Source organism: Ranitomeya variabilis, chromosome 2 (genome assembly GCF_051348905.1).
Source record: "Ranitomeya variabilis isolate aRanVar5 chromosome 2, aRanVar5.hap1, whole genome shotgun sequence".
Classification (NCBI taxonomy): domain Eukaryota; kingdom Metazoa; phylum Chordata; class Amphibia; order Anura; family Dendrobatidae; genus Ranitomeya; species Ranitomeya variabilis.
The window spans coordinates 1,100,986,594-1,101,130,772 of NC_135233.1; the positions used below are offsets into that span (position 1 = coordinate 1,100,986,594).

The 144,179-nt window shown below is 47.5% G+C and overlaps 2 protein-coding genes across 3 annotated transcripts in view; one reads left to right on the forward strand and one right to left on the reverse strand.

Annotated features, from left to right (window-relative positions):
* Positions 1 to 3,980: 3,980 nt before the first annotated feature.
* On the reverse strand, positions 3,981 to 87,857 carry KIF3C (kinesin family member 3C). Of its 2 annotated transcripts, none has more exons than XM_077291848.1 (8): positions 85,890 to 87,857; positions 12,440 to 12,547; positions 10,555 to 10,677; positions 10,290 to 10,408; positions 10,063 to 10,179; positions 7,808 to 7,925; positions 7,484 to 7,659; positions 3,981 to 7,070 (listed from the first exon to the last, which is right to left on the reverse strand). In XM_077291848.1, the coding sequence occupies exons 1-8, from the start codon at positions 87,300 to 87,302 to the stop codon at positions 6,977 to 6,979; spliced, it is 2,268 nt and encodes a 755-aa protein (XP_077147963.1). In that variant the 5' UTR covers positions 87,303 to 87,857; the 3' UTR covers positions 3,981 to 6,976. The 2 variants fall into 2 exon arrangements, with proteins under 2 accessions (XP_077147963.1, XP_077147964.1); XM_077291849.1 differs by having other exon boundaries at positions 3,982 to 7,070; positions 12,440 to 12,541; positions 85,890 to 87,854.
* A 55,395-nt stretch (positions 87,858 to 143,252) lies between these two features.
* Positions 143,253 to 144,179, forward strand: part of LOC143804084 (adhesion G-protein coupled receptor F3-like) — a 7,294-nt gene continuing 6,367 nt past the window's right edge. Inside the window, exons 1-2 of the mRNA XM_077281820.1 lie at positions 143,253 to 143,370; positions 144,116 to 144,156. Of these exons, the coding sequence (XP_077137935.1) occupies positions 143,253 to 143,370; positions 144,116 to 144,156 (159 nt within the window). The remainder of the gene's footprint in view (positions 143,371 to 144,115; positions 144,157 to 144,179) is intronic.

Below are 144,179 nucleotides of genomic sequence, written 5' to 3' on the forward strand. Positions count from 1 at the left end.
CAGGGGAGCGAGGGGGCTGGATGTAACACACCAGGAGAGCGAGGGGGCTGAATGTCATACACAGGGGGGTGAAGGGGTCGGATGTTAAGCATCAGGGTGAGAGGGGGTCGGATGCAATACACCAGGGGAGCGAGGGGGCTGGATGTAACACACCAGGGAAGCGAGGGGGCTGAATGTCATACACAGGGGGGTGAAGGGGGTCGGATATTAAGCATCAGGGTGAGAGGGGGCCGGATTTTGTACAGCGGGGGATTGGATATTATACACCAAGGGAGCGAGGGTGCCAGATGTTATACACTGGGGGGCCGGATGTTATACATCAGCAGGCGGGGACCAGATGAGCAGCCAGCAGTGAGTGGTTCCCGTGTGCGGCCGAGCCTTCTCTCCGTATAACATACAGCACCTGTACAGGAGGTTGTGACGCTGCACTGTATATGAGGTCTTGAGGGGACACTGATCCCCATTTAGCACCCGCATTAACCCCTTATTGTCTGTAGGCCCCTCGGCCGAGCTCTGCAGCGCTTCTCCTCACCTAGAGACAGAGAAGAGGATCTCCTGCAGCCGCTGAGCCGCGACTCCCCCGTGGGCAGGAGCATCGCTGACAACGGCCTTAGATACTGTTACCATGGCGACCGCATCCCTGGAAAGACTCTGGTCTAATCATCATTAATGATTTTTGCTGGAGGGGGAACGGTGGGGGGTTAATGGGGGGATGGAGCCGCTCGTTAGCCTGCTGCCAGTCAGACTCCGGATGTTGTGCCGCCGTCCTGCGACCTCCACTGTGACCTCCACAGCAACCTGCCCTGTGTCCTCTATGACCTCCTCTGTGACCTTCACGTCTGGGGTCCCGTACGTGGCAGTAATGGTGTCACTGCTCAGAGACGATACAGGTGAAGAGTACGACATCCACGATTCTTACCGTCGGCGATTCTTACCATCTGCGATTCTTATCGTCTGCGATTATCATCCGCGATTCTTACCCTCCACGATTGTTACCGTCCGTGATTCTTACAGTCTGCGATTATCATCCGCGATTCTTATCGTCCGCGATTCTTACAGTCCACAATTCTTACCGTCCGCGTTTCTTACCCTCCGCGATTGTTACCGTCTGCGATTCTTACCGTCCATGGTTCTTACCGTCCGCGATTGTTACCGTCTGCGATTATCATCCGCGATTCTTACCGTCCGCGATTCTTACAGTCCACAATTCTTACCGTCCGCGTTTCTTACCCTCCGCGATTGTTACCGTCTGCGATTCTTACCGTCCATGGTTCTTACCGTCCGCGATTGTTACCGTCTGCGATTATCATCCGCGATTCTTACCGTCCGCGATTCTTACAGTCCACAATTCTTACCGTCCGCGTTTCTTACCCTCCGCGATTGTTACCGTCTGCGATTCTTACCGTCCATGGTTCTTACCGTCCGCGATTGTTACCGTCTGCGATTATCATCCGCGATTCTTACCGTCCGCGATTCTTACCATCTGCGTTTCTTACAGTCTGCGATTCTTACCGTTCGCGATTCTTACCGTCCGCGATTCTTACCGTCCGCGATTCTTACCATCTGCGTTTCTTACAGTCTGCGATTCTTACCGTCTGCGATTCTTACTGTCCGCGATTCTTACAGTCCGCGATTCTTATCGTCTGCGATTCTTACCGTCAGAATCGCAGATGATTATGGTCAGACATATCTATATAGGAACGAAACGCGTCTACATATGGTCACAGACATTCTTATTTAGAAACGAAGCGCATCTACATATGGTCATAGATATATATTTAGGAATGAAAAGCGTTTACAAATTATCACAGACATCTCTATAGGAACGAAACGCATCTACATATGGTCAGACATCTATTTAGGAACGAAACGCGTCTACATATGGTCACAGACATTTATTTATGAACGAAACGCATCTACTATGGTCATAGATATCTCTATTTAGGAACCAAACACATCTACATATGGTCATAGACATCTCTAGGGACGAAAAACGTCTGCATATGGTCAGACATCGCTATTTAGGAATGAAACGCATCTACATATGGTCACAGACCTCTAGGCTCGAAACGCGTCTGCATATGGTCAGACATTTCTATATAGGAATGAAACGTGTCTACATATGATCACAGACATCTCTAAGAACAAAACGCGTCTACTTATGGTCAGACATCTAGTTAGGAACGACATGCGTCTACATATGGTCAGACATCTCTATTTAGGAATGAAATGCATCGACATACTGTATGTTCATAGACATGTTCTCTACTTAGGAACACAACGCGTCTACATAGATGTCTAGCATGAGGTGCGATGGAAATTAAGAGATTTGCATCTGTAGGTAAAAACTGTCCAAAACGCGTCTACTTATGTAAATGATCAACACGGAAGGAAGAAACACACGATGCAAGTATAACAAAAAAACCACATGAGGCTGCAGAGTACAACGTTCATCGTTTATTGATCGTGTGAAGGGTGCGCTGTCCGGCACTCCTCTGTGTTATGTCAAGCAAATATGACAGCTGTCAATCAAAAGCTGGAAGTCCCCCCTCTCCACACAGTATGTATATATAATATATATCTATATATGTATATGCCTTGTATACAGTCCTTGTGTATATATATATATATATAGTGACACCGCTGTATACCATCATACATGTCCGGTAACTTTTCCAGGCTATCTAGAAACATCAATCAGGGAATTGATAAGGGGGCGTCAAACACTCATCTAAATGTAACTGGTCTCTGCACGTTCCGGTAAACACTCACATATTGCACTTATCTAGGGCACCACTAAAAACGATCCCAGTGGTGGGGCCACATCTATAGTGGGGGGGTCCCCTATACATATATATACAACCAGAAATGGTAAGATGGCCATAGACCTTACAGGAAAGTCTCCTCGTTCATGGATGAAGGAGCTTTCCACCAACATGGTCAAAAGTAACCAGTTCTTCACCCCATTTTCTGTCCTGCTACTTCACCCCCCAAAAATTGGCCATAGGCACCGACTTCTGCCTCCAAAGAGCCCGGAAACATCTCGTAAATTTCAATGAGGCCAATCCGTTTATCCCAATAATTGTCTAATTTCGACCTCTGGTATATTCGAGCTTCTTGGAAATGGTCAACGTCATCCATTGCCGAAGTTTTAGAGACCAATGTCTATGGACAGCCGAGATGGGTATGGGTATGGGTTTGTCAGAGCGCATTATGGGGGATGTTGGGTACGAAGTCTCGGTATATAGGAAATATAGATATTAAGTCTTCTGTAAAAGAACTGTCAACCAGTGTAGCATCAGACATCATCAGTGATGAAGAAAGGCTTCCAGTCAGCTTGTGGCATGGAAGTGGACAATCGCAGTGATAAAAACAATACAATCCTCAACATTGGAGAAGGAATAGTCATGAAATGATGGAAATCACAGGATGCTTAGTTATGTTAATGACATACAAATGATGAAAACATTTTCAAAACATCTCAATTTATTCAGTCTGGATTAGAAGCCAGGTGCAGAAATCCCAGCACTTCCAGCTCCGGCTGCTATCACAGAGGTTATTAATGGTCTTCTGAGGAAGGTTCTGCCGCTTAGAGCACTTGGTAATATCATCAAGATCCTCTGCTGGCAGCTCCTTTGTAATCACTGATCAATCACATGCACGATGGGAGACAAATCCAGAAATCCAGCAGGCCATGGGAGCATGTTTACAGCATGCAAGCTGAGTATCATGTGGCCTGGCGTCATGTTGAAAATGTTATTTCACATTTTTTTTCCGTCATTTGCATATCATTAACATGTCCACTGACCATTTTGATCGCCAGAATTCCACACATGTTCCTTTTTGTTGCAATTTCAATGTTGAGGAGTAAGTATTTGTGTATGTGTGTATATATATATATATATATATATATATATATATATATATATATATATATATATATATATATATATATATATATATACATACATATATATATATATATATATATATATATATATATATATATATATATATATATATACACACACATACATCTGAAACTTGTTGATGTTGTCAAGGTGCACAATGTAGATACTTGGCTAAAGAAGAGATATGGAGGAGAAGAATGAAACCCAGAGCCTAAGTGGAGTGAAGTTTTTCGGTTGAGTAATTCTGAGTGTCACAGAATTAGATTGACATGCCCATACACAAAAAATAGGAACCGCCATGGGGTCTTCAATTACTCATCTAAAATGTAGCTGCTCTGCCTATGACTGTGATTATGCCAATAGGAACTGGGGTAGATATTAACATTTCTATAAAGTATGAGGAGTGTCTATCAACAAAAAATCAAATCTCATCAATGGAGCAGACAGCCTGCCCATCAGCCTCCAATTGTGGTATGGAAGTGGAGTCTCTATGGACCTGTATGGAGCTGTCAAACTGCTCAACATCCTAATGAGCCGATGACTAGGCCCACCAAATGACATAATACATATTGTATCCCCACCCTAAACACTGTACAGCTCTGGATGTGTCCAGATTGTAGCATATGAAGTTCAATATAAAATAGAACAAAGTTACTCAATTTTATATGTAGACTTATAATAGGGAATCCAGTGTAAAATTCTCTGCGGTGGAGCCTATGAGGATGGCCCATCACGAATAGCCAGCTATATTTTGCCAGAACACAAAACGACTGGACCGAGTTACAGTCCCAGAACGTTTGTCTTGTAGCCACATATCACAGGTCCAAGAAATGTCCTAATGATCCATGAATAAAGTTGTTTTTTTGTTCTTTTATTACACGCAGGCCATTGAAATAAGAGTGAGAGTCATTCTCAGACCTGTCAAGTGAGTGGTTTCTCGTGGGAGTCTGCCCTAAATGATATCTCTGCGCCTCTTGAAGGGCCTATAACAAGGCATGGATGCAACAATCCCTTTAGGAAAAAGTTATTTCACAAGTTGTGCCCCATCACAACTTGTGTATTGGTGCAGATTCTAGTGCTCTACTATGTTTAGAAGTGATGTGCAGCATGGGGTGTCCGGCATTTGGACCCTGGAGCTCACCTAAGCACACTGTGATCACCTCAGGACAGGACACATATTGGAAGGTTATACCAACACTCCTTGGGGCAGGTATTCATTGAAATGTCCTCTACCCCTTTAAGCTATATTACATCATGACAATTTTGGTCCATAGATTGTAGAGGAGTCTATAATTTGTGCTTGGAAATTGTTCTCAGTTTGCCATACAGTGTAATAATGACAACACTGCAGCTCGAGGACGTGAGTATTTATGCACATAACTGACTTAAAATCAGTCTGCTCTTATAAACAGATTGGTGTAGAGAAAATTCATCATGTTTTCTTATAGACTGTCTATCTGGAGATGGCATGTAGGAGCTTACAGCTATGAATGATAAGGGTGCTATAAATACATCTGTACTCTGCTGGCAAACAAAGTATACTATGCAGCCACTTTGCTGTACAAGAGATATGGAGGAGACACTTAAGATCAAGCTCAAAATCAGAGTGATGGCTCGGTAATGATGAATGTCATTGATGTTTGTTGACCTGTTAATACACAATTAATTCAGAACCGCCATGGGGTCCTCACCAACCCCTATAAATTGTTGCTGCTTTGTCTATGACTCTGGCGCAGTGACAACCCCTGTGCTGATATTAAGAATGATTACCAGGCATGCTGCACATCTCTCAAGTTAGTAAATATTAAGAGATTTTAGTGACTGCATAGAAAAAAGATTATTGCACAATATTGTACACGAAGTTCTGGATCATTGAAGAATTTCCACCTAGAGACCTTTTAGTGTAGGTCTAGCAAACATGTCTGTGAAAATACAGGATAAGGGAACCTACCCACCCATCATCTAATAGGAACTGTTTGTAGTGGTTACACCTTACTAATTGCATAAAAAACATCAAACTTCAAGTAATAAAAAAGGATAAAGTTGTTTCAACATTTCTGCCTTAAATGTGCATACAGCTCGTTTACTCCATGCTGTGTACTACACCATTATAGATTTACACCAAACATTGAATTCTGCGGGGAGATGTCACCCGAGGTTCCTCAATAAATACAGCAGTTTAGACCGAATGACATCAACATGCCTCAACTCAGTCTTGTCCTTATCCTTGTGAGAGAATAATTATTTTCAGCTGCAACATATAGACGTCACTGTCCTACTAAGTTCCCAAAAACTGAGGTGGTGAGCCACAAAAAAAGGAAGCAATATAGCAAAAACAGGCATTGGCAACATTCCATTTGGTCGAAGACTGAGCATGACTTATGACATCCTGATAATAGCACTCCATGATGCTGAAGATAGAACTGCCCATGAGGAATGCTGTCCTGAAGAACCTCATCTCTGAATCCTTGTAATGAAGGCCAATGTCCCAAGAGGTGGAGAAATAAAAGCCTTTGAGATAAGGCACTGGCATTTTGTTAAGCTGCAGAGTATGCAAGATTTCAAGGCAAGTGAGGCGCCTTGTGTGCTTCGATACACAAATGGAGGAAGGAGAGGAATCATCCAGTCCTTCTGTCAAAACTTGTTCTTGAGTAGTAGAAAAGGAACAGAGGCTTAGCTGCTGGATTTGCAAGGTGAGCGCAGATTCATTCATCCATCAGGTAAGGTGACCACAAATCTATGGTGTTTCAGAAGAACCTCCAACTCTCAGGAGGCAGTCAAGTGTTCCCTACGGTCTACAAGCTTTATCAGAATTCCAAGTGCCGGTTGTAAGGTGAATGTGCCAAGAACCATCAGTGTGGACCGTCCACAGGTTAATAAATTAAATAAATATGTTAATTCCTTAAATTAAAAAAAGTCTTCACATCGTTCCACAGCTGAGTTCTAATCTTCAAGCAGAGGATTGACGAGGGGTTAACCACCATCCTCTCCTTGTTCTGTCGGAAGCAAAGCCTGGCATATAGGGTAATGTGTGTGGGCAAAGCTTTCAAGGAAGGTGGTGGGCATCACTCGTGGGTGGGAGACAGCGGGCGCCTTTGGCTGCTCGATGACAAGGAGATGTGGGTGGTTGAGGACGGAAGAGGCTTTGGCTGTTGACACCTGGAATTAGATGAAGCTTAGTTTTAGTTCAAGGAAAACTGTTCTCCTTGTTACCTATGTTACACTCATAAACTATATGGACCAGGGGTGTAAAACCACCATGGGACTCTCATCTGCTCCTCCATTATGGGCTCATCGAGGAGGAGAGTGTATGTATGTGACTAAAACAGGTCCCTTCAGACCACCATAACAGAGCCAAAGAGTGGGTCTCCAACTATGCCAGCCACACATTGTTCTCCATGATAGATACTAAATATCCCAGAGATTGGGGGTGCACAAAGTGCCCCCATGGGCCGAACCACAGATGCAGACGTATGTAGGGTGTATAATAGGTGTACCTTTAGTAGCCACAGAAAAGAACCTAATGATTGATGTGGCCGCTATGAGATTTTATATTTGAGGGGTTGACTCACCAAGACCTGGACTTCCGAACCCGTGCGGCTGCTGGACGTTCCAAAAGACTGTCGAGACGAGTCAATCTCTCGAGATGAAGAGCTCGCGGGTCCTGTTCTGCCCGATCCTTCGTAAATTCCATCTCAAACACAGTGGGAGGAGTGAGGTCCAACTCCAAGAACATGATGTTTTCAGCCTGGTAATAAAGAACCCACACAGCCATTATCAAATAAAAATGGCAGAAACCACTTCTTCACCAAACCTAACTCTATCCCGACTATAGTCGCTCTTTGGAGATGTCTGTGTGTCCACATGGGACGGTTTGGTTATGTGAGGTTACTTACCCGGTACCTGGGGTGGTACCCCATCACCATTGCCACCCGAGCATACTGGCTGATTGGCCTTTTGTATCCGACGGCTGATGACGGGCGCCTCTTCATTGTGCTTCCACCTCCGCTTCCACTGTGAAACACCCCACAATGTTAGCACTGACAGCGGTACAATCGGCACATTTATATCTCGATTTAACATTTTATCTGAAAGCTTAAAGAGGAGCTGCAATTCCAGAATAAGCTGTGGTGTGTACATCAGGAATATCACTATCACTGGCCATTATATGACGTCTATCCTGCATTTCCACCACCTTTAACTCTGCAGACTCTGCCTCTAATTTTAAGCTGTCTCTGAGCTACTGGGTGGACACCCATGGCTGTGATGTCTCCCATACACAGAGGGATTGCTGCTCTCATGTTTTTATTTAGCACATGTTCAGAAATAGCAGCATAAATTACATAATAAGAGCTGTCCTGAGTGGTGTAGCTGTGAATCCAGCTCTGGGGCATGATAAAATATTTGAAGCAACAGCAGATATTACACAGCAGTACTGAGCAGTGGAGCTGTGAAACCGGCATTGAGGTGAGATACAACACTAGAAAGCAGCAGGAGGACATTATACAGCACTACTTGGGTACAGTAGTTAAGTGCAGGGTGTGATTTAAATATTTTCATAATCATTTGGGAAAGTTATGAAATGTCCAATAAATGTCAGTTCTATTCCTGATCTCAGGATCTTGGCTTTTAGTTGAGATAAATCTGTGCTGCACTTTACGTACATGCTCAGTAGTGACCAGGGCTTTGGAGTCGGAAGTCAGGGAAATTGAGGAGTCTGAGTTGGAGGTTTGGCTTACCGACTCCACAGCCCTGGCACTAAGAACAGGTGTGAATCCAGCTCTAGGGTGTGATAAAACATTAGAAAATAGGAGGCCATTATACAGCATTAATGAGAAGTGGATTTGTGAATCCTGCTCTTGGATGTGATAAAACACTTACTAAAAGCAACAACAGGAAGACATAAAACCGTACTGATCAGTTTAGCTTAGAATACAGCAGTGAGCAAAGATGAAACATTTACTAGAAAGCAACTGCATAGAAGACATTATACAGCAGTACTGAGCAGTATAGCTGTGAATACAGGTCTGGATTGAGATAAAACACTTACTAGAAAGAAGGAGCAGGGAGGCCATTTTACAGTAGGTCTAAGCATTTTTCTCATTTGTTTGGTGATAATTGGGAATGACTGTTCCTATAAACCCTCATTTAACAATTATCTGTTTGTCTGAATATAGCATTGTTTGTACCTTTTTAATCAAATTTACCCTGTGAGCTTTTGCTTATTGATTTGACTCCCGACTGACCCGGCAGGTTTTGACTCCTTATCTCGATCTCCAGTATGGCGAAGGCTCAGCTTTACCACAACATTGCTGCTGACCCTTGGCTCCAATGACTGCCCTCCTGAACTGCATGTCTGTTCTGAGCCCTGTTACGGTGGGGCCTCTGTTCACAATTTACATTACAGCCCATATGAATCCACCTGAACAGTCCACAATTTTACTAAATCTTATATATGCAGATGTCACGAGGATGTCACGTCCCCCTGGATGACTTGGAGTTAGATGGTCACGTCGGGTAATGAATCGCAGTCCTCTTTAGAGATGGTGTGATTCATGTCCTAATTTAAATGGACTTACCTTTCCTTCAATGATGAGAGGGTTAAAGACTCTTTTCATGCTGGCTGAGGCCATACAACCTGGTTGTTCACAGCTGCAACTGCTTATCATTTACTCCCTCTATAAATACAGGCTGTGTACATTTAGTCCCTGCCGGTGAAAGATTTGTCTTCCTGTGCTGTGTGCTAAAGCTAAGTAGTTGAAGTTTGGGGTTGGAGTTGTGGTGTTCTGTAGGTTGCTGTAGTACGTCTGTGTTTATCTTCTGGTCCCTGTTCCCCGTTTAGTTTCTTCCTCCCTGTCCCTATCCTCCCTATTGTTGGTTTGTGCTTTTGTATGACAGGTTTTCTGTTATCCCTGTTTTCTCTTTGTGTCTGGTTTACCTTTCATTTCTGTCCCATTACTCATGGGGTGGGGGAAGGGACAGATTAGGGTTTTTACAGGAGCATAATGAGGTCGGAGACCTAGGCCTCTCTACCTTCAAGAGTACCCCCTGGACAGGGATCGTTAAAGAGTCCCAACTCCAGGGACTGTTTAGGCCCCTCTTCCTTACTGAAGACCATCACAGCATGACAGTAGACCTTACAAGAACTTACTTTCCTGGAGGAACGAGGGGATGAAATTTCCATTGATCCTCCTCGGCATCGTAGTACAGACGGTTCATGATCTTGTTCTTTTCTTCCGGAGGTATGAAGTTTTCAATGATCAAATACCTGACAGTAAAAAAAAATGACCCAAAGTTTAATCTGGGGGCCATTCTCCACCCTTGAACTTATGGTGGGGGGTGTTGTGAATCTCAAATTTTTAAAACCAGCACACGTACTTGTATTTCAGCTCTCGAGTCTGCTCGTTCTGGGCTTGCTCCAGGTCCTGCCTCACCCGTACGTACTCGTCATGCTGGTCCTGGATCTCTCCCTTCACAGCCTGTAACTTGGCGTAGAGCTGAGAGAAGAACAGAGCCCGCATTACTCCACCATGTGTGGAGCAGCAACTTACTAATTCTGCACGGTGGCCACCTATACTCCCAGGGGACTGGTTCTATATCACGGCCAGACTTGTTTATCACAGCAGAGTATATAAAGCGTCACCTTTTTCAGCTTCTTGGTCTTCATCTCGACCTCCTGTTGCAGAGATGTGTACGTCCCCCTCAGCTCCACCGCCTCCTCGTCTCTCAGCAGCACCTGTTGCTGAATTTCCCGTTCCCGCCGTTTCTGCAAATTCGATCAATGAAGTGGTTAATTTGTGCATTGAAATCACCATTTTGATAGAAGTTACTAAATTTAAGACCCGTTCGCACATGACTTGTGAAACATGGCCTTAGCCCCTAAAAATGTGTGAAAACGCATGTAATGTGGTTTTCTGGCCATAGCCTGCATTTTTCCTACAGCAAAAAATGGCTAAAAAAATGTACAGGCTTGTGAAAGTGCTGAGATTTTGTGCAGTGAGAGGGGAGTGACTCCCATGCATTAGTCATTATTTCTTTTTTTTAGCTAAGGAACCCAGTTGCAAGGCTTGAAACAGCAGTAACAGCATGGAGGACATTCTAACATAATACTGAGCTGTGTTGCTGTAAATCCAGCACTGGGGTGTGATAAAATACTTATTAGAAAGCAACAGTAGCATGGAGGATATTATGCAGCAGTAATGAGCAGTATAGATGTGAATCCAGAAACAGCATGGAGGAAATCATTCTACACCACGGTGGCGCACGGTGGCGCAGTGGTTAGAACAGCAGCCTTGCAGCGCTGGAGTCCTGGGTTCCAATCCCACCTTGGACAACATCTGCAAAGAGTTTGTATGTTCTCTCCGTGTTTGTGTGGGTTTCCTCCGGGCACTCCGGTTTCCTCCCACATTCCAAAGACATACTGATAGGGAATTTAGATTGTGAGCCCCATTGGGGACAGCGATGATAATGTGTGCAACCTGTAAAGAGCTGCGTAATATGTTAGCGCTATATAAAAATAAAGATTATTATTTATTATTATTACACCAGTATTGAGCAGTGTAGCTGTAACTTTAGTAGTGGGTGAGATAAAACACTCAGTTAAAAGCAGCAGCGTGGAGGACATTATGCAACAGTACTGAGATGTGTAGATGTGAACCCAGCAACATCATGGAAGAGGTTCTACACTAGTATAGAATTTACAGAAAAGCAACAGTTGCATGGAAGACCTTATGCAGCAGTAAATTTGGATCAAGCAACAGCATGGAGGACATTGTAAAATAATACTGAGCGGTGTTGCTGTAAATCCAGCAATGAGGTGAGATAAAAGACTTATTAGAAAGCAACAGCATGGAGGATATTATGCAGCAGTACTGAGCTGTATAGATGTGAATCCAGAAACAGCATGGGGGACATTATACACCAGTACTGAGCAGTGTAGCTGTAAGTTCAGCAATGGGTGAGATAAAACAGTTAAAAGCAGCAGCGTGGAGGACATTATGCAGCAGTACTGAGAAGTGTAGTAGATGTAAATCCAGAAACACCATGGAGGAGGTTCTACATTAGTACAGAGTATAAATCCAGCACTGGGTTAGGTTAAAACATTTACAGGAAAGCAACAGTAGCATGGAAGACATTGTGAAGCAGTAGATGTGGATCCAGCAATAGAATGGAGGACATTCTACACTGGTACTGAGCAGTGTAGCTGTAAACATTACTTGAATGAGTGTAGAAAGCAGTAGCATGGAGGACATTATGTAGCAGTACTGAGAAGTATAGATGTGAATCCAGCAACAGCATAGTGGATGCTCTACACTAGTACCGAGTATAAATGCCCACTGGGATGAGTTAAAGCACTTACAATAAAGCAACAGTAGCATGGAAAACATTGTGAAGCAGTAGATGTGGATCCAGCAACAGCATGGAGGACATTGTACACAGGTACTGAGCAATGTAGCTGTAAATCCAGCACTTGGATGAGAGTGGAAAGCAGTAATGTCTTCTGAGGACGTCAATGATCTACATCTCACCTGTTCGGCGATCTCCTGCCTCTTTATCTCCAGCATCTTCTGCTGCTCGTTGGTGTGATCTATAATGGTCTTCCCACCGATCAGAAGTTTGCTCTCCATCGCCTGTGTCTCAATGAAAATGAAGAAAAGTCAATCAGGAGACAGTAATACCAGGAGGGGCAGAGATACAACGACGGCAATAATGGCACGCCCCGTGATACAAGACATAAAGTGTATGGGTGCAGCGTATCGGTGTAGACAATGCTCTGTGAGCTGCACTCATCTCTCTGCTGGTCTGTTACAGTGTATTGGTGCGGACAATGCTCTGGGGCTGCACATGCCTCTGTGCTGGTCTATTACAGTGTATCAGTAAGGACATTGCTCCGTGAGCTGCACACATCTCTCTGCTGGTCTGTTACAGTGTATCAGTGTAGACAATGCTCTGTGAGCTGCACACATCTCTCTGCTGGTCTGTTACAATGTATCAGTGTAGACAATGCTCTGTGAGCTGCACACATCTCTCTGCTGGTCTGTTACAGTGTATCAGTGTAGACAATGCTCTGTGAGCTGCACACATCTCTTTGCTGGTCTGTTACAATGTATCAGTGTAGACAATGGTCTGTGAGCTGCACACATCTCTCTGCTGGTCTGTTACAGTGTATCAGTGCAGACAATGCTCTGTGAGCGACACACACCTCTCTGCTGGTCTGTTACAATGTATCAGTGTAGACAATGCTCTGTGAGCTGCACACATCTCTCTGCTGGTCTGTTACAGTGTATCAGTGAAGACAATGCTCCGTGAGCGGCACATCTCTCTGCTGGTTTGTTACAGTGTATTGGTGCGGACAATGCTCTGTGGGCTGCATACGCCTCTGTGCTGGTCTGTTACAGTGTATCTGTGTAGACAATGCTCCGTGAGCTGCACACATCTCTCTGCTGGTCTGTTACAGTGTATCGGTGCAGACAATGCTCTGTGAGCTGCACACACCTCTCTGCTGGTCTATTACAATGTATCAGTGAAGACATTGCTCCGTGAGCTGCCCACATCTCTCTGCTGGTTTGTTACAGTGTATCGGTGCAGACAATGCTCTGTGAGCTGCACACATCTCTCTGCTGGTCTGTTACAGTGTATCGGTGCAGACAATGCTCTGTGAGCTGAATTAGAACACAAAGTTATCAGAAAGTTGTAGAACTTGTTCTTTATAACCTCTTTTATTTATACCGTTCAGAAATGGGAACTATGTGTGTGAGATATGGGAAAATTATATCTAATTGATATAATTTTGATATCTGATGGAGTTCCCTATCAGATACAGTTTGGCCCAAAAATACTCGCTCCAAACTCAGCCCGCACTTTTGGCATTCCCCCCAGGCCAAAAGGGAAGTCAACTACACCTCAAACAATGGGACTTCATTATCCAGTGAAGGCACTTCCTTGGACAGGGCAAACCAATGGATTTTTTTAATTAGCTCAAGCAAATAGGCCTTTGAAACTCTCTCCAAGGGGGCCAAAAGCCATAGACCCTGTGCCCCCCCCCAGCACCAAATCCAGCAATTATCACAGGGGTGTGAACTCTTGTGCAGTTAGCAGCCAACTGGCTTTCTTTGTTGGACTGAGGCTGATATGCAGACATATTGGCACCGCAGATCCCAGCACCAGGCTGTGAGCTATTGAATCTAGAAAATGACCTATAAAAAAAGAATGCAATATCTCTGAACCTAGCAGAGCACATAATCGGAATCTGCATTCCTTCCCCCACAAGCCCATACCATGAAGCCACCTCTAGAACTCTGCGTTATTGAGTCATAAAGCATGGATACCAGGACTTAAATACGGTAGCTATATTTGGTTTCCCTGCACAGATAAAATTCAGCAGAACACAGTGGCGCTGCCACTATCCCATTTAGAGCTTCAGGCGGAAAGTTATGGGCATCCACGGTTCTGGCCAGAAAACCAAGCTCTCAGATATGGGAAGAGCGAGGCTGCACAGCCCAGGGGCTGGTGCAGCGTGAGGGAGAGAGCAGCCTATGGGATAATAGGTAGCTCCTCATTTTAGACTTAGTTTTTCAACTGGCAGGAGGATACGTTAGCTAACGCGGCAAGAGAATTACGTAACAAAGATTTGGACCTGTGATTCATCAACACCTCACTGTGGTCAGAAGCTACATAACACAGTAATTGTAATCTATCTGTACCCTACCCTTGTACAACACTCCTGACTGTATACTTGTATATTGTTCTTGTATATATACCTGTATCTTCTAGTGCGCCTTTCGGCGATTAAATATAAAATTAATCTTGGGCTGCTCTTTTATCTGGATCCACGAATCCCCATGTACGCACCCTCAGTTGGTTATTATACGCTACCCCGATGTTGGTTTCTGACCCGACATAAGCCTGTTGTCAGACGGGGCTTATATCTAACGAGGAAATGGTGGCAGGACACCATCCTGTGTTAGTGAGGAACTCTGGCAATGATGGCCGGGAGGTTTATATAGATTTCCCCGGCCTGGTGATGTATATCCCCCCTCACTGGGAGCACCTCAATAACTCGTACCTATAAGGAAAGCCTTTCCAGCGACTATTTGCCCTCGGTGCAGTTCCCTGACCTGGGGTAAGTGGTTGACGCCAGAGAGCCGATCCCTGCTGGGTCATTCTCTCTCCTCCCCAGAGGTGAGCGAAGTCGACACATCTCTTCCCCGTACGATCTGTCACAATGTACTTTACCCATGGGACCATTTAGAGCATCCAGCTTATACCAGTGCAGCTGTCTCCTGGAACCTCAGAGCTCCCAGTTTATACCAGTGCAGCTGTCTCCTGGAACCTCAGAGCTCCCAGTTTATACCAGTGCAGCTGTCTCCTGGAACCTCAGAGCGCCCAGCTTATACCAGTGCAGCCATCGCCTGGTACCTCAGAACGCCCAGCTTATACCAGTGCAGCTGTCTCCTGGAACCTCAGAGCTCCCAGTTTATACCAGTGCAGCTGTCTCCTGGAACCTCAGAGCGCCCAGCTTATACCAGTGCAGCCATCGCCTGGTACCTCAGAACGCCCAGCTTATACCAGTGCAGCTGTCTCCTGAAACCTCAGAGCGCCAAGTTTATACCAGTGCAGCCGTCTCCTGGAACCTCAGAGCGCCAAGCTTATACCAGTGCAGCTGTCTCCTGGAACCTCAGGGGGCCCAGCTTATACCAGTGCAGCCATCTCCTGGAACCTCAGGGGGCCCAGCTTGTACCAGTGCAGCCATCTCCTGGAACCTCAGGGGGCCCAGCTTGTACCAGTGCTGCCATCTCCTGGAACCTCAGGAGCCCAGTTTATACAAGTGCAGCCATCTCCTGGAACCTCAGGAGCTCAGTTTATACAAGTGCAGCCGTCTCCTGGAACCTCAGAAGCCCAGTTTATATCAGTGCAACCGTTTCCTGGAACCTCACAACGCCCAGCTTATAGCAGTGCAACTGTTTCCTGGAACCTCAGAGCGCCCAGCTTATAGCAGTGCAACCGTCTCCTGGAACCTCAGAGTGCCCAGTTTACACCAGTGCAGCTGTCTCCTGGAACGTCAGAGTGCCAAGCTTATACCAGTGCCGCCGTCTCCTGGAACCTCAGGGGCCCAGTATACACCAGTTCAGCCGTCAGCTGGAACCTCAGAGCGCCAAGCTTATACCAGTGCAGCCATCTCCTGGAACCTCAGGGGGCCCAGCTTGTACCAGTGCAGCCATCTCCTGGAACCTCAGGAGCCCAGTTTATACCAGTGCAGCCATCTCCTGGAACCTCAGGGGGCCCAGCTTGTACCAGTGCAGCCGTCTCCTGGAACCTCAGGGGCCCAGTTTATACCAGTGCAGCCATCTCCTGGAAGCTCAGGAGCCCAGTTTATACCAGTGCAGCTGTCTCCTGGAACCTCGGGGGGCCCAGCTTGTACCAGCGCAGCTGTCTCCTGCAACCTGACAGCGCCTAGCTTAGGCTACGTTCACATTAGCGTTGTGCGACGCAGCGACGGGCGCCGCTGCGGCGACGCATGCGTCATGCGCCCCTCTATTTAACATGGGGGCGCATGGACATGCGTTGCACTTGCATTTTGTGACGCATGCGTCACTGCGGCGCATGCGTCAGGGCGCAGAGGACACAGCAAGTTGCATTTTTTGTGCGTCCAAAATCAAGCAAAAAAAGGACGCATGCGTCACAAAACAATGCGTTGTGCGTTGCGTCGCTGATGCGTCGCCGACGCAACACACAACAACGCAAATGTGAACGTAGCCTAATAGCAGTGCAACTGTCTCCTGGAACCTCAGCAGGCCCAGTTTTTTTTATCAGTGCAGCCATCTCCTGGAACCTCAGGGGCCCAGCTTATACCAGTGCAGCCGTCTCCTGCAACCTCACAGCACCCAGCTTATAGCAGTGCAACCGTCTCCTGGAACCTCAGGGGCCCAGTTTACACCAGTGCAGCCGTCTGCTGGAATCTCCGAGGCCCATGGGCCACAGACTGCTCCAGTGTTATATACACATTTTACACACTGCCCTCAATATACACTCACTGGCCACTTTATTAGGTACACCATGCTAGTAACGGGTTGGACCCCTTTTGCCTTCAGAACTGCCTCAATTCTTCGTGGCATAGATTCAACAAGGTGCTGGAAGCATTCCTCAGAGATTTTGGTCCATATTGACATGATGGCATCACACAGTTGCCGCAGATTTGTCGGCTGCACATCCCTGATGCGAATCTCCCGTTCCACCACATCCCAAAGATTTCATGTTGTTTACGCCAAATTCTGACCCTACCATCCGAATGTCGCAGCAGAAATCGAGACTCATCAGACCAAGCAACGTTTTTCCAATCTTCTACTGTCCAATTTCGATGAGCTTGTACAAATTGTAGCCTCAGTTTCCTGTTGTTAGCTGAAAGGAGTGGTACCCGGTGTGGTCTTCTGCTGCTGTAGCCCATCTGCCTCAAAGTTCGACGCACTGTGCGTTCAGAGATGCTCTTAGGCCTACCTTGGTTGTAACGGGTGGCGATTTGAGTCACTGTTGCCTTTCTATCAGCTCGAACCAGTCTGCCCATTCTCCTCTGACCTCTGGCATCAACAAGGCATTTCCGCCCACAGAACTGCCGCTCACTGGATTTTTTTTCTTTTTCGGACCATTCTCTGTAAACCCTAGAGATGGTTGTGCGTGAAAATCCCAGTAGATCAGCAGTTTCTGAAATACTCAGACCAGCCCTTCTGGCACCAACAACCATGCCACGTTCAAAGGCACTCAAATCACCTTTCTTCCCCATACTGATGCTCGGTTTGAACTGCAGGAGATTGTCTTGACCATGTCTACATGCCTAAATGCACTGAGTTGCCGCCATGTGATTGGCTGATTAGAAATTAAGTGTTAACAAGAAGTTGGACAGGTGTACCTAATAAAGTGGCCAGTGAGTGTATGTGTATACAAAATAAATCAGCAGCGCTGTGTCTTTAAGAGGTGATATGTCTGCACTTCTCAGGCGTAGACTGGGCTCAGCTGCTGCAGAATGTCACCCTCTCCCACATATATATCCGCCATTACTAATATCCCGCCGGGTGGAGACCTGCGGCAATCACAGCAGCGAGCCGGGCACCATCATCTATAATTCATGGAGAACAGATGACGCCGCCATCGACGTGGAGCCGCAGAGGGACATAGACACGATCAGAGCAGGGGGCCAGGAAGATCACACATCACCGTCATACAATAGTACATTACATATAATAAATAAGTACACCCCTCTGGAAAGTGACACTGGAATCAAGAGCAAGCTACACAACAATTCCGAGTTCCAGAGAACATTTAACCCCTAACATGACAGTGATGTTAGAACAGAACATCTGATTACCAAATCTTCAGTTATAGTCATCAAATTACATGATACAAAAAATAAGTACACCTCACACCAAACACCACCGCGATATCTAGTATTGTGTGTGACCTCCATGAATCTTAAGGAGGCACCGAGTCTTCTAGGCCTGGAAGGAACGAGTCGGCGACATAGTACAGAGTCCATCTGTCTCCATTCTTCACAAGGAGCTCCTGTAGCTCCTAGAGACTGGTGACAACTTGTCTCCAGAACGCCCCATAGGTGTCCAGTTGTCAGATCAGGAGACACTCGGTCTCTGAGTCCCTGTCACCTGTTCTTCCTCAGGATGCAGCGGTGGTCTTACATGTGAGTGTTGTATCACTGTCATGTAGGGGAAGTGCTCGTCTCCGGGGCCCAGAGTGATGGCGGCATCTTCTCTGTCACTATAGAGCAGCACATCTGTGACCTGATGATCCCATCAATGACATGCGCCCCCCAACACTGGCAACTCATGTGCCCACCGGCAGCTCATGTGACCCCCCAACACCGGCAGTTGATATGCCCCCCAACACCGGCAGCTCATGTGCCCCCCCAACACCAGCAGCTCATATGCCCCCCAACACCGGCAGCTCATGTGCCCCCCCAACACCGGCAGCTCATGTACCCCCCAACACTTGCAGTGCATGTGCCCCCAACACCAGCAGCTCATGTGCCCCCCCAACACCAGCAGCTCATGTGCCCCCCCAACACTGGCAGCTCATGTGCCCCCCAACACCGGCAGCTTATCTACCCACCCAACACCGGAAGCTCATATGCCACCCCCACACCGGCAGCTCATGTGCCCCTCCAACACCGGAAGCACATGTGCCCCCCAACACTTGCTGTGCATGTGCCCCCAACACCGGCAGCTCATGTACCCCCCCAACACCGGCAGTTAATATGCCCCGCCAACACTGGCAGCTCACCTATCCCCCCAACACCGGCAGCTCATGTGCTCCTCCCCCCCCAACACCGGCAGCTCATATGCCCCCCAACACCGGCAGCTCATGTGCCCTCCCCCAACACCGGCAGATAATCTATCCCCCCAAACACCGGCAGCTCATGTGCTCCCCCCCAACACGGCAACTCATATGCCCTCCAAACACCGGCAGCTCATGTGCTTTAACCCAACACCAGCAGCTCATATGCCCCCCCACCACCGGCAGCTCATGTGCCCAACACCGGCAGCTCATTTGCCCAACACCGGCAGCTCATATGCCCCCCAACACCAGCAGCTCATATGCCCCCCCACCACCGGCAGCTCATGTGCCCAACACCGGCAGCTCATGTGCCCCCAACACCAGCAGATCATATTGCTCCCCTACACCGGCAGATCATGGGCCCCACCCAACACCGGCTGATCATGTGCCCTCCCCCAACACTGGCAGGAATGATGAATGCAGCACGTTATCAGCAAATTGTCAGGACTCTGAACATTTTTTACCTTTTGTGCATTACTGCCCTTTTCCAAGATGGCGTCTTTGGTCTCTTGTGCACTGTGTCTTCCTGCTATAAAACTCCACCCCAGCCTTCAGTCTGAGCTAGAGTATTCTGCCTTGCATCCAGCTCCTGACCTCTGATTACTCCCTGGCTATATACCTGCTCCTGTGAACCTGTGGGGTTATCCTGCTACTCTGCTCTGAGTTCCTGCTGCATACACCAGTTCCAGTAATCCTGCTTCATCTGCTGCTTGTGTTTACTTCCATCTGCATTTGCTGGAAGTGTAAGCTGTTGCTGCTCTGCAAGAACCTGAGACCATTAACCAGGCCTCCCTGGTTGAGCTAAGATATTATTTGAACTGCCTTATAGGCATATCTATCTGTGTTTTGGATGAGTTCCATTGTTCTGAGATACAGTTCTTAGGTTATATCATCTCTCCCCAGGGGCTGAACATGGAATCTGGTAAGATTCAGGCTATCCTTGACTGGCCGGTACCCAAGAACGTTAAGGAGGTCCAACGCTTTATTGGTTTTGCAAATTTCTACAGACGCTTCTTTCGAAATTTTTCTGATATTGTTCGTCCCATTACTTCCTTGACAAAGAAGGAAAAGCCCTTTAAGTGGTCATCACAGGCTCAAGAAGCTTTTGATCGGCTTAAGATCTGTTTCACATCAGCACCGCTGTTGATACACCCAGATCCAACACTTTCATTCATTGTGGAGGTGAACGCTTCTGATAATGCTTTGGGGGCTATTCTCTCCCAAAGAACTGGAGAGAAGGGTCTGCTACATCCTTGTGCTTTCTTTTCCCGTAGACTAACCTCAGAAGAGAAGAATTACGACGTGGGAGACAAGGAATTGCTGGCTATTATTGCGGCTTTCAAAGAATGGAGGCATCATCTGCAAGGAGCTGCACAACAGATCATAGTTCTAACTGACCATCGCAATTTAGAGTTCCTTAGATCCGCTAGATGTCTTTCTCCTCGTCAGGCTCATTGGAACTTATTTTTAAATCAATTTAACTTTGTTATCTCGTACCGTCCAGGTTCTCGTAATGGGAAGGCTGATGCTTTATCACGAATCCATGCTGCGGATTCCGTACCTGAAGCCCCGTCCAAGACCATTCTATCTGATGCCAATTTCATCGGAGTTATCCACGATCAAGACTTGTGGAAGGAGTGCAGGGAGGCCTATGACAGTGATGTATTTCTGGCCAACCCACCTGTGGATATTAATCTTGTCTTTAAGGGTGGCATGTGGTTCAGAGATCGACGTATCTACGTCCCTGAGGTCGTCCGTCTACAGATCCTCAAGTTGGTACATGACTCCAAGTTGGCTGGTCACAGGGGGGTACAGAAGACACAAGAGTTCCTGAGCCGATTCTTCTGGTGGGCAACTTGCCTGAAGGATACCAAGGACTATGTTCTCTCTTGCAAGGTATGTGCTCGTTACTAGACTCATGTGGCACCTACGGGTCTTCTACAACCATTACCTGTTCCGTCCCGCCCTTGGGGGTCTATATCAATGGACTTTATTGTGAAGCTGCCTACATCGGGGGGCATGAATACAATCATGGTGGTAGTTGATCGCCTGACTAAAGCTGCTCATTTTGTTCCATGCACCGGCCTCCCCTCAGCTAAAGATACAGTGAACTTGGTTATACAGAATGTCTTTCGGTTGCATGGGGTTCCGGATGAGATTATCTCTGACCGTGGAGTGCAGTTCACTTCAAGATTCTGGAAGGGGTTTTGCTCTGCACTCAATATTAATGTCTGTCACTCTTCCGCTTACCATCCCCAGACAAATGGTCAGACTGAGCGTACCAACCAGACGCTGGAACAATATCTAAGACGCTATGTCAGCCATCTCCAGGATGATTGGTTGGAGTTGCTGCCGTTAGCCTAATTTTTACATAATAATTCTCAGAGTGCCTCCACTAAATTTACACCTTTCTTTGCCAATCTGGGTTATCATCCGTGTATTTTACCTAGGTCTCCAATTAATTCTCCGGTTCCGGCAGTGGAGGAAAGGCTGACTGTGATGAGACAAAATCTGGAGGTTGTGAAGGAATCCCTGACAACACCTCAAGAACGTTATAAGAGATCGGCTGATAGATTCCGTAAACCTGCACCCATGTTCAAGGTAGGAGATTCCGTGTGGTTAGAAACTACGAATCTGAAGTTAAACGTTCCTTCACAAAAACTTGGACAGAAATTCATTGGCCCTTTCAAGATCAACGGTATTGTGAGCTCTGTGGCCTGCCGGCTGAAGCTGCCTAGGACTATGAAGGTACACCCAGTTTTTCATGTATCTTTATTAAAGCCTGTATCTCCTAATACCTTCCAGGGACGTGTTGTGCCACCTCCGCAGCCTGTGGTGATTGATGGGCAAGAACAATTTGTGGTGGAGGAAATTATTGATTCCAGGATTTGCAGGAATCGGCTCCAATATCTGATAAGATGGCAGGGATATCCCCCTGAGGAAGACTCTTGGGAACCTGTGGAAAACATCAATGCCCAACAGAAGATTTCTTGTTTTCATCAGAGATTCCCTGAGAAACCAGGTCCAGGATCGTCCTGAGGCCGCTTCTAAGGAGGGAGTAATGTCAGGACTCTGAACATTGTTTACCTTTTGTGCATTACTGTCCTTTTCCAAGATGGCATCTTTGGTCTCATGTGCACTGTGTCTTCCTGCTATAAAACTCCACCCGAGCCTTCAGTCTGTGCTAGAGCATTCTGGTTTGCATCCAGCTCTGATTACTCCCTGGCTATATACCTGCTCCTGTGAACCTGTGTGGTGATCCTGCTACTCTGCTCTGAGTCCCTGCTGCATACACCAGTTTCCAGTAATCCTCCTTCATCTGCTGCTCGTGTTTACTTCCATCTCATTTGCTGGACATGTAAGCTGTTTCTGCTCTGCAAAAACCTGAGACTATTAACCAGGCCTCCCTGGTTGAGCTAAGATATGATTTGAACTGCCTTATAAACTTATCTATCTGTGTTTGGACTAAGACAAGGATTTATTCGTGTCAAGTATCCTCAAGAATAACTGTGCTTCATAGACTTTCTTTGTGATTGCATTTTCCTCTGAAGTTTCCTATTGACTGCTAAGCTGCGTTTAATATTTGCACCAAGTGTTGTGGACTTGAGTTTCTCTCTGCACCTGTTTGAATCACCGTGTGATAATATAGACTTTACCACTTATAAAACTGTGTCCTGTAGTTGTCTTGTTCCACGCAAAGAGTCTCCTGAGTTATCCCCTATAATTATTACACAAATACTGGAGGCAAATTTGCAATCATCAGCCCGGAAGCTGCGCATGGGACGTACGCACACGTTTCAACATGACAATGATACAAAACACAAGGCCAAGTCGACCTGTCATTGGCTACAGCAGAACAAAATGAAGATTCTGGAGTGGCCATCTCAGTCTCCTGACCTCAATATCATTGAGCCACTCTGGGGAGATCTCAAGCACACAGTTCATGCTACACACCCAGGAATTTACAGGAACTGGAGGCTTATTGCCAAGAAGAGTGGGCAGCTTTACCATCTGAGAAAATAAAGAACCTCATCCACAACTACCACAAAAGACTTCAAGCTGTCATTGATGTTAGAGGGGGAAATACACGGTATTACGAAATGGGGTATGTGAACTTCTGATCAGCGTCATTTGGATGTTTTGGGTTGTCATTATGATTTATAAAGAGAAAACACAGTAGCCTAACAATAAATGGCTTCACCCAACCACTAACCGCGAGTGGTGGAAAAGTTTTGGTATTATCATTCATATTCTCTGAAAAAAGGCCAAGAAAGCCAAAATTCAGCCGAGGTATGTAAACTTTTGAGCACAACTGTAGGAGCAACAACTGCAGACCTGTGCGGTTCAGGACGTGTCTGCACTGATACATTGTAACAAACCAGCAGAGAGCAGGACTGGTTATGTGTAGGATTCCTACCTAGTGTCCTCAGTCACTGACAGCGAGCAGAGACTCGTGCGGAACCGATAACGTTTATTACACGGCCGTGTTTTCCTGGCATTCTCACTGGTGCCTGTTGTGTCGTTTAAGCTCGGGGGGGATCCCTGGAGTACAGGGGGGTATGCAGCTGTATAAGGGGGAAACAGATCCAAAACTGTTGATTTCTACTGGAAGATATTCAGGGGAAGACAATTATCTATTTATATAATGGCCTTGTAATGTTTTCATTTCCTGTTCTGTCCACATGTCACTGTATCCCAGAATTCCAAGCGGAGTAAGTTCACCGACCGCCATATTGGGACACCCAAGTGATGGGTGTCTCAATATGGAAACTGCTGCTGGTGCCAACCTATTGCGCGGTACCACCAGCGGAACACCGTCACACCACACACACTCAAACTCACACACTGTATACACCGTCACACCACACACACACTCAAACTCACACACTGTATACACCGTCACACACACACACACACACTCAAACTCACACACTGTATACACCGTCACACACACTACACACACTCAAACTCACACACTGTATACACCGTAACACAAACACACACACACACACACTGTATATGCCGTACACACCACACACACACACACACTCACATTCAGGCTATGTGCACACGTTCAGGAATGTGTGCAGAATTTTCCTGAACAAAGCCGGACTTTTTCTGCAGGAAATCTGCATGCGTTTTTTTTTGCGGTTTTTTTTTTTCACGTTTTTTGCTCGTTTTTTTGCAGATTTTTCGCATTTTTTTTTCCCGGAGCTTCCCAATGTAATAATATATAATAAAAATCCGCAAAATTAATGAACATGCTGCGTTTTTTACCGCGATGCGTTTTTTTGCAGAAGAAACGCAGCATGTGCACAAAAATTGCGGAATGCATTAAAAATGATGGGATGCTTATGTACGCGTTTTTTAGCTTTTTTTCAGAGGAAATCGGGCGAAAAAATGCAAAAAAAAGCGAAAAATCCTGAACGTGTGCACATAGCCTCACACTCACATTCACACTCACACCTTCACATTTTCACACACACACATTCACAATCTCCCACACTCACACTTTCACACACACACACACTCATACACTCACACTCTCCCACACTCACACTCACACTTTCACACACACACACACACACACTCATACACACACTCTCCCACACTCACACTCATACACTCACGTTCACACACACTCACACTTTCACACTCTCACACTCACGTTCACACACACACACACACACACTCACACTCATACACTCACACACACACACTCTCACACACTCACACTCATACACTCACACTCACACTCATACACTCACGTTCACACACACTCACGCTCTCACAGTCTGTGTTTGAATGTGTACAGAACATTCCACATCTCCTGGGCAGAGTAGGAAGCAAAAGACAATACTGACATTACAGCAGGGGATCACAGTGGATTCATTTTGTGAGGTAAAATATTTCACTGACTGTTTTTAAACAATATTTTACCTCACAAAATGTCTCCTGTGCGATCTCCTGCTGTAATGTCAGTATTGTCGTTGAGGGGAGAACACAGCACAGGAAGGAGAGAGACGGGGGACAGCACATGGGGAGACAGGTCAAAGAAGAGATGACAGACGGGAGAAGTCAGCACATGGGGGGAGACAGAGTGGATAGGTGGGTGAGCACATGGGGGAGAGAGTCTCAACGCTGCACAGCCTGCCCCATCGTGACATTACCGCCCTCCAGTGCGATAGCATCGGGCCTCCATCTAGTATAGGACTCCCACAAGCCTCCGGCATCAGACCTGCACGCTAACATCACAGCCTCCGCACATATAATGTCGTGTGTGAACAGGTCCAATGCTTCTCCATGATCTCCGCAGCTCATGGGAAGAACTAAGTTACTGTTCAATCATAGAAGCAGATGTAAAATGAGCAACATGGGAGGAGGACGGGCGATGGCCGAGTCATGGCCAGCAAAAGGGTGACTGCCTGTCATCTCCAGAGAACAGGGAAAATGAATCAACTGGAACAGTTCCAACCGCTAATGGGCGAGTGTCTAATACCGACAAAGGTCACAGCGCTCGCCCTTACTCCATTACTACAGCTCAATATCGGGAAGTTACAGGATATCACGTCATCCCATCCCATAATATCATATGAGCAAGAAGGACCCACGTAATAGAATTATAGGAGAAGGAACAAGCAATACTGGAGCAGGAAGAAAGCCCATGTCATATGCCGTAAGCATCAGATTATCAAGGTATATTCCTACTATAATACTGCCCCTATACACAAGAATATCACTACTATAATACTGCTCGTATGTACAAGAATATAACTACTATAATACTGCTCCTATGTACTAGAATATAACTACTATAATACTGCTCCTATGTACAAGAATATAACTACTATAATACTGCCCCTATGTACAAGAATATAACTACTATAATACTGCCCCTATACACAAGAATATAACTACTATAATACTGCTCCTATGTACAAGAATATCACTACTATAATACTGCCCCTATACACAAGAATATCACTACTATAATACTGCTCCTATGTACAAGAATATCACTACTATAATACTGCCCCTATGTACAAGAATATCACTACTATAATACTGCCCCTATACACAAGAATATCACTACTATAATACTGCTCCTATGTACAAGAATATCACTACTATAATACTGCTCCTATGTATAAGAATATAACTACTATAATACTGCCCCTATGTACAAGAATATAACTACTATAATACTGCCCCTATACACAAGAATATAACTACTATAATACTGCCCCTATGTACAAGAATATAACTACTATAATACTGCCCCTATACACAAGAATATAACTACTATAATACTGCTCCTATGTACAAGAATATAACTACTATAATACTGCTCCTATGTACAAGAATATAACTACTATAATACTGCTCCTATGTACAAGAATATAACTACTATAATACTGCTCCCTATGTACAAGAATATAACTACTATAATACTGCCCCTATGTACAAGAATATAACTACTATAATACTGCTCCTATGTACAAGAATATAACTACTATAATACTGCTCCTATGTACAAGAATATAACTACTATAATACTGCTCCTATGTACAAGAATATAACTACTATAATACTGCTCCTATGTACAAGAATATAACTACTATAATACTGCTCCTATGTACAAGAATATAACTACTATAATACTGCTCCTATGTATAAGAATATAACTACTATAATACTGCCCCTATGTACAAGAATATAACTACTATAATACTGCTCCTATGTACAAGAATATAACTACTATAATACTGCTCCTATGTACAAGAATATAACTACTATAATACTGCTCCTATGTACAAGAATATAACTACTATAATACTGCTCCCTATGTACAAGAATATAACTACTATAATACTGCTCCTATGTACAAGAATATCACTACTATAATACTGCTCCTATGTACAAGAATATAACTACTATAATACTGCTCCTATGTACAAGAATATCACTACTATAATACTGCCCCTATGTACAAGAATATAACTACTATAATACTGCTCCTATGTACAAGAATATAACTACTATAATACTGCTCCTATGTACAAGAATATAACTACTATAATACTGCTCCTATGTACAAGAATATAACTACTATAATACTGCCCCTATGTACAATAATATAACTACTATAATACTGCTCCTATGTACAAGAATATAACTACTATAATGCTGCCTCCTATGTACAAGAATATAACTACTATAATACTGCCCCCTATGTACAAGAATATAACTACTATAATACTGCTCCTATGTACAAGAATATAACTACTATAATACTGCTCCTATGTACAAGAATATCACTACTATAATACTGCCCCTATGTACAAGAATATAACTACTATAATACTGCTCCTATGTACAAGAATATAACTACTATAATACTGCTCCTATGTACAAGAATATCACTACTATAATACTGCCCCTATGTACAAGAATATAACTACTATAATACTGCTCCTATGTACAAGAATATAACTACTATAATACTGCCCCCTATGTACAAGAATATAACTACTATAATACTGCTCCTATGTACAAGAATATAACTACTATAATACTGCTCCCTATGTACAAGAATATAACTACTATAATACTGCTCCTATGTACAAGAATATCACTACTATAATACTGCTCCTATGTACAAGAATATAACTACTATAATACTGCTCCTATGTACAAGAATATCACTACTATAATACTGCCCCTATGTACAAGAATATAACTACTATAATACTGCTCCTATGTACAAGAATATAACTACTATAATACTGCTCCTATGTACAAGAATATAACTACTATAATACTGCTCCTATGTACAAGAATATAACTACTATAATACTGCCCCTATGTACAAGAATATAACTACTATAATACTGCTCCTATGTACAAGAATATAACTACTATAATACTGCCCCTATGTACAAGAATATAACTACTATAATACTGTCCCTATGTACAAGAATATAACTACTATAATACTGCCCCTATGTACAGGAATATAACTACTATAATACTGCTCCTATGTACAAGAATATAACTACTATAATACTGCTCCTATGTACAGGAATATAACTACTATCATACTGCTCCTATGTACAAGAATATAACTACTATAATACTGCTCCTATGTACAAGAATATAACTACTATAATACTGCTCCTATGTACAAGAATATAACTACTATAATACTGCCCCTATGTACAAGAATATAACTACTATAATACTGCTCCTATGTACAAGAATATAACTACTATAATACTGCCCCTATGTACAAGAATATAACTACTATAATACTGCCCCTATATACGAGAATATAACTACTATAATACTGCTCCTATGTACAAGAATATAACTACTATAATACTGCCCCTATGTACAATTATATAACTACTATAATACTGCCCGTATGTACAAGAATATAACTACTATAATACTGCCCCTATGTACAAGAATATAACTACTATAATACTGCCCCTATGTACGAGAATATAACTACTATAATACTGCTCCTATGTACAAGAATATAACTACTATAATACTGCCCCTATGTACAATAATATAACTACTATAATACTGCTCCTATGTACAAGAATATAACTACTATAATACTGCTCCTATGTACAAGAATATAACTACTATAATACTGCCCCTATGTACAATAATATAACTACTATAATACTGCCCCTATGTACAAGAATATAACTACTATAATACTGCCCCTATGTACAAGAATATAACTACTATAATACTGCCCCTATATACGAGAATATAACTACTATAATACTGCTCCTATGTACGAGAATATAACTACTATAATACTGCCCCTATGTACAATAATATAACTACTATAATACTGCCCCTATGTACAAGAATATAACTACTATAATACTGCCCCTATGTACAAGAATATAACTACTATAATACTGCCCCTATATACGAGAATATAACTACTATAATACTGCTCCTATGTACAAGAATATAACTACTATAATACTGCCCCTATGTACAATAATATAACTACTATAATACTGCTCCTATGTACAAGAATATAACTACTATAATACTGCTCCTATGTACAAGAATATAACTACTATAATACTGCTCCTATGTACAAGAATATAACTACTATAATACTGCTCCTATGTACAAGAATATAACTACTATAATACTGCCCCTATGTACAAGAATATAACTACTATAATACTGCCCCTATATACGAGAATATAACTACTATAATACTGCTCCTATGTACAAGAATATAACTACTATAATACTGCCCCTATGTACAATAATATAACTACTATAATACTGCCCCTATGTACAAGAATATAACTACTATAATACTGCCCCTATGTACAAGAATATAACTACTATAATACTGCCCCTATATACGAGAATATAACTACTATAATACTGCTCCTATGTACAAGAATATAACTACTATAATACTGCCCCTATGTACAATAATATAACTACTATAATACTGCTCCTATGTACAAGAATATAACTACTATAATACTGCTCCTATGTACAAGAATATAACTACTATAATACTGCTCCTATGTACAAGAATATAACTACTATAATACTGCTCCTATGTACAAGAATATAACTACTATAATGCTGCCTCCTATGTACAAGAATATAACTACTATAATACTGCCCCTATGTACAAGAATATAACTACTATAATACTGCTCCTATGTACAAGAATATAACTACTATAATACTGCTCCTATGTACAAGAATATAACTACTATAATACTGCCCCTATGTACAAGAATATAACTACTATAATGCTGCCCCTATGTATAATTATATAACTACTGTAATACTGCTCCTATGTACAAGAATATAACTACTATAATACTGCTCCTATGTACAAGAATATAACTACTATAGTACTGCCCCTATATACGAGAATATAACTACTATAATACTGCTCCTATGTACGAGAATATAACTACTATAATACTGCCCCTATATACGAGAATATAACTACTATAATACTGCTCCTATGTACAGGAATATTACTTCTATAGTACTGCCGTCATGTAGATAGATAGGACGTGGTGCTAGGGAACAGATGGGATATCTGCAGCTCGGGGAATGTGTGGGAATGGTGTTGTCTTCACAGTTATTATGGAGGACACATTCCGGATCTCGTCTGCTCAGTGTCTTTCTAGGATCCCACCATTCCTGCCATTCCTGGTGTGGGATATGGCGCCATTTTTGAGATCGCACATCACAGGAAGAAGCGGAAATGGTCTGAAAATGAGAGATTGATGAAGATGTGAGAATCACAAGGAAGGAGCAGAACAAAGAGGGCGAGAAGGGAAAGTCTAAGGCCGGGGTCACACTAGAGAGGAATATGGACGTATGAGAGGCGCAAAAACAACGCATTGCACTCGGACTAATGTTTCTCTATGGGGCAGCTCCTATCTGCAGTATATTTCTCGGCCGTATTTTACGGGCTGAGAAAATCGCAGCATGCAGCGTTTGTCAGCGTATTCCGAGAAAAATACTGATTACACACAGACCATGCGTGTGACTTGTGAGAAATACGCACGGTGTTCTATAGAAAAGCCGGAAATTCAGTGCGGTGTACAGTAAAATCACACTGACAGGATAGAATAGAATAGAGAAAAAAAATGTCTACACTTAGTATAGGGAGATGAACTCCGTTAACGCTGCTATTAACCCTGTGTGACCAACTTTCTACTATTCATGCAGCCTTTGCAGCATCAATAGTAAAAAGATCTAATGTTAAAAATTATAAAAAAAAATAAAAAATAGTTATATACTCACCGTCCGTCGGCCCTCAGATCCAGAACAGGCCTTTCCCACTCCTCGCGACGCTCCGGTGACCGCTCCATGCATTGAGGTCTCGCGAGATGATGATGTAGAGGTCTCGCGACACCGCTACGTCATCATCTCACGAGACCGCAATGCATTCTTGGGACCGGAGCGCGCGAGTAGCATCGGTAAACGCTTCGCCTGGATCTAGGGGCCAACGGAAGGTGAGTATATAACTATTTTTTATTTTAATTCTTTTTTTAACAGGGATATGATGCCCACCTTGCTATATACTACGTGGGCTGTGCTATATACTACGTTGGCTGTGCAATATACTTCGTGGGCTGTGCAATATACTACGTGGCTGTGCTCTATACTACGTGGGCTGTGCAATATACTACATGGGCTGTGCAATATACTGCGTGGGCTGTGCAATGTACTACGTGGGCTGTGCAATATACTACGTGGGCTGTGCAATGTACTACGTGGGCTGTGCAATATACTATGTGGGCTGTGCAATATACTACGTGGGCTGTGCAATATACTACGTGGGCTGTGCAATATACTACGTGGGCTGTGCAATATACTATGTGGGCTGTGCAATATACTACGTGGGCTGTGCAATGTACTACGTGGGCTGTGCAATGTACTACGTGGGCTGTGCAATATACTGCGTGGGCTGTGCAATATACTACGTGGGCTGTGCAATATACTACGTGGGCTCTGCAATGTAGTACGTGGGCTGTGCAATGTACTACGTGGGCTGGCAATATACTAGGTGGGCTGTGCAATGTACTACGTGGGTTGTGCAATGTACAACGTGGGCTGTGCTATATACTACGTGGCTGTGCAATATACTACGTGACTGTGCAATATACTACGTGGCTGTGCTATATACTTCGTGGGCTGTGTTATATACTACGTGGGCTGTTATATACTACGTGGCCTGTGTTATACACTACGTGGGCTGTGTTATATGTGGGCTGTTATATACTACGTGGCCTGTGTTATACACTACGTGGGCTGTGCTATATACTACGTGGGCTGTGCTATATACTACGTAGGCTGTGTTATATACTGCGTGCGTGGGCTGTTATATACTACGTGAACTGTGTTATATGCTATGTGGGCTGTTATACACTCCGTGGGCTGTGCTATATACTATTTGGCTGTGCTATATACTCCTTGGGCTGTTATATACTACATGGCCGGCTGCGAGCAATCAGCGACAGGAGGCAGTCCGGCCGCGAATTGGTGCGGGATTTTAACCACGCTTCGCTAATTGGTCGTGGCCGGCCAAATCCTGTGTATTCAATGTATTATTCTAAAATCTTCATAAATAAACTACATACATATTCTAGAATACCCGATGTATTATAATCGGACTACTATCTAGTATTTAATACAGAGCTAGATAGCATAAAAGCTGGTAATACAATTGCCGGCTTTTGCTATCTCCTTATCAAACCTGACAGGATTTGAGACATGGTTACATACAGTGAACCATTTCATATCCCTTCTTTTTTTACATATTCCTCACTAATAATGTTATAAGTGTATGTGTGCGAAATTTGGGAGCTCTAGGTGTTAAAATAAAGGGTTAAACCATGGAAATAACTGGCGTGGGCTCCCGCGCAATTTTCTCCGCCAGAATGGTAAAGCCAGTGACTGAGGGCAGATATTAATAGCCTAGAGAGGGTCCATGGTTATAGGACCCCCCTGGCTACAAACATCTGCCCCCAGCCACCCCAGAAAAGTCACATCTGGAAAATGCGCCTATTCTGGCACTTAGCCTCTCTCTTCTCACTCCCGTGTAGCGGTGGGATATGGGGTAATAAGGGGTTAATGTCACCTTGCTATTGTAAGGTGACATTAAGCCTGGTTAATAATGCAGAGGTGTCAATAAGACACCTATCCATTATTAATCCAATAGTAATAATGGGTTAAAAAAACACACACATTAAGAATGAAGTATTTTAATGAAATAAACACACAGGGTTTTATTATTCTTTATTGTACGCTCAATCCAACTGAAGACCCTCGTTCTCCTTAAAAATATTCCAGAAAAAAACCTTCAACAATATCCCATACCTGTCCGCTGTACAGTCATGTCCTACGTAGTAAACCATCTCAAGGGGTTAAATTCATTTACAACCAGGAGCGGTGCTGATGCTGCCGCACCCGGCTGTAAAACACTGGGGAATTAATGAAATGCAGGGGGCGGAGCTTCAGTGACGGCACCGAAGCTCCGCCCCCTTGCAGCATAACTCATATGAACTGTAGCGTGGGAAAATATTCAGAAACTTTCATATGAGTTCAAGCCGCCAGGGAGCGGAGCTTCGGTGACGTCACTGAAGCTCCACCCCCTGCACAATATGAAGCTCCACCCCCTGCATAATATGAAGCTCCACCCCCTGCATAATATGAAGCTCCACCCCCTGCATAATATAAAGCTCCACCCCCTGCATAATATACCCCTGTGTGTTTCTTTCTTTCATTAAAATACTTTATTCTTAATGTGTGTGTATTATTAACCCTTTCCTACTATTGGATTAATAATGGATAGGTGTCTTATTGACATCTCTCCATTTATTAACCAGGCTTAATGTCAACTTACATTAGCAAGGTGACATTAACCCTTTATTACACCATATCCTACCGCTATAGGAGAGAGGCCAAGTGCCAGAATAGGTGCATCTTCCAGATGTGCCTTTTCTGGGGTGGCTGGGGGCAGATGTTTGTAGCCAGGGGGCCAATAACCATGGACCCTCTCCTGGCTATTAATATCTGCCCTCAGTCACTGGCTCTCCCACTCTGGCGGAGAAAATTGCGTGGAGCACACGCCAGTTTTTTCCGTGGTTTAACCCTTTAATTTAACACCTACAGCTCCCAAATTTTGCACACAGAGACTACTAACATTATTAGTCAGGAATATGTAAAAATATTACGGATATGAAATGGTTTACTGTCTGCAACCATGTCTCATATCCTGTCGTGTTTGGGAAGGACATAGCAAAGGCCGACAATTGAATTACCGGCTATTCTGCTATCTAGCTCTGTATGAAATATAAATATATGTATGTATATATATATATACACCGTATATACTCGAGTATAAGCCGACCCGAGTATAAGTCGACCCCCCTAATTTTGCCACAAAAAACTGGGAAAACTTATTGACTCGAGTATAAGCCTAGGGTGGAAAATGCGGCAGGTACCGGTGAATTTCAAAATTAGAAATAGATACTCCATACCGTTCATTATGGCCCCATAGATGCTCCACATAAAGCTGTGCCATATATACAATGCTCTGCACCATTGCCCCATAGATGCTCCACATAAAGCTGTGCCATATATACAATGCTCTGCACCATTGCCCCATAGATGCTCCACATAAAGCTGTGCCATATATACAATGCTTTGCACCGTTGCCCCATAGATAGCTGTGCCATATATATAATGCTCTGCACCGTTGCCCCATAGCTGTGCCATATAGTGCTCTGCACCGTTGCCCCATAGCTGTGCCATATAGTGCTCTGCACCGTTCATTATGGCCCCATAGATGCTCCATAGAAAGCTGTGCCATATATACAATGCTCTGCACCATTGCCCCATAGATAGCTGTGCCATATATATAATGCTCTGCACCGTTGCCCCATAGCTGTGCCATATAATGCTCTGCACCATTGCCCCATAGCTGTCCCATATAGTGCTCTGCACCGTTGCCCCATAGCTGTGCCATATAGTGCTCTGCACCGTTGCCCCATAGCTCTGCCATATAATGCTCTGCACCATTGCCCCATAGCTGTCCCATATAGTGCTCTGCACCGTTGCCCCATAGCTGTGCCATATAGTGCTCTGCACCGTTGCCCCATAGCTCTGCCATATAGTGCTCTGCACCATTGCCCCATAGCTGTGCCATATAGTGCTCTGCACCGTTGCCCCATAGCTCTGCCATATAGTGCTCTGCACCATTGCCCCATAGCTGTGCCATATAGTGCTCTGCGCTGTTGCCCCATAGCTGTGCCATATAGTGCTCTGCGCTGTTGCCCCATAGCTGTGCCATATAGTGCTCTGCACCATTGCCCCATAGCTGTGCCATATAGTGCTCTGCACCGTTGCCCCATAGCTGTGCCATATAGTGCTCTGCACCGTTGCCCCATAGCTGTGCCATATAGTGCTCTGCACCGTTGCCCCATAGCTGTGCCATATAGTGCTCTGCACCGTTGCCCCATAGCTGTGCCATATAGTGCTCTGCACCGTTGCCCCATAGCTGTGCCATATAGTGCTCTGCACCGTTGCCCCATAGCTGTGCCATATAGTGCTCTGCACCGTTGCCCCATAGCTGTGCCATATAGTGCTCTGCACCGTTGCCCCATAGCTGTGCCATATAGTGCTCTGCACCGTTGCCCCATAGCTGTGCCATATAGTGCTCTGCACCGTTGCCCCATAGCTGTGCCATATAGTGCTCTGCACCGTTGCCCCATAGCTGTGCCATATAGTGCTCTGCACCGTTGCCCCATAGCTGTGCCATATAGTGCTCTGCACCGTTGCCCCATAGATGCTCCACATAAATCTGTGCTGCTGCTGCTGCAATAAAAAAAAAAAAAACACATACTCACCTCTCTTGCAGCTCCTCGGCGCCATCTTCCCGGCGTCTCTCCGCACTGACTGATCAGGCAGAGGGCGGCGCGCACACTATAGGCGTCATCGCGCCCTCTGCCTGAACAGTCAGTGCGGAGAGAGAGAGACGCCGGGAAGATGGCGCGGCGCCCGGCGTGTGGAACGCGGACAGGTGAATATGCGATACTTACCTGCTCCCGGCGTCCCGCTCCTTCCCCCTGCCTGTCTTCGGTGCCGCAGCCTCTTCCTCTGTCAGCGGGCACCGCTGATTAGAGAAATGAATTATGCGGCTCCGCCCCTATGGGAGGTGGAGCAGCCTATTCATTTCTCTAATGAGCGGTCCCACGTGACCGCTCAGGGGAAGAGGCTGCTGCACCCGGAGACCGTGGGACGGGCAGGGGGAGCGACAGGAACGACGGGACTAGGTAAGTATATGACAGTGCTCACCCGCCGACCCCACCACCGATCATGACTCGAGTATAAGCCGAGAGGGGCACTTTCAGCCCAAAAATCTCGGCTTATACTCGAGTATATACGGTATATATATATATATATATATATATATATATATATATATGTATATATATATATACAGTGTGCATATATATATATATATAGACTGTATATGTGTTTTCAAGAATATTTGAGCCCATGGATCCACTCTATGTCCATTTTGCAAGCCGGCGAGAAGAGAAAATCTCTCCGTATAGATGCCATACGGAGGATGACGTGCAAAATACGCAGCCGCACCCTGCCTACGGATGACATACGGATCACTGTTCAGGGAACATTTCTGCGTATTTGGTCCATAAAAAAAGGACAGTATTTTTATACGTTGTGTGTGACTCCACCAGAACACCGGAGACCAAGACTCGGCACGAGGTGGGCGATGATTCCCGGCTATAGGTGGGGTGTGATCACATCCATATAGGAAAATAGGGGGGGTCAGATAAAATGTAAAAGTCGGGGACACTGGTACCCGACTCAGGGGGTCTTGCTGTTTATCTGCTTCTCATTCTCTCTCCTGTTGTCTTCATTGCACCCACAGAGATAGTGTGGTGCCCAATCTACGGGGTCCCTCTCTTCCGGGGGTCCTACAGCCCACACCTAAGATTATTCTGGTACTTTTGCCTTTGTCTGTTTAAACCCATCAGCTAATTTTTAGGAACAGGCATTGAGTTCTAGAGGCTGCAAACATGTACAGACCTGATCCTTCTCACAGCTGAAGGTTTGTTACAATTGTATCTAGTCTGAGTTGTCCTCTGTAGGCTCGGGATCCTGCACTGATACATTGTAACAAAGTATTAAGAAAGGAGGGGAACTTCTGCAGAGATGTCTCTCCTGGGCTAGTAGTCTGTTACAATGTATCAGTGAAGGTAAATGTCTCCGAGCTCACAGAGGATTGGTCAGTCTGTGATTGTATGTAGCTCAGAGGATTGCTCAGACTGATTGTATGCAGTTCACAGAGGATTGCTCAGACTGATTGTTAGCAGCTGACGGAAGATTGCTCAGACTATGTTTGTATGCGGCTCACAGAGGATTGCTCAGACTGTGATTGTATGTAGCTCACAGAGGATTGCTCAGACTGATTGTATGCAGCTCACAGAGGATTGCTCAGGCTGTGATTGTATGTAGCTCACAGAGGCTTGCTCAGACTATGATTGTAACTCACAGAGGATTGCTCAGACTGATTGTTAGCAGCTCACGGAAGATTGCTCAGACTATGTTTGTATGCGGCTCACAGAGGATTGCTCAGACTGTGATTGTATGTAGCTCAGAGAAGATTGCTCAGACTGATTGTATGCAGTTCACAGAGGATTGCTCAGACTGTGATTGTATGTAGCTCACAGAGGATTGCTCAGACTGATTGTATGCAGCTCACAGAGGATTGCTCAGGCTGTGATTGTATGTAGCTCACAGAGGCTTGCTCAGACTGTGATTGTAACTCACAGAGGATTGCTCAGACTGATTGTATGCAGCTCACAAAGGATTGCTCAGGCTGTGATTGTATGTAGCTCACAGAGGATTGCTCAGACTGTGATTGTATGTAGCTCAGAGAAGATTGCTCAGACTGATTGTTAGCAGCTCACGGAAGATTGCTCAGACTATGTTTGTATGCGGCTCACAGAGGATTGCTCAGACTGTGATTGTATGTATCTCACAGAGGATTGCTCAGACTGATTGTATGCAGCTCACAGAGGATTGCTCAGGCTGTGATTGTATCTCACAGAGGATTGCTCAGACTGTGATTGTATGTATCTCACAGAGGATTGCTCAGACTGATTGTATGCAGCTCACAGAGGATTGCTCAGGCTGTGATTGTATGTAGCTCACAGAGGATTGCTCAGACTGTGATTGTATCTCACAGAGGATTGCCCAGACTGTGATTGTATGTACCTCACAGAGGATTGCTCAGACTGATTGTATGTAGCTCAGAGGATTGCTCAGACTGTGATTGTATGCAACTCACAGAGGATTGCTCAGACTGTGATTGTATCTCACAGAGGATTGCTCAGACTGTGATTGTATCTCACAGAGGATTGCCCAGACTGTGATTGTATGTAGCTCACAGAGGATTGCTCAGACTATGATTGTATGTATCTCACAAGAGGATTGCTCAGACTGTGATTGTCAGGAACATGAGGTATTTGATTGTGTATTATCACGCACACTGAGCTCTGCTAAGTCCCTTAAAGCTGACAAGACACACGCTGCGGACTATTCCGACCCCCCCTCTTCTCTCGCTGCCTGCTGCTTGTATGTGTGTAATTCAAAACCCTCACTAGAATCACTGGACCAATCCCCTAAAGCCCCTCGTTCCCCCTCCCCTTACTGACCCAGGAATGTCTTTGTCTGGAGGCTCAGAAACGTAAAATAGTAGAAGAGGAGTGCATGTCATTACTCAGCCCACTCAATGATGTCACGACAAGAGGGCATATATCTTACGTCTGCTGAGTTGTGAGGGAGTCTTGGCCCAAGAAGCAAGCTGTTCTAATGCACCTGGATGTATCTCCTGAGCACACGGCCGCCATGCTGATATGAAATGATATAAAAACTGTAAGTCTACGTTCACATTAGCGTTCGGCGCCGCAGCGTCGGGCGCCGCAGCGTCGCCGCATGCGTCAGGCGTATGGACATGCGTTGTGCTGCGTTTTGCGACGCATGCGTTTTTTGCCCGCAAGCGTTGGGCGCAGAGAACGCAGCAAGTTGCATTTTTTTATCGTCCAACTTTCGGCGAAAAAGGACGCATGCGTCGCAAAACGCAGCGTTTTAGCGTGCGTTTTGTTGCGTTTTTGTTTGCGTTGTGCGTTGCGTCGGCGACGCAGCGGCGCACAACACAAATGTGAACGTAGCCTAAGTGTGTTTCTTCTGTTAATCCCTTTTTTATTTGTAATTGCAATGTACATACGAATTGTCTCCTTTATAATATCTTTTTATAGCTTGTAAACACTGCCTACCTTTTTCTGGAGTAAAATGTATAATTTACTAGCTTGTCTCTTCAAGCTCTATAAACGAACTGTCTCTTCCTCTAAAGTGAATTACGCTACTGATTTGGGTTGGCTCCGGACCAGTTAATCCTTGTGAAAATCTGAGCTGGTGGCAGAATACTTTGCCTGTGCGTTTGGGAGGCTTTATAGCAACGGCGGCATTGATAATTATTGTTCCCGCCTGAGTGGGAGGAGTTATATCGCCCTCGCTGCAGTGTGCCCAATAGCCAGTACATAGCAGGCAGCCTTTCTGGCGACTAATTACCCTAGGTGTAGTACCTAACCTGACCTGAGGGTGAGGGGGCGCCAGAGAGCTGCAAGTTCCAAACCGGAAGTGGGATAAGTTTGGAGAGCAAGCTCAGTGTTTACTAGTCCAGAGACGATACCGTGTGTACTTGCGATTACCCCCTCCCTTTCTCTTTGTTTTTCTATCCTATCTTTTATTTGGCAACCATGGTTGTGCTGGTAGAAACCTTTTATAAGAAGCACACAAGAGACACCCTTATTGCCTTGGGCAGGTCACAGCACATTGACTTTGCAGGCAAAAACAAAGACCAACTAGTCTCGGATCTGGTGCAATGGGAAGCCGCTCCAGACCGCTCTCAGAGCCCAGTGGCTGCAGAAGCCAGCACCAGCGAAAATGTGGCTACCGCAGAGGTCTAACCACTGAATGCCGGCCCTACTTGCAACCAGGGGAGTGCGGACCTCCGCCTGCAGCTGGCTCTGCAACAATGCTCCGCAGATGACAGAGAGACGTCTGCAGCTGGTCCTGTAATTCCAAGAGGCTGAGAGAACTGAGCGGGAGGCCAAGAGAAACCATGAACTGCGGCTGGCCCAACTCAGAGCCGTACCATCTACCACGCAGAGCAGTGAGTCCAGCAATGCTCCGTCTCCTAAACCCTGGCCAGAGCACTTTCCTGCGATGGAAAAGGACGGGGACTTGGACACTTTCCTGTGGGCCTTTGAGAAAGCCTGCAGTACCGGCTGCCTGGGAACGAATGGGCCCAATACCTGACCCCAGGGCTAAAATGCAAAGCTCTGGAGGTGTTTGCTGCTCTCCCTCAATATCAAGATGGTGACTATGAGACCATCAAGCAGGCCCTGATAACCAAGTACCAGCTGACACCTGAGGTTTACCGTAAAGTTCCGGAACCTCCAACGTGGCCCAAACGACAGTTACAGCGATGTGGCCCGTGGACTCGGTACCCACTTTGACCAGTGGACCCAAGACTGTCAGTGACCACCTTTGCACAGATACGGTGTCACGAAGTGACTGACCCGCTATAAACCGACCCAACCGTAGGTCTGTCACAAACAGCACAACACACAAGGGAACACCGGGGACACACCGGGGACACAATTAGAACGGTGGGCCCTGTCGGTAGGGACTGGGGGAATGGGCACCTCCTGCACTGGCCTGCAGATGTGCCCTGGTCTTGCAATCCTCCCTATACAGGTTCTTTCAACCCGTCGCCGACTAGGATACCTAGTCCCTCACTTGCCTTGCACCTATCCCTAAGTAGGAAACTGGCAGGTGAGAGCACTGGTCCCACCGCTGCACTAAAACAACATGGGGTAATGAAATACAGACAAGGTAAAGGAAAACAACAATTAGCTTAATGCTGCAAGGCACAGCACAGCAGTAAGAAGCACCAGATTCACGGGACACAGCAGCAGAACAACTGTTCCCAGCAAGCTCCTACTCCCAGCTTGGTCGCTGAAGAATGAACTAACACCGACAGTCAGCTAATGATCAAGTGACCCCTTAAAGGATGGAGGGAGTGGTCACCACCAACATTAGCTGACCCAGCAGCAATGCAATGCAATAACACCAGCGGCCACCAAGGGGGGGGGACTGCATTAACACCCGATGACCGGAAAGGAAAAAAGGTCTTGAACTGAGGGAAACCAGATCTGCCACAAATCCAAAAGTGGAGCGTGACATGCGGGACCTGATGATCAAAGACCAGTTCTTACATCTTTGCCCAGCTGAGGTGCGACACCTGTTATGATCCTTAGTGGCTGAGGATCACGAATAGACCAGCAAGTGAATAAACTAAGGACAAGCTCTAGGGAGATGGTAACTGGACTGATCGCAAATCTGAACCTATGCAACACAACTAGAGGTAGCTGGTGAACGTGCCTAAAAATTTCCTAGACGTCTCGAGCCAGCCTGAGGAACTAGCTACCCCTAAAGAGAAAGAGAGACCTCGCTTGCCTCCAGAGAAATAATCCCCAAAGATATAGAAGCCCCCAACAAATATTAACGGTGAAGTAAGAAGAAGGCACATACGTAGGGATGAAATCAGATTCAGCAAAAGAGGCCCACTAGTACTAGAAAGCAGAAAATAGAGCAGGGGTCTATGCGATCAATAAAAAACCCTTACAAAATATCCATCCTGAGATTTCAAGAACCCACGCACCAACTAATGGTGTGTGGGGAGAAACTCAGTCCACTAGAGCATCCAGCAAGCGAGGGAATCACATTTTAGCAAGCTGGACAAGACAACATGATAAACACTGCTGATCAAAAAATTAGCAAACAAAACTTAGCTTGTCCTGGATGGACTGGGAGCAAGGTAGTCAGAAGGAATCTGAGTAGCACTGATTACATCGACAGCCGGCAACAAGTGGAAGTAAAACAGAGCTAAATAGGAACCTCCCAGAGGATAACGAACCAGCTGATAGCCAGAGACCAGCAGGATAACAAACAAAGCCACCAGGGGGAGCCCAAAGCAAAAGTCACACCATACCACAAGAGGGAGCCTGAAAACAGAGTTCACAACAGTACCCCCCCCTTAAGGAGGGGTCACCGAACCCTCATGAAAACCCCCAGGGCGATCAGGATGAGCCACATGGAAGGCACGAACCAAATCGGCCGCATGAACATCAGAGGCGATAACCCAAGAATTATCCTCCTGACCATAGCCCTTCCACTTGACCAAATACTGGAGCCTCCGTCTAGAAACACGAGAATCCAAGATCTTCTCCACCACGTATTCCAATTCTCCCTCAACCAGCACCGGGGCAGGAGGCTCAACCGGAGGAACCACAGGTACCACATACCTCCGCAACAACGAGCGATGGAACACATTATGAATAGCAAATGATGCCGGGAGGTCCAGACGGAATGACACAGGGCCAAGGACTTCCAGAATCTTATAAGGACCGATAAACCGAGGCTTGAACTTAGGAGAGGAGACCTTCATAGGAACGAAGCGAGAAGACAACCACACCAAGTCCCCAACGCGAAGTCGGGGACCCACACAGCGACGGCGGTTGGCAAAGAGCTGAGCCTTCTCTTGTGACAACTTCAAATTGTCCACCACATGATTCCAAATCTGATGCAACCTATCCACCACAACATCCACTCCAGGACAGTCAGAAGGCTCCACCTGACCCGAGGAAAAACGAGGATGAAACCCCGAATTACAAAAAAAAGGAGAAACCAAAGTAGCAGAACTAGCCCGATTATTAAGGGCAAACTCGGCCAACGGCAAAAAAGTAACCCAGTCGTCCTGGTCAGCAGAAACAAAACATTTTAAATAAGTCTCCAAGGTCTGATTAGATCGCTCGGTTTGGCCATTCGTCTGAGGATGGAAGGCCGACGAAAAAGACAATTCAATGCCCAACTTAGCACAAAAGGTCCGCCAAAATCTAGACACAAACTGGGATCCTCTGTCAGAAACAATGTTCTCAGGAATCCCGTGCAAACGAACCACATTTTGAAAAAACAGTGGAACCAACTCGGAGGAGGAAGGCAACTTAGGCAAGGGCACCAAATGGACCATCTTAGAAAAACGATCACACACCACCCAGATGACAGACATTCTCTGAGAGACAGGGACATCTGAAATAAAATCCATGGAAATGTGCGTCCAAGGCCTCTTCGGGACAGGCAAAGGTAACAGCAAACCACTGGCACGAGAACAGCAAGGCTTCGCCCGAGCACAAATTCCACAAGACTGCACAAAGGAACGCACATCCCGCGACAAGGAAGGCCACCAAAAAGACCTGGCCACCAAGTCTCTGGTACCAAATATTCCAGGATGGCCCGCGAACACCGAAGAATGAACCTCGGAGATGACTCTGTTGGTCCATCTATCCGGGACAAACAGTCTCTCCGGTGGACAGCGGTCAGGTCTATCCGCCTGAAACTCTTGCAGCACACGTCGCAAATCTGGGGAGATGGCAGACAAAATCACCCCTTCTCTAAGGATACCAGCCGGCTCTGAATCTCCAGGAGAGTCAGGCACAAAACTCCTAGAAAGAGCATCAGCCTTCACATTCTTCGAACCCGGCAGGTACGAGACCATGAAATCAAAACGAGAGAAAAACAACGACCAACGAGCCTGTCTGGGATTCAGCCGCTTGGCCGACTCGAGATAAATCAAATTCTTGTGATCAGTCAAGACCACCACACGATGTTTAGCTCCCTCGAGCCAATGTCGCCACTCCTCAAATGCCCACTTCATAGCCAACAGCTCCCGATTACCGACATCATAATTCCGCTCGGCAGGCGAAAACTTTCTTGAAAAGAAAGCACATGGCTTCATCACAGAGCCATTGGGGCTTCTCTGCGACAAAACAGCCCCCGCTCCAATCTCGGAAGCATCAACCTCCACCTGGAAGGGAAGTGAGACATCTGGCTGACATAAGACCGGAGCCGAAGAAAACCGACGCTTCAGCTCCCGAAAAGCCTCCACAGCCGCAGAAGACCAATTAGTCACATCAGAACCCTTCTTGGTCAAATCCGTCAAAGGCTTAACAACGCCAGAAAAATTAGCTATGAAGCGACGGTAAAAATTTGCAAAACCCAAGAACTTCTGAAGACTCTTAACAGATGTAGGCTGCGTCCAGTCATGAATAGCCTGAACCTTGACTGGGTCCATCTCAATAGTAGAAGGAGAAAAAATGAAACCCAAAAAAGAAATCTTCTGGACTCCAAAAAGACATTTTGAGCCCTTCACAAATAAAGCATTGTCACGCAGGACCTGAAAGACCATCCTGACCTGCTTAACATGAGACTCCCAATCATCCGAAAAAACCAGAATATCATCCAGATACACAATCATAAACTTATCCAGATATTCACGGAAGATGTCATGCATAAAGGACTGAAAGACTGAAGGAGCATTAGAAAGTCCAAAAGGCATCACCAAGTACTCAAAATGGCCTTCAGGCGTATTAAATGTAGTTTTCCATTCATCACCCTGTTTTATACGCACAAGGTTATACGCACCACGAAGATCTATCTTGGTGAACCAACTAGACCCCCTAATGCGAACAAACAAATCAGTTAACAATGGCAAAGGATACTGAAATTTGACCGTGATTTTATTCAAAAGGCGATAATCAATACAGGGTCTCAGGGAACCATCCTTTTTAGCCACAAAAAAGAATCCTGCACCAAGAGGGGATGAGGACGGGCGAATATGTCCCTTCTCTAAAGACTCCTTTACATAACTCCGCATGGCAGCATGCTCCGGCACAGATAAATTGAAAAGTCGTCCCTTAGGAAACTTACTACCAGGAATCAAATTTATAGCACAATCACAGTCCCTATGAGGAGGTAGAGAATTGAGTTTGGGCTCCTCAAATACATCCTGGTAGTCTGACAAAAACGTAGGGACTTCAGAAGGAGTGGACGAAGCAATTGACACCACAGGAGCGTCACCATGAATTCCCTGACAACCCCAACTTGACACCGACATAGCTTTCCAATCCAGGACTGGATTATGAGTCTGCAACCATGGTAGACCCAACACGACGACATCATGCAAATTATGCAGTACAAGAAAGCGAATCACCTCCCGATGAACAGGAGTCATGCACATGGTCACTTGTGTCCAGTACTGAGGTCTATTCGTAGCCAATGGTGTAGAATCAATTCCCCTTAGTGGAATAGGGAATTTTAAAGGCTCCAAATCAAAACCACAGCGCCTGGCAAATGACCAATCCATCAGACTCAGGGCGGCACCTGATTCTACAAAAGCATTAACCGGGTAAGATGACAGGGAACAAATCAGGGTAACAGACAAAATGAACTTAGGCTGTAAAGTACCAATGGTGACAGATTTATCAACCTTTTTTTTTGCGCTTAGAGCATGCTGAGATAACATGAGCTGAGTCACCACAGTAAAAGCACAACCCATTTTGCCGTCTATAATTTTGCCGTTCACTTCTGGTCAGAATTCTGTCACATTGCATAGATTCAGGTGTCTGTTCAGAAGACACCGCCAAATGGTGCACAGGTTTGCGCTCCCGCAAACGCCGATCAATCTGAATGGCCAGAGTCATTGACTCATTCAGACCTGCAGGCGTAGGGAACCCCACCATGACATTCTTAATGGCTTCAGAAAGACCTTCTCTGAAATTTGCAGCCAGGGCACACTCATTCCACTGAGTAAGCACCATTTCCGAAATTTCTGGCAGTACACCTCTGCTTCATCTTGCCCCTGCGAGAGGGCCAATAACGTTTTTTCAGCCTGGTTCTCAAGATTAGGTTCCTCATAGAGCAATCCAAGGGCTAGAAAAAACGCATCTACACTAAGCAATGCAGGATCCCCTGGCGCCAATGCGAAGGCCCAATCTTGAGGGTCGCCGCGCAAGAAAGAAATAATAATCTTAACTTGCTGAACGGAATCACCAGAGGAACGAGGTTTCAAAGAAAGAAACAATTTACAATTGTTCTTAAAATTCAGGAACCTAGATCTATCTCCAGAAAACAACTCCGGAATAGATATTCTAGGCTCTGACATAGGACTGTGAACAACAAAATCCTGAATACTTTGAACCCTAGCAGCAAGATGATCCAGACTGGAAGCCAAGCTCTGGACATCCATGTCAGCAGCTGAACTCAGAGCCACACCAAGATTAAGAGGAGGAGAGAAGCTAGCCACAGCAGCTAGACACACGGCAAAAAAAAAAAAAATTCTCAAGGCTTCTTTTCTCCTGCTTCTGCCATGCAATTAACACTTTAGGGGCCGGCTGTACTGTTATGATCCTTAGTGGCTGAGGATCACGAATAGACCAGCAAGTGAATAAACTAAGGACAAGCTCTAGGGAGATGGTAACTGGACTGATCGCAAATCTGAATCTTTGGAACACAACTAGAGGTAGCCGGTGAACGTGCCTAAACATTTCCTAGACGTCTCGAGCCAGCCTGAGGAACTAGCTACCCCTAAAGAGAAAGAGAGACCTCGCTTGCCTCCAGAGAAATAATCCCCAAAGATATAGAAGCCCCCAACAAATATTAACGGTGAAGTAAGAAGAAGGCACATACGTAGGGATGAAATCAGATTCAGCAAAAGAGGCCCACTAGTACTAGAAAGCAGAAAATAGAGCAGGGGTCTATGCGATCAATAAAAAACCCTTACAAAATATCCATCCTGAGATTTCAAGAACCCACGCACCAACTAATGGTGTGTGGGGAGAAACTCAGTCCACTAGAGCATCCAGCAAGCGAGGGAATCACATTTTAGCAAGCTGGACAAGACAACATGATAAACACTGCTGATCAAAAAATGAGCAAACAAAACTTAGCTTGTCCTGGATGGACTGGGAGCAAGGTAGTCAGAAGGAATCTGAGTAGCACTGATTACATCGACAGCCGGCAACAAGTGGAAGTAAAACAGAGCTAAATAGAAACCTCCCAGAGGATAACGAACCAGCTGATAGCCAGAGACCAGCAGGATAACAAACAAAGCCACCAGGGGGAGCCCAAAGCAAAAGTCACACCATACCACCAGTGACCACAAGAGGGAGCCTGAAAACAGAGTTCACAACAGACACCCTCGTGATGGACTGAGAGCCCAAAGACGTGACGAAAGCAGCGCAGATTGCCGATGCCTATGAGGCCAACCGTAAATCGGAAGTGCGGAAGCCAGTCACCGCCAGCTGGAGAGGGGGTAAGCCTGTAACCAACGCCAGTACCCCTGCCAGCCAACACAAGAGGCCCTGTCCCCATTGCCAACAGCATCAGGCCTACCATTGACCTTCACCATTGTTTTTCCTGCAAGAGGACTGGTCATATCAGCGCCCTGTGTCCAGAGAAGCAGAAGAACTCCCCAGCCAAGGCCCCAGGGCCTAATGCAGAAGTTCTTTTGGTGGGTGGGGCAGTTGGGAGGGTGTGAGACAACGTGCAGCACGTCACCGTGGGAGGCCATTTCGCTACAGGCCTCAAGGACACCGGGGCTGAATGGACCCTCATCCGACCCGAACTGGCGGCCCCTGAAGAGATCATTCCAGGGAAAACACTGTCACCGGGATTGGGGGCATCTGCTGTCCCTTGCCAATGGCCCAGGTGTATATAGATTGGGGAGCCAGAAGGGTGAAGGAAGTGGGGCTGTCCGATAACTTGCCCACTGATGTTTTACTGGGAACTGATTTGGGGAGGATGGTTGCATACTATGTCCCTGACTCTCCTCCCCAATCGAATGCTGAAGATAGCAATGGGAAATTGCATGTGTTACCTGACCATGCTTAACCGGTTAATAATGTACTTCATAATGATTTTTCTGAAAATTCCGAGGGTAATACTGATGATGCTGATACTGAAAATGTGCATGTTTTACCTGATAACCATTTGTTTCCTAGGGATGATGTGTTCACAGGTGCAGGAGTGCTTAGCCACGTCCCTCTGCGGGGGCTGAGGAACCCCTAACAGGAGCATGCAATGGTGCTCAGGGAAATGGGGAGATGCATGGGAACCGTGAGGAAGGTGATGCCGTGCAACTGATCAGTGCCACCGAGGAAGGTAACTGCCGCGTCGGCTGATGGGTCTGTGGAAATCCCCGGGGAGACAGCCTACATAGCTGCTGTCACCTGCAGTCAGAGTGCACGGAACGCAGATAACGTACTGCCTTCTGGACCCTCCTCAGTCACAGGCATGACTGAACCAGAGGTGGACCCAGAGCAGGTCCCAGAGGGTTCCCGTGGGGAAGGGACCCTGACGTCACTTCTGGCTTCCCCTAGCCAAGAGTTTCAGGCTGCTCTGCACTCAGATGCGAGCCTGGAGAATTTGAGACACCTCGCCTAGACGCCCACCTCCGTGACTGATAAGGAGAGGGTGTTCTGGGAAAGAGGGAGGTTGTACCAGGAGACAGTACCCGGAAAATCCCAAAAGGAGTGGATGAGGGAAAGACAGCTGGTCGTCCCGCACCAATTCAGGAGTGAGTTGTTGCGGATTGCCCATGAGATCCCACTCACTGGACATTTGGGGATCAGCAAAACTAAGGCCCGGCTGTCTCAACACTTCTATTGGCCCAAGATTGGGAAAGATGTGACAAACCACTGCCGCTCTTCTATCACCTGCCAAAGAGTGGGGAAGGCGGGGCCTGCTCTTAAGGCTCCCCTGATCCCTCTGCCGGTGATAGAGGAGCCTTTCCAGAGGATCGTGGTGTACATTGTGGGCCTGCTGGCTGTCCCCAGCAGCTCGGGAAAGCAATACGTCCTCACTGTCATAGACTACGCTACCCGGTACCCAGAGGCAGTGGTTTTGTCCTCAACTGGGGCAGATAAGGTGGCGGATGCCCTGTTGGCTATCTTTTCATGGGTAGGATTTCCCAGGGAGATGCTTACCGATTAAGGGACCCGATTCATGTCTCGCCTAATGGAGGCTCACTTTAAGAAAATACAGGTGATTCGCCTGGTATCGAGTCCGTATCATCCACAGACCAATGACTTGTGTGAGCGCTTCAAGGTTACCCTCAAACAGATGCTACGCAAGCTGGGTGAGACCCAAGGACGCGTCTGGGAGCGGTACCTCCCACACCTGCTATTCGCTTACCGAGAGGTCCCGCAGGCCTCGACGGGCTTCTCCCCCTTCGAGCTCCTGTATGGCAGGCGAGTCCAGAATCCTGGGAAGAGGAGCCAAACCCTTCTGAAGTGTCCATAGTGGAGTATGTCATGCGCTTCCGTGACAAAATAAAGACCTTGACGCAGTTGGTGCATGACAACATGACGCAGGCTCAGGCTGACCGTTAGCACTGGTACGACCAGAACGCCCGGGAGCAGACCTACCACGTGGGTCAAAAGGTGTGAGTGCTGGTCCCCGTACCAAAGGATAAGCTTCTGGCAGCCTGGGAAGGCCCGTATGTCGTTCACCAACAGCTCAACTCAGTAACATACGTGGTCACGCTTGATCAAGCTCGGGGTAGGCAAAAGGCCTTTCACGTCAACATAATGAAGGCTCATCACGGACATGAATCTTACATCCTACCGGTCTGCAGCCTGCCCGAAGACGGGGAGGAAGACCCCCTCCTGGACATGCTGGCCCAAGCCAAGGCCGGTGGGTCCATTGAGGATGTGGAGGTAAGCGCCTTGTTAACCGAACCCCAGGGGTCGCAGTTGCGGACCACGCTGGAACCCTTCCGGGTTGTGTTCTCCAACCGACCTGGAAGTACGATGTTAGTGGTCCACGAGGTGGACACCGGGAATCATGCCTCACTACAGCGAACACCCTATCAGATCTCCGACGAGGTGCAGCAGGTTATGTGCCAGCAGATCGATGAGATGTTACAGCTGGGGGTGATTTAACAGTCGAAGAACGCGTGGGCCTCACCTGTAGTTCTTGTGCCAAAGAAGGATCGGACCACCCGGTTCTGCATGGACTACAGGGGGTTCAACGCCATCGTACGCAACGCCGTGCATCAAGGAGCTGCTTGAGCGGTTAGCTGGCGCAGAATATCTGACCATTATGGATCTGAGTCGAGGATACTGGCAGATTCCCCTGAGCCAAGGAGGCGCAAAAGAAGTCCGCCTTTGTCACACCCTTCGGACTGTACGAGTCCACGGTCATGCCCTTCGGCATGAAGAATGCCCCTGCCACTTTCCAGCTGATGCTCAACCACCTGCTTCAGGGACTGGAGAAGCACGCGGTGGCGTACTTGGATGACATTGCCATCTTCAGTTCCTCCTGGGGTGAACACCTGCAGCATCTTCAGGAGGTGCTCAGGTGAATTCACTGAGCCGATCTGACCATCAAGCCGGGAAAGTGGCAGATGGGCATGAGTGAGGTCCACTACCTGGGGCACCGGGTAGGCGGGGGCTCCATAAAGCCAGAGCCTGGGAAAGTGGATGCGATCGTGTCCTGGCCCTCCCCCAGGACCAAGAAACAGGTGATGTTCTTCCTGGGCACCGCAGGGTACTACAGGCGCTTCCTACAGCACTATAGTAGCCTGGCAAAACCCTTGACGGACCTCACCAGGAAGAAGCTACCCCACATGGTCGACTGCTGTGAAGGGGCCTTCCAGGCATTGAAAACAGCACTGTGCAACGCTCCTGTGTTGAAAGCAGTCGACAGCAGTTTACCGTTCCTGGTGCAGACCGATTCCAGCGAGTTTGGCCTCGGTGCTGTGCTCAACCAGGTTGACTCGGGGGACCAGGAGCAGCCCGTGTTGTACCTGAGCAGGAAGCTTCTGCCGAGGGAAGTGGCCTATTCTACCATCGAGAAGGAGTGTCTGGCCATAGTCTGGGCCCTGCAATGTTTGCAGCTCTACTTTTACAGTCGCATCTTCACTGTAGTGACCGACCACAACCCTCTGTGCTGGCTACAAGCCATGTGTGGAACCAACGGAAGGTTGCTACGCTGGAGTCTTGCCCTCCAGCAGTACGATTTTACAATCAAACACAAAACGGGCAGGGAGCATGGCAATGCAGACGTGTTGTCCCACCGGAGCGAACCTGCTGAGGTGCGAATGGAGGAGTACCGCAAGGTCCTGCCTCTGTAGCGCAGTCCAAAAAGGGGAGGTGTCAGGAACATGAGGTATTTGATTGTGTATTATCACGCTCACTGAGCTCTGCTAAGTCCCTTAAAGATGACAAGACACCTGCTGCGGGCTATTCTGACCCTCCTCTTCTCTCGCTGCCTGCTGCTTATATGTGTGTAATTCAAAACCCTCACTAGAATCACTGGACCAATCCCCTAAAGCCCCTCGTTCCCCGTCCCCTTACTGACCCAGAAATATCTTTGTCTGGAGGCTCAGAAACGTAAAATAGTAGAAGAGGAGTGCATGTCATTACTCAGCCCACTCAGTGATATCACGACAAGAGGGCATATATCTTATGCCTGTCGATTTGTGGGCAGTCTTGGCCCAAGAAGCAAGCTGTTCTAATGCACCTGGATGTATCTCCTGAGAACACGGCCGCCATGCTGATATGAAATGATAAAAGGAACTGTAAGTGTGTTTCTTCTGTTAATCTTTTTTTATTTGTAATTGCAATGTACATACATACGAATTGTTTCCTTTATAATATCTTTTTATACCTTGTAAACACTGCCTACCTTTTTCTGGAGTAAAATATAAAATCTACTAGCTTGTCTGTTCATGCTCTATAACCGAACTGTTTCTTCCTCTGAAGTGAATTACGCTACTGACTTGGGTTGGCTCCGGACCAGTTAATCTTTGTGAAAATCAGAGCTGGTAGCAGAATACTTTGCCTGTGCGTTTGGGAAGCTTTGTAGCAGCGGCGGAGTTGTTAATTATTGTTCCTGCCTGAGTGGGAGTAGTTATATCGCCCTCGCTGCAGTGTGCCCAATAGCCAGTGCATAGCAGGCAGCCTTTCTGGTGACTAATTACCCTAGGTGCAGTACCTAACCTGACCTGAGGGTGAGGGGGCGCCAGAGAGCTGCATGTTCCAAACTGTAACTGGGAAGTGGGATATAGATAAATCTCCTTCAGAAGGAACCAGGGGCAATCAAACAACCCCGGTTCGTGAAAAATTGGTGTGAGTAGTGGGGATTATAAAGATATCCTCCCCGGGATCCCGGACATATTGTTGGGATCCGTGACATAGTGTTGGCAGCACAGTGTGAATCCTGACAGCGATTGTATGTAGCTCACAGAGGATTGCACAGACTGATTGTATGTAGCTCACAGAGGATTGCTCAGTCTGTGATTGTATGTATCTTACAGAGGATTGCTCAGACTTTGATTGTATGTATCTCACAAAGGATTGCTCAGACTGTGACTGTATGCAGCTTACAGAGGATTGCTCAGACTGTGATTGTATCTCACAGAGGATTGCTCAGACTTTGATTGTATGTATCTCACAGAGGATTGCTCAGACTTTGTATGTATCTTACAGAGGATTGCTCAGTCTGTGACTGTATGCAGCTCACAGAGGATTGCTCAGACTGTGATTGTATCTCACAGAGGATTGCTCAGACTTTGATTGTATGTATCTCACAGAGGATTGCTCAGACTTTGATTGTATGTATCTCACAAAGGATTGCTCAGACTGTGACTGTATGCAGCTCACAAAGGATTGCTCAGACTACAAACATTTGTAACAAACCCTCAGCTGCAAGGAGTTTGAGGCTTGTGCAGGTTTCCGGCTTCTGGTATAACCAATAATGTTTCAAGTCAATGACAACAAACAGATGTTGTATCTGACGCAGCACAAGGATATCAGCAATGATCCACCAGAAATCAGAAGAGTGTTTGTAACAATGTGTAAGTAGGGAAATGGAAAATTATAGACACATCCGGAAAACATCAGGACAAGGAAGCAAAATAAATCAATGACTCAGTAATTACACACAAAGCAAGATAATTACCATATATATCAGGACTGTGAGATGTGGTACTGTGTATAGGTGAAGGCACCAGAGCCCGAGAATCACACCGAGCATACAGAAGAGAAGTGGTGCTGTGTATAGGTGAAGGCACCAGAGCCCGAGAATCACACCGAGCATACAGAAGAGAAGTGGTGCTGTGTATAGGGGAAGGCACCAGAGCCCGAGAATCACACCGAGCATACAGAAGAGAAGTGGTGCTGTGTATAGGGGAAGGCACCAGAGCCCGAGAATCACACCGAGCATACAGAAGAGAAGTGGTGCTGTGTATAGGTGAAGGCACCAGAGCCCGAGAATCACACCGAGCATACAGAAGAGAAGTGGTGCTGTGTATAGGGGAAGGCACCAGAGCCCGAGAATCACACCGAGCATACAGAAGAGAAGTGGTGCTGTGTATAGGGGAAGGCACCAGAGCCCAAGAATCACACCGAGCATACAGAAGAGAAGTGGTGCTGTGTATAAGGGAAGGCACCAGAGCCCGAGAATCACACCGAGCATACAGAAGAGAAGTGGTGCTGTGTATAGGGGAAGGCACCAGAGCCCGAGAATCACACCGAGCATACAGAAGAGAAGTGGTGCTGTGTATAGGGGAAGGCACCAGAGCCCGAGAATCACACCGAGCATACAGAAGAGAAGTGGTACTGTGTATAGGGGAAGGCACCAGAGCCCGAGAATCACACCGAGCATACAGAAGAGAACTGGTACTGTGTATCGGGGAAGGCACCAGAGCCCAAAAATGACACCGAGCATACAGAAGAGAAGTGGTACTGTTTATAGGGGAAGGCACCAGAGGCCGATAATCACACCGAGCATGCAGAAGAGAAGTGATACTGTGTATAGGGGAAGGCACCAGAGCCCGAGAATCACACCGAGCATACAGAAGAGAAGTGGTACTGTTTATAGGGGAAGGCACCAGAGGCCGAGAATCACACCGAGCATACAGAAGAGAAGTGGTGCTGTGTATAGGGGAAGGCATCAGAGCCCGAGAATCACACCGATCATGCAGAAGATAAGTGATACTGTGTATAGGGGAAGGCACCAGAGCCCGAGAATCACACCGAGCATACAGAAGAGAAGTGGTACTGTTTATAGGGGAAGGCACCAGAGGCCGAGAATCACACCGAGCATGCAGAAGAGAAGTGATACTGTGTATAGGGGAAGGCACCAGAGCCTGAGAATCACACCGAGCACACAGAAGAGAACTGGTACTGTGTATCGGGGAAGGCACCAGAGCCCAAAAATGACACCAAGCATACAGAAGAGAAGTGGTACTGTTTATAGGGGAAGGCACCAGAGGCCGATAATCACACCGAGCATGCAGAAGAGAAGTGATACTGTGTATAGGGGAAGGCACCAGAGCCCGAGAATCACACCGAGCATACAGAAGAGAAGTGGTACTGTTTATAGGGGAAGGCACCAGAGGCCGAGAATCACACCGAGTATGCAGAAGAGAAGTGATACTGTATATAGGGGAAGGTGTTATGATCCGGTGACCTTGGAGCTGCATGAGAGACTTTCTCAGGAGTAGGTGGTACCTGTACTGACCGCAAACCCTAAACTAACACCGCAACTAGAAGTAGCCGTGGGATGTACCTAACACGTCCTAGACACCTCGACACAGCCGGAGGACTAAATACCCCTATAGATAGAAATGGGAATTCTATCTTGCCTCAGAGCAGAACCCCAAAGGATAGGCAGCCCCCCACAAATATTGACTGTGAGTATAAGAGGAAAAACACAATGAATTGCACTGAATTGCAAAGCACACTGCATGTGTGCACAGAGACAAAAACCAGACACTTATCTTAGCTGAAATGGCAGCAGGGCATGAGGAGCCAGAGAGAGATGCAATCCCTCCAAGTACAATGGACAACTGGCATGGACTCATGGATCCTGCACACCTAAATACCTAATAGAGCTGCAATCAGCAGAAACACCTGCCCGGATTACAACCCCAAGACAACTGCACTACCACCAACAACCACCGGAGGGAGCCCAAGAGCAGAATTCACAACAGAGTCCCCCCCTTGAAGAGGGGTCACCGAACCCTCACCAGAGCCCCCAGGCCGATCAGGACGAGCCAGATGAAAGGCACGGACCAAATCAGCAGCATGGACATCAGAGGCAAAAACCCAAGAATTATCCTCCTGGCCATAACCCTTCCATTTGACAAGGTACTGAAGCCTCCGCCTCGAAAAGCGAGAATCCAAAATCTTCTCAACCACATACTCCAACTCCCCATCAACCAACACAGGAGCAGTAGGATCAACCGAGGGAACAACGGGCACCACATATTTCCGCAATAAAGATCTATGGAAAACATTATGGATGGCAAAAGAGGCCGGAAGGGCCAAACGAAAAGACACCGGATTGATAATCTCAGAAATCCTATAAGGACCAATAAACCGAGGCTTAAACTTAGGGGAAGAAACCTTCATAGGAACATGACGGGAAGACAACCAGACCAAATCCCCAACCCGAAGCCGGGAACCAACACACCGACGACGGTTAGCAAAACGCTGAGCCTCTTCCTGAGACCACACCAAATTGTCCACCACATGAGCCCAAATCTGCTGCAACCTGTCAACCACAGAATCCACACCAGGACAATCAGAAGGTTCAACTTGCCCCGAAGAAAAACGAGGATGAAAACAAAAATTACAAAAGAAGGGCGAAACCAAGGTAGCCGAACTAGCCCGATTATTAAGGGCAAACTCGGCCAATGGCAAGAAAGCCACCCAATCATCCTGATCAGCAGACACAAAGCATCTCACATAAGTTTCCAAAGTCTGATTAGTTCGCTCGGTCTGGCCATTTGTCTGAGGATGAAATGCGGAAGAAAAAGACAAATCAATGCCCAGCCTAGCACAAAAGGCCCGCCAAAACCTAGAAATAAACTGGGAACCTCTGTCGGACACAATATTCTCCGGAATACCATGCAAACGAACCACATGCTGAAAAAACAAAGGAAACAAATCAGAAGATGAAGGCAATTTAGGCAAAGGCACCAAATGAACCATCTTAGAAAACTGGTCACAAACCACCCAGATAACCGACATCCTCTGGGAAACCGGAAGATCTGAAATAAAATCCATAGAAATATGCGTCCAGGGCCTCTCAGGGACCGGCAAAGGCAAAAGCAACCCACTAGCACGGGAACAACAAGACTTGGCCCGCGCACAAGTCCCACAGGACTGCACAAAAGAACGCACATCACGCGACAAAGAAGGCCACCAAAAGGACCTACCAACCAAATCTCTGGTACCAAAAATACCAGGATGACCAGCCAACACAGAACAGTGAACCTCCGAAATCACTCTACTAGTCCATCTATCAGGAACAAACAGTTTCCCCAATGGACAGCGGTCAGGTTTGTCAGCCTGAAATTCCTGCAGAAGCCGTCGCAAATCAGGGGAAATGGCAGAAAGGACCACCCCTTCCTTCAGAATGCCGACCGGCTCAAGGACCTCAGGAGAATCAGGCAAAAAACTCCTAGAGAGGGCATCAGCCTTAACATTCTTAGAACCCGGAAGATACGAGACCATTAAATCAAAACGGGAGAAAAACAGGGACCATCGAGCCTGTCTAGGATTCAGCCGCTTGGCAGATTCGAGGTAAATCAGATTTTTATGATCGGTCAAGACCACAATACGGTGCTTGGCTCCCTCAAGCCAATGTCGCCATTTCTCAAACGCCCACTTCATAGCCAACAACTCCCGATTGCCGACATCATAATTGCGTTTAGCAGGCGAAAACTTACGGGAAAAGAAGGCACACGGTTTCATCAAGGAACCATCAGAATTCCTCTGAGACAAAACGGCCCCTGCCCCAATCTCAGAAGCGTCAACCTCAACCTGAAACGGAAGAGAAACATCTGGCTGACGCAACACCGGGGCAGAAGTAAATCGGCGTTTAAGCTCCTGAAAGGCAGAGACAGCCACAGGGGACCAATTTGTTACATCAGCGCCTTTCTTCGTCAAATCGGTCAGGGGTTTAACCACACTGGAGAAGTTAGCAATGAAACGGCGATTAAAATTAGCAAAGCCAAAAAATTTCTGAAGGCTCTTCACAGATGTGGGTTGATTCCAATCATGAATGGCCTGAACCTTAACCGGATCCATCTCTATAGATGAGGGAGAAAAAATAAAGCCCAAAAAAGAAACCTTCTGCACTCCAAAGAGACACTTAGACCCCTTCACAAACAAAGCATTATCACGAAGGATCTGAAATACCATCCTGACCTGTTTCACATGAGACTCCCAATCATCGGAAAAAATTAAGATGTCATCCAAATATACAATCATGAATTTATCAAGATAATTCCGGAAGATATCATGCATGAAGGACTGAAAAACAGATGGAGCATTAGAGAGCCCGAATGGCATCACAAGGTATTCAAAATGGCCTTTGGGCGTATTAAACGCAGTTTTCCATTCGTCACCCTGCTTAATACGAACAAGATTATATGCCCCCCGAAGGTCAATTTTAGTAAACCAACTAGCCCCCTTAATCCTGGCAAACAAATCGGAAAGCAAAGGTAAAGGGTATTGAAACTTGACCGTGATCTTATTCAAGAGGCGATAATCAATACAAGGTCTCAAGGAGCCATCCTTCTTAGCAACAAAAAAAAATCCCGCTCCCAACGGTGAAGAAGATGGCCGAATATGCCCTTTCTCCAAAGACTCCTTAACATATCTCCACATGGCGGTATGTTCCGGCACAGACAGGTTGAAAAGTCGGCCCTTAGGAAACTTACAGCCTGGAATCAAGTCAATAGCACAATCACAGTCCCTATGTGGTGGAAGGGAACTGGACTTGGGCTCATCGAATACATCCTGAAAATCAGACAAAAACTCTGGAACTTCAGAAGAGGAGGAAGAGGAGATTGACATCACAGGAACGTCATTATGAACCCCCTGACAACCCCAACCAGTCACAGACATAGACTTCCAATCCAACACAGGATTATGTATCTGCAACCATGGAAAACCCAGCACGATAACATCATGCAAATTATACAACACCAGAAAACGACAATCTTCCTGATGGGCTGGCGCCATGCACATGGTCACCTGTGTCCAAAACTGGGGTTTATTTTTAGCCAAAGGTGTAGCATCAATGCCTCTTAAAGGAATAGGGTTCTGCAAAGACTGCAAGGGGAAACCACAACGCCTGGCAAATTCAAAGTCCATTAAGTTCAAAGCGGCGCCTGAATCCACAATCGCCATGACAGAAAATGACGACAATGAGCAGATCAAGGACACAGATAACAGAAATTTAGGTTGTACAGTTCCGATGGTAACTGAACTAGCGATTCTCTTTGTACGCTTTGGGCAGACTGAAATGACATGAGAAGCATCGCCACAATAAAAACACAACCTATTCTGACGTCTGAATCCTTGTTGTTCCGTTCTAGACAGAATCCTATCACACTGCATAGGCTCAGGCATCTGCTCTGAGGACAACGCCACAGCGCGCACAGTTCTGCGCTCCCGCAAGCGCCGATCAATCTGAATGGCCAGAGACATAGAATCACTCAGACCAACAGGCGTGGGAAACCCCACCATAACATCTTTAACAGATTCAGAAAGACCCTTTCTGAAAATTGCCGCCAAAGCATCCTCATTCCATTTAGTCAGCACAGACCATTTTCTAAATTTCTGACAATACAATTCTGTCGCTTCTTGACCCTGAGACAGGGCCAACAAGGTCTTCTCCGCTTGATCCACAGAATTTGGTTCATCATATAATAATCCTAGAGCCTGAAAAAAGGCATCTACATTAAGCAAGGCCAGATTCCCAGATTCCAGGGAAAATGCCCAATCCTGAGGGTCGCCACGCAGCAGGGAGATGACAATTTTGACCTGCTGAATGGGATCACCAGAGGAACGAGGCTTTAGAGCAAAAAACAGTTTACAATTGTTTTTAAAACTCAAAAATTTGGACCTGTCCCCAAAAAACAAATCAGGAGCAGGAATCCTAGGTTCTAAAAGCGGAGTCTGAACAATATAATCCGAAATACCCTGTACCTTAGCAGCAAGCTGGTCTATACGAGAAACTAATCCCTGAACATCCATGCTAGCACAAGACTCCTCAGTCACCAAGAGGAAAAGAGGGAAGAAATGACAAAGCAGACTACAGAAAAAAAAATGGCTCTTTCTTCCCTTCTTCTGAGATGCATTTAACTCATTGTTGGCCAGTTGTACTATTATGATCCGGTGACCTTGGAGCCGCATGAGAGATTTTTTCAGGAGTAGGTGGTACCTGTACTGACCGCAAACCCTAAACTAACACCGCAACTAGAAGTAGCTGTGGGATGTACCTAACACGTCCTAGACACCTCGACACAGCCGGAGGACTAAATACCCCTATAGATGGAAATGGGAATTCTATCATGCCTCAGAGCAGAACCCCAAAGGATAGGCAGCCCCCAACAAATATTGACTGTGAGTATAAGAGGAAAAACACAATGAATTGCACTGAATTGCAAAGCACACTGCATGTGTGCACAGAGACAAAAACCAGACACTTATCTTAGCTGAATTGGCAGCAGGGCATGAGGAGCCAGAGAGAGATGCAATCCCTCCAAGTACAATGGACAACTGGCATGGACTCATGGATCCTGCACACCTAAATACCTAATAGAGCTGCAATCAGCAGAAACACCTGCCCGGATTACAACCCCAAAACAACTGCACTACCACCAACAACCACCGGAGGGAGCCCAAGAGCAGAATTCACAACAGGAAGGCACCAGAGCCCGAGAATCACACCAAGCATACAGAAGAGAAGTGGTGCTGTGTATAGGGGAAGGCACCAGAGACCGAGAATCACACCGAGCATACAGAAGAGAAGTGGTGCTGTGTATAGGGGAAGACACCAGAGCCCGAGAATCACACCGAGCATGCAGAAGAGAAGTGATACTGTGTATAGGGGAAGGCACCAGAGCCCGAGAATCACACCGAGCATGCAGAAGAGAATTGATACTGTGTATAGGGGAAGGCACCAGAGCCTGAGAATCACACTGAGCATACAGAAGAGAAGTGGTGCTGTGTATAGGGGAAGGCACCAGAGCCCGAGAATCACACCGAGCATACAGTAGAGAAGTGGTGCTGTGTATAGGGGAAGGCACCAGAGCCCGAGAATCACACCGAGCATACAGAAGAGAAATGGTGCTGTGTATAGGGGAAGGCACCAGAGCCCGAGAAACACACCGAGCATACAGAAGAGAAGTGGTACTGTGTATAGGGCAGTGATGGCGAACCTATGACACGCGTGTCAGTGCTGACACGCGTAGTCATTTTCAGTGACACGCCGGCTGCCGGCCGCGGCCCCATAGAAATTGCTTCTTTCCCAGGGTCTAAAGGAGAGGAAACTCTCCTTCGGGCCCTGGGAACCATATTAATATGTAAAAGAAAGAATTAAAATAAAAAATATTGCTATACTCACCTCTCCGACGCAGCCTGGACGTCCGCGAGGGAACCGGCAGCGTTGTTTGCTTAAAAATCGCGGTTTTCCTTCCTTACTTGAAGTCCCGGCTTGTGATTGGTTGCGTGCCGCCCATGTGACCGAGACGCGACCAATCACAGCAAGCCGTGACGTAATTTTAGGTCCTTCAGGATTTTAAAATTACGTTCCGGCGTTGTGATTGGTTGCGTCGCCCATGTGACCGCACGCAACCAATCACAACGCCGGAACTTAATTTTAAAATCCTGAAGGACCTAAAATTACGTCACGGCTTGCTGTGATTGGTCGCGTCTCGGTCACATGGGCGGCACGCAACCAATCACAAGCCGGGACTTCAAGTAAGGAAGGAAAACCGCGATTTTTAAGCAAACAACGCTGCCGGTTCCCTCGCGGACGTCCAGGCTGCGTCGGAGAGGTGAGTATAGCAATATTTTTTATTTTAATTCTTTATTTTACACACATTAATGTTGTTTCGATACCGATACCCGATACCACAAAAGTATCGGATCTCGGTATCGGAATTCCGATACAGCAAATATCGGCCGATACCCGATACTTGCGGTATCGGAATGCTAAAGTAAACAATGGCATCCGATCCGATTTTTTATCGGATCGGATGCCATGCAGGAGGTCTGTGGGTCCAAACAACAGAGCTCCGGTGCAGAGCGTCTAGGCCTGGGACTTCCGGTAGGCCAGGCGCAGCTCCCGGAAGTCCCAGGCCTCTGCGTCGGATCTGTGTTGTTTGGGCGACATTGCGCTGCTCCCTGCTGCGCCGACCAGAAGTCCCAGGCTGCACCGACCAGAAGTCCCAGGCTGCACCGACCAGAAGTCCCAGGCTGCACTTCTGAGGCCTGAGGAGATAGCTGTCTGGAGGCCCTGTGATAGCTGTCTGGACTCAGGCCCTGTGATTGCTGTCTGGACTCAGGCCCTGTGATAGCTGTCTGGACTCAGGCCCTGTGATTGCTGTCTGGACTCAGGCCCTGTGATTGCTGTCTGGACTCAGGCCCTGTGATAGCTGTCTGGACTCAGGCCCTGTGATAGCTGTCTGGACTCAGGCCCTGTGATTGCTGTCTGGACTCAGGCCCTGTGATTGCTGTCTGGACTCAGGCCCTGTGATAGCTGTCTGGACTCAGGCCCTGTGATTGCTGTCTGGACTCAGGCCCTGTGATTGCTGTCTGGACTCAGGCCCTGTGATAGCTGTCTGGACTCAGGCCCTGTGATTGCTGTCTGGACTCAGGCCCTGTGATTGCTGTCTGGACTCAGGCCCTGTGATTGCTGTCTGGACTCAGGCCCTGTGATAGCTGTCTGGACTCAGGCCCTGTGATAGCTGTCTGGACTCAGGCCCTGTGATTGCTGTCTGGACTCAGGCCCTGTGATTGCTGTCTGGACTCAGGCCCTGTGATAGCTGTCTGGACTCAGGCCCTGTGATTGCTGTCTGGACTCAGGCCCTGTGATTGCTGTCTGGACTCAGGCCCTGTGATAGCTGTCTGGACTCAGGCCCTGTGATTGCTGTCTGGACTCAGGCCCTGTGATTGCTGTCTGGACTCAGGCCCTGTGATTGCTGTCTGGACTCAGGCCCTGTGATAGCTGTCTGGACTCAGGCCCTGTGATTGCTGTCTGGACTCAGGCCCTGTGATAGCTGTCTGGACTCAGGCCCTGTGATTGCTGTCTGGACTCAGGCCCTGTGATTGCTGTCTGGACTCAGGCCCTGTGATAGCTGTCTGGACTCAGGCCCTGTGATTGCTGTCTGGACTCAGGCCCTGTGATTGCTGTCTGGACTCAGGCCCTGTGATAGCTGTCTGGACTCAGGCCCTGTGATAGCTGTCTGGACTCAGGCCCTGTGATAGCTGTCTGGACTCAGGCCCTGTGATTGCTGTCTGGACTCAGGCCCTGTGATAGCTATCTGGACTCAGGCCCTGTGATTGCTGTCTGGACTCAGGCCCTGTGATAGCTGTCTGGACTCAGGCCCTGTGATTGCTGTCTGGACTCAGGCCCTGTGATTGCTGTCTGGACTCAGGCCCTGTGATTGCTGTCTGGACTCAGGCCCTGTGATTGCTGTCTGGAGGCCCTGTGACTACTACAGCAACCATCATCCAGTGAACTGTGGGGTGTCATTGGCCATTACTGAGATAAGTGAGAGGGAGGCATCAGTGATGGCGAACCTGTGGCACTCCAGCTGTTGCAAAACTAAAATTCCCATCATGGCTGGCCATTCAAAGCAAAGGCTTTGGCTGTGAAGACATGATGGGAATTGTAGTTTTGCAACAGCTGGAGTGCCACAGGTTTGCCATCACTGGAAGAATTCCCCCTCCCCCTCACTTATCTTAGTTCACGGCACCCCACACAAGTTAAATAATAGCAAGACCAACAAAAGAAACCAACTGACAGATGAACAAAGAAGTCACTAAGCAGGTAAGTTAATTCTAATTATACATATTTGTTATTTAAACTATACATGTCGCAAAATTATGTTTTTTTATCAAGGTGACACACCACCCAAGTTATGCTCGGTTTTTTGGCGAATTTTGACACACCGAGCTCAAAAGGTTGCCCATCACTGGTATAGGGGAAGGCACCAGAGCCGGAGAATCACACCGAGCATACAGAAGAGAAGTGGTACTGTGTATAGGGGAAGGCACCAGAGCCCGAGAATCACACCGAGCATACAGAAGAGAAGTGGTGCTGTGTATAGGGGAAGGCACCAAAGCCCGAGAATCACACCGATCATACAGAAGAGAAGTGGTGCTGTGTATAGGGGAAGGCACCAGAGCCGGAGAATCACACCGAGCATACAGAAGAGAAGTGGTACTGTGTATAGGGGAAGGCACCAGAGCCCGAGAATCACACCGAGCATGCAAAAGAGAAGTGATACTGTGTATAGGGGAAGGCACCAGAGCCCGAGAATCACACCGAGCATACAGAAGAGAAGTGGTGCGGTGTATAGGGGAAGGCACCAGAGCCCGAGAATCACACCGAGCATACAGAAGAGAAGTGGTACTGTGTATAGGGGAAGGCACCAGAGCCCGAGAATCACACCGAACATACAGAAGAGAAGTGATACTGTCTATTGGGGAAGGCACCAGAGCCCGAGAATCACACCGAGCATGCAGAAGAGAAGTGATACTGTGTATAGGGGAAGGCACCAGAGCCCGAGAATCACACCGAGAATACAGAAGAGAAGTGGTGCTGTGTATAAGGGAAGGCACCAGAGCCCGAGAATCACACCGAGCATACAGAAGAGAAGTGGTGCTGTGTATAGGGGAAGGCAGCAGAGCCCGAGAATCACACCGAGCATACAGAAGAGAAGTGGTGCTGTGTATAGGGGAAGGCACCAGAGCCCGAGAATCACACCGAGCATGCAGAAGAAAAGTGGTGCTGTGTATAGGGGAAGGCACCAGAGCCCGAGAATCACACCGATCATGCAGAAGAGAAGTGATTCTGTGTATAGTGGAAGGCACCAGAGCCCAAGAATCACACCGAGCATACAGAAGAGAAGTGGTGCTGTGTATAGGGGAAGGCACCAGAGCCCGAGAATCACACCGAGCATGCAGAAGAGAAGTGATACTGTGTATAGGGGAAGGCACCAGAGTCCGAGAATCACACCGAGCATACAGAAGAGAAGTGGTGCTGTGTATAGGGGAAGGCACCAGAGTCCGAGAATCACACCGAGCATACAGAAGAGAAGTGGTACTGTGTATAGGGGAAGGCACCAGAGCCCGAGAATCACACCGAGCATACAGAAGAGAAGTGGTGCTGTGTATAGGGGAAGGCACCAAAGCCCGAGAATCACACCGATCATACAGAAGAGAAGTGGTGCTGTGTATAGGGGAAGGCACCAGAGCCGGAGAATCACACCGAGCATACAGAAGAGAAGTGGTACTGTGTATAGGGGAAGGCACCAGAGCCCGAGAATCACACCGAGCATGCAAAAGAGAAGTGATACTGTGTATAGGGGAAGGCACCAGAGCCCGAGAATCACACCGAGCATACAGAAGAGAAGTGGTGCGGTGTATAGGGGAAGGCACCAGAGCCCGAGAATCACACCGAGCATACAGAAGAGAAGTGGTACTGTGTATAGGGGAAGGCACCAGAGCCCGAGAATCACACCGAACATACAGAAGAGAAGTGATACTGTCTATTGGGGAAGGCACCAGAGCCCGAGAATCACACCGAGCATGCAGAAGAGAAGTGATACTGTGTATAGGGGAAGGCACCAGAGCCCGAGAATCACACCGAGAATACAGAAGAGAAGTGGTGCTGTGTATAAGGGAAGGCACCAGAGCCCGAGAATCACACCGAGCATACAGAAGAGAAGTGGTGCTGTGTATAGGGGAAGGCAGCAGAGCCCGAGAATCACACCGAGCATACAGAAGAGAAGTGGTGCTGTGTATAGGGGAAGGCACCAGAGCCCGAGAATCACACCGAGCATGCAGAAGAAAAGTGGTGCTGTGTATAGGGGAAGGCACCAGAGCCCGAGAATCACACCGATCATGCAGAAGAGAAGTGATTCTGTGTATAGTGGAAGGCACCAGAGCCCAAGAATCACACCGAGCATACAGAAGAGAAGTGGTGCTGTGTATAGGGGAAGGCACCAGAGCCCGAGAATCACACCGAGCATGCAGAAGAGAAGTGATACTGTGTATAGGGGAAGGCACCAGAGTCCGAGAATCACACCGAGCATACAGAAGAGAAGTGGTGCTGTGTATAGGGGAAGGCACCAGAGCCCGAGAATCACACCGAGCATAAAGAAGAGAAGTGGTGCTGTGTATAGGGGAAGGCACCAGAGCCCGAGAATCACACCGAGCATACAGAAGAGAAGTTGTCCTGTGTATAGGGGAAGGCACCAGAGCCCGAGAATCACACCGAGCATACAGAAGAGAAGTGATTCTGTGTATAGGGGAAGGCACCAGAGCCCGAGAATCACACCGAGCATACAGAAGAGAAGTGGTGCTGTGTATAGGGGAAGGCACCAGAGCCCGAGAATCACACCGAGCATACAGAAGAGAAGTGGTACTGTGTATATGGGAAGGCACCAGAGCCCGAGAATCACACCGAGCATACAGAAGAGAAGTGGTACTGTGTATAGGGGAAGGCACCAGAGTCCGAGAATCACACCGAGCATACAGAAGAGTAGTGGTACTGTGTATAGGGGAAGGCACCAGAGCCAGAGAATCACACCGAGCATGCAGAAGAGAAGTGATACTGTGTATAGGGGAAGGCACCAGAGCCCGAGAATCACACCGAGCATGCAGAAGAGAAGTGGTGCTGTGTATAGGGGAAGGCACCAGAGCCCGAGAATCACACCGAGCATGCAGAAGAGAAGTGATGCTGTGTATAGGGGAAGGTACCAGAGCCCGAGAATCACACCGAGCATACAGAAGAGAAAATGGTACTGTGTATAGCGGAAGGCACCAGAGCCCGAGAATCACACCGAGCATGCAAAAGAGAAGTGATACTGTGTATAGGGGAAGGCACCAGAGCCCGAGAATCACACCGAGCATGCAGAAGAGAAGTGGTACTGTGTATAGGGGAAGGCACCACAGTCCGAGAATCACACCGAGCATACAGAAGAGAAGTGGTGCTGTGTATAGGGGAAGGCACCAGAGCCCGAGAATCACACCGAGCATACAGAAGAGAAGTGGTACTGTGTATAGGGGAAGGCACCAGAGCCCGAGAATCACACCGAACATACAGAAGAGAAGTGATACTGTCTATAGGGGAAGGCACCAGAGCCCGAGAATCACACCGAGCATGCAGAAGAGAAGTGATACTGTGTATAGGGGAAGGCACCAGAGCCCGAGAATCACACCGAGCATACAGAAGAGAAGTGGTGCTGTGTATAAGGGAAGGCACCAGAGCCCGAGAATCACACCGAGCATACAGAAGAGAAGTGGTGCTGTGTATAGGGGAAGGCACCAGAGCCCGAGAATCACACCGAGCATACAGAAGAGAAGTGGTGCTGTGTATAGGGGAAGGCACCAGAGCCCGAGAATCACACCGAGCATGCAGAAGAGAAGTGATACTGTGTATAGTGGAAGGCACCAGAGCCCGAGAATCACACCGAGCATACAGAAGAGAAGTGGTGCTGTGTATAGGGGAAGGCACCAGAGCCCGAGAATCACACCGATCATGCAGAAGAGAAGTGATACTGTGTATAGTGGAAGGCACCAGAGCCCGAGAATCACACCGAGCATACAGAAGAGAAGTGGTGCTGTGTATAGGGGAAGGCACCAGAGCCCGAGAATCACACCGAGCATGCAGAAGAGAAGTGATACTGTGTATAGGGGAAGGCACCAGAGTCCGAGAATCACACCGAGCATACAGAAGAGAAGTGGTGCTGTGTATAGGGGAAGGCACCAGAGCCCGAGAATCACACCGAGCATAAAGAAGAGAAGTGGTGCTGTGTATAGGGGAAGGCACCAGAGCCCGAGAATCACACCGAGCATACAGAAGAGAAGTTGTCCTGTGTATAGGGGAAGGCACCAGAGCCCGAGAATCACACCGAGCATACAGAAGAGAAGTGGTGCTGTGTATAGGGGAAGGCCCCAGAGCCCGAGAATCACACCGAGCATACAGAAGAGAAGTGGTACTGTGTATATGGGAAGGCACCAGAGTCCGAGAATCACACCGAGCATACAGAAGAGTAGTGGTACTGTGTATAGGGGAAGGCACCAGAGCCAGAGAATCACACCGAGCATGCAGAAGAGAAGTGATACTGTGTATAGGGGAAGGCACCAGAGCCCGAGAATCACACCGAGCATGCAGAAGAGAAGTGGTGCTGTGTATAGGGGAAGGCACCAGAGCCCGAGAATCACACCGAGCATACAGAAGAGAAAATGGTACTGTGTATAGCGGAAGGAACCAGAGCCCGAGAATCACACTGAGCATACAGAAGAGAAGTGGTACTGTGTATAGGGGAAGGCACAAGAGCCCGAGAATCACACCGAGCATACAGAAGAGAAGTGGTGCTGTGTATAGGGGAAGGCACCAGAGCATCGAGAATCACACCGAGCATGCAGAAGAGAAGTCGTGCTGTGTATAGGGGAAGGCACCAGAGCCCGAGAATCACACCGAGCATACAAAAGAGAAGTGGTACTGTGTATAGGGGAAGGCACCAGAGCCCGAGAATCACACCGAGCATGCAGAAGATAAGTGGTACTGTGTATAGGGGAAGGCACCAGAGCCTGAGAATCACACCGAGCATACAGAAGAGAAGTGGTACTGTGTATAGGGGAAGGCACCAGAGCCCGAGAATCACACCGAGCATACAGAAGAGGAGTGGTATTGTGTATAGAGGAAGGCACCAGAGCCTGAGAAGCACACCGAGCATACAGAAGAGAAGTGGTGCTTTGTATAGGGGAAGGCATCAGAGCCCGAGAATCACACCGAGCATGCAGAAGAGAAGTGGTACTGTGTATAGGGGACAGCACCAGAGCCCGAGAATCACACCGAGCATGCAGAAGAGAAGTGGTATTGTGTATAGGGGAAGGCACCAGAGCCCGAGAATCACACCGAGCATACAGAAGAGGAGTGGTACTGTGTATAGAGGAAGGCACCAGAGCCCGAGAATCACACCGAGCATTAGAGAAGTGGTTCTGTGTATAGGGGAAGGCACCAGAGCCCGAGAATCACACCGAGCATACAGAAGAGAAGTGGTGCTGTGTATAGGGGAAGGCATCAACAAAACAGAAATAAACACGTGAAGTCTCAGTTAAGGTCAGTGTTCACGACTCCACCATAAGAAAGAGTCTGGGAAATAACAGCCTGCCAGTCAGAGTTCCAAGAATAAAACGATTTGTGATGGTGTGATATGTTATGTGGGTATCATTTTGTGTATATTTATATTGTACTGATGTTCTCTTGTTGCCCTGTATCATTCCGTGTATTCTTCATATTGTCTAGAGTCTCAATTACCTTCCAAAAGGCTTATAATTGAAGTAGCTCACTTACTGTCTGCAGCCTGACTGTATCTATGCCTCTTGATGACCCCCTGCTGTGCCTTAATCCCCAAGGCACCTTTGTCAGGTCTGGGAGGCCTGAAAACCACCCCAACCTGTCTGTCTACCCCTGGACATAAGGAGGGGGCTGGGGAGGACAGGAGCTTAGAAGTCAGTTCCTGTGTGGTGATGATGGAGTGAACACAGCACGTCAGCAAGAAAGGTAAGCATATGGATTTTTCAATCCTCTGTCTGCTGGATTATTGGACTCTCATCTCCTTGGACATTTTATCCTGTTACTGAACTGTATTCGTGTTCTGAACTATTGTATCCTCAGTGTGGTGGATTGTTTATGGACCTTTTAGTTTTGCCTATAATAAAGGTCTTGGGATTGTTCACACTTCCCTCGCTCTGTTGATTGTGTGGTATCGGAGAAGGACCCCGTGACAACTGGTGGCAGCGGTGGGATCAACAGAGTGTAACCCAATGAAGAACCACCCACAGAATGAGTACAGAAATTGGACTGTATCCAGTTTACAGGAGAGAGCCAGAGACCTGGGCCTGAACAACCAGGGACTGACTAAAGAACCCTTAATTGACCTACTGGTGGGTGCTAGCCAGTCCACCTCCTCTCAGATGTCTGAAGGACAAGCACTGGAGACAGCGATCCCCACCCCAAAAAGCCAGTGGTTGGTGTGGTACGAAGAAGAGATGGCGGTTCTGGGCCCAGGCGTCTCTCAGGAGTACAAGGAGGAGGCCGCCCGCCGGGCACAGCGGAAACAAGAAGCAATGGAGCTTGAAAGAGGGAGTAATGCAATGTGGAGTGTAAACCCAACGATCCGGGAGCCTGTACGGATCACCCGGACAGAGTTTAAGCAATTTGATGAGGCTTCTGGAGATGTGGAGGGGTTCTTCAAGGACTTTGAGCAGCAGTGTGCTGTGATGGAGGTGCCCCACTCTCACTGGATGCTTTTGTTAGTGGGACTCCTGAACGGTAGCCTGGCGGAGGCTTACCGAACCATTGACTCACAGCGGAATCGGGATTATAACATCGTAAAGCAGACTATCCTGGATTACCATGCTATCACCCCAGACTCATATAGGGCCAAGTTCCGAGATCTCCCATGCACTTCTGGGGGATCGTTTAGGATGTATGCACATAAGATGTCCCAGGCATGTCGGAGATGGCTGTAAGCAGAAAACGCCTTTACTGTGGAAGATGTTATACAGGCATTCCTTATAGAACAATTTTTCTGGACAGTTTATCCTGTTACTGAACTGCATTCGTGTTCTGGACTATTGTATCCTCAGTGTGGTGGATTGTTTATGGACCTTTTAGTTTTGCCTATAATAAAGGTCTTGGGATTGTTCACACTTCTCTCGCTCTGTTAATTTTGTGGTATTGGAGAAGGACCCCATGACACCATTGCTGATCAATAAGAACATAAAGACTAGTTTCAGTTTTTCCAGAAAACATCTTTATGATCCCCAAGACTTTTGGGAGAATACTCTATGGACCAACGAGACAAAAGTTGAACTTTTTGGAAGGTGTATGTCCCATTATATCTGGTGTAGAAGTAACACAGCATTTCAGAAAAGGAACATCATACCAACAGTAAAATATGGTGGAGATAGTGTGATGGTCTTGGGCTGTTTTGCTGCTTCAGGACCTGGAAGACTTGCTGTGGTAAACAGAACAATGAATTCTGTTGTTTACCTAAAAATCCTGGAGGAAAATATCCAGCCATCGGTTTGTGACCTCAAGCTGAAGCGCACTTGGGTTATGCAGCAGGGCAATGACCCAAAACACATCAGCAAGTCTCAAGAAAAACTGAATTAAGACTTTGGAGTGTCCTTGTCAAAGTCCTGACCTTAATCCAATTGCAGTTCTGTGACATGACCTTAAAAAGGCATTTACTTGTGTAATCTTTGTTAAATGTTTCAGACACCAAACAAATGTAAGGGTATGTGCACACGTCAGGATTTCTTGCAGAAATTTTCCTGACAAAAATCCGGAAATTTCTGCCAGAAATCCGCATGCGTTTTTTTGCGCGTTTTGACGCGTTTTTTTTTTTTTGCGGAAAATTTGCGGATTTTTTGCGTTTTTCTCCTGACACTCCAAAATCATGGGAAATCCGCAAAAAATCCGCAAAAAGAATGAACAAGTTCATTCTTTTTGCGGATTGCGTTTTTTTTGCGGAAAAAAACTCAACATCTGCACAAAAATTGCGGAATGCATTCTAAATGATAGGATGCATAATGTAAGCGTTTTTTGTGCAGAATTATAGCGTTTTTATCGGGGAAATCCACAAAAAAAACGCTAAAATTCCTGAAGAAATCCTGACGTGTGCACATTCCCACATTTCTCGCACTTTAATATTTAGGGTAAGAATAAAAAATCAGAAAGAGGCAAACACATCCTGTGTGATACTGACTGCTGAGCTGTGCATCTAATCCTATCCTGTGTGATACTGACTGCTGAGCCGTGTATCTGATCCTATCCTGTGTGATACTGACTGCTGAGCCGTGTATCTAATCCTATCCTGTGTGATACTGACTGCTGAGCCGTGTATCTAATCCTATCCTGTGTGATACTGACTGCTGAGCCGTGTATCTAATCCTCTCCTGTGTGATACTGACTGCTGAGCCGTGTATCTAATCCTATCCTGTGTGATACTGACTGCTGAGCCGTGTATCTAATCCTATCCTGTGTGATACTGACTGCTGAGCCATGTATCTAATCCTATCCTGTGTGATACTGACTGCTGAGCTGTGTATCTAATCCTCTCCTGTGTGATACTGACTGCTGAGCTGTGTATCTAATCCTCTCCTGTGTGATACTGTCTGCTGAGCCATGTATCTAATCCTATCCTGTGTGATACTGACTGCTGAGCTGTGTATCTAATCCTCTCCTGTGTGATACTGACTGCTGAGCTGTGCATCTAATCCTATACTGTGTGATACTGTCTGCTGAGCTGTGTATCTAATCTTCTCCTGTGTGATACTGACTGCTGAGCTGTGTATCTAATCCTATCCTGTGTGATACTGACTGCTGAGCCGTGTATCTAATCCTCTCCTGTGTGATACTGACTGCTGAGCCGTGTATCTAATCCTACCCTGTGTGATACTGACTGCTGAGCCGTGTATCTAATCCTACCCTCTGTGATACTGACTGCTGAGCTGTGTATCTAATCCTATCCTGTGTGATAGTGACTGCTGAGCCGTGTATCTAATCCTCTCCTGTCTGATACTGACTGCTGAGCCATGTATCTAATCCTCTCCTGTGTGATACTGTCTGCTGAGCTGTGCATCTAATCCTATCCTGTGTGATACTGTCTGCTGAGCTGTGTATCTAATCCTATCCTGTGTGATAGTGTCTGCTGAGCCATGTATCTAATCCTCTCCTGTCTTATACTGTCTGCTGAGCTGTGTATCTAATCCTATCCTGTGTGATACTGACTGCTGAGCCGTGTTTCTAATCCTATACTGTGTGATACTGTCTGCTGAGCTGTGTATCTAATCCTATCCTGTGTGATACTGACTGCTGAGCCGTGTTTCTAATCCTCTCCTGTCTTATACTGTCTGCTGAGCTGTGTATCTAATCCTATCCTGTGTGATACTGACTGCTGAGCCGTGTATCTAATCCTCTCCTGTGTGATACTGTCTGCTGAGCTGTGCATCTAATCCTATCCTGTGTGATACTGTCTGCTGAGCCGTGTATCTAATCCTATCCTGTGTGATACTGTCTGCTGAGCTGTGTATCTAATCCTATCCTGTGTGATACTGTCTGCTGAGCTGTGTATCTAATCCTATCCTGTGTGATACTGTCTGCTGAGCTGTGTATCTAATCCTACCCTGTGTGATACTGACTGCTGAGCCGTGTATCTAATCCTCTCCTGTGTGATAGTGTCTGCTGAGCGTGTATCTAATCCTCTCCTGTGTGATACTGACTGCTGAGCTATGTATCTAATCCTATCCTGTGTGATACTGTCTGCTGAGCTGTGTATCTAATCCTATCCTGTTTGATACTCTCTGCTGAGCCGTGTATCTAATCCTCTCCTGTGTGATACTGACTGCTGAGCTGTGTATCTAATCCTATCCTGTGTGATACTGTCTGCTGAGCTGTGTATCTAATCCTATCCTGTGTGATACTGTCTGCTGAGCTGTGTATCTAATCCTATCCTGTTTGATACTGTGTGCTGAGCCGTGTATCTAATCCTATTCTGTGATACCCAGACCTTTGTCTACACTGATACAATGTAACAGACCAGCACAGAGATACATTGTATCCACTTCTCAGTCACTGACACCAGAGATATTACTGGGCAGGAATTGCATGGCGGAGCTCAGTAGACAGATGTGGGGGAAATTACAGAACTTGGACTCCGGCTCTAGGGCTCTGTGCACACGGCGTCTGGCGGCTCTAGGGCTCTGTGCACACGGCGTCTGGTGGCTCTAGGGCTCTGGGCACACAGCGTCTGGCGGCTCTAGGGCTCTGGGCACACTGCGTCTGGCGGCTCTAGGGCTCTGTGCACACGGCGTCTGGCGGCTCTAGGGCTCTGGGCACACTGCGTCTGGCGGCTCTAGGGCTCTGGGCACACAGCGTCTGGCGGCTCTAGGGCTCTGGGCACACGGCGTCTGGCGGCTCTAGGGCTCTGGGCACACAGCGTCTGGCGGCTCTAGGGCTCTGGGCACACGGTGTCTGGCGGCTCTAGGGCTCTGGGCACACGGCGTCTGGCAGCTCTAGGGCTCTGGGCACATGGCGTCTGGCGGCTCTAGGGCTCTGGGCACACGGCGGCTCTAGGGCTCTGGGCACACAGCATCTGGCGGCTCTAGGGCTCTGGGCACACGGCGTCTGGCAGCTCTAGGGCTCTGGGCACACGGTGTCTGGCGGCTCTAGGGCTCTGGGCACACGGCGTCTGGCAGCTCTAGGGCTCTGGGCACACGGCGTCTGGCGGCTCTAGGGCTCTGGGCACACGGCGTCTGGCGGCTCTAGGGCTCTGGGCACACAGCGTCTGGCGGCTCTAGGGCTCTGGGCACACGGCGTCTGGCGGCTCTAGGGCTCTGGGCACACAGCGTCTGGCGGCTCTAGGGCTCTGGGCACACGGCGTCTGGCAGCTCTAGGGCTCTGGGCACACGGCGTCTGGCGGCTCTAGGGCTCTGGGCACACAGTGTCTGGCGGCTCTAGGGCTCTGTGCACACGGCGTCTGGCGGCTCTAGGGCTCTGTGCACACGGCGTCTGGCGGCTCTAGGGCTCTGGGCACACGGCGTCTGGCGGCTCTAGGGCTCTGGGCACACGGCGTCTGGCGGCTCTAGGGCTCTGGGCACACGGCGTCTGGCGGCTCTAGGGCTCTGGGCACACAGCGTCTGGCGGCTCTAGGGCTCTGGGCACACGGCGTCTGGCGGCTCTAGGGCTCTGGGCACACAGCGTCTGGCGGCTCTAGGGCTCTGGGCACACGGCGTCTGGCAGCTCTAGGGCTCTGGGCACACGGCGTCTGGCGGCTCTAGGGCTCTGGGCACACAGTGTCTGGCGGCTCTAGGGCTCTGTGCACACTGCGTCTGGCGGCTTCTGTCTGGAATCTGCCTGAATAAGGCCCCTTTCACACATCAGTTTTTTGCGATCAGTCACAATCCGTCGAATGTTGAAAAACACGGATCCATCGCAGATTGTGAAAAACTGATGCGACGGATCCGTTTTTTGCCGGATCCGTCTAGCTGATCCAGCTAATTGGATCATAAAAAAATCGGAGCATGCTCAGTTAAAAAAAAAACAGAATCCGACGCCGGATTCCGTGATTTGACAGATAGGCTTCCATTCTAGTAAACAACGGATGGCGACAGATCCGTCGCTGTCCGTTTTTTCAATGGACACAAAAAACGTTACTATGTCCGTTTTCTCCGGCCGCCGGATAAACAATCTGCGACGGATCCGATTTTTTAAAAATTTGCCGGATTTAGACTGACGGCAAAAGACTGATGTGTGAAAGGGCCCGAAGCCCTGGAATAAATGAATGGAAACCATGAAGTGATGGACTCGTTCTTCTGGGGCCACTGGGAACCAGCACGCTCTCCATATTACGCAGTACAGAGTAAAAGCTGATGTGTGCACTGCGGCCTAATAACGTGCGGTGCTTGTGCGGTCACTATCTCTGCTTTCTGTCAATGAACGGGAAATTACTGACTATACTGAGAGCCGAACAAATCATAAGGCACATGAACAGATGATGTGAAATCTCACATACAGAGGAGACCCCACAGCACTGTGACCAGGGTGTTTAGTGGGGGCTTCAGTTAAAAGGCATCAGTTGGAATGGACGAAGATCAACACTGCTACAAACCCTCAGCTGTAAGTAGTGTGAGTGCTTCATCTGCACAGAAGCAGCCCATTGGGGATGTCACGGCTGCCATGTCTCTACATATAGTGGTCTGTAGCCCCTCAGGGTGCAGAGGACTCGGGGCCGGTGCTGGACGTCACCCCCTCGCCCTGCAGTCTGCTCTCGGGTGTGCACGAGGCTCGCTCTCTCGCTGAGGGGTGATAATGGCGGATCTTCACATTATGCTCCAGAAATCTCCAATATTCAGCAAAGTTCTGCAAGATTCAGTGAAGAGGAAATGCTGAGCTCAGCGAGCGGCGAGCGACCGACCACAGCCCCTCTAAAAATGTCTCATCCGCCTGAATCCCCTCTACAGAAACAAAATCTATAGACACAAGTCCCACAGAGGGGTCAGACTGCAGTGTGGGCGTCATAAGGACTACGGCACAAGAAGAAGGGTCTCATGTGCCAGGGAATGGGGGGCTCCGCTCTGCAGTCCCACTGCATGACATGCACTGACTTACAGTAGGACCACCAGCTCTGAAGCACAAACTTCTCCTCAGGACGGCACAGTACCACTCCTCATGTCCGGTATATATACACTGCACAGTACCGCTCCTGCTGTTCTGCAGCAGTCAGACCTGTGGGGTACAGGATCCTGCAGACATGACAGTGCAGTGCGGATCTGCGGCAGTCAGACCTGTGGGGTACAGTATACTGCAGACATGGCAGTGCAGTGCGGTACTGCATCAGTCAGACCTGTGGGGTACAGTATACTGCAGATATGGCAGTGCGGTACTGCATCAGTCAGACCTGCGGGGTACAGTATACTGCAGACATGGCAGTGCAGTGCAATACTGCATCAGTCAGACCTGTGGGGTACAGTATACTGCAGATATGGCAGTGCGGTACTGCATCAGTCAGACCTGCGGGGTACAGTATACTGCAGACATGGCAGTGCAGTGCAATACTGCATCAGTCAGACCTCTGGGGTACAGTATACTGCAGATATGGCAGTGCAGTGCGGAACTGCATCAGTCAGACCTGCGGGGTACAGTATACTGCAGACATGGCAGTGCAGTGCGGTACTGCATCAGTCAGACCTGTGGGGTACAGTATACTGCAGATATGGCAGTGCAGTGCGGTACTGCATCTGTCAGACCTGTGGGGTACAGTATACTGCAGACATGGCAGTGCAGTGCGGATCTGCAGCAGTCAGACCTGTGGGGTACAGAATACTGCAGATATGGCAGTGCAGTGTGGTACTGCATCAGTCAGACCTGCGGGGTACAGTATATTGCAGACATGGCAGTGCAGTGCGGTACTGCAGCAGTCAGACCTGTGGGGTACAGTATACTGCAGACATGGCAGTGCAGTGCGGATCTGCAGCAGTCAGACCTGTGGGGTACAGTATACTGCAGACATGGCAGTGCAGTGCGGATCTGCAGCAGTCAGACCTGTGGGGTACAGTATACTGCAGACATGGCAGTGCAGTGTGGTACTGCATCAGTCAGACCTGCGGGGTACAGTATACTGCAGACATGGCAGTGCAGTGTGGTACTGCATCAGTCAGACCTGCGGGGTACAGTATACTGCAGACATGGCAGTGCAGTGCGGTACTGCATCAGTCAGACCTGTGGAGTACAGTATCCTGCAGACATGGCAGTGCAGTGCGGTACTGCATCAGTCAGACCTGCGGGGTACAGTATATTGCAGACATGGCAGTGCAGTGCAGATCTGCAGCAGTCAGACCTGTGGGGTACAGTATACTGCAGACATGGCAGTGCAGTGTGGTACTGCATCAGTCAGACCTGCGGGGTACAGTATACTGCAGACATGGCAGTGCAGTGTGGTACTGCATCAGTCAGACCTGCGGGGTACAGTATACTGCAGACATGGCAGTGCAGTGCGGTACTGCATCAGTCAGACCTGTGGAGTACAGTATCCTGCAGACATGGCAGTGCAGTGCGGTACTGCATCAGTCAGACCTGCGGGGTACAGTATATTGCAGACATGGCAGTGCAGTGCAGATCTGCAGCAGTCAGACCTGTGGGGTACAGTATACTGCAGATATGGCAGTGCAGTGTGGTACTGCATCAGTCAGACCTGCGGGGTACAGTATACTGCAGACATGGCAGTGCAGTGCGGATCTGCAGCAGTCAGATCTGTAATGAGAAGGACACTGGAGGTCACTGGTTGTGTGCCGCCTCTCATGGTGTCTCAGAGGAAGTGTCACACTGATGATGGGAGACAGATATAGGACAGAGGCTCCGGAAGAGAACAGGAAATTACTGGAGTGTGAGATCTACAGACATCAGCATCACACTGGCATATAGCACTGCACCATGGAAAGGATAATGTCCCCGACACTGCATTGTGCACTGTATTTTATAATATCCCAAACACTGCGTTTTGCACTGCATAACCACACACACACACACACACACACACACACACACACACACACACACACACACACACACACACACACACACACACACACACACTGCAATTAACACTGTATTGGTTAATATCTATATAATGTGAACTGTATTCGAGAATACCCAGAAAACTGTATTGTCCACTGCATTCAATATAATCCAGATCATTACCTGTGTCACTTTATTATACACTGCCATAACCAAGACACTGCATTATATAATAACCAAGCCACTGCATTGTATACTGCATTGATAGATCAGACACTGCATTGTACACTGCATTAGCTAATATAACAGACATGGCAGTCACTGCATTATCCACTGCATTGGATAATATCCCAGCCGCTGCATTGTAAACTGTACTAGGTTATACCCCAGTCACTGCATTATACATTACATCATATACTCTCCAATCACTGCATTGTACACAGCATTAGAACGATCAGACACTGCTTTGTACACTGCATTAGCTAATATAACAGACATACCTTATATTATATACTAGCCACTGCAGTCATTGCATTATCCACTGCATTAGCGAATATAACAGACATGGCAGTCATTGCATTATCCACTGCATTGGATAATATCCCAGCCACTGTATAGTAAACTGTACTAGGTTATACCCCAGTCACTGGATTATATATTGCATCATATACTCTCCAATAACTGCATTGTACCCTGGATTATCTATTGGCCCAGTCACTGCATTCAATTATATTCTAAGCACTGTATTGTACACTGCATTAGATGATAACTGGCACACTGCATTGTACACTGCATTAGATAATAACTGGCACACTGCATTGTACACTGCATTAGATGATAGCTGGCACACTGCATTGTACACTGCATCAGATGATAGCTGGCACACTGCATTTGTACACTGCATTAGATGATAGCTGACACACTGCATTGTACACTGCATTAGATGATAGCTGGCACACTGCATTGTACACTGCATTAGATGATAGCTGGCACACTGCATTGTACACTGCATCAGATGATAGCTGGCACACTGCATTGTACACTGCATTAGATGATAGCTGACACACTGCATTGTACACTGCATTAGATGATAGCTGGCACACTGCATTGTACACTGCATTAGATGATAGCTGACACACTGCATTGTACACTGCTTAAGAGTATATCGTTATATTGTACGATTAGATCAAAATCAGGGCACGGCATTGTACACTGCACTACATGAAATAAAAACACTGCATGGTGCGCTGCATTAGAAAATGTCTCAGCTTCGGCATTATTCACTACATTAGGCCCCGTTCACACGTCCGTTTTTTAAGCGCCGCAAATACGAACACATGCACACATTGTGATCAGTGGAGGTGCGCACAGGTCAGGTTTATCACACGGATCGTGTGTCATTGTGAAAAACGCGCAGACCTGTCAGGTTTTCATACGCAGCACGGACAAAGTGCGTGCCGAAAACGTGCACACGGATGACACGTACCTGTACCTAGGAAGAAGCAGTACGGTCTGCGCTGATCCCAGGCACCCGATGCTGAAGGCATCATTGTCACCTGGTCTCCCCTCGATCAGCGCGACTAGGAGACAATGATGGGAGTTGTATTCAGCACCCACTGTGTGCATCATGTGTAAAATTAAGATTTAAATAAAAATTGTGCGGGCTTCTGCATAATTTTGATAACCAGCAGATGGAAAGCCGACAGCTGGGGGCAGATGTTGCTAATCTGGGCAAGGGAGCCATAGCCCATTAGGTTCCCAGGCAATTAATAACAGCTCACAGCTGTTTGCTTAGTCTATACTGGTGAATTTACATGTGACCCCAGAAAAAAATTATGTAGGGACCACCTATCAATTCTAACTAGCAAAGGATAAACAGACAGCTGTGGGCTGATATTAATAGCCGGGAAGGGGCCAGAGATATTATCCCCCAGGCTACCAGTATCAGCCCTCAGTCGCTCCTAAAATGGCGCAACGATAAGATGCCCCAAATCTGACACTTAAACTCGCTCTTCCCACTTGCCCTGTAGCAGAGCAAGTGGGGTAATAGGGTTGGGGTTCATGTCAGCTTTGTATTGTCAGGTGACATCAAGCCTAGCGGTTAGCAATGGGGGCGTCTATAAGACACCCCATTACTAACATCATAGTAAGTTTCTAAACAAACACAGCAAGAATAAAATCATTTATGTGAAATAAAACAAAACACCTTGTTTTACACATTTATTTAAAAATAAAAGACAAAGTTTTACCCACATTACTCCTATTCCATTGAAGCCCATGTCACCTGTAAAAAAACAAATAATAAACAACTATATCCCTCACCTGTCCGAAGTGCAGATAAAATATACCATCCCAAGCTGTAATCCATGCCTACGATATGTGGTTTACAACCTGAACAGTGGCAAGAAGCGACCGTCCAGGCTGAAAACCATGGGAGTATGAGATGCTACAGTGACGAGCGGTGACGTCATAGAGGTCATGGCCGGTCATTGAAGCTGCGTTCCCACACTTCACTGTGAGCTGAGAAGTCCAATGAAATGCGGTGACCTCTATGACATCACCGTTCGTCCCTGAAGCTGTGCTCGCAGCACCTCTTTCTTCCATGGTTTTGAGCCTGGACGCTCACATCATGGCACCATTCAGGTTGTTAACCACATATCACAGGCATGGATTACAGCGTGGGGTGGTATGGCTCATCTGCACGTCGGACAGGTGAGGGATATGGTTGTTTATTATTTTTGTTTTTTTACAGGTGACATGGGCTTCACTGGAATAGGAGTAAGGTGAGAATAACTTTGTTTTTTATTGTTTTAATAGAAGTGTAAAACGGTGTGGATTTTTATTTCAAATAAAAGATTTTATTCTTGCTGTGTGTTTATTTCACTACTTACTATGGGATTAGTATTGGTGCGTCTTGAGAAGATGCTTCTGCATTACTAACCCCTGGGCTTTATGTAAGGTGACATTACAAAGGTGACATCAACCCCACAAATATTACCCCACTTGCCACCGCCACAGGACAAGTGGGAAGAGTAAGGCTCAGCACCAGATTTCTGGGCTGATGGTGGTAGCCGGGGGGCATCAATATCCATGGCCCCTTCCCAGGCTATTAATATCAACCCACAGCTGTCTGTTTAGCCTTTGCTAGTTTGATTTCATAGGGGGACCCCACATAATTTTTTTTCTGGAGTCTCCCATAAATTCACCAAGAAAGGCTCTGCAGACATCTGAGCTGTTACTAATAGCCTGGGAACTTTATGGAATATTGGCCCTTGTCTCAGATTATTAACATTGACCCCCACCGTCAGCTTTCCCTCTGCTGGTTAAGAAAATTAACTTAATTCTTTATTTTACACAGGATGTACACAGTGGGTGGTGAATACAACTCCCATCATTGTCTCCTGGTCGCACTGATATCAGGGAGACAATGATGAGAGATACCTTCAGTTGCCGGCGCCTGGGATCAGCACGAACTCTACTGCTTCTTCCCAGGCACCGGGTACGTGTCACATTCTAATATGGCCGGCACACGGATGTGAAAAATGGACATACGGACCACGGACCGCACACGGGTGTCACAAACGTACACACGGATGGCACATGGACTCGAATCACAGATCTCACCAGTACTTGTTTTCTCCTGTACAGGAATCACCATTATCAACTAGGCACTGCATTGTACACTGCAATACATCAAACACTCCTCCCCATGTGTACTCACATCACGGATCTACAGACATCAGCAATTCACATGGTCATATAGCATTGGCACGCACTGCACCACGGATAGGATCATGTCCAAGTCACTGCATTTTTTATTTATATATATTCTATACCAGTCACTGAATTGTACACCACAAATACTTAATATCCCAGACACTGCATTAGACTACACAGTGTATCAGTGCGATCTCAGACACTGCACTTTACAATGTATAGGCTAATATAGTATACAGGAAAGTGCACAATGTATCAGATTCTGGCCTCCCCACCGCATTACATCGTATCCCATACAGTGCACTGCGATATTATCCAGGACACTGCATTGTACAATCTAGGGGATTATATCCAAGCCGTGCATTGCTTACTATCCCATATGCTGCAGAGAACAGTTTATGATCCTGGATAAGACATGGTGCACTGCATTATACACTGCAGGATATAGTATCAGATAACAGACGTGGCCCCGCACAGTACTTGGTGAAACCCGGGGCCCTCACTGTGCAGTGCATTAGAGGTCATTACTGACACACACAGATGATATAAGGCGCCGCTCTCCATCTATTAATGCCATTCATATCTGGGGGGCTTCGTCAGTCGGATGGCATTTACTGGCCTGACAGCAGACACTGGGTGTTTGTGTTGTCATCAGGCGGCTCTTTGTCAGGGCACATTGGTCATATTTCTCCCACACTTTGGACAAGCTCTTGGCCCCTGAATAGAGGCTCAACACTGGCGCACTGCCTATAGCGAAGTATGCCAGCGGGCAAGCAGCAATTCTAGAGAAGATGAAAATCAAGTATAGAGAAAAGATCCGAACTGCCCTGGGATCCGGAAATTAATGCAGAACGGATCATTATTACCCCGACTGCTCAGAGGAAAAACAGGTGGTACAAGCCATGCATTGCCTGGCACGGCAGTGCAACCTGATCATCACACTAACACTGCCAACCAAAGTGGTCTGCATACCACTACCAACCAAGGAGGTCTCCAAACCACTGCCAACTAAGGAGGCCTCCAAACCACTACCAACCAAGGACGTCTGCATACTACTACCAACCAAGGAGGTCTTCAAACCACTACCAACTAAGGAGGTCTCCAAACCACTTCCAACCAAGGAGGTCTTCAAACCACTACCAACTAAGGAGGTCTCCATACCACTACCAACCAAGGAGGTCTCCAAACCACTGCCAACCAAGGAGGTCTGCATACCACTGCCAACCAATTAGGTCTTCATATCACTGCCAACCAAAGAGGTCTGTATAACACTACCGACCAAGGAGGTCTCCAAACCATTACCAACCAAGGAAGTCTCCAAACCACTGCCAATGAAGGAGGTCTAAATATCATTGCCAACCAAGGTGGTCTCCATATCACTGTCAACCAAGAAGGTCTCCATATCAATGCCAATCAAGAATGTTGCCATCTTACTGCCAAGCAAGAAGGTCTCCAAACCACTGCCAACCAAGGAGGTCTCCATATCACTGCCGACAAAGAATTTCTCCATCTTACTGCAAAGCAAGGAGGTGTCCAAACCACTGCCAACCAAGAAGGTCTCCAAACCACTGCCAACCAAGGAGGTCTCCATGCCACTGGCAACCAAGGAGGCCTCCATACCACTTCCAACCAAGGAGGTCTCCATACCACTGACAACCAATGAGGTCTCCATATTAGTGATGAGCGAGTATACTCGTTGCTCGGGTTTTCCTGAGCATGCTCGGGTGGTCTCCGAGTATTTGTGAGTGCTCGGAGATTTAGTTTTTATCGACGGCAGCTGCATGATTTATGGCTGCTAGCCAGCCTGATTACATGTGGAGGTTGCCTGGTTGCTAGGGAATCCCCACATGTATTCAAGCTGTCTACCAGCTGCAAATCATGCAGCTGTATCAACAAAAACTATATCTCCGAGTACTCACAAATACTCGGAGACCACCCGAGCAACGAGTATACTCGCTCATCACTACTCCATATCACTGCCAACCAAGAATTTCTCCATCTTACTGCCAAGTAAGGAGGTATTCATACCACTGACAACCAAGAAGGTCTCCATATTAATACCAATCAAGAATTTCGCCATCTTACTGCTAACCAAGAAGGTCTCCAAACCACTGCCAACCAAGGAGGTCTCCATACCACGGCCAACCAAGGAGGTCTCCATACCACTGACAACCAAGGAGGTCTCCATTTCACTGCCAACCAAGAATTTCTCTATCTTACTGCCAAGCAAAGAGGTCTCCATACCAATGCTAACCAATGAGGTCTCCATACCACTGCCAAACAATGAGGTCTCCATACCACTGCCAACCAAGGAGGTCTCCATACCACTGCCAACCAAGGAGGTCTCCATACCACTGACAACCAAGGAGGTCTCCATACCACTGACAACCAAGGAGGTCTCAATATCACTGCCCATCAAGAAGGTCTCCATATCAATGACAACCAAGAATTTCTCCATCTCACTGCCAACCAAGAAGGTTTCCAAACCACTATCAACCAAGAAGGTCTCCAAACCACTGCCAACCAAGAAGGTCTCCAAATCACTGCCAATGAAGGAGGTTTCCATACCACTGCCAATCAACGAGGTCTCCATACCACTGCCAACCAACGAGGTCTCCATACCACTGACAACCAAGGAGGTCTCCATAACACTGACAACCAAGGAGGTCTCATATCACTACCAATGAGGTCTCCATATCACTGCCAACCAAGAAGTTCTAAATATCAGTGCCAACTAAAGAGACAAAGATATTCATAACACTGCCAATCACATAACCCCCCCCCCCCCACACACACACACACACACACACATAAAACTGCTACGCAAAAAGATAGAGGATAACTAATATATCTACACAGTGATTCCACCAGCAGAATAGTGAGTGCAGCTCTAGAGTATAATACAGGATGTAACTCAGGATCAGTAGAGGATCAGTAATGTAATGTATGTACACAGTGACTGCACCAGCAGAATAGTGAGTGCAGCTCTGGAGTATAATACAGGATGTAACTCCGGATCAGTAATGTAATTTATGTACACAGTGACTGCACCAGCAGAATAGTGAGTGCAGCTCTGGAGTATAATACAGGATGTAACTCAGGATCAGTAATGTAATGTATGTACACAGTGACTGCACCAGAAGAATAGTGAGTGCAGCTCTGGAGTATAATACAGTATGTAACAAAGGTCAGTTATGTAATGTATGTACACAGTGACTGCACCAGCAGAATAGTGAGTGCAGCTCTGGAGTATAATACAGGATGTAACTCCGGATCAGTAATGTAATTTATGTACACAGTGACTGCACCAGCAGAATAGTGAGTGCAGCTCTGGAGTATAATACAGGATGTAACTCCGGATCAGTAATGTAATTTATGTACACAGTGACTGCACCAGCAGAATAGTGAGTGCAGCTCTGGAGTATAATACAGGATGTAACTCAGGATCAGTAATGTAATGTATGTACACAGTGACTGCACCAGAAGAATAGTGAGTGCAGCTCTGGAGTATAATACAGTATGTAACAAAGGTCAGTTATGTAATGTATGTACACAGTGACTGCACCAGCAGAATAGTGAGTGCAGCTCTGGAGTATAATACAGGATGTAACTCAGCACCAGTAATGTAATTTATGTGCACAGTGACTGCACCAGCAGAATAGTGAGTGCAGCTCTGGGGTATAATACAGGATGTAACTCAGGATCAGTAATGTAATGTATGTACACAGTGACTGCACCAGAAGAATAGTGAGTGCAGCTCTGGAGTATAATACAGTATGTAACAAAGGTCAGTTATGTAATGTATGTACACAGTGACTGCACCAGCAGAATAGTGAGTGCAGCTCTGGAGTATAATACAGGATGTAACTCAGCACCAGTAATGTAATTTATGTGCACAGTGACTGCACCAGCAGAATAGTGAGTGCAGCTCTGGGGTATAATACAGGATGTAACTCAGGATCAGTAATGTAATGTATGTACACAGTGACTACACCAGCAGAATAGTGAGTGCAGCTCTGGGATATAATACAGGATCAGGATGTTTCTCAGGATCAGTAATGTAATGTATGTACACAGCGACTGCACCAGCAGAATAGTGAGTGCAGCTCTGGAGTATAATACAGGATGTAACTCAAGATCAGTAATGTAATGAATGTACACAGTGACTGAACCAGCAGAATAGTGAGTGCAGCTCTGGAGTGAAATATTTGCTGTATTCTGGAGATTCTATGGAGCCCAATGGGAATTGTAGCACAGTTTGAACCCTCTGAGACGTGGCATTATCCTATATCTAGCAATATCCCGTGTACACGGCACCACGTGCATAAAACGTGAGTCTTTACACTGCTTCCAGATGTTCATGTCAACACGAGATCATCCAATGATCATCACTTGTGGCGGGAGCCAGGACAGGACGGCTCCAGCTGGCAACTCCTCAATCACTGTATGATTATGATCTTATCCACAGGACACCACACACCGCCCGCCATATCACACATCTGCAGAGCTGAGGGATGAGCTGCCGGAAGTAACGCTTCCACGTTTACTACTTTTATTGTTTTGCTTTATTGCAGCTTCCTGACACTGTCCTGAAGTCTGCAATGTCCGTGTCCCATTGGGTGAGAATAGGTCCGATGTTCGACATCTGATGGGGCCTTAGGTATGAGGTTTCCAGGGACGAAGCGTCAGAGGCGAGGGTGGGGAGATGAGCAGCGAGCGTGAACACTGAAGGGTTAATTCTAGACTTGACACATCGATGGGTTAACAGTCATGGCGAGCACTTATACATAAGTCATAATCATACAGACGTGGGTTATTAAAGGGTTAAGTACAGAAGAACCCCCTATGATATTGTCAGCACATTGGCGTTATCACTCCAAGCCAACGACAGGTTCACGATGTCTCCCCAAAACTGAGCAGTCATCAACATCTACTCCACCTGAAAACCTGGTGAGCACCATGATGGCTCCTACAGAGGTTATCCTCCAGTCCGGACCCCCATATCTGGTGGGCCCCACGAGGCAGCCATACACGTTGTCACCCAGCTTTCCTACCGGTCATCACCATCACTCATTTTTAGATTTTAAGGCAGAAAATCTTTAATTACGAAAGATATGGCTGATTTCTGGCAAAAACAGCTAACCCCATCTTGACGCTCAGCTGTAATACCAGACATGGCCTACGGACAGGTGGGGCGCTGCCTCTGGAAGAAAGCAGTCCTGTTTTCTAATCCTGGAAAACATTTTTAAAAACAGAATATTAGAGAATTACCTTGAACTTCACCGCCAGGAGCTCAGTGGCTTTCTGCTCTTTGGTCAAGTCGTCCATCATCTTCTCCTTCTCTTCGATCAGTTTGAGCTTCTCTTCCGCCAGCAGACTGTGGTCGTCCTGTATGGCGGCCTTCTCCTGCTCCAGTCTCTCCGCTTGCTCCTTCAAGTAATTCCCTATGTTCTTCTCGATGAGGTTGTCATCATTGTCCTCCTCGGGCTCCGTCTCTGGCACGTTGTCCCCGTCCAGAGATTTCTTCCTGCGGCTGTTCCTCCTCCGTTTCTTGCTCAACATCCCCCTCTTCTCCAGTTGGGCCTTCAACCGGGCGATTTCTTCTTGGAATTCCCTCAGTAGGGTGTCTTTGGGATCCTCATTGATTCTTGGTTTGTTTTTGATGTTCTTAGCCCTGTTGGCGAACCTGAGAGTGGACAGGGTCTCGTCATAGTGATGAGACGCTGGGCCCAAGGTGGCTACCATGATGGTTTTGGCATTGCCCCCCAGTGAGTCCTGCAGTAAGCGGGTCAGTTTGGAGTCTCTGTATGGGATGTGGGTGCTCCTGCCGTCCACCAGTGACGATATTACGTTGCCCAGTGCCGACAGAGACAGGTTAATTTTTGAAGCCTCCTTGGGTCTTTCCCCGTTGGCTCCGGTTTTGCTTTGTCGTTCACTGCCGGCCAAGTCCACCAGGTTGAGTTTGCCCACTCGTATGTGTTCCTCGCCATCCACACCTACCTCGCTGCACTCTATGGTTATAACGAAAATGGTGTGCGACCGAGAGCTGTACTCATTCATGTTGGTGCAGGCCACAGACCGGGACTGGTTCCCCAAATTCATGACGTGTTCAATTTCCTTCACGTTTTTGGTCACAAACGATGATAGGTCCTTGATGTAGACGCCGCTCTCGGGATTCTCCTTCAGTTCCAACTTCTTGGTCTGGTCCTTACACAACAAGTCCCGGATTTCCTCCTGGTAGATCTCCAAGTAGGATGCCCTCACCAAATATTGTTGGTTTTGGGATCGGGAGATGTGTGTGAAAATATGGTCGAAGGAGTTGGGAATGACGCCTCGTTTATCCGTCTCTACCCACAGACCTTGCATGGTGTAAGTCTTGCCCGTGCCCGTCTGTCCATAGGCAAATATGGTTCCATTGAACCCTTGCAATACGGAATCGATGAGGGGCCTCACGGTCTCGTCGTACAAGTCCGCCTGCTTGGAGCTGGCATCGTACACGGCATCGAAGGTGAACGTCTTTGGCAGCTCCCCGGGATTCACCCTGGGATTCCGGATGGTCACTTGCCCCAATTTGACATCCATGGACACTATCCTGTCGTAGCCGGCCCCCTCTTCTTTCCTGTTGATGGGGCGACATCTGACCACCACCTTGAGGGCCTCGCTGCTCTTGGTTTTGCTGTACATCTTACCTCCCCTCCCTTTCTGTGTCTCCTTAAGATCAGATTGTTTATTCCAAGGAAGATGGAGAAATGTCCTCAGACGCTGCTGCCGGTCATCGGTGGATCTGGAACGATTCCTCCTCTTCTTCACCTTCTCTCCTCGGATTTAACGAGCACAATGATCTCCGAGGAGCATCTCTGAGCCATCACCGCTGCCCATGGTCGCCCACCCGATGACACGCCGAGGGGATGCAGGCACCTGTGTGGGGCGTCCGGGGGTCACTTGCAGATTCGGCTGCTGCAGAGCCTCTTTGATGATCCTGGGCGGCCAGGAAACGCCTAGTCTCTTCCCAGCGATGGATCCTCATTCATTGCAGTGCGGCCGCTGTCTGTGGTAGAATGACAGCGAAAAACAGGGACTGGGGCCGGGGCGGAGCCTGGGAATGATGCTGGGGCTGCTGCTCTGCCCTGGAGAAAGGAGGAGAGGGCCAATAAGCCTGCCCACCCGGAGGATGACCTCAGCCCCACAGGGGGCGGACATGAGCCTGCATCGGAATCCTGGGGGCCACAGTCCTGACACTGATACCTCCATCCATAGCGCGGAGCCTTCGTGTGCTGCACGGGATTGTGCTGCAGCGGTCACCGAGGGGTTAACGCCGCTCAGGGGCGAGGAGCGCAGCTCTGGACAGTGGCCATAGACGGACTGTGAGGGGCCACCATCACTCGCCCTGCGTGGTCCCTGCTCCGCCGGGGAAGGATGGGGTTAAAGCGGCCACCATCTCTCGCCCTGCGTGGTCCCTGCTCCGCCGGGGAAGGATGGGGTTAAAGCGGCCACCATCACTCGTCCTGCACTGTCCCTGCTCCGCAGGGCAAGGATGGGGTTAAAGCGGCCACCATCACTCGCCCTGCGCTTTCCCTGCTCCGCCGGGGAAGGATGGGGTTAAAGGGGCCACCGTCACTCGCCCTGCGCTGTCCCTGCTCCGCCAGGGAAGGATGGGGTTAAAGCGGCCACCGTCACTCGTCCTGCGTGGTCCCTGCTCCGCCGGGGAGGGATGGGGTTAAAGGGGCCACCGTCACTCGTCCTGCGCTGTCCCTGCTCCTCCGGGGAAGGATGAGGTTAAAGGGGCCACCGTCACTCGCCCTGCGCTGTCCCTGCTCCGCCAGGGAAGGATGGGGTTAAAGCGGCCACCTTCACTCGCCCTGCGCAGTCCCTGCTCCGCCGGGGAAGGATGGGGTTAAAGCGGCCACCTTCACTCGCCCTGCGCGGTCCCTGCTCCGCCGGGGAAGGATGGGGTTAAAGCGGCCACCTTCACGTGTCCTACGCTGTCCCTGCTCCGCCGGGGAAGGATGGGGTTAAAGTGGTCACCATCACTCGCCCTGTGCTGTCCCTGCTCCGCCAGGGAAGGATGGGGTTAAAGCGGCCACCATCACTCGCCCTGCGCTGTCCCTGCTCCGCCGGGGAAGGATGGGGTTAAAGCGGCCACCATCACTCGTCCTGCGCTGTCCCTGCTCTGCCGGGGAAGGATGGGGTTAAAGCGGCTACCATCACTCGTCCTGCGCTGTCCCTGCTCCGCCGGGGAAGGATGGGGTTAAAGCGGCCACCTTCACTCGTCCTACGCTGTCCCTGCTCCGCCGGGGAAGGATGGGGTTAAAGCGGCCACCATCACTCGTCCTGCGCTGTCCCTGCTCCGCCAGGGAAGGATGGGGTTAAAGTGGTCACCATCACTCGCCCTGTGCTGTCCCTGCTCCGCCAGGGAAGGATGGGGTTAAAGCGGCCACCATCACTCGCCCTGCGCTGTCCCTGCTCCGCCGGGGAAGGATGGGGTTAAAGCGGCCACCATCACTCGTCCTGCGCTGTCCCTGCTCTGCCGGGGAAGGATGGGGTTAAAGCGGCTACCATCACTCGTCCTGCGCTGTCCCTGCTCCGCTGGTGTTGTGAATTAGACTTTTTGGCTCCCTCTTGTGGTCACTAGTGGTATGACTCTGGGATTGTCTTTTTTCTGTTTGGCACTCACCTGGGTCGTTAGTCCAGGGGTGTCGCTATATTAACTTCCTGGATCCTTAGTCCAGTGCCTGGCATCGTTGTAATCAGATCCTTCTGTTGCTCCTGTCTGCTGGTCCTGGCTCTTGCAAAATTAAGCTAAGTCTTGCTTCTTTGTTTTTTGAGTTACTTGCTTTGCTACTATTTTTGTCCAGCTTGTACTAAATGTGATTTCTGACCTTGCTGGAAGCTCTAGGGGGTTGGTGTTCTCCCCCCGGCCGTTAGACGGTTCGGGGGTTCTTGAATATCCAGCGTGGATATTTTAATAGGGTTTTTGCTGACCATATAAGTCATCTTACTATATTCTGCTATTAGCTAGTGGGCCTCTCTTTGCTAAATACCTAGCTCATTCTTATGTTTGTCTTTTCCTCTTACCTCACCGTTATTATTTGTTGGGGGCTTGTATCCAACTTTTGGGGTCTTTTCTCTGGAGGCAAGAAAGGTCTTTCTTTTCCCTTCTAGGGTTAGTTAGTTCTCCGGCTGGCGCGAGACGTCTAGAACCAACGTAGGCACGTTCCCCGGCTACTTCTATTTGTGGTGCTAGGATTAGATATATGGTCAGCCCAGTTACCACTGCCCTATGAGCTGGTTTTTTGTGTTTGCAGACTTGGTATTGATTCCTGAGACCCTCTGCCATTGGGGTCATAACAGCCGGGGAAGGATGGGGTTAAAGCGGCTGCCATCACTGCCCTACGCTGTCCCTGCTCCGCCGGGGAAGGATGGGGTTAAAGCCGTCACCATCACTCGCCCTGCGCTGTCCTTGCTCCGCCGGGGAAGGATGGGGTTAAAGCGGCCACCATCACTCGTCCTGCGCTGTCCCTGCTCCGCCAGGGAAGGATGGGGTTAAAGTGGTCACCATCACTCGCCCTGCCCTGTCCCTGCTCCGCCAGGGAAGGATGGGGTTAAAGCGGCCACCATCACTCGCCCTGCGCTGTCCCTGCTCCGCCAGGGAAGGATGGGGTTAAAGTGGTCACCATCACTCGCCCTGCACTGTCCCTGCTCCGCCGGGGAAGGATGGGGTTAAATGGCGATAACCCACACTCCATTACAAATGTATAGCTACTAGATGGTGGCCCGGTTCTAACGCATCGGGTATTCTAGAATAATGTATGTAGTTTATTTATGAAGATTTAAGAATAGTGCAATTTATACACAGGATTTTCCGGATAAAATATATACATTATCAGTGAAGCAGTGTTTAAATCCTGTGCCAATTCGCGGCTGGACTGCGCCTGTCACTGATTGGTCACGGGCAGCTGGCGAGACCAATCAGCGACGCGGGATTTCCTTTACAGACAGACAGAATTAGACGATTATACAGTAGATACCTGTTGCGTTAGAATCGGGCCACCATCTAGTATTCATATAAACATTGGTGCTTACATTTATGTTTTAACCCATTGGACACACTGCCATTGTTTTTCTCCTGTCTTTAATGTAAGAGTCAAAACTTTATTAGGCTACTTTCACACTAGCGTCGTGCACTGCGTCGCTATGCGTCGCTTTGTAGAAAAAACGCATCCTGCAAAAGTGCTTGCAGGATGCTTTTTTTCTCCATTGACTTGCAATAGTGACGCAGTGCGACACATTGCCACACGTCGCACTGCGTCGTCGTGTTGCGTCGGACTTTCGCCACCAAAAAACGTTGCTTGTAACGTTTTTTGGTGCGTCGTTCCCGTCTTTTTCTCCGCCCCCTCCTCCCCGCACCTCACAATGGGGCAGCGGATGCGTTGAAAAACAGCATTCGCTGCCCCCATTGTGCGGCGCATTCACTGCTAGCGTCGGAACGACGCAATTCGTGAAAGTAGCCTTAGTCATCTATCGCTGTATGACAGCTTGTTTTCTACAGGATGACTTATAGTTTTCAAAGACACCATTTATTTTACCATATAATAAACTCAAAAACTGGGAAAATTTTTATTCTCTCCCTCACACACTGTCCTCATGTTATTCCCTCCCTCACACACTGTCCTCCATGTTATTCCCTCCCTCACAGACTGTCCTCCATGTTATTCCCTCCCTTACAGACTGTCCTCCATGTTACTCTCTCCCTGACACACAGTCCTCCATGTTGTTCTTTCCCTCACAGACTGTCCTCCATGTAATTCTCTCCCTCACACACTGTCCTCCATGTTATTCTTTTCCTCACAGACTGTCCTCCATGTTATTCTCTCCCTCACAGACTGTCCTCCATGTCATTCTCTCCCTCACAGACTGTCCTCCATGTTATTCTCTCCCTGACACACAGTCCTCCATGTTGTTCTTTCCCTCACAGACTGTCCTCCATGTAATTCTCTCCCTCACACACTGTCCTCCATGTTATTCTTTTCCTCACAGACTGTCCTTCATGTTATTCTCTCCCTCACAGACTGTCCTCCATGTTATTCTTTCCCTCGCAGACTGTCCTCCATGTTATTCTCTCCCTCACAGACTGTCCTCCATGTCATTCTCTCCCTCACAGACTGTCCTCCATGTTATTCTCTCCCTCACAGACTGTCCTCCATGTCATTCTCTCCCTCACAGACTGTCCTCCATGTTATTCTATCCCTCACAGACTGTCCTCCATGTTATTCTTTCCCTCACAGACTGTCCTCCTTGTTATTCTCTCCTTCACAAGACTGTCCTCTATGTTATTCTTTCCCTCACAGACTGTCCTCAATGTAATTCTCTCCCTCACACACTGTCCTCCATGTTATTCTTTCCCTCACAGACTATCCTCCATGTTATTTTCTCCCTCACACACTGTCCTCCATATTATTCCCTCCCTCACAGACTGTCCTCCATGTTATTCTCTCCCTCACAGACTGTCCTCCATGTTATTCTCTCCCTCACAGACTGTCCTTCTTGTTATTCTCTCCCTCACAGACTGTCCTCCATGTTATTCTCTCCTTCACAGACTGTCCTCCATGTCATTCTCTCTCTCACAGACTGTCCTCCATGTTATTCTCTCCCTGACACACAGTCCTCCATGTTGTTCTTTCCCTCACAGACTGTCCTCCATGTAATTCTCTCCCTCACACACTGTCCTCCATGTTATTCTTTTCCTCACAGACTGTCCTCCATGTTATTCTCTCCCTCACAGACTGTCCTCCATGTCATTCTCTCCCTCACAGACTGTCCTCCATGTTATTCTCTCCCTGACACACAGTCCTCCATGTTGTTCTTTCCCTCACAGACTGTCCTCCATGTAATTCTCTCCCTCACACACTGTCCTCCATGTTATTCTTTTCCTCACAGACTGTCCTTCATGTTATTCTCTCCCTCACAGACTGTCCTCCATGTTATTCTTTCCCTCACAGACTGTCCTCCTTGTTATTCTCTCCTTCACAAGACTGTCCTCCATGTTATTCTTTCCCTCACAGACTGTCCTCCATGTAATTCTCTCCCTCACACACTGTCCTCCATGTTATTCTCTCCCTCACAGACTGTCCTCCATGTTATTCTCTCCCTCACAGACTGTCCTCCTTGTTATTCTCTCCCTCACAGACTGTCCTCCATGTTATTCTCTCCCTCGCAGACTGTCCTCCATGTTATTCTCTCCCTCACAGACTGCCTTCCATGTTATTTTCTCCCTCACACACTGTCCTCCATATTATTCTCTCCCTGCACGACATACAGCCCCACACACACACAGCCCCGCACACACACAGCCCCTCACACACACACAGCCCCTCACACACACACAGCCCCACACACACACAGCCCCTCACACACACACAGCCCCGCACACACACAGCCCCGCACACACACAGACCTGCACACACAGCCCCGCACACAGACACACAGCCCCGCACACACACAGCCCCATACACAGACCCGCACACACACACATTCGCACACACAGCTCCGCACACACACACAGCCCTGCAGACACACACAAACACCCGCACATCTTCCCCTCCCGATCTGCAGCGTTTCTCGCACCCAACACTCCGCAGCAAAAATGCAGATCCTGCGGTTTTGCTGCAGATTTGACTGAATCATTGGAAGTCAATGGGCGCAGAAACGCAGCAGATCTGCAAAAAGAATTGACATGCTCCTTTTTTGAATCTGCTGCGTTTTCCATGCGGATTTTTCCGCACCATCAGCACAGCATTCTTTTCCCCCATTGATTTACATTGTACTGTAAATCACTTGCGGATCTGCAGCGTTTCTGCGCGGAAAAAAACACTGCGTGTCAGCAGGAAATCTGCAACGTGTGCACATGAAAGTAACGGTTGTTGGAAGGGAAAAAAGCATGAAGTTCTTAAAGGAACCTAGGAGGAAAACACATTAAGGCCGGCCTCACACTAGCGAGTTTTACGGACGTAAGAGCGCAGAAATTACGTCCGTAAAACTTGCAAAATAAACTGCACAATTATTCTCAATGGGGCTGCTCCTATCAGCCGTATATTACGGCTCAGTATTATACGGCTTTCTACGGCCGTACAAAATCGCAGCATGCTGCATTTGTCAGCGTATTGCGCAAAAAAATCGCCAATGAAAGTCTATGGGGGCGAGAAAAATACGGATTCCACACGGACCAGCAGTGTGACTTGCGAGAAATACGCAGCGGTGTTAGTGAAAAGCCGGTAATTCAATTGCCGGCTTTGCATTTCTCCTGCACAAACCTGACATGATATGAGACATGATTACATACAGTAAACCATCTCATGTCCCCTTTTTTTTTTTGCATATTCCACACTACTAATGTTAGTAGTGTGTATGTGCAAAATTTCAGCGCTGTAGCTGCTGAAATAAAGGGTTAAATGGCGGAAAAAATTGGCGTGGGCTCCCGCGCAATTTTCTCCGCCAGAATGGTAAAGCCAGTGACTGAGGGCAGATATTAATAGCCAGGAGAGGGTCCATGGTTATTGGCCCCCCGTGGCTAAAAACATCTGCCCCCAGCCACCCCAGAAAAGGCACATCTGGAAGATGCGCCTATTCTGGCACTTGGCCACTCTCTTCCCACTCAGCTGTAGCGGTGGGATATGGGGTAATGAAGGGTTAATGCCACCTTGCTATTGTAAAGTGACATTAAGCCAGATTAATAATGGAGAGGCGTCAATTATGACACCTATCCATTATTAATCCAATTGTTGGAAAGGGTTAAAAAACACACACACACATGATTTAAAAGTAGTTTAATGAAATAAACACAGCGGTTGTTGTAATGATTTATTGTTCTCTCAATCCATCAGGAACACCCTCGCTTGGCAAAATAATAAACGCACAAGATACATACCCTCAGCTGAACCGTCACGTCCCACGAAGTAATCCATCTGAAGGGGTTAACTAATATTACAGGCACGAGCTGCGATAAACCACTCGCTCGTGCCTGTAATCCCCGGGTGCTGAAAGGAAAGCTGAGTGATCTGTACTTACATTGAGTCGCGGTGATGCGCCCCTGCTGGATGTTCTCATGAACTGCAGCCTGGGACCTTTTTCCCACGCTCCAGGTCATATGAGGACATCCACCAGGGGGCGCATCACCGCAACTGAAGGAAATGTAGGTCATTGACCTACATTTCATTCATTCGCCGGGGATTACAGGCACGGAGCACAGCTGCATTTAGCAGGGCTCCTGCCTGTAATATTAGTTAACCCCTTCAGATGGATTACTTCGTGGGACGAGACGGTTCACCAGAAGGTATGTATCTTGTGCGTTTATTATTTTTCCAAGCGAGGGTGTTCCTGATGGATTGAGAGAACAATAAATTATTACAACAACTGCTGTGTTTATTTCATTAAAATACTTTTTAATCATGTGTGTGTGTATGTTTTTTAACCCTTTCATACAATTGGATTAATAATGGATAGGTGTCATAATTGACGCCTCTCCATTATTAATCTGGCTTAGTGTTACCTTACAATAGCAAGGTGGCATTAACCCTTCATTACCCCATATCCCACCGCTACACGGGAGTGGGAAGAGAGTGGCCAAGTGCCAGAATAGGCGCATCTTCCAGATGTCCCTTTTCTGGGGTGGCTGGGGGCAGATGTTTGTAGCCAGGGGGGGCCAATAACCATGGACCCTCTCTAGGCTATTAATATCTGCCCTCAGTCACTGGCTTTACCACTCTGGTGGAGAAAATTGCGCGGGAGCCCACGCCAATTTTTTCCGCCATTTAACCCTTTATTTTAGCAGCTACAGCGCTGAAATTTTGCACATACACACTACTAACATTAGTAGTGTGGAATATGCAAAAAAAAAGGGGATATGAGATGGTTTACTGTATGTAATCATGTCTCATATCCTGTCGGGTTTGTGAAGGAGAAATGAAAAGCCGGCAATTGAATTACCGGCTGTTCACAGATATCGCGCTGAATGAAATCTAAATACAGAATATATATATATGTGTCTCAATGATATATGTATATATATATATACTGTATATATGTTTTCCCGAACATTTGAGCACATAAATCCATTAGATGTCGGTTTTGCAAGCCTGCGCGAAAATCTCGCAGTACGGATGCCATACGGATTACATACGGAGGATGCCATGCGCAAAATACGCTGAAACACCCTGACTACGGATCAATATTTTGGGAACATTTCTCCGTATTACGGCCGCAGTACGGACGTATAATACGTGGCGTATTGTCTTACGCCCAGTGTGAGGCCGGCCTAAAGGGACGGTTGGAGAGGACAAAAGCAGAAAGTAATCAGAAAGCGATGGATGGAGGAAAAAAGCATGATGTTTTTCTTAAAGGGATGAGAGGAGGGGAAAAGAGTGAAGTTTTTATTAAAGAGATGGTTAAATGGGAAAAAATCATGACGTTTTTATTAAAGGGATGGTTAAAGGGGAAAAGCATGAAGCAATTCTTAAAGGGATGGTTGGAGGGGAAAAAGCATGAAGTAATTAAAGGGAAGTTGGAGTGAAAAAAGCATGACATTTTAATTAAAGAGAAGGGTGGAGAAAAAATTTTTTTTTTTTAAAGGATTGGTTGGAGGTAAAAAAGCATGAAGTTATTTTATTAAAGATACATTTGGAAGGGCAAAAACATGAACTATTTCTTAAATGAAAGATTGGTGGAAAAAAGCATAAGGTTTTTGTCAAAGGGATAGTTGGAGTAAAAAACACAAAGTTTATCTTAAAGGGACGGTTATGGATAAAAAAAAACATGAAATTTGACTTGGGAACGTTGGAGGAAAAAAGCAATACGTTTTTCTTAGAGGGACAGATGGAGGGAAATTTTATGAAGTTTTAATTAAAGGGATGGTTCGAAGAACAAAAACATTATTTTTTTTAAAGGTATGTTCTGAGAAAAAAAAGCCTGAAGATTGGAGGAAAGATATTTCTTAAAGGGATTTTAGATGGAAATAAAGTATGATGTTTTTCCAAAAATAACAATTGGAAGGTCAAAAAAACAAAGTACTTTATAAAACTGGAGGAGAAACAAGTTTAAAAAAAAAAAAATGATTGGAGGAAAAACATGAATTTTTATAAATTTTGCTACAAATGTAACGTCTGGTGAAGCGATATAACACAACTATGGGGCACAAATGTGAGGGTACAATGATAGCGTGCAAGCTCTGGGTTTGTTACTAGTTATGGGGGTCTCGTGAGCCCATAGCTGGATGAGGGGGACATTCAATGCTAGTGGCAGCCACAATAATGTCATTCTGATGAGCTGGGGAGGGGGATATATACAATTTACTTGTTATATATTCAATGCAGAAACAAAAATGGTGAAGAAATGATAAAGAATAAATAATCCTGATTGTACAGCTCGGCGGTCCGATCCTGATCCGCCGGAGGGGCTGCAGCCAGGCAGAAAATCTGGGATTTCACAGCTGTTCAGCAGGAGGTCACTGCCAGTGCTGCCACCTGGTGGTGAGAGAAGGGAGTGACACTGAGCTTTACAGAGCTGGAGACTGTTCACACAAAGCAATGTCTGATTATTGCATATTCACTATATTTTATGTCGGTTTACCCTTATTTGATGCTTTTTTGGGGCAGATGTGAAGCAGACTTTGCTTAGACTGTTAAACACAGCAGAATTTCTGTGCAAAAAAAGCAGCAGGAAAAAGTCATCATTTATACTCCATGTGGACATGGCCTAACACGTGCAAGCAAACTGGATGTGATTCCATGAAATCTCCGCCCTCAGTGCTGAGCTGTGCGGTCCTGAAGCATTTCTTCTCTATAGGCTGCTATGTAGAGCCCGAAAAAAAAGTCATGTGCAAAAAAAAAAAAAATGGTTGCATTTTTTAAGGACAGAATGAAAGATTATTCTGTGCTATTATTATTATTGTGATATATTATTGTGCTATTAAGAAAGTGTAAAAAAAAAAAAACGAGTTGGCGTCTGGACCAAAAACATCAACTCTGCGGGAAAATGCATAAAAATTAACTTTTTGTAATTGTTTCTCATTATTTTTTTAGTCATTTTATAGGAAGAAAAACATTTGTTTTTTTATTCTCTCTCTAAAATACAGAGACATAGAAATACACTGCTATGTACAGATGTGTCTCTGTGTACCTGTATAATCTGCCTGTGGGTTCAGAGCCTACAATGCAGGTTCTAGTGGACACATTCCTCCCATACTTCTCCGTGTAGATATATATACAATATATATATGTATATATCGCTAAAGCCCGGAGCACAGAGGATCCCGCAGGGTTATCCTCCCTGTGTATGAACCGTTGCCCACCTCCCTTTAAGTTTGTATGCCCTTAAATCAGAGAGATATGTCACAGAAAGTCATTAATAAATCACATTTCATATCAGCACAATTTTTCAAGCATAATTTTTATGTCCTAAGGAAGTGATAAGGGTTAAAGTTGACCAACGATTTCTCATTTTTCCAGCAAAATAATTTTTTAGGGACCACCTCACGTTTGAAGTGACTTTGACGGGTCTATATGACAGAAAATACCAAAAAGTAGCATTTAGGGGGTTAAAGTGCTGGGGCCCTGCTCCTGCACTGAGTACCGGGTGTCAGATGTCAGAATCGTGTGACACCCGGCAACGATCGCGCGCACAGCCTCGTGTGAACACTACAGATGAACAATTGGACATGGTTTGTAAAGGTACCGTCACATTTAGCGACGCTGCAGCGATCTAGACAACGATGCCGAAGTCCCCGGGTAACCAGGGTAAACATCGGGTTACTAAGCGCAGGGCCGTGCTTAGTAACTCGATGTTTACCCTGGTTACCATTGTAAATGTAAAAAAAAAACAGTACATACTCACCTTCTGATGTCCGTCAGGTCCCTGGCCGTCTGCTTCCCGCACTGACTGTGATTGCCGGCTGTAAAGTAAAAGCAGAGCACAGCGGTGACGTCACCACTGTGCTGTGCTTTACAGCCGGCCGGCGCTCACAGTCAGTGCGGGAAGCAGACGGCCAGGGACCTGACGGACATCAGAAGGTGAGTATGTACTGGGTTTTTTTTACATTTACAATGGTAACCAGGGTAAATATCGGGTTACTAAGCGCGGCTCTGCGCTTAGTAACCCGATATTTACCCTGGTTACCATTGTAAAACATTGCTGGCATCGTTGCTTTTGCTGTCAAACACAACGATACACGCCGGTCTGACGACCAAATAAAGTTCTGGACTTTCAGCAACGACCAGCGATATCACAGCAGGATCCAGATCGCTGCTGCGTGTCAAACACAACGATATCGCTATCCAGGACGCTGCAACGTCACGGATCGCTATCGTTATCGTTGCAAAGTCGTTTAGTGTGAAGGTACCTTAACTCCATCTTCATGGGCCATATGGGTCCATGTGTTTCGCTGTTACCAGTGCACCCTAACTACACTTCCTGAGAACATTGTAAGGCCGGAGTCACACTACAGAGAGATACGGCCGAGTCTCGCAGGTTAAAATTAACTCTGGCACCGGCACTCTGGAGCGGAGCGTGCGGCTCCATGTATTGCTGTGCGGCTGCACGCTCCGCTCTGGAGTGCCGGTGCCAGAGCTTGGTTTTAACCTGCGAGACTCGGCCGTATCTCGCTGTGTGTGATCCCGGCCTAAGAGAGATTATAAACTTTCTTAGTTAAATTTATTAACCTTCAGGTGCGTTACAAGAATTTTTGGAATGTGGAAAAAAAAACATTTAACATTGTTTCACAAAAATTTAGCTTTAGACAAATTTGTTGTGCAATCTCTTCTGAGTACGCGAGTACGCAGATACCTCATATGTGGGGGAAAACTACTGTTTGGGAGCACGGCAAGGCTCGGAAGGGAAGGAGTGATGTTTTGGAATGCAGACTTTGATGGAATGGTCTGCGAGTGTCAAGTCACATTTGGAGAGCCTCTGATGTGCCTAAACAATGGAAACTCCCCAGAAGTGACCCCATTTTGGAAACTAGACCCCTCAAGGAATGTATTTAGATGTGTGGTGAGCACCTTGAGCTCCCAGGTGCTTAACAGAGGTTTATAACGTAGAGCCGTGAAAATAAAAGAATCATATTTTTCTTACAAAAATGTTTTGCTATGCTTTACATATTGTCAGCGCTGCACTGACCAACAAACTGGCTACACCACGCTCTGATCATAGTGTAGCAAGTGTGCTAGCTCTGGTGACTTGGATGTCGTTATGATGACGTGGCGGGGCGACGATCGAAATGTAGAGGGGGCTCCATCCCTCTGCATGCCTGCTAAATGCCGTGGTCTATATCATTAGCAGCATTTAGGGGCTTAAAGTTCTGAGAGCGGTGCTGGCAAGGATTCTGCACTGAGTGCCAGGTGTCCTCTGTCAGGATCAGCTGACACCCGGTGGCAGTCGCGTATCCATACGTTCAAAGTCGGTAAGTATCAGCCAACCTGGACGTATGGATACGTCCATTGTCATAAAGGGGTCAAACCCACGATGAGGAAACCAGACCAGTTTGAAACAGTAAAGTCCTTTTTACTGACAATAAAAGTTCTGTACAAAGGCTAGCGGGAAATAAGTTTGGTGTTTTCTTCTGTACTATACAAGAGGTCATGGAAGGAGGCACAATACTTGTGGTGAATGTTACAGGACAAAGAGGGTAACTCCGTCTTCCCGGTACAGGGCCACGTGGCTCAACATGTTTCACTGTGACCACTGCACCCTAACTACACTTCCTGAGAACAACGTAAGAGTTCCACCAGCTGTCACCTTAGTAAATGTGCCCCCAGCCGGGTTGACTCAGCCTTGCTTCACAGCAGGTCTGGATAGCACTAACAAGGTTCCTAAGGGTATGTCTCCACGGTACGGATGGCCGGCGGTATCGCCGCAGCGGCGAAGCCGCTCGGCGCTAAGCCCCGCCCCCTTTCTGGGACGCGATCATGCCGGATGTGTTAACTCTTCACATCCGGGATGATCGCTCTCTCCCATAGGGCCCTGTGATATGCCTTGCGGGGACGCTGCGTCCCCGCAAGGTGTACGGGCATGCTGCGATCTGAAAAGACGCGCAGCATGTCCGTAGTCGCAGGGCCGCCGCGTGCGGGTTTCCACGCATAGTGGAGACAGGATTTCATCAAATCCCCTCCACTATGCAGGAACATCTGGACACTGCTTGTTTGACGCTGCAGCTCTGCGCAGCGTCAAACAAGCAGCGTTTCCTGAACGTGGAAACATACCCTAAGTCTCTTCCTCTAGGTGCTCCGACTTGCCTACTTAAGGAAGAACTCTGCAGCCCCTGAAGATCTCCTGCTGAAACTGGTTCCCTTTTCCTGGTCCCTTCCCACACTCACACCCGGTGATGATAACCTTCTGATGGTGTCCTTTCTTGTCTCCAGCTCCCTAAGAGCTCACTAACGAAAATCAGAAACTGCCAAACTTGTCCCTTTTACTCCTCCCCAACTATGGGCCAGCCCTACAGGTAACCCTGTCACCAGTGATATCCGCAGTGCCCCAATATTAAGAGTGACAGTTTATACCATCATTCTTCTTTCCTTGCTGTGTTTGTGTTCATTATAATGTGCTGAAAAAATAAATGTGTTTCTTATTAGATAGTGTCCCCTTAGGTTACTTTCACACTTCCGTCTTTTTGTTTCGGTCAAAATCCGTCGTTTTGTGAAAAAAAAAAAAAAACGGATCCAGCGAATTTGCCCTCTGGATCCGTCTTTTTCTCATAGACTTGTATTAGCGACGGATTACGACGAATGGCCTCACGTTTCGTCCGTCGTGTGCTGGATCCATCGGAATTTGTTTATCCGTCGTCTGGAGAGGACGGACAAAGGAGCGTTTTTTGTCTGCGTCGAAAAGTCGGACAGCGACGGATCCAGCGGCATCCGTCAATGACTAGAATGGAAGCCTATGGGCGCAGGATCCGTCGCTGTCTGTCAAATTACGGAATCCAGCGACGGATTCCGTTTTTTTACACTGAGCATGCTCCAAATCTGTATTTAGTAGCCAATTGGCCAGACAGCCCCAAATCTATACAAACTTACCATGTGGCTTCATTGCTCAATGTGCCAGCAAGAAGCCTGCAAGCAAGAAGCCTGCCAGCAACCTGCCTGATGGATAGATGCAGAGATGGTCACAATATTTGCTAGAACTCCTTCCAATTCTGCCACTTGCTCTACAACCTCTCAAAGATGGGGCGTTAAAACACTCAATATAAAGGTTTCCATTATTTTCCAGTAGCCAATCACATTTGGGAGCCTCCCATTTGGAGATATGAAAAAACGGATCCGTCAAAAAACCGGAAGAAACGGATGAAAAAATGAATGCGAGGATGCAACGGATCCGGTTTTTCTACGGATCCCCTATACAGATCCGGCGAAAAACCGGATTCGTTTCTGATTTTCGTTATTTTTGACAGATTTGTCGCGACGGCAAATTTTGATTGACGCCAGAAGACTGAAGTGTGAAAGAGGCCTTAGTCGTCCTGTGCCCCCTTCTTACAAGGCCTCTGCTGTTTATGGACCTCGGGCGTCTTGTATGTCTATATTCAATCACGATTTGATGACTCGGTGGATGATTACAGTACTATGCACTGCCCCCTCTGGTGGTGACTTGTATAGCAGCCTTTTCTGAGCACTGTCTTGTTCTCTGCTCTACAGCTTCCTTGTGTAGGACCCTATGTCAATGTGGCACCCCAGGGGTCCGGTTGCCACAGTGGCATTGCCTCCCTCACAGGGTAATGACATGCCTGGAGGCAGAAATGGATTCTCCTTAGCAGGTAACACTGGCATGCAACACTTTCCTGACTCCAGACCAGAAGGGTTAGCTCTGAACCCAGATTCAGGGTAGCTTCCCTATAAGTTCTGGTCTGGAGGTGGGGTTAGTTAGTGAGTCTGAGGGAGACAGTGAAGGAGGAAGCAAGTGAGGAGAGCCTGAGTGTGGAGCTGCGACTGAGCTCACCCCAGGACTGAGCGCAAAAGACCGGACACCGGAGTCCGTGGTTGTCTGGGGACTGCATGCCCAGCAACTGAATCCGGAGGGCAGGAGATTGCAGGCCTCTGGCTCAACTGACACCTAAAGGCACAGCAGCATACCAGAGCCCGGAGTCACCACGAGGGAGTGACACCTGGAAAAGGCTCGAGCTGCCTGCCATGCGGGTAGTGTTCCACTTAAGGAACAGACTGAGAGAGGGTCTTGTGGAGAGCTTAAGGCATCAAGACCCTCGAGAACAGCGTAGTAGGGAGGCCTCCGACCCCACCTGGCTAGGGAGACTCTCGACTGCTTCCCGGCTGCCCAGATCTCCAAGGTCACCAGTCACCAGTGCCCTGGACTGCATCCGCAATTAAAGGTAAAGAAACTGCAGTCACTGTGTCCTACAATCATTCCGGCACTCCAACATCCACAACCCCTCATAGACTGTTCTGGTAGCCCTGGGGCCCCCGCTCCATCTGTGGGGAGCCAAACCATCTCAGCTGCATCACCAACATCCCCAGCGGTCCCTTTAAGCAGAGTCGGCGATTTATAGCCGAGCACCACAGGTGGCGTCACGAACATTCCCTTTATTCCCTACAAACTTTATTCCCTTCCATCATCAATCCCTTTTAATTGCATGCCCCGGGCCACGGACGGGTCACCGCTGCTGTGACCATCCCTTTAAGAACTGTTCAACCCGGTTCCGAGTACCCCATGGCCCTAGCGGGTGTTGCATCTCTTTGCTGCCCCCTCTGGTTGACCATCTGTAAGGCAGGCACTGCTCTGGAAGAGTTTTTGAGAAAGTGTCGAGCTCGCACTGTCTTATACAAAAGTCAGTGGTTCTCCCGCTGTTGATAAACTGTAACCCTCAGTATTTCCTTACCTAGGAGTTGTGGTTCAGCAAGAACTTTAGACCTGACTATGTATCTCAATATTCCAGACACATCGGGATCAATTTTTCTGTCTTTTCAAGTAGCTGTGAAGATAAGTGACAGACGAGAAGAAGAAGGTTCAGAAATAACGATTAAATTATCCACTGAGTACTTCTCTATGATTCCATCCTATACTGGAGCGCAGTATGTGGTCAGAGGCTCTGAGTCTATAAAGAACACTCCCAGAAGACTTGGACTGAAGAAGCACCGATCGAGCATCTCCTTCACTGTGAAGGTGCTTGTTGGATTTGTGCTGGACATCTGCCTGAATCCCTACCTGCCCTGAATGTTTCTGCCTGTCCTGGCCCGTATCTGTCCATCTGACTATCCTGGCCCGTATCTGTCCATCTGACTATCCTGGCCCATATCTGTCCATCTGCCTGTCCTGGCCCGTATCTGTCCATCTGACTATCCTGGCCCATATCTGTCCATCTGACTGTCCTGGCCCATATCTGTCCACCTGACTGTCCTGGCCCGTATCTGTCCATCTGACTGTCCTGGCGCGTATCTGTCCATCTGACTGTCCTGGCCCATATCTGTCCATCTGTCTATCCTGGCCCGTATCTGTCCATCTGACTGTCCTGGCCCATATCTGTCCATCTGACTGTCCTGGCCCGTATCTGTCCATCTGACTGTCCTGGCGCGTATCTGTCCATCTGACTGTCCTGGCCCATATCTGTCCATCTGTCTATCCTGGCCCGTATCTGTCCATCTGACTGTCCTGGCCCATATCTGTCCATCTGACTGTCCTGGCCCATATCTGTCCATCTGACTGTCCTGGCCCATATCTGTCCATCTGACTGTCCTGGCGCGTATCTTTACATCTGACTGTCCTGGCCCGTATCTGTCGATCTGACTGTCCTGGCCCATATCTGTCCATCTGACTGTCCTGGCCCATATCTGTCCATCTAACTGTCCTGGCCCGTATCTGTCCATCTGACTGTCCTGGCCCATATCTGTCCATCTGACTGTCCTGTGTAACGCCGGTGAGTTTGTGCCTTGTTTCCCCGGTGTTACTCTGCATGTCTGTGCTCTTACCCTTTACTCCTTTCCCCTAACCAGCTGGGATACTGTTGTCTGTTACCTAAGAAAAAGATCCACTGATACATATCAAATATCTAGAATGGCCATATGCCAAATGCGTGGACCAACATTTAGTCACTATAGACATTCCAAAAACCATAGATCCTACACAAAAAAAAGGAGTAAAAGTCCAAGTCAAGTTATAAAAAAATTTATGCATTTTTATTACCAAATTACTAACATACATCAAATAAGCAGACCATAATAACACGGCACATACGAAACTCGTGTGAAAGGACCCATATACTGTAGTAACAGAAAGGGCTTGTTAGCAGAACAAGAAACGCGCGTCGGGGCTGCCACTGGGCATATACTGACAGACACTCTGTGGGTGAGTTTAGCATTCCTTCAACGTGTATTTCCCCACACGTTGTAGCGACTATGTAGATCTCCCTTCTATGTCTAATGCACTTTATCTCGCACTATGCACTTTTTTTTAAATATGCCATCTAAATATCTTAAAGGTACAAGGTCTGCTAACAAGCCCTTTAAAATACGTTGATTTTTTATAACTTGGTTTGGACTTTTACTTCGTTTTTGTGTAGGATCTATGTTGTCTGTTACTTGTATGGATTCTGCTCAGTTCCCTGCTCTGCTGCATAGAGTCTTTGCTCCGCTGCATAACTATCTGTGAGTGCAGTCCCTGACTGCCGCTGAGGAAGCTATCCGCGGGTTGCGAGGTCCTCTGCAGCTGGTGCATGACTTTCCACGTGTGTCTAGGCTTGGCAGCCGCTACCAGGTGCCCTAAGCCACAGTTCCTGTGCTGACTGTGCTGTACTGGATTCTGTCTGTGCTTAGGGTGTGCACGGCCACACCTTCCCCGCTTTTATTTGGGGCAGTGTGTGCACTTGAATTGCGATCCCCAGCCTATTGCTGAGGGGCAGCTCCTATTTAAAGTTCCTCTTCCCTGTTGGGCATTGCCAGAGCTTCTCATTAGGTTTCCGAACCTAGCCATGTATGTTTGGGCCTCCAAGTTGCTCCTGGTCTGCCTTGTCTTCAGTTCCTGTTCTGCCTGCTATCAATTCTAGGAAAGCTGATGTCTTTGTCCCTGGACCTGTCCTGTCTATGTGTTGGTACCAAAGTCTTTGCCCTTGAATGTGGATTCCTGCCGTATGATGTTCCTGAAGTCCTTCTGTGTCTTGAACCATGTACCCAGTGACTGTGAGTTTCTTGTAACCTGTGTCTTGAGAATAAACCTGTGTTCGTCATCTGAAGATGGATTCCGGTGTTCCTGCTGAGCGTCTACTACACTGTGCTCAGTCTGCTATGCGGTTTTAACTCCGTCCAGCTCCGGTGCTTGCACCATACCGCTTGAGTTCCTTTCTAGGTTGTGTACATTCTCCGGAGTCTGACAGCTGCTGCCTGGAGCCTGACTACCTCCGCCTGGTGCCTAGAGCCTGACTACCTCTGCCTGGTGCCTGGAGCCTGATGAACATCGCCTGGTGCCTGCAGTCTGACGACCGCTGACTGGTGCCTGGAGCCTGACTACCTCTGCCTGGAGCCTGATGAACATCGCCTGGTGCCTGCAGTCTGATGACCGCTGACTGGTGCCTGGAGCCTGATGACCGTCACCTGGTGCCTGCAGTCTGACGATCGCTGCATGGTGCCTGGAGCCTGATGACCGTTGCCTGGTGCCTGGAGTCTTCCCTGATGTTCTGTCGGTGTCCCTGATGTCCTGCCGTTTTCTGCCTGGAGCCATGTGTGTTTGGAGTCCAGATGTCCTGTCTTCGTCCTAGATGTCCAGATATCCAGTCCGTGGTCCTGGTGGTCCAGCCTGTGTTTCTGAATCAGTCCCACTTGTGTTCCTGGCGAGCTCCTCCTCTGTGTTGCTGGGGAGTTTCCAGCCTTCTTTCCCAGTGACGGCTCTGCCTGTGTGTGCTGGATCTGACCAGCCGATGCCCTGAGTTGCTATATCGATGTTCGTGGATCTGTGCTGTCCGTGTTTTGCCTGTGTACCGATGCCCGGCCTGTTCCCTGGTGTCCATCCTGTGATGACGTCTGTCCAAGGGCGGGGTCTGATGTTCTCCTGCTGTGCCTGTGCTACGCCTGAGGCCTGAGAGGTTCTCCTGATATGCCTGTGCCAGATGACCACTGGATTGCACCAACCCGTGATGACCTCTTGCCATCACCTGACGTCTGCTGTCCTGTGATGAGGTAGTAGGACACGGCATTCATACACTGAAGGAGGGGAGGTGCTCAAATAGGGTATCCTGCCCCAAATATCCAGAATTAGAAAAAACTTGGCACTCAATTGGTAGTGTAGCTTGAAAATAAATAATTTAATATGAATTCATGGGCAAATGGTTGAACGTTTTCGGGCCACATCCGGACCTTCATCAGAACAAATTACTGGTACAGTAAATCAGAAGCGCACGCCACACAGACAGCGCTCACCCTCCAGGACGTCGGTCGCATACCACTTTGCGCTGATACAGTCAGGACTCACCAAGGCATCCAGGCATTTTGAAACCCTCATTGGATCTGCGAACAGCAGGACATTAACATTATCTACAGTACCAGTAATTTGTTCTGCTGAAGGTCCGGATGTGGACCAAAAACGTTCAACCATTTGCCTATGGATGCATATTAAATGATTTATATTCAAGCTACACTACCAATTGAGTGCCAAGTTTTTTCTAATGCTGTCCTGTGATGTTCACCCTTGCTTGATGTGAGGTTTCGGGAGCCTGGTATTGTAAATGTCACGCCGTTCTGTCTGTATCAGGTTTTCAGCGTGACAGTGGAGCGCCCCCAGACGCAGGGCCGCGGGGTACTCGGTACCGGGCTTCTCTGTCTCGGTTCTGGGGTCGTCACGGTGGCTAGACCCGGTCCGTGACCCTGCTAAGGGGCGTCCAATGAAAGGTGTAGGTGGTGGTGCGTAGTGCAGTTCGCGGTGAATTACGAGGACACAGGGTTGCAGTCTCTTTACCTCTTTACTGAAGGCTTCAAAGTCCTCAATCCAGAGTACGGTTAACAGGGCTGCAAGAGACCGGCCGGTCCGATGGCACCTCCAGAGTTCCCTTTGCAGGTGTAAATCTGTGCCTACCTTCTAGCGCCTGTGTGTTGTAGTACTTCCCTGCTGAGCACCACGGGATAGTCCTCACAACTGTTGTGTCTGTTTCTGATGTTCTTCTCCGTCCCCCAGATGATATGGATAGGACGCACCCATATGACGGGAAGGCCTGGAGTTCTTCCGGGACCCTAGCATCGCCCCTCTCCCACAATTGCCCCCTATGTCTTCTTAGGTGATTTAGGTGAGACAGCCAACCTAAAATCAACTGTCCTGCCTCTGTTTGAAGTATTGCTTGGAGCCTAATACTTCCTCGGCGTTCTGGCCACCGGCTACGCGCCTCAATAGGATGTTGCCTCGATCTTACAGCACGACTCCTATTGGTGTTATCTCCTTTTTGCTTTGATCTCGTTTCTCACTCTCCACAATAAACCTCCCTGCTTGTCCTTTCTTGAGATACCGCCGCAATGTAGTGCAGGCGCGGTTCCTTAACGTTCTTTTCTGTTCGCTAGGCCTCTGTCAGGATCCCACCCCTGACAGGGACCCCCCTGAATCTTCCCCTGCAACACCCTCTGCCACAGGATGTTGCCTGGTTCCAACCCAGTCAGCTTCTCTCTAACTTTCTATCTAACCCCCAGTTTTACCAGATTGTGAGGAGTGGCCTAATACATAGCGCCCTTAGCTCCCCCTGGAGGCCAGAATGTGAAGTGTAATGTGTGACTGTGATACCTGGTCAGGTGAACTCCTTTAGTGCCATCAGACATACCATCAGTCCCCTTAGCGGCAGAGCGATGCTACTGCAACGACCAGGACTCTGGGGTGCTGCACTCCCCCCCCCCCCTCCAGTTAAATCCAGTACTCCTGGACTGGGAAGAAAACAACAATACATGTCAGCAAAAAGACATACAATTTTTGAAATGCAGAAACAAGTAAATTTGAACAGAGCTTCCCTTTATGGGAGGTGAGAGCACTTGAACGTTACAAACATGGTTAAATATTTTAAATAACATCCTATAAATAACTTTTCTTACCCAGCCGGGTATTCTACTTAGTGCAAATTCTCAGCAATAATTTAACTTTGCCTCTAAGTACGTATAAGCTGAATCCACTAAAGGCTTACTATAAAACTCCTAAAATATAAATTAACTTTTATCACTTCTCTCTTCTAAGTGCAACACTTTCTTCTTGATTTGTCTTATGCAGGACCGCCTGTCTATCTGCCCAGGCCTACTGCCTCTTTTCTTAGCACCGGAACACTGAACCATCTCTCTATGGCTCCTAGGAGGACTCACCATCTAACCCCGTACGGGTTCACTTCCCTGTCCTCAATCTCTAGCAACATTATCAAACATTTTCTTATAACTAACTAACTACATATTACTTCTACATATAAACATTATTGCTACTTCTCTTAAGGCATCATTATACTTTAAGTGCTATTGGTGAACGTTCCCTTTAAGAGGGAACCAAGTCTCTTGGAGGTAGCGCAACTTCTCAAGCTGCAAGTTCGTGTAAGGCAGGAACTCCTGTACTGTTTCCAGGAACAGTTTCTTCGCAAAGAGTTCTTTTTCTTGGAAAACCAGTAGGGGGCACCTTTAATAAGGTGCGAACTATGTACAAAACAGTTTGTGAACCATTCACCGTCCATGATTCAGTAGTCTTTAAAACATTGCTGAACCAATCAAAAAGGCAAAATAGGGATCCCGGGTCAACTAAGGGATCCCTTTAAGAGATAACCCTGATCGGGTTATAGCAGCAGAGAAACACAAAAAGACGAACAGTTAACTATATACATTTGACAAAGCATCACTGCTTACTCATGTTCTGGCTGATCCGGAGGTGGCCTCCTTCCGGGCCTCACCTGGCAAACGGCCCGTGGTGGTGTAGAAAGGCTCGGTCCTCGTCTAGGCAGCGGCAGCACTCCTCTTTGGGCCACCCTCCTCAACCGAGAGCGGCCCCGTCCCATGGATACATGGTGGGTTAGGATTTCCTGGGGTTCCGCGGGGACAGGTTCCACTACCTTTTCCGCAGGGGGTCCGTCCTCTGATGTTCCGGCGGCAGCCTGGAGCGCGACACACCGCTGAACGCCTCGAGCCATCCAGCCGACCTCCCTCCTCCACCGGGTATAGGTCACTGCATCTCCGGGCTCCAAATCGCGGTCTTTGTCATATCTTCCATCGCAGGGCTCCACTTCCTTCCGGTCAACACGGACCTGCAGCGGCTCCCCAATTTCTTGAATGACTCCCCTTCCCTCCCGAGGGTTAAAGAATACCACCACACCCCAGTGCGACGGTGGGACCGCCTCAGCACTCATCAGGTCGATCTGGACCGCAGGTTGGGGTCTATTTCTCCACGCCGTCATCAGGCGCCGCAGGTGTTCTGCCTCCGGCAGGATCCTCAGGCCCTGTGCCCGCAGCTCACACTCTGCCGCGGCCGGGATAGAGGAAGCGGGGGACACCGGAGATAGGCAGACCTCCATGGGCTGGCCCAGCCGAGAGATCACGCGATCGTCGGCCTCCCGACGGCGCACTACCCGCCGGGCCTCGGCTGCAGACACACACTCCTCGGATGGCGGCCAGTTGGGTCTGCCCAGCGGTAACTCCATAAGGGCCAGTCTCTGTAACGATGGCGGATCTGGGGCTGTGACAGGTAATGCAGCCTCACGCTGGATCGGGTCGTCCCCATGCGGTGCTTCCGACGTCGCCATCTTTGCCTCCTCCGTGATGTCCTCTTCCCGCGCTCTCTTTCGTCGGCGGCCCTGTCTCCATGGTCTCCACCCTCCAAAGAGGATGAGAAGGCGACCTCAGCCGCTGACGGACACGTCCTCAGGATACAGAGGTATTTTGATTGGGCGGCCATCGTCTTTCGCGCCCTTCAGCTTGTCTACACCCACTTCCACGCCCTTCTTTGTCTCCTGCGCTCTCCTTAGCGCTGTAATGGCGGCGGTTTTGGCGGGAACTTTTGGTGATAACAGCAATGCACAGTCTTTGCAATAAGTCACAGTCCAAGCACAATAGATCACAGTTCCAAGGCACACATGACCTGATTCTTCAGGCTTGAGTAGATCCTGTTCGTGACGCCAAGTTTGGAGCGCCCCCAGACGCCGGGCCGCGGGGTACTCGGTACCGGGCTTCTCTGTCTCGGTTCTGGGGTCGTCACGGTGGCTAGACCCGGTCCGTGACCCTGCTAAGGGGCGTCCAATGAAAGGTGTAGGTGGTGGTGCGTAGTGCAGTTCCCGGTGAATTACGAGGACACAGGGTTGCAGTCTCTTTACCTCTTTACTGAAGGCTTCAAAGTCCTCAATCCAGAGTACGGTTAACAGGGCTGCAAGAGACCGGCCGGTCCGATGGCACCTCCAGAGTTCCCTTTGCAGGTGTAAATCTGTGCCTACCTTCTAGCGCCTGTGTGTTGTAGTACTTCCCTGCTGAGCACCACGGGATAGTCCTCACAACTGTTGTGTCTGTTTCTGATGTTCTTCTCCGTCCCCCAGATGATATGGATAGGACGCACCCGTATGACGGGAAGGCCTGGAGTTCTTCCGGGACCCTAGCATCGCCCCTCTCCCACAATTGCCCCCTATGTCTTCTTAGGTGATTTAGGTGAGACAGCCAACCTAAAATCAACTGTCCTGCCTCTGTTTGAAGTATTGCTTGGAGCCTAATACTTCCTCGGCGTTCCGGCCACCGGCTACGCGCCTCAGTAGGATGTTGCCTCGATCTTACAGCACAACTCCTATTGTTGTTATTTCCTTTTTGCTTTGATCTCGTTTCCCACTCTCCACAATAAACCTCGCTTCTTGTCCTTTCTTGAGATACCGCCGCGATGTAGTGCAGGCGCGGTTCCTTAACGTTCTTTTCTGTTCGCTAGGCCTCTGTCAGGATCCCACCCCTGACAGGGACCCCCCTGAATCTTCCCCTGCAACACCCTCTGCCACAGGATGTTGCCTGGTTCCAACCCAGTCAGCTTCTCTCTAACTTTCTATCTAACCCCCAGTTTTACCAGATTGTGAGGCGTGGCCTAATACATAGCGCCCTTAGCTCCCCCTGGAGGCCAGACTGTGAAGTGTATTGGTGTCTGTGATACCTGGTCAGGTGTACTCCTTTAGTGCCATCAGATGTACCATCAGTCCCCTTAGCGGCAGAGCGATGTTACTGCAACGACCAGGTCTCTGGGGCGCTGCAACAGTAATGTCTTGTTTCTGTATGTGACTTTGTTTAGTAAACTTTATGTTTCTTCATTCCTGAAGTTGTGCGGTGTCATCTAGTCCTGCATGTTACCACCTTGCCCACATTCTCAGCTGCCACAGACTCCAGTCACTGCCCTTCCTTGTCCGAGTATCCAGGGTCCCCCTCTATGGTCCAGTGGGTCCACATTCTATTACCACCTGGGGCGCACGCCCCATGTCATCGTAATGTTGGAGCATAAGCTAAGTAAGCTAAGCCGCGTTTGTTGTGACATCCTGGCCCGTATCTGCCCATCTGTCTGTTCTGACCCGTATCTGCCCATCTGCTTGTCCTGGCCCATATCTGTCCATCTGCTTGTCCTGGGCTGTATCTGTCCATCTGCCTGTTCTGGCCCGTATCTGCCCGTCTGTCTGTTCTGGCCCGTATCTGCCCGTCTGCCTGTCCTGGCCCGTATCTGCCCATCTGCCTGTTCTGGCCCGTATCTGCCCGTCTGTCTGTCCTGGCCCGTATCTGCCTGTCCTGGCCTGTATCTGCCTGTCCTGGCCCATATCTGTCCATCTGACTGTCCTGGCCCGTATCTGTCCATCTGCCTGTCCTGGCCCGTATCTGCCCATCTGCCTGTTCTGGCTCGTATCTGCCCATCTGTCTGTCCTGGCCCGTATCTGCCTGTCCTGGCCCATGTCTGCCTGTCCTGGCCCGTATCTGCCAGTCTGCCTGTCCTGGCCCATATCTGCCTGTCCTGGCCCGTATCTGCCCATCTGCCTGTCCTGGTCCATATCTGCCCGTCTGACTGTTCTGGCCCATCTCTGCCTGTCCTGGCTTGTATCTGCCCATCTGCCTGTCCTGGTCCATATCTGCCAGTCTGCCTGTCCTGGCCCATATCTGCCTGTCCTGGCCCGTATCTGCCCATCTGTCTGTCCTGGCCCGTATCTGCCCATCTGCCTGTCCTGGCCTGTATCTGCCTGTCCTGGCCCGTATCTGCCCGTCTGCCTGTCCTGGTCCATATCTGCCCGTCTGACTGTTCTGGCCCATCTCTGCCTGTCCTGGCTTGTATCTGCCCATCTGCCTGTCCTGGCTTGTATCTGCCCATCTTGAATTGTATGTGCCTGTGTGAGGGTTGATAATGAGTATGTATGCCAAGCTTTGTGAGCTATGATTTTGTGTGTGCTAGCGATGATTTCCAACATAAAATGCACCCATTGTTTATGTCCTGTCTCCTTGGAGTGTACCGAGATCAGACAGGAAGAAGAAAAAGAAGCTGAGCAGTGAATGGCTGCATCATAGCTGCCTAGCAAGTAGGGGTGAGTGATACTCACTGTTAAAGGGGTTGTCCGGTCTAAATCGATGTCTGCAGTCACTCTGTGTGACTGCAGACTTATGAATCCTCTCAGTGCACGCACTGTGCGCTGCAAGGATTCACCAGTTTTTGAGACAGGATTGGCCAGTACATATGCCACATGCATACTCTTGGCCAGATCCTGACTAGTGGGCACGGCCTTGCTCCATACATTTGTTTTGAGCAAGGTCACGCCCCGACTAATGTTGCAGCCATCCAGTGGGCTTGGCCTCGCTCCATAGAAGTGTATGGAGCGAGGCAGCTCCCACTGTGCGGGCTCTGGCTGAGAAAATCCTGGCAGCCTAGTGCAGTATAACAACCATCTACCTCTGTCCAAGCCTGTTACCTCATGCCATATCCACCACGCTGTAACAGAGTGTCACCCCAGCCTGTTTTCATGGACCATGCTGTAATCAGGCCATCGAGAAGGAGTGCCTGGCCATAGTCTGGGCCCTGCAATGTTTTCAGCCCTACCTGTATGGTCGCACCTTCACTGTGGTGACTGACCACAACTCTTTGCACTGCCTACAAGCCATGTGTGGAAACAACCAAAGTCTGCTACGCTGGAGCCTTGCCCTCCAGCAGTACGACTTTACAGTCAAACACAAAACGGGCAGGGAGCATGGCAATGCAGATGGGTTGTCCCACCGGGGTGAACCTGCTGAGGAGTGCATGGAGGAGTACCGTGAGGTTCTGCCTCTGTAGCGCGGTCCAAAAGGGGGAGGTTTCATGATTGTGCCATGTTTGAGTATCTACCTAGATGTTCCATGGCTTTCCAGATACACGTTGTGGGCCTTTCCAACCCCCGTCTTCCTTTTCTTTTCTCTGTCTGTGTGTGTAATCCATAACCCCTCATTTTTCCCCCTCCCTCAAGAATTTATATGGCTCTGTGTTGCGCAGACAAATCTCCCTACCATACTCATTTCCCCCTCCCACCTGGTACTGGTTAAAACTGGTATACAAAGCATGAACTTCTATTGTTCTTTGAAGGTTATATATATTGGCACCGATCAGGGCTAGAAATATAAGAATTATATATTCCGGATGTCCATCGAGGGATCTATGACTCCCGGAAATCGCTAGAAGCTAAACCCAATGAGTGCAAAGAGTGGGTTTCTCCGTAAGCGGTCATGTAATTACACCGTGTTCACACTTAAAAGAATCCCCCTGATGTGGGGCACATCCTAATCATTGTATCGTTCGTATACGAGATTCATACAGCGAGCTAGGCATAAAAATAGTTACCATAACTCTAAGTAAAGGGGAGGCTTCAGCCTCTAAGTGAGGTCACCACAGGGGGAGTGCCTGGGTTTTAGGCTAGGAAATAAGTGAGTGAAGCAGCAGTCTTCATGTGTCTTTGTCTGGGGTCCTGCTGAAAAACAGGAGTGATGCATCTGGATATATGCTCGTCCTTCCCCCCACAGCACATGGTCAGCCATGAATGGATATGACATAATGAAATGTAAGTGCTTTTCAACTTTAATCCCATTTTATTTGTAATTGTATTGTACATTTGATAATATAATATCATTTTATACTTCTGTAAACACTGCCTACCTTTTTTGGAGTAAAATATAAAATTACTAGCTTGTCTCTCCTTGCTCTGTAACATACGGTCACGTCCTCTGAAGTGAATTACGCTACTAATCTGGGTTGGCTCCGGACTCGTTAATAAATCAGAATTTGGAGCTGGTGGCAGCAGAATTTGTCCTGTGCAATTGGGAGGCTTTGTAGCGACCGGCGACAATGATAATTATTGTTCCCGCCTGAGTCGGAGTAGTTATATCGCCCTCGCTGCAGTGTGCCCATTAGCCAGCACAAAGTAAGGCAGCCTTTCTGGCGACTAATTATCCTAGGTGCAGTACCCAGACTGACCTGAAGGGGGCGCCAGAGAGCTGCAAGTTCCAAACCGGAACTGGGGAGTGGGATATAGGTAAATCACCTTCAGGAAGAACCAGGGGAAACTAAACAACCCGGTTCATGACAAATTGGTGTGAGTGGTGGGGATGATAAAGGTATCCTCACTGTGAACCGTGACACATACACTGTAAAGAAAACCACCAGACGAACACTAAGTCAGGGATAGGGAACGGGTCTCACAAAAATATATCTAAAGTCAGAGGCAGGAGGATTACCAGGGTATACGGGTCAGCTGCTCTAGTTCATGCTTCCAGGCTATCACTGACGCTGCTCGCCAGCAGCTTGCAGAGGACTGTAAAAGCCCAGCCTGCTCCAAAACAAGGCAGAGGAGGTTAACCCCTGCATGACCAGTTCAGAGAGAGGATAGCAGAAAACAAACTCCGTACAGGATCGTGACAATCACTATATCATCTTTTCTAAAAGTGTCACCACAGTATCCACTGCTCACAGGAAACTATCCCTATTGCATGCATGCCCTGCCCTGTATCTGTCTAATCCAGCTGTAGGAGTCCATATCTCCTTGAGAAGGTTTAGGTGAAGAATGGGGAGCTTCTTCAGACTGTGCATCTTTATCTAGCCAGACAACCCAACGTGTTAGGCTCACTAGGAAAGGTTTATCCTCCAAGCCCAAGGTCCAGGTGGGCACAAAGGTCACAAGCATTGGTACTCCAAATGGATGAAGAACGCAGGACATTGATAGTTGAGATACTGGAAACTGCAAGGAGGCAGGAGACATCCAGGAGACAATGGGCAGGCAACTGGGATGCTGGAAACCAAAGGCAGGCAGAAGACATCCATAAGACCATGGACATGCAGTTGGGATACTAAAAACTGCAGGCAGGAGACATCCAGGCTACCAAGGACAGTCAGCAAGGATGGTAGAAATTGTAGATAGGTGGGAAGCATACTGGAGATCACATATAGGGAGCTGGGATACTGGAAACCGCAGGCAGGCAGGAGACATCCTGGAGACCGCAGATAGCAGCAGAGCAGGTCAAGGTGCTTAGAGCAACTCGGAGTCTTAGGAGCACTGAAGTCTTAATATATAATCTATGCCTTATGTAGGCCCAGGTAGGTGCTCACATGGGATTACGCCAGACGATCTGCATAGCCCGACATGGAGCACAACAAAGTCTATTGGACTGAGGTGAGGGAAGCCAAGCACATATCGGGAACAAGTGCGTAGCCCAGTGGATCTAATTTTCTGATAAGAAATCAAAAGAGCTTATATAGGGCATAGAAATATCTAGAAGCTTTCTGATGTTGTCTGCCATGGACACAGGTGGTAAAGCAGAAAGGGGCATGGATAAGACGAGAATAAGAAGAAGCCTCATAGATTTAGCTTCTATCCCTTGGTGAAGACGTCTTCTGGCCTCCAGCATTATCTCAAGTACCTGGAGGCTTTACATAGAAGAACCAGTGACTGACAAATCCATCTTGTGTGAGTGAAATGCAAGTCTTGTCCATGCCCTTCCATCCATCACATTCACATCTGTTCGAGGAGTAATAAATGCAAATGATTAGTGTAATTGGAATTGAAATGTTCCCCATGTAACTTGACCTCCCTGAAGACATCTCTACCCCGAGTGGTCATAAGGATTTGCATCCAACCTCTTTCTATAAGGTGTCCATCCTCGCTGCTGCTTCATCCACTGGTGGAGTGCCATCAAGGAATGGAGTGGCGAAGGATCATGATACAATGTGTCCTGATGATGATGATGACCCATCTCCAGGCTGAAGAATCTGATGACTCCTCAGGGGATTACTATGTAAGTAGATGGATTCAGTTACATAAAGCCCCAGATAAAGAATAGATAGTTACCAGCCGAAAGTCGTTGGGTGGAAACTCTCTCTCCCGACTCCCCCATACACAGGAGTGTCCATTTAGCTCTCCTGGGGTCTCTATAAGAGCTGCTGCCAATGGCTTACCTTTCAGCATCTGGATCCGGACATGCTGGATCCTTCTCTTCCCCGACATCACCTGTCAGGGGTCTGCATACACATTAAGAGGAAGGTCTATGCCACTGATATTGCTGGACTCACCCGATGTTAGGGGTCTTTTAGGTAGGATCTTCTCACTCTTCCTATCACCAACTATTTTGGGTGAAGAACCAACAAATTGGCAGCAGACCGTCCTCTGCAAAATGCCAAGTACTTGTACAGACTGGATGATATTACTAGGAAATGCTTCATATATACCCAGCAATCTGAGCAGTGGTCAGATAAGGAAGAGAAATCCAGGGAACAGGTGCAGCATGAGAGGAATCTGCAGCCATGAGATGCATAATACCTGGGCATGAGAAGAAAGAACAGAAGACTATTTGATGGGCATAATGCTACCATTCCTGGATGTATGGGGGGATAGATTGCATTGGAGAAGACCACCCATATTCATGGATGCTATAGGGTGTCTAGTGGAGTCTGAGACCCAGAGAGGAGATGGGGGCTTCCACCAGCCATAACACAGTGCTGGTATGGACTGAGGGGGGCTTTGAATTTTCATCTCGAGCTGTACATGATGATTAGGTTGCATGTCATCGGTGTTTGACTGGTGTGGGACAGGGGCCACCAAGGCAGGTGTGGGGGAGAGGACTCCATTACCACCATGTTATAAATCAGCGTCCTGTAATGTGGACATTTCCAGTTTACGACCTTCCATCATTTACAATTCACAGATGTACATGACGCCCCAATTACTCACACTCGTCTCCATCCTTCAGGGTCAGAGCAGCACACATGGCCCCTACCTCCTGACTGTCTCCGCTGGTTGCTTCTCAGACCCATTTTACAGCTGAAAACAGTGAATAGATCCCCTGCAGTCAGTAAATAAATATTAGTAACAGATATAAAACATGGCGGGCTTATTGACATTTGTTTTAATCCAAAAAGTGTAAGCCATCCCACCTCAACAAGGTGGTCCCAGTCAGGGTGGTCCCCATCTCCGGTATCTCACCTAGCTATGTGCCAGCACACCTCAGTGTAGTTGGGTTCCGACCTGGGTCTGACCGTAGAATGGGGCACAGCCCAAAGGCGGGGGCACCCCCCAAATACAAGAAACCAAAGCCAAAGTGAAAAACATGGCGGCACACCTGTTAGCATAAGGGTAATGTGTAGGTGACGTTCACACTGTGGCCATAACAGACAAAACCTAGAATGAAATCATTGTACAACTTTACAGCTGACGATAGCAAAACCCGACCACAAAAAAAATGTCCTTCAAACCTCAGCTACTTGTGCACAATGCGTCTGTGCAGCAAAGAGAGGCAGTCTCCACCACAGCAGACACAATATACATTAGTAGGTGATGGCCATACAGACACAAAGCTGCACCCATCGCTCTGCTTGTGGAGTCAGTTGAGAACAGAACTAGATATGTGCAGAGCCTAAACAAGACGGCTCCTCTTCACCGACATCAAGCACGGATAATGAAATTGATAATAAATACTATGACAAAAGGACGAGTTATGGGTGCTCATGTCCCAGTCCTAAAAAAACAAGTGCTAAACTATTGGAACTCATAAAAAGCATACATATTGGAGAAGAGAACATTGGGGTCTCAGGACAATAAGATTCACTGGGGTTGGGGATATTGGGGCTTAGGGCACTGAGGTTCAGAATGTTGGGGCTCAGTCCTCTTGGGTTCGGGGAATAGGGGCTTATGCGACTGGAGTTTGGGACATTAGGGCATAGGCACTGGGGTTTGGGACATTGGTGTTCAGAGCATTGGGGTTCAGGATGTTAGAACTCAGTCATCTTGGGTTTGGGACATTAGGGCTCACGGCACTGGGATTCAGGATGTTGGGACTCTTTCCTCTTGGGTTCGGGACATTGGGGCTCAGGACACTGAAGTTTGAGACCTTAGGGCATAGTCACTGGGGTTCAAGAATTTGGGGCTCAGGGATACTGTAACTCAGAGAACTGGTGTTCAGGATATTGGTGCTCAAACCCCTTGGGTTCGGGACATAGAGGCTCGAGGGCACTGGAGTTTCAGACATTAGGGCATAGGCACTGGGGTTGGGGACATTGGGGCTCAGGGCACTGGGGTTCTGGATATTGGGGCTCAGGATACTGGGTTTGAGGATGTTTGGGCTGAATCACTTTGGGTACGGGACATTGGGGCTCAAGGCACTGGGATTCGGGACATTTGAGCTCAGCACACTGGAGTTTGGGACATTGGGGCTCACGGCAATAGGGTTGAGGACATTGAGGTTCAGGGCACTGGTGTTTGGGACATTGGGGCTCAGTTCACTGGGGTTTGGGATGTTGGGGCTCAGGGCACTGGGTTTTGGTACACTGAGGCTCAGGTAACTGGGGTTGGAGACATTGGGGCTCAGGGCACTAGGGTTCAGGACGTTGTGGCTCAGGGAACCAGGGTTTGGGACACTGGGGCTCAGGGCAATGGGGCTCAGGATGCTGGGGTTCAGAGCACTTGGATTCAGGATGTTGGAGCTCAATCCCCTTGGGTTCGGGACACTGGGGCTCAGGGCACTGGGGTTCGGGACGTTGTGGCTCTGGGCACAGGTGTTGGGGATGTTGGGGCTCAGGGCACTGGGGCTGCTGCAGTACTTGGTTCCTCTCTAGCTCTTTTGGTGTTTGCTCTTGTTTCAGTCTCTTGTAGTTATAACCAGCATAAGTCATTATACCAATCATGGCACCAGCAATGTCACCTCCGGACCCCCTGAACCTCCACAATAACTATCATGTCTCCTTTGTGTCTCGCAGTCAGGAGTTGATTACTGGGAGGAAGATTTAGAGATCGTAATAAACCTCATCAAGAGAGACCTCGGTAAGTGACCCCAATATTGTGCCCTATCCATGTAACAGTGACTGAGCCCCAAAGCAAAAGAAAGGGGCATAACAACAACAAAAAACTGACATTGCACAGGAGGAGGTGAGCTGTGACATCATATATTGTGAATGGTGGATCCTGTGTTATCTACTGTATATAGAGGTGTTATCAGTCATTGTGCAGGAGGAGGAGGAGGTGAGCTGTGACATCACCTATTGTGAATGGTGGATCCTGTGTTATCTACTGTATATAGAGGTGTTATCAGTCATTGTACAGGAGGAGGAGGTGAGCTGTGACATCACCTATTGTGAATGGTGGATCCTGTGTTATCTACTGTATATACAGGTGGAATCAGTCATTGTACAGGAGGAGAAGGAGGTGAGCTGTGACATCACCTATTGTGAATGGTGGATCCTGTGTTATCTACTGTATATAGAGATGTTATCAGTCATTATACAGGAGGAGGAGGTGAGCTGTGATGTTACGTATTGTGAATGGTGGATCCTGTGTTATCTACTGTATATAGAGATGTTATCAGTCATTGTACAGGAGGAGGAGCAGGTGAGCTGTGACATCACCTATTGTGAATGGTGGATCCTGTGTTATCTACTGTATATAGAGGTGTTATCAGTCATTGTACAGGAGGAGGAGGTGAGCTGTGACATCACCTATTGTGAATGGTGGATCCTGTGTTATCTACTGTATATAGAGGTGTTATCAGTCATTGTACAGGAGGAGGAGGTGAGCTGTGACATCATCCATTGTGAATGGTGGATCATGTGTTATCTACTGTATATAGAGGTGCTATCAGCCATAGCACAGGAGGAGGAGGTGAGCTGTGATATCACCTATTGTGAATGGTGGATCCTGTGTTATCTACTGTATATAGAGGTGTTATCAGTCATTGTACAGGAGGAGGAGGTGAGCTGTGATATCACCTATTGTGAATGGTGGATCCTGTGTTATCTACTGTATATAGAGGTGCTATCAGCCATAGCACAGGAGGAGGAGGTGAGCTGTGATATCACCTATTGTGAATGGTGGATCCTGTGTTATCTACTGTATATAGAGGTGTTATCAGTCATTGTACAGGAGGAGGAGGTGAGCTGTGTCATCATTTCTATATTGTGCTGCTTCCTAACCTCTATTGAGTGTGAATTTGGGCTTTGAGGTTTGTTTATAAAGAAGGAATACTTTACAGGTATTAAGGTACCTTCACACTGAGCGACTTTAGAACGATAACGATAGCGATCCGTGACGTTGCAGCGTCCTGGATAGCGATATTGTTGTGTTTGACACGCAGCAGCGATCTGGATCCTGCTGTGATATCGCTGGTCGGAGCTAGAAGGCCAGAACTTTATTTGGTCGTCAGATCGGCGTGTATTGTTGTGTTTGACAGCAAAAGCAACGATGCCAGCAATGTTTTACAATGGTAACCAGGGTAAATATCGGGTTACTAAGCGCAGGGCCGCGCTTAGTAACCCGATGTTTACCCTGGTTACCATTGTAAATGTAAAAAAAAAAAACACTACATACTTACATTCCGGTGCCTGTCGCGTCCCCCGGCGTCCGCTTCCCTGCGCTCCTCCTGCATCCTATGTCAGCGCCGGCCGTCCGTAAAGCAGGGCACAGCGGTGACGTCACCGCTCTGCTTTCCGGAGGTGCTTACACGGGATGCAGGAGGAGTGCAGGGAAGCGGACGCCGGGGGACGCGACAGGCACCGGAATGTGAGTATGTTTTTTTTTTTTTTTTTTACATTTACAATGGTAACCAGGGTAAACATCGGGTTACTAAGAGCGGCCCTGCGCTTAGTAACCCGATGTTTACCCTGGTTACCCGGGGACTTCGGCATCATTGGTCGCTGGAGAGCGGTCTGTGTGACAGCTCTCCAGCGACCACACAGCGACGCTGCAGCGATCGACATCGTTGTCTATATCGCTGCAGCGTCGCTTAATGTGACGGTACCTTTAGTCTTTGATTATATATGACCATTCATCCTCCTCATATATATTCATATATTGATTTTTTTTCTGCCCTTCTTGTTTTCCCAGTGTCCCCTACGGTATTACTGCTTTCTATATTTTGTGCTTTTTACATTTGTTTTTAATTCATTGCAATAAACTTCAGACATTTTACTTTATTGGTGGATCTCTTCCGTTTCCCCATATTTACATTAACATGTATGGGTTGTTGTTGTTATATATTGCTTGAACTGCCCGCCTCCCATTTGGGACCTTGCTGAATCATAAATGGATGTGGGTTTACAGATGGTGATCATTTATCACTTTTGCGCTGTCACACACTGGCTGTAATGTTTATTCAGTGTTTTATGGCTTTGTCTCCCTATTGCTATGGATAATCTGTGAGCTGTGACGACCTCTCACTATCCAGATTCGCCACATAGTGGCTGCTGCATTCCCTGCCTCGGCTTTTATAAAGGCTATAACAGTCCCTCCTGATTAGCTGTGCTATACCATGTGATGTGACAGCTGTAAGGCATTATGAGGAAGAACACGTGGCCGCAGCTGAGGTCATGTGATCCTTCCTTGGCTGGTGTAATCTTCTGCAATGTGTCAGCTGACACAATCAATATTTAGGTGATTTGTACAACTCGAATCACAAGTTACTTGATTTTGCCCAGTACATAAGGTGCCGAAGCCCAAACATGTGTATTTAGTGGGGAGACAAAGATAAATGCCAGACTCATCCCCTGGCCCAAAGAAAATCGGCCATGGTGAAATCCTCATTTTACCCAAAATATTACACTGTTCACCCCACTTTGTTCTGCACCCTGGCAGTGGTCAGCAGGCCACACATTTCCCCTGTGGCAGTTGTCAGGGTAGGCGGCGCTGTTTGCCCCTCTGATCAAGGTCTTACAGGAGTGCATTGATGGGAGGGATCACTCGAAGATGTCCATATGTCCAAGTGAGGCAACCTGACATGTTCTCCATCACTAGTCAATTATGGAGGCACTGCCAGTAGTCACACCATGAATGTTTGGACATAACCCTTCTACTGGCTCATACCAGGCTTTGTGGGGCTTGTCATATTCTACAACTCTGTGCAAATCCTTTTGTCTCTTCATGTAATCCCAGACAGACTTCACGGTGTTGACATCAGTGCACCCCGGGGGTCCTCTGTTTTGGTGCATAGGTGAGTCACTTGCCTTTTTTCAATGTGGAAGTTTTATTTTTACTGCAATTCCTTTATGAAGATGACATTTTACCAAATTTCTCCACATAGTAGACGGGTGTACTGGGTCCCACTGGTTGCTGTCAGTTCTGAGCTGGTGCCACTGCTGGGCATCTACCAGTTTCGAAGGGAAGTACCATGATGTCTTTCATCTGCTGCACTAAGTTTCCTTGGCCACCGCTGCATTTAAGGACCTCAGTGTTGCCCATTTCTTGGTGCCTTCAGTGCTGAGAAATCCCGGCAGATACTTCTCCATCAACAATATCATTGAGAGGTGTCTGATTGGCTCCTGATGTATTCTGCAGTCAGACAATGACCCCCAACATCCAGCCAATGTCGTTAATAACGAGGAGTCCTAGAGGTGATGATCCGGTCCCACAGATCCCTGATCTCACATCATCCAATCTGCCTGGGATCACATGAAGAGATGCGGCACCCCAGGGTCCTGGTCGTCGCAGTGGTATTGTTTTCCTCTCGGGGAGAGTGATGCTACGTTTGGAGGCAATGAAGGAGAACTCTTTGTCAGGTAACAATGCATGCAACATGTTCACACTCCAGACCAGAAGGGGGAGCTCTATGCCTGTTTAAGGTGAACTCCCCTATAAGAACATCCTGATCTGGAGGGAAAGGGTTCAGTTCCTGTCAGGAAGACTGAGGGTAAGGAAGCATAGGAGCCGTGTAGCCTAAAGTGCTGCACGTCTGGGAAACAGACGGATAGAAAGCAGAACATATTGCAGCAAGCGTAAAGGAAGTCAGAGCAAAGGAGAGGATATCAGAGGGAGACCAGCCAGGAGCAGGCTGCCTTCTTCTGAGGCGCAGAAATCCGGTAGCCGGCACACCGAGGGAGTAAGGACCTTTATGCTTTATTTCAGAGACCGGCAGGACAGCTAATTGCAGGTTACCTGTCCGCACCTACACCCAGGAGGCAAGGTGGCACCCCTCAGAGGCCGGGGCGTGCTAGAGTCCCTACAAACAGCCACAAGCCACCAGTCATACGGGTTTGTCCTATCCTATCTGGGGGACAGAGAGAGAGACATAACATCTATAACATCTGTGAGGACCTCCAAACCGGCTGAACTCTGCCTGCCCTGTGGTCAGGTGCCCTGGACTGTGGCTGCTGAAGTCTTCAGTAAAGGTAAAGAGACTGCGACCTTGTGTCCTCGTTTTTCACTGCGCCTCTCACCATCCACCCTCTACATACTGGGAAGCCCTGGAGATACACTTCACCTGTGGGAAGGTATACTATCTAGCTGCCATAACATCACCCCAGCGGACCCCTTAAAGCAGCATCGGTCACCTTGACTGAATACCACAGGTGGCGTCACGAACATTTCCCCTTTAAAGACCTTTCCCTTTTACACAGACGTCCCAGGGCCATGGACCGGGTCAGCCACCGTGACATCCCCCTGTGAACTGCTGGACCCGGTACCGAGTACCCCGCTGCCTTGACCCAGGAGGCACGGTGGCACTCCTCAGAGGCCGGGGCGTGCTAGAGTCCCTACAAACAGCCTCAAGCCACCAGTCACACGGGTTTGTCCTATCCTATCCGGGGGACAGAGAGACAGACATAACATCTATAACATCTGTGAGAACCTTATGAGCTTAACAGTAAGGGACAACAACACTGCAGCGCTAGAGGAAGGCTACTTATTTCCACCTGGACAAGGGGACTCTGGCACTGCCTCCAAACCGGCCAGACTCTGCCTGCCCTGTGATCTGGGGCCCTGGACTGTGGACACTGAAGCCTTCAGTAAAAGGTAAAGAGACTGCCACATTGTGTCCTCGTTCTTCACTGCACCTCTCACCATCCACCATCTACACTCTGGGAAGCCCTGGAGATTCACTTCACCTGTGTGAAGGTGTACCATCTAGCTGCCATAACATCACCCCAGCGGACCCCTTAAAGCAGCGTCGGTCACCCTGACCAAATACCACAGGTGGCGTCATGAACATTTCCCCTTTAAAGACCTTTCCCTTTTACACGGACGTTCCAGGGCCATGGACTGGGTCAGCCACCGTGACATCCCCCTGTGAACTGCAGGATCCGGTACCGAGTACCCCGCTGCCCTGACGTGGCGATCCAGAGACAGAAGGATCTGCACAAGCCTCATACACAGAAGATTTGGGGTCAGGTCTCCAAGATGGTTTGGCACAACCTCCTCCATAACCTGTGCAAGTAACGAGGAGAAGTGATGGAGGCGATGGGAGCTCACCAGACACTGATAATAGAGGCGAAGAGCGGTCAACAGATACTGATTATGGAGGCAATGGTCGGTCCCCAGATACTGATGATATAGGTCATGGGCGGTCAACAAATTCCTGTGATGGTGGAAATGGGTGGTCCCCAGATACTGATGACAGAGGTGACAGGTGGTCCCCAGATACTGATAATAGAGGCGAAGGAAGATCACCAGATACCAATGATGGAGGCAACAGGCAGTCACTAGATACAGATGAAGGAGGAGACAGGCGGCCACCAGATACTGATGATGGTGGCGATGGGCAGTCACAGGATACCGATGACGGAGGGGCCGGGTAGTCACCAGATAATGATGATGGAGGTGACGGGTGGTCTTCAAATACTAATGATAGAGAACACGGGCGCTTACCAGATATTGATGATGGATGCAACGGGCGGTCACCAGATACCGATGATGGAGGGTATAGGTGGTTACCAGATACTGATGATGATGATGGAGGTGATCAGAAGTCACCAGATGCAGATGATGGAGGCGATGGGCGGTCGCCGGTCACCAAATACTGATGATGAAGGCAATGGGTGGTCACCAGATGATGATGAAGGAGGTGATGGGCGGTCACTAGATGCTGATGATGGAGGCAACTGGCGGTAGCCATATACTGATTGTGACGATGCAGCATTTAATCCTAATTATGCCAGACATATAGTTTCAGTAGGTCAAGAGACATAGACCATTTCATAAGTCTAAACGTTGACTCTAGAATTGATATGTTTTTCTTCGGTAAGTCAAGAAACACAGACTATTGTTCCTATGAGCCTGAACGTTGACTCTAGAATTGATGTTTATGAATTATTGAATGGCTGCGGTTTACTTCTTATGTCAGTTCCTCCTACAAGTTATTGTGTTGCTATCTTTGGAAGACAGGTATGCAGGGTAATTGAACAATCGATGTTTGCTAATATGTTGATTACCCATTTTACCAGGCCATGCAGTTTGTTGACTTACAAACATTGAAGGATAAACTGTGAACAATGAGAGATGATCTCATGCCACCTTCCCCCAATTCCAAAGACATACTGATAGGGAATTTAGATTGTGAGCCCCATCGGGGACAGCGATGATAATGTGTGCAAACTGTAAAGCGCTGCGGAATATGTTAGCGCTATATAAAAATAAAGATTATTATTATTATTATTATTATTATTATTATCCTTTGAAAAAACACCTGAATAAGAGCTGTGAACTATAAAAGAGGTAATTGCCTCTATTTTCAGAAACACTCTATAGAACAGCAACCAGGACACCATGGCTCCATCAAGGACTCTCCGATCACCAGACCACATGCCTCAATGGACTGTCAGCTTCCTAAGCTTGTCGTTATCTCCTCTCTATGGGTGCACACCAAAAAGCAGGGTTCCACTGGTAGGGGTAGTCGGCCCTGGAAGTCCTGAGGGGTATTTTGCTGGGACAGTTCTATGTGTTATTTGCCTGTTTTGTGGTTCAATAAAGTATTGCCACACTGTTTTACCCTCTCTAAAGACAGCCAGCCCAGCAAACGAGAGAACCCACTAACCCTTGAGTCTCCACACTGATGATGGAGGTGATGGACAGTTATCAAGTACTGACGATGGAGAGAATACCTAATCACCATATACTGATGATGGGGGAAATTGGCAGTCACTAGATATTTATGGGATTTACATTTCTCTATTGTTCAGTCACTTTCCATTTTGTTGATTACTAAAAATATACTATCACTTTTATTATGAGAGCATTTTTTAGTTTGCAGCGTTTTTACCACACCTGCTTAAAACTTTTGCACGGTAATGTACACTCACCGGCCACTTTATTAGGTACACCTGTCCAACTTCTTGTTAACACTTAATTTCTAATCAGCCAATCACATGGCAGCAACTCAGTGCATTTAGGCATGTAGACATGGTCAAGACAATCTCCTGCAGTTCAAACCGAGCATCAGTATGGGGAAGAAAGGTGATTTGAGTGCCTTTGAACGTGGCATGGTTGTTGGTGCCAGAAGGGCTGGTCTGAGTATTTCAGAAACTGCTGATCTACTGGGATTTTCACGCACAACCATCTCTAGGGTTTACAGAGAATGGTCCGAAAAAGAAAAAAAATCCAGTGAGCGGCAGTTCTGTGGGCGGAAATGCCTTGTTGATGCCAGAGGTCAGAGGAGAATGGGCAGACTGGTTCGAGCTGATAGAAAGGCAACAGTGACTCAAATCGCCACCCGTTACAACCAAGGTAGGCCTAAGAGCATCTCTGAACGCACAGTGCGTCGAACTTTGAGGCAGATGGGCTACAGCAGCAGAAGACCACACCGGGTACTGTTATGGTTCTCAATGGCAAGAGAACATAGCCCAGCAAACATAAGAACTAGCTCTTGGAAGGATGGAAACTAAACTGACCATGAACTAAACCTGCCGCAACAACTAACAGTAGCCGGGTAGCGTAGCCTGCGTTTTATCCCTAGACGCCCAGCGCCGGCCGGAGGACTAACTAATCCTGGCAGAGGAAAATATAGTCCTGGCTCACCTCTAGAGAAATTTCCCCGAAAGGCAGACAGAGGCCCCCACAAATATTGGCGGTGATTTTAGATGAAATGACAAACGTAGTATGAAAATAGGTTTAGCAAAATTGAGGTCCGCTTACTAGATAGCAGGAAGACAAAAAGGGCACTTTCATGGTCAGCTGAAAACCCTATCAAAACACCATCCTGAAATTACTTTAAGACTCTAGTATTAACTCATAACATCAGAGTGGCAATTTCAGATCACAAGAGCTTTCCAGACACAGAAACGAAACTACAGCTGTGAACTGGAACAAAATGCAAAAACAAACAAGGACTAAAGTCCAACTTAGCTGGGAGTTGTCTAGCAGCAGGAACATGCACAGAAAGGCTTCTGATTACAATGTTGACCGGCATGGAAGTGGCAGAGGAGCAAGGCTAAATAGCGACTCCCACATCCTGATGGAAACAGGTGAACAGAGAGGATGATGCACACCAGTTCAATTCCACCAGTGGCCACAGGGGGAGCCCAAAATCCAATTTCACAACAGTACCCCCCCCTCAAGGAGGGGTCACCGAACCCTCACCAGAACCACCAGGGCGATCAGGATGAGCCCTATGAAAGGCACGGACCAAATCGGAGGCATGAACATCAGAGGCAGTCACCCAAGAATTATCCTCCTGACCGTATCCCTTCCATTTGACCAGATACTGGAGTTTCCGTCTGGAAACACGGGAGTCCAAGATTTTTTCCACAACGTACTCCAACTCGCCCTCAACCAACACCGGAGCAGGAGGCTCAACGGAAGGCACAACCGGTACCTCATACCTGCACAATAATGACCGATGAAAAACATTATGAATAGAAAAAGATGCAGGGAGGTCCAAACGGAAGGACACAGGGTTAAGAATCTCCAATATCTTGTACGGGCCGATGAACCGAGGCTTAAACTTGGGAGAAGAAACCCTCATAGGGACAAAACGAGAAGACAACCACACCAAGTCCCCAACACAAAGCCGAGGACCAACCCGACGCCGGCGGTTGGCAAAAAGCTGAGTCTTCTCCTGGGACAACTTCAAATTGTCCACTACCTGCCCCCAAATCTGATGCAACCTCTCCACCACAGCATCCACTCCAGGACAATCCGAAGATTCCACCTGACCAGAAGAAAATCGAGGATGAAACCCCGAATTACAGAAAAAGGGAGACACCAAGGTGGCAGAGCTGGCCCGATTATTGAGGGCAAACTCCGCTAAAGGCAAAAAAGCAACCCAATCATCCTGATCTGCAGACACAAAACACCTCAAATATGTCTCCAAGGTCTGATTCGTCCGCTCGGTCTGGCCATTAGTCTGAGGATGGAAAGCAGACGAGAAAGACAAATCTATGCCCATCCTAGCACAGAATGCTCGCCAAAATCTAGACACGAATTGGGTACCTCTGTCAGAAACGATATTCTCCGGAATACCATGCAAACGGACCACATTTTGAAAAAACAGAGGAACCAACTCGGAAGAAGAAGGCAACTTAGGCAGGGGAACCAAATGGACCATCTTAGAGAAACGATCACACACCACCCAGATGACAGACATCTTCTGAGAAACAGGAAGATCCGAAATAAAATCCATCGAGATGTGCGTCCAGGGCCTCTTCGGGATAGGCAAGGGCAACAACAATCCACTAGCCCGAGAACAACAAGGCTTGGCCCGAGCGCAAACGTCACAAGACTGCACGAAGCCTCGCACATCTCGAGACAGGGAAGGCCACCAGAAGGACCTTGCCACCAAATCCCTGGTACCAAAGATTCCAGGATGACCTGCCAACGCAGAAGAATGAACCTCAGAAATGACTTTACTGGTCCAATCATCAGGAACAAACAGTCTACCAGGTGGGCAACGATCAGGTCTATCCGCCTGAAACTCCTGCAAGGCCCGCCGCAGGTCTGGAGAAACGGCAGACAATATCACTCCATCCTTAAGGATACCTGTAGGTTCAGAATTACCAGGGGAGTCAGGCTCAAAACTCCTAGAAAGGGCATCCGCCTTAACATTCTTAGAACCCGGCAGGTAGGACACCACAAAATTAAACCGAGAGAAAAACAACGACCAGCGCGCCTGTCTAGGATTCAGGCGTCTGGCGGACTCAAGATAAATTAGATTTTTGTGGTCAGTCAATACCACCACCTGATGTCTAGCCCCCTCAAGCCAATGACGCCACTCCTCAAAAGCCCACTTCATGGCCAAAAGCTCCTGATTCCCAACATCATAATTCCGCTCGGCGGGCGAAAATTTACGCGAGAAAAAAGCACAAGGTCTCATCACGGAGCAATCGGAACTTCTCTGCGACAAAACCGCCCCAGCTCCGATTTCAGAAGCGTCAACCTCAACCTGAAAAGGAAGAGCAACATCAGGCTGACGCAACACAGGGGCGGAAGAAAAGCGGCGCTTAAGCTCCCGAAAGGCCTCCACAGCAGCAGGGGACCAATCAGCAACATCAGCACCCTTCTTAGTCAAATCAGTCAATGGCTTAACAACATCAGAAAAACCAGCAATAAATCGACGATAAAAGTTAGCAAAGCCCAAAAATTTCTGAAGACTCTTAAGAGAAGAGGGTTGCGTCCAATCACAAATAGCCTGAACCTTGACAGGATCCATCTCGATGGAAGAGGGGGAAAAAATATATCCCAAAAAGGAAATCTTTTGAACCCCAAAAACGCACTTAGAACCCTTCACACACAAGGAATTAGACCGCAAAACCTGAAAAACCCTCCTGACCTGCTGGACATGAGAGTCCCAGTCATCCGAAAAAATCAAAATATCATCCAGATACACAATCATAAATTTATCCAAATAATCACGGAAAATGTCATGCATAAAGGACTGAAAGACTGAAGGGGCATTTGAAAGACCAAAAGGCATCACCAAATACTCAAAGTGGCCCTCGGGCGTATTAAATGCGGTTTTCCACTCATCCCCCTGCTTAATTCGCACCAAATTATACGCCCCACGGAGATCTATCTTAGAGAACCACTTGGCCCCCTTTATGCGAGCAAACAAATCAGTCAGCAGTGGCAACGGATATTGATATTTAACCGTGATTTTATTCAAAAGCCGATAATCAATGCACGGCCTCAAAGAGCCATCTTTCTTAGCCACAAAGAAAAAAACGGCTCCTAAGGGAGATGACGAAGGACGAATATGTCCCTTTTCCAAGGACTCCTTTATATATTCTCGCATAGCAGCATGCTCAGGCACAGACAGATTAAATAAACGACCCTTAGGGTATTTACTACCCGGAATCAAATCTATGGCACAATCGCACTCCCGGTGCGGAGGTAATGAACCAAGCTTAGGTTCTTCAAAAACGTCACGATATTCAGTCAAGAATTCAGGAATCTCAGAGGGAATAGATGATGAAATGGAAACCACAGGTACGTCCCCATGCGTCCCCTTACATCCCCAGCTTAACACAGACATAGCTTTCCAGTCAAGGACTGGGTTATGAGATTGCAGCCATGGCAATCCAAGCACCAACACATCATGTAGGTTATGCAGCACAAGAAAGCGAATAATCTCCTGGTGATCCGGATTAATCCGCATAGTTACTTGTGTCCAGTATTGTGGTTTATTGCTAGCCAATGGGGTGGAGTCAATCCCCTTCAGGGGTATAGGAGTTTCAAGAGGCTCCAAATCATACCCACAGCGTTTGGCAAAGGACCAATCCATAAGACTCAAAGCGGCGCCAGAGTCGACATAGGCATCCGCGGTAATAGATGATAAAGAACAAATCAGGGTCACAGATAGAATAAACTTAGACTGCAAAGTGCCAATTGAAACAGACTTATCAAGCTTCTTAGTACGCTTAGAGCATGCTGATATAACATGAGTTGAATCACCGCAATAGAAGCACAACCCATTTTTTCGTCTAAAATTCTGCCGTTCACTTCTGGACAGAATTCTATCACATTGCATATTCTCTGGCGTCTTCTCAGTAGACACCGCCAAATGGTGCACAGGTTTGCGCTCCCGCAGACGCCTATCGATCTGGATAGCCATTGTCATGGACTCATTCAGACCCGCAGGCACAGGGAACCCCACCATAACATCCTTAATGGCATCAGAGAGACCCTCTCTGAAATTCGCCGCCAGGGCGCACTCATTCCACTGAGTAAGCACAGCCCATTTACGGAATTTCTGGCAGTATATTTCAGCTTCGTCTTGCCCCTGAGATAGGGACATCAAGGCCTTTTCCGCCTGAAGTTCTAACTGAGGTTCCTCATAAAGCAACCCCAAGGCCAGAAAAAACGCATCCACATTGAGCAACGCAGGATCCCCTGGAGCCAATGCAAAAGCCCAATCCTGAGGGTCGCCCCGGAGCAAGGAAATCACAATCCTGACCTGCTGAGCAGGATCTCCAGCAGAGCGAGATTTCAGGGACAAAAACAACTTGCAATTATTTTTGAAATTTTGAAAGCAAGATCTATTCCCCGAGAAAAATTCAGGCAAAGGAATTCTAGGTTCAGATATAGGAACATGAACAACAAAATCTTGTAAATTTTGAACTTTCGTGGTGAGATTATTCAAACCTGCAGCTAAACTCTGAATATCCATTTTAAACAGGTGAACACAGAGCCATTCCAGGATTAGAAGGAGAGAGAGAGAGAAAGGCTGCAATATAGGCAGACTTGCAAGAGATTCAATTACAAGCACACTCAGAACTGAGGAAAAAAAAAAAAAAATCTTCAGCAGACTTCTCTTTTCTCTCCTTTCTCTGTCAATTAATTTAACCCTTTTTTCGGCCGGTCAAACTGTTATGGTTCTCAATGGCAAGAGAACATAGCCCAGCAAACATAAGAACTAGCTCTTGGAAGGATGGAAACTAAACTGACCATGAACTAAACCTGCCGCAACAACTAACAGTAGCCGGGTAGCGTAGCCTGCGTTTTATCCCTAGACGCCCAGCGCCGGCCGGAGGACTAACTAATCCTGGCAGAGGAAAATATAGTCCTGGCTCACCTCTAGAGAAATTTCCCCGAAAGGCAGACAGAGGCCCCCACAAATATTGGCGGTGATTTTAGATGAAATGACAAACGTAGTATGAAAATAGGTTTAGCAAAATTGAGGTCCGCTTACTAGATAGCAGGAAGACAAAAAGGGCACTTTCATGGTCAGCTGAAAACCCTATCAAAACACCATCCTGAAATTACTTTAAGACTCTAGTATTAACTCATAACATCAGAGTGGCAATTTCAGATCACAAGAGCTTTCCAGACACAGAAACGAAACTACAGCTGTGAACTGGAACAAAATGCAAAAACAAACAAGGACTAAAGTCCAACTTAGCTGGGAGTTGTCTAGCAGCAGGAACATGCACAGAAAGGCTTCTGATTACAATGTTGACCGGCATGGAAGTGGCAGAGGAGCAAGGCTAAATAGCGACTCCCACATCCTGATGGAAACAGGTGAACAGAGAGGATGATGCACACCAGTTCAATTCCACCAGTGGCCACAGGGGGAGCCCAAAATCCAATTTCACAACAGGGTACCACTCCTTTCAGCTAAGAACAGGAAACTGAGGCTACAATTTGTACAAGCTCATCGAAATTGGACAGTAGAAGATTGGAAAAACGTTGCTTGGACTGATGAGTCTCGATTTCTGCTGCGACATTCGGATGGTAGGGTCAGAATTTGGCGTAAACAACATGAAAGCATGGATCCATCCTGCCTTGTATGGAGCATCTTTGGGATGTGCAGCCGACAAATCTGCGGCAACTGTGTGATGCCATCATGTCAATATGGACCAAAATCTCTGAGGAAGAAGAATTGAGGCAGTTCTGAAGGCAAAAGGGGGTCCAACCCGTTACTAGCATGGTGTACCTAATAAAGTGGCCGGTGAGTGTATATATCCCCCATACACTCATTATTGGCGCAATATCTGCTATTTCTGTATACTTTATTTTCCTGGTTATAATTATAATTATTATTTTAAATCTAGGAAATGCGACAGGGAACATAAGTACAACTGCACCACTAGTTACGTCCTCCACATCCCCATCAGTTTCATCTTTCACAACAGCAGCAGTTCCATCCAACTCATCAGAAGCAGCAACATCCTCCACATTATCAGCATTTCCTTCTTTCGCATCAGCAACAGTTCCATCTAATTCATCAGAAGCAGTTACTTCCTCACCATCAGCAGCAGCAGTTCCGTCCACCACATCAGCAGCACTTCCATCTTCCACATCAGCAGCAGTTCCATCCACCACATCAACAGCACTTCCATCCACCACATCAGCAGCACTTCCATCCACCACATCAGCAGCACTTCCATCCACCACATCAGCAGCACTTCCATCCACCACATCAGCAGCACTTCCATCCACCACATCAGCAGCACTTCCATCCACCACATCAGCAGCACTTCCATCCTCCACATCAGCAGCACTTCCATCCACCACATCAGCAGCACTTCCTTCTTCCACATCTGCAGCACTTCCATCCAACTCATCAGCAACACTTCCATCCACATCAGCAGCACTTCCTTCTTCCACATCAGCAGCACTTCCATCCAACTCATCAGCAGCACTTCCTTCTTCCACATCTGCAGCACTTCCATCCAACTCATCAGCAGCACTTCCATCCACCACATCAGCAGCACTTCCTTCTTCCACATCTGCAGCACTTCCATCCACCACATCAGCAGCACTGCCTTCTTCCACATCAGCAGCACTTCCATCCTCCACATCAGCAGCACTTCCTTCCTCCACATCAGCAGCACTTCCTTCTTCCACATGTGCAGCACTTCCATCCTCCACATCAGCAGCACTTCCTTCCTCCACATCAGCAGCACTTCCTTCTTCCACATCTGCAGCACTTCCATCCACCACATCAGCAGCACTTCCATCCTCCATATCAGCAGCAGTTATCTCCTCCACACCAGTAGCACTTCCATCCTCCACATCAGCAGCACTTCCTTCTTCCACATCTGCAGCACTTCCATCCTCCACATCAGCAGCACTTCCTTCTTCCATATCTGCAGCACTTCCATCCTCCACATCAGCAGCACTTCCTTCTTCCACATCTGCAGCACTTCCATCCACCACATCAGCAGCACTTCCTTCTTCCACATCTGCAGCACTTCCATCCACCACATCAGCAGCACTTCCATCCACCACATCAGCAGCACTTCCATCCTCCATATCAGCAGCAGTTATCTCCTCCACATCAGCAGCACTTCCTTCTTCCACATCAGCAGCACTTCCATCCTCCACATCAGCAGCAGTTACCTCCTCCTCACCAGCAGTATCTCCTTCAACTTCTTCTCTAAGGACTTTGGCTACCATCACCACACCTGTGATGTCAGGTAAGGTCAATCATTTATACATTGTTCTTACGTAACACGTACCGTATTTCTGTGGCTTGTATATTTAATATTGTATTATATTGTGACATTTAGAGATGTCAATCTCTCAACCAGCATGTCATTAAGGGTTATTCCCCAAACCACACGTTAACCTCTACCTATAAGATATAGGATTGCTGGGGATGAGGGATGTGTGTCTGACTACTGGGACTGGCAGTGATCCCAAAATTGGGGCCCTTGAACCCCTAGAATGTGACTTTCCAGACCCATATTGATTGGAGTAACGATGTGCATGTTGACCTTTGCTCCATCCATTGTCATTGAAACAAACAAAGCAAATTAAGTCTATTCAGAAAGAGTCCGAGAAATATCACTTAAAACGTTTTTCCAAGTCGCCACAACCAACAAAACCTTTTCTGGTCACACTCCAAATATAACTCACAATATATGACAGTGAAGTACCACAAGGACAGAGCTCCTTTCTGTAATATATTTATTCTACAGTACTTAATATTTAGTACACCGAGCCCAATTCAAGTTTCACCAATTTTGGCTTCATCTAGGGCCACGATAACTTATCATTTATACCAACCGTCCATCAAACATAATTAAAATTCAAACAGAAACACATTTAAACCTATGTTTATATAGTGGAAGCGTCATGAAAATGAAGTTTTGAATGTGTTTTTATTTTCGTAGTTTATGTTTGATGCACATACTTATTATAAATAATGGGCGGAGAGACAAGTTAGCCCCAGATGAAGCCAAAGTTGGTGAAACTCTATTTGGGTTTGGTGTAGTGAATATTTTTAATGCTGTTTACATTTAATTTCTTGTAAATAGAATGAATATATTGTAGACAGAAGCTGTGTACTTGCGATACTTTAGTATTGCGGGATGTTGACTTGCGCTCTCTGAATATCCCGTAGGACGATGAGAAGCTGAGGCTGAGTTCACTCCATTATGAGAAATTCAGCAAGTGAAAGAGTAAACCCTATGGATTGTTTTGAAGATCCTCAGTTCCTAATCTGTGAATTACGCTGTTATATTTTGTGTTTCACTGTCATTGAGACTACTGGAGAAATCGGAGTGCAACACTGTCCTTTCCCCGGCAATGCCACAGAGGTCGAGCCTGCGCACTGCTGTTCCTTTCAAGTGTTCTTTTCTCATTGTTCCAGAGCCCCAGTGGTTGCATCTACAGCAATCAGCAAGTTATCCCCTGTCCCACGAATATGGGATAACCTGTGATTTTGGCAATAACCCTTTAAGAATGTCATTGACAATGCAGCTCCTTCTCCCTATCACAGCAGAAACTCCCAGCACAACCTCACACAGCAGAAGTACATCAGCTGCATGCATCCGCACACATGTCTGTTGTGAATTAGACTTTTTTGGCTCCCTCTTGTGGTCACTAGTGATATGACTCTGGGATTGTCTTTCCTCAGTTTGGCACCCACCTGGGTCGTTAGTCCAGGGGAGTTGCTATATAAGCTTCCTGGATTCTCAGTCCAGTGCCTGGCATCGTTGTAATCAGATCCTTTCTGTTTGCTCCTGTCTGCTGGTCCTGTTCTTGCAAAATTAAGCTAAGTCCTGCTTCCTTGTTTTTTGGTTATTTGTATGGCTCTTATTTTCTGTCCAGCTTGTACTAAATGTGATTCCTGATTTTGCTGGTAGCTCTAGGGGGCTGGTATTCTCCCCCCGGGCCGTTAGACGGTTCGCGGGTTCTTGAATATCCAGCGTGGAAATTTTGATAGGGTTTTTGCTGACTGTATAAGTCATCTTACTATATTCTGCTATTAGTCAGTGGGCCTCTCTTTGCTAAATATCTAGTTCATTCTTACGTTTGTCGTTTCTCCTTACCTCACCGTTATTATTTGTGGGGGGCTTGTATCCAACTTTTGGGGTCTTTTCTCTGGAGGCAAGAAAGGTCTATCTTTTCCCTTCTAGGGTTAGTTAGTTCTCCGGCTGGCGCGAGACGTCTAGAACCAACGTAGGCACGTTCCCCGGCTGCTGCTATTTGTGGTGCTAGGATTAGATATACGGTTAGCCCAGTTACCACTGCCCTATGAGCTGGTTTTTTATGTTTGCAGACTTGGTATGTACTTTTGAGACCCTCTGCCATTGGGGTCATAACAGTATGCCAGGCCAAGGTTGAATGTTTAATGCATTGCAGAAGTGGGATAATAAGAAAGGAAATTCTGAATTTTTTTTTTTTTTTTTTCTCCTCTCTTTGTTCCTCCCCTTTACCTCTGAGTGGCTTGTGCTTGCTGCAGACATGAATGTCCAGACCTTGATTACAAGTGTGGGTCAGCTTGCTGCTCGTGTGCAGGGCATACAAGATTTTGTTACCAGTAGTCCAATGTCTGAACCTAAAATACCTATTCCTGAACTGTTCTCTGGAGACCGATTCAAGTTTAGGAATTTCAGGAATAATTGTAAATTGTTTCTATCTCTGAGACCTCGTTCGTCTGGAGACTCAGCTCAGCAAGTTAAAATTGTTATCTCTTTCTTACGGGGCGACCCTCAGGATTGGGCCTTCTCGCTAGCGCCAGGAGATCCGGCATTGGCAAATATTGATGCGTTTTTTCTGGCGCTCGGATTGCTTTACGAGGAACCCAATCTTGAGGTTCAGGCAGAAAAAGCCTTGCTGGCTATTTCTCAGGGCCAGGATGAAGCTGAAGTGTATTGCCAAAAATTTCGGAAATGGTCCGTGCTTACTCAGTGGAATGAGTGTGCTCTGGCCGCAAATTTCAGAAATGGCCTTTCTGAAGCCATTAAGAATGTGATGGTGGGTTTCTCCATTCCTACAAGTCTGAATGATTCCATGGCGCTGGCTATTCAAATTGACCGGCGTTTGCGGGAGCGCAAAACTGCTAATCCTCTGGTGGTGTTGTCTGAACAAACACCTGATTTAATGCAATGTGATAGAATTCAGACTAGAAATGAACGGAAAAACCATAGACGTCAGAATGGGTTGTGTTTTTACTGTGGTGATTCTACACATGTTATATCAGCATGCTCTAAACGCCTAACAAGGGTTGTTAGCCCTGTCGCCATTGGTAATTTGCAACCTAAATTTATTTTGTCTGTGACTTTAATTTGCTCATTGTCTTCCTACCCTGTTATGGCGTTTGTGGATTCAGGTGCTGCCCTGAGTCTTATGGATCTGTCTTTTGCCAAGCGCTGTGGTTTTGTTCTTGAGCCTTTGGTAAATCCTATTCCTCTTAGAGGTATTGATGCTACGCCATTGGCGGAAAATAAACCGCAGTTTTGGACACAGGTAACCATGTGCATGACTCCTGAACATCGGGAGGTGATTCGTTTTCTTGTTCTGCATAAAATGCATGATTTGGTCGTTTTGGGTCTGCCATGGTTACAGACCCATAATCCAGTCTTGGATTGGAAGGCAATGTCTGTGTCAAGTTGGGGCTGTCAGGGAATTCATGGTGACTCCCCGCCGGTGTCTATTGCTTCCTCTACTCCTTCGGAAGTTCCTGAGTATTTGTCTGATTATCAGGATGTATTCAGCGAGTCCAGGTCCAGTGCTCTGCCTCCTCATAGGGACTGTGACTGCGCCATAGATTTGATTCCAGGTAGTAAATTTCCTAAGGGAAGACTATTTAATCTGTCTGTACCTGAGCATACCGCAATGCGTTCGTATATCAAGGAGTCTCTGGAGAAAGGACATATTCGTCCGTCTTCTTCCCCTCTTGGTGCGGGATTCTTTTTTGTGGCCAAGAAGGACGGATCTTTGAGACCTTGTATTGACTATCGGCTTCTGAATAAAATCACTGTTAAATTTCAGTATCCTTTGCCTCTGTTGTCGGACTTGTTTGCCTGGATTAAAGGTGCCAAGTGGTTCACCAAGATAGATCTTCGTGGTGCGTACAACCTTGTGCGCATTAAGCAGGGAGATGAATGGGAAACTGCATTTAATACGCCCGAAGGTCATTTTGAGTACTTGGTGATGCCTTTTGGGCTCTCTAATGCTCCTTCAGTGTTTCAGTCCTTTATGCATGATATTTTCCGGAAGTATCTGGATAAATTTATGATTGTTTATCTGGATGATATTCTGGTTTTTTCTGATGATTGGGACTCGCATGTAGAGCAGGTCAGGATGGTATTTCAGGTTTTGCGTGAGCATGCTTTGTTTGTTAAGGGCTCAAAGTGTCTCTTTGGAGTACAGAAGGTTCCCTTTTTGGGGTTTATTTTTTCCCCTTCTGCGGTGGAGATGGACCCAGTCAAGGTTCGAGCTATTCATGATTGGACTCAGCCCACGTCAGTTAAAAGTCTTCAGAAGTTCTTGGGTTTTGCTAACTTCTACCATCGTTTTATCGCTAATTTTTCTAGCGTTGTTAAACCTTTGATGGATATGACCAAGAAAGGTTCTGATGTTGCTAACTGGGCTCCTGCAGCCGTGGAAGCTTTCCAAGAGTTGAAGCGCCGGTTTACTTCGGCGCCTGTTTTGTGCCAGCCTGATGTCTCACTGCCCTTTCAGGTTGAAGTGGATGCTTCTGAGATTGGGGCAGGGGCCGTTTTGTCACAGAGAGGCCCTGGTTGCTCTACTATGAGACCTTGTCCCTTTTTCTCTAGGAAGTTTTCGCCTGCTGAGCGGAATTATGATGTTGGCAATCGGGAGTTGTTGGCCATGAAGTGGGCATTTGAGGAGTGGCGTCATTGGCTCGAGGGTGCTAAGCATCGTGTGGTGGTCTTGACTGATCACAAAAATCTGATGTATCTCGAGTCTGCTAAACGCCTGAATCCTAGACAGGCCCGCTGGTCATTGTTTTTCTCCCGTTTTGACTTTGTGGTCTCGTATTTACCAGGTTCAAAGAATGTGAAGGCTGATGCTCTTTCAAGGAGCTTTGTGCCTGACTCTCCTGGAGTCGTAGAACCAGTTGGTATTCTTAAAGAGGGAGTTATCTTGTCAGCCATTTCTCCGGATTTGCGACGTGTGTTGCAGAGATTTCAGGCTGGTAGACCTGACTCTTGTCCACCTGACAGACTGTTTGTTCCTGATAAGTGGACCAGCAGAGTCATTTCCGAGGTTCATTCCTCGGTGTTGGCAGGGCATCCGGGAATTTTTGGCACCAGAGATCTGATGGCTAGGTCCTTTTGGTGGCCTTCCTTGTCACGGGATGTGCGGTCATTTGTGCAGTCCTGTGGGACTTGTGCTCGAGCTAAGCCTTGCTGTTCTCGTGCCAGCGGGTTGCTCTTGCCCTTGCCTGTTCCGAAGAGGCCTTGGACACACATTTCCATGGATTTCATTTCAGATCTTCCGGTGTCTCAGGGCATGTCTGTCATCTGGGTGGTATGTGATCGCTTTTCCAAGATGGTCCATTTGGTATCTTTGCCTAAGCTGCCTTCCTCTTCCGATCTGGTTCCTTTGTTCTTTCAGAATGTGGTTCGTTTACACGGCATTCCTGAGAATATTGTGTCTGACAGAGGATCCCAGTTTGTTTCCAGGTTCTGGCGATCCTTTTGTGCTAAGATGGGCATTGATTTGTCGTTTTCGTCTGCCTTTCATCCTCAGACTAATGGACAAACGGAGCGAACTAATCAGACTCTGGAGGCTTATTTGAGGTGTTTTGTTACTGCAGATCAGGATGATTGGGTGACCTTCTTGCCGTTGGCTGAGTTTGCCCTTAATAATCGGGCTAGTTCCGCTACTTTGGTTTCGCCTTTTTTTTGCAACTCTGGTTTCCATCCCCGTTTTTCCTCGGGACATGTGGAGCCTTCTGACTGTCCTGGGGTAGATTCCGTGGTGGATAGGTTGCAGCAGATCTGGAATCATGTGGTGGACAACTTGAAGTTGTCACAGGAGAAGGCTCAGCGTTTTGCCAACCGCCGCCGCGGTGTGGGTCCCCGACTTCGTGTTGGGGATTTGGTATGGCTGTCTTCTCGATTTGTTCCTATGAAGGTCTCCTCTCCTAAATTTAAGCCTCGCTTCATCGGTCCTTACAAGATATTGGAAATCCTTAATCCTGTGTCCTTTCGCTTGGATCTTCCGGTGTCGTTTGCCATTCACAACGTGTTCCATAGGTCTTTGTTGCGGCGGTACGTTGTACCTGTGGTTCCTTCTGTTGAGCCTCCTGCTCCGGTGTTGGTTGAGGGCGAGTTGGAGTACCTGGTGGAGAAGATCTTGGATTCTCGTCTCTCCAGGCGGAGGCTTCAGTATCTGGTCAAGTGGAAGGGCTATGGTCAGGAGGATAATTCCTGGGTGGTTGCCTCTGATGTGCATGCGGCCGACTTAGTTCGTGCCTTTCACGCTGCTCATCCTGATCGCCCTGGTGGTCTTGGTGAGGGTTCGGTGACCCCTCCTTAAAGGGGGGGTACTGTTGTGAATTAGACTTTTTTGGCTCCCTCTTGTGGTCACTGGTGATATGACTCTGGGGTTGTCTTTCTCAGTTTGGCACCCACCTGGGTCGTTAGTCCAGGGGTGTTGCTATATAAGCTTCCTGGATTCTCAGTCCAGTGCCTGGCATCGTTGTAATCAGATCCTTTCTGTTTGCTCCTGTCTGCTGGTCCTGTTCTTGCAAAATTAAGCTAAGTCCTGCTTCCTTGTTTTTTGGTTATTTGTATGGCTCTTATTTTCTGTCCAGCTTGTACTAAATGTGATTCCTGATTTTGCTGGTAGCTCTAGGGGGCTGGTATTCTCCCCCCGGGCCGTTAGACGGTTCGGGGGTTCTTGAATATCCAGCGTGGAAATTTTGATAGGGTTTTTGCTGACCGTATAAGTCATCTTACTATATTCTGCTATTAGTCAGTGGGCCTCTCTTTGCTAAATATCTAGTTCATTCTTACGTTTGTCTTTTCTCCTTACCTCACTGTTATTATTTGTGGGGGGCTTGTATCCAACTTTTGGGGTCTTTTCTCTGGAGGCAAGAAAGGTTTATCTTTTCCCTTCTAGGGTTAGTTAGTTCTCCGGCTGGCGCGAGACGTCTAGAACCAACGTAGGCACGTTCCCCGGCTGCTGCTATTTGTGGTGCTAGGATTAGATATACGGTTAGCCCAGTTACCACTGCCCTATGAGCTGGTTTTTTATGTTTGCAGACTTGGTATGTACTTTTGAGACCCTCTGCCATTGGGGTCATAACACATGTCCCTCCATACATCTCACTGCATGTGGCTGTTGTGCAAATCTCAAACCACCTCCAGTGACAACATGTAGTCTATAGACATGACTGTAGTGAAAGTGGCAGAAGTGCGGGTACTGATCGGGTGATCGAGAGCAGGAGGTCATCACTCATCTCATGGGAGGAGGTTTGGGGAGTTATCAACGGTAATGGAGACAATGAATCCAAATGCATCAAAATATCCACAAACATTTGTCCCAATTAACCATTTTACAGCCCTAGATAGATACGGTGAATATAAAAGTCTACACACCCCTGATAACATCCCAGGTGTTTGTCATAATTTTACTAAGAAGAATCATTTCAGAACTTTTCTCACCTTTATTGCCACCCAAAATCTGTAGAAATCATTGAGAAATAAACTAAAATAATTTCGAGGGGGAAATATAAATACTAAAACAAAAATAATGTGGCTGCATAAGTGTGAGCACCCTCTTATAATTGGGGATGTGGCTGTGTTCAGTATTAGCCAATCACATTTCTTCCCATGTTACATAGTAGTCAGCTCTCAGCCGCCGTCATTTCCAGCCATTCTGATTAACCCCAGAGAAAGTGTCGCTGCTACAGGAGGATTTTCCTGACATTTTCTGGCTATAAACAGCTGACAACACAGCAAAGGACCTCAGTGTGGAAACTTATCAGTAGGAGAAGATGTCAAAACGTTTACCAGGCATAAGACCTACCATGGACACTGAAGACGTCGTCAAGTAGGGTCCTACATATGGCATAGTGGTGACATTTTAGAGAACTGAACAGTCCTCAAAATTGATGAAAATACAAGAAGAAAATTTGTGTAGGAGGCTGCAAAAGGAGGACAGCAACAATAAAAGAGCTGCGGGAATTTTCTGACCAGTTCTGGTTGTGTTCTGCATGTGACAACAATCTCTTGTATTCATATCTACGGCCTGTGGGGTCAGGGGTAAGAGAAAACCTTTTATTACAAAGAAAACATCCGACATCCAAAGCCTCCATCATGTCTGCCAGAAGCAGGAAACATGTTATGTCTGATGACTCCAAGGGTCATCAATCCAAAGGGTGCAAAGCTGACACCGCACATCACCAGAAAATCACCATCCTCACAGTGAGCCATGGTGGGGACAGCATTGTGCTTTGGAGCTGTTTTTATGAAGAATTCTAAATATCACTAAATTTTGCATGAAAACCTTCCGGCATCTTCTAAAAAGCTGAAGATGAAGAAGAATTTCACCTTTCATTGCAACGGCCCTAAGCGACCTTCAAATCAGCAAAAGAAAGGCTTCTCCAGAAGAAGATGGAAGTTCTGAAATGTTCCAGCTGGAGCCCAGACCTGAACCCAAGGGGCAATCTGTGGTGACCTGAAGAGGGCGCTGTACACAGGAGATGTCCCCGCAATCTGACAGATGTGGAGCTGCAGCAAAGAGGAGCAGTCAAAGATCTCCAATTCTAGATGTGCCGAGCTGGTAGACTCCGACCCAAAAACAGTGAATGCTGCCAGAAATGAACATGGGGATGCAACAAAGTATTAGTTTGCAGATTTATGCAACCACATTATTATAATTCATTATTTAACTTTTTCCACCCGAAAAGATTTCAGTTTGCTTCTTGATGGATTTGCAGAGTCATTCTATTTTTTGGATGTGCCACTCTTGCTACATCTGGTAATAATAAGCTGAAGATCGAGTACCTTTGGCTGAGACCCCAGCGATCAGCTGTAATGTGTGGCAGGACCACCAGTTAGTGTTCCTTTTTCCTGCAGCGCTCCCGCAGGCGACACGGGGTATTACACAATTCTGATTGATGCTTAGATAGAATGTTCTGTATAGTTCTCTAACGCTCCGGTGTTGGTGATTGTTACAGGTGACAAGTTATTGGAGCACCTGCTGAATTCATCATCCCAGGTAAGTCCTGCACCTGCTTTAAC

Coding starts and splice junctions, on each gene's coding strand:
- KIF3C (XM_077291848.1), bottom strand. CDS start 87,302: ATGTACAGCAAAACCAAGAGCAGCGAGGCCCTCAAGGTGGTGGTCAGA. Junction 10,678..12,439: donor GGCAGGAGATCGCCGAACAG/GTGAGATGTAGA, acceptor TCGAATTTGCAG/AAACGGCGGGAACGGGAAAT. Junction 7,926..10,062: donor CCCCTCGTTCCTCCAGGAAA/GTAAGTTCTTGT, acceptor GGTGTTTCACAG/TGGAAGCGGAGGTGGAAGCA.